The sequence below is a fragment of the Nerophis ophidion genome, linkage group LG02, assembly GCF_033978795.1.
Source record: "Nerophis ophidion isolate RoL-2023_Sa linkage group LG02, RoL_Noph_v1.0, whole genome shotgun sequence".
Lineage (NCBI taxonomy): Eukaryota > Metazoa > Chordata > Actinopteri > Syngnathiformes > Syngnathidae > Nerophis > Nerophis ophidion.
In genome coordinates, this window is record NC_084612.1 from 68,148,962 (window position 1) to 68,293,140 (window position 144,179).

The 144,179-nt window shown below is 41.3% G+C and overlaps 2 protein-coding genes across 4 annotated transcripts in view; one reads left to right on the forward strand and one right to left on the reverse strand.

The window, feature by feature from the left end:
• tbc1d20 (TBC1 domain family, member 20) overlaps positions 1–11,310 on the reverse strand; it is a 23,921-nt gene extending 12,611 nt beyond the window's left edge. The window contains exons 1-3 of the mRNA XM_061889426.1: positions 10,876–11,310; positions 966–1,151; positions 812–892 (exon numbers count right to left, since the gene is read on the reverse strand). Coding sequence (XP_061745410.1) covers positions 812–892; positions 966–1,151; positions 10,876–10,927 — 319 coding nt within the window. The 5' untranslated portion in view covers positions 10,928–11,310. The remainder of the gene's footprint in view (positions 1–811; positions 893–965; positions 1,152–10,875) is intronic.
• Positions 11,311–23,878: 12,568 nt separating this feature from the next.
• Positions 23,879–86,426, forward strand: znfx1 (zinc finger, NFX1-type containing 1). Of its 3 annotated transcripts, XM_061889460.1 has the most exons (20): positions 23,879–24,024; positions 28,498–28,585; positions 28,667–29,280; positions 33,939–34,167; positions 34,238–34,587; positions 34,685–34,864; positions 37,483–37,589; positions 42,265–42,497; positions 49,881–50,000; positions 50,088–50,230; positions 50,305–50,448; positions 50,518–50,623; positions 54,373–54,608; positions 60,731–60,870; positions 63,902–64,034; positions 67,072–67,239; positions 75,390–75,500; positions 78,604–78,699; positions 78,879–81,320; positions 81,405–86,426. In XM_061889460.1, exons 2-19 carry the CDS (start codon positions 28,555–28,557, stop codon positions 81,318–81,320), a joined length of 5,583 nt encoding a protein of 1,860 aa, XP_061745444.1. In that variant the 5' UTR covers positions 23,879–24,024; positions 28,498–28,554; the 3' UTR covers positions 81,405–86,426. The 3 variants fall into 3 exon arrangements, with proteins under 3 accessions (XP_061745444.1, XP_061745454.1, XP_061745463.1); XM_061889470.1 differs by having other exon boundaries at positions 78,879–86,426; XM_061889479.1 differs by lacking the exons at positions 28,498–28,585; positions 28,667–29,280 and having other exon boundaries at positions 23,907–24,024.
• Positions 86,427–144,179: the final 57,753 nt, after the last annotated feature.

The following is a 144,179-nucleotide window of genomic DNA, read 5'->3' on the forward strand; positions in this document are numbered from 1 at the left end:
ACATTACCGTAAAACATCAAATAATATTATTCATCTTGTTTGCGGAAGAGACGAAGAAAATGTCAGCAATCGTCACACACACGTCAACCAATAAGATTTTGACGGGGGAGGGTCATGGCAGAAGTGCATTGTGGGTCATGGGTTGCTAACTGCTATATGCGACCGCCGTAGCTATTAAAATGGATCATTTCAACGTTGGCGGTAATTTATAAAAACTGAGAAGGGCTGAACAAAAATGGCACCGGAAAGTAAATCATGTACTGCAGATTACAAGCTGGACGAAGTGAAATATGCAGCAGAAAACGACAAGAGGAAGCGGCGCATACCTTTGGAGTTGGCGGAGTTGTTTAGAAGCGACATCGAGGAAGATGATTTCATGGGATTTAGCGATTAGGAGTGACAGATTGTTTGGTAAACGTATAGCATGTTCTATATGTTATAGTTATTTGAATGACTTACCATATGTTACGTTAACATACCAGGCACCTTCTCAGTTGGTTATTTATGCCTCATATAACATAACGTACACTTATTCAGCCTGTTGTTCACTATTCTTTATTTATTTTAAATTGCCTTTCAAATGTCTATTCTTGGTGTCGGATTTTATCAAATAAATTTCCCCCAAAAATGCGACTTATACTCCAGTGGAACGTATATGTTTTTTTCCTTCTTTATTATGCATTTTCGGCCGGTGCGACGTATAATCCGGAGCGATTTATAATCCGAAAAATCCGGTACATTGCAGCAAAGTCTGCATGGCATGCTAAACTCTCAGAATGACAAAATGCAGAGATGTTTCATCAGTACTTGCCAGGAGGAAACCTTCGTAGAGAACGTTGAACATCCAGTAGCACCTGATTGTAGTCCTTGTTATGGTCCCGCTCTACTGTTTCTGTACAAAAGACATGAGCGCTCGGTAATGATATGCACTCATTGGCCATTACATATGTTACATGTACACTTACCTGGCTCCTGATCCAAAATGTGGGGCGGGACATTTAAGAGGCGAGGCCACACTTGACAGCGGAGCTCATCCGTCAGTAGGCCGCCCTCGCTTATGGCCATTCTTCTGAGAGCCGCCACATCCGCTGGACTCGCTTGCAGGGCCTGAGCGATGTCGGCCATCTTCTTCTGCCGCCTGCTGTCCCAGTCTGATATATTAAGGTTTATTTGAAATAGGGACAGATACAAAAAACATAGAAATCTGAAACAGTTATCCGATGTATGCATCATAGTGTTTGTAGCCAAAGCTAATTTACAACACTTGTCCCCATCAACAACAACAACAACACAGATCCAACATCATTAAAACAGGAAAATAAAAATAATAAGGCAAAAATGTGTCGATAATAATGATAATAGAAATAATACAGACAAAGTGCAAACTAGATAAAAGCCAATAATAATAATAACAACACAAAGTGCAGACTAGATAAAAAACAATTAGTAAAAACTAATCATGGGAACACGATTGCTGCTCAACTCGCCATAATTTTGTTTGTTTTTCGAAAGTGACAAGTGCAGATATACTTTTCAAAGTGTCAGGTGAAAAGTTCTATAGTTGTGGTCCTTTTATTGAAAAGGCAGTCTGGGCAAAATATGTTCTACGGAATGGAACGCAACAGTTGCCTTTTGACATTGCTCTGGTGGTAGATCTGGTACCACTTTGCAGTCTTGTAATTGCCTTGCAGAGCAATTGGGGAGCAAAGTTATTTAAGCATTTAAAAAACAGTTTGACTGTATGTAACAAAATAAAATTGGTAAAACTTAAAATATTGTATTTGGTTAAAATTTGGCAATGATGATATTGTATACTCTTCCTGTCTAGGACTTTCAAGGCGTGGTTGTAGACACTAAATGGTCTTGACTGATGACTGGTGTGATTGGGACCATGTTGTTAAGCCATAAGATATATGTGAAAGAATAATTGAATTCATAAAAGTAAAAGCACAGCTGAGAGTTAAGCAGTGTTTTATAATCTTAAAACAGCCTAGGTTGGCCTTCAGGGTTTTACACATTTTCTTAATGTGACTTTTAAAATTCATTGATATACACAACGTGCAATTATCATATTCATCATTAACAGAAAAACCTTTGAAATCTACACAAACTAGAATGTGATCAGGTCACACAGGTCAGGTCAATGAGCATTGACACAATTGTGATTGTGGGGGGTTAAAACATGAGATTAACCATAGAACACATAACTTCAGTCAACAGGAAGTACAATAAAGTGAGCCAAGTTGTTTTTTTTTGCAAAGCAGTGTCTATACCAGGGGTCGGAAACCCGCAGCTCCGGAGCCGCAAGCGGCTCTTTGATCATTCTGATGTGGCTCAGCTGCATACTTGCCGAACCCTACGATTTTTCCGGGAGATTTACGAATTTCGGTCCCTGTCCCAGAAACATCCCGGAGATAACATTCTCCGATTGTCACCCGCACAACGATATTGAGGGCATGCCATGATGGCAATGCTTTAAACGTCTTCTAAAATATGTCGTTGCGCCGCGCCCGCTTTCACGCCATGCTATCTGCGTGCCGGCCGGTCACATGTAGCATACGAGGCCAGCTAGCACACGTAACTGACTGCAAGGAATACTTGTTCAACAGCCACAAAGGTTACACTGATGGTTTTAATATAAACGACTTTAACACTCTTACTAATATGCGCCACACTGTGAACCCACACCAAACAAGAATGACAAACACATTTCGGGAGAACATCCGCACTGTAACACAACATACACACAACAGAACAAATACCCAGAATCCATGGATCCCTAACTCTTCCGGGCTCCATTATACACCCCCGCCCAACCCCGCCCACCCCAACCGACGCACAGAAGGGGGGGGGGGGGTTCTGAGACCTCTGGTTTATACATAGCACAAAGCAAAAAAAACTGAGTTTTGTGGCTCCCATTGTTTTCTTTATTTTGTGAAACGGGTCAAAATGAATCTTTGAGTGATGAAGGTTGCCGACCCCTGGTCTATACAATGTATTTTATTAATCTAACAAGAAGTTTACAGGACATGTATTAGCATTGTACAGCGGCTTACCAATTTCCCACACAGAACACTTCACCCTTGCTCCTGATGGGTGCTGGTTAGCGCCTTGCATGGCAGCTCCCTCCATCAGTGTGTGAATGGGTAAATGTGGAAGTAGTGTCAAAGCGCTTTGAGTACCTTGAAGGTAGAAAAGTGCTATACAAGTACAACCCATTTATCATTTATCATAACATGAAGTGTACAAGGTGTGGACGTGAAGATCAAGGACAAGGCAGCTAAACACAGTGCAGCTGGAGACTGGAGTCATGATTAGCAATAGTTCCAAGCCAAAGCCTGAAAACTCTCTTCTGGGGTTAGTTTTCACATTAAGCCTTCCAGATAAATTATGTAAAAAGGCAACGTGGATAAAACGAATGGTGTTTGCTGATGTTCTGTAAACGAGTTCTGCTGCCTAGCACATCATTAGAATGTTATTCTATACTGTATTTTGACAAACGTGCATCCGTCTCGCTTGTGTGGAGAATGCATATATTTTCGATATACTTTGATTTTTTAGTATAACATTGTATTGTGTGATCCAAGGGAGGTTCGAGCCAGATCTGTTCTGTGAAGGACACGGTCCTTCTTCTTATCAGCAGGTGCTTTCCTCTCTTTAAACATCCTTTTTGGTCTGTTTTTATGTTTCTGTGTACTAGGGATTTTAAATGTGTGTTGCATGAAATATAAACTCTAACTTCACTATATTGCCAAAAGAATTTGGCCACCCATCCAAATGATCAGAATCAGGTGTCTTAATCACTTGGCCCGGGCAAAATCAAGTACTTAGGCATGGAGACTGTTTCTATAAACATTTGTGAAAGAATGGGCCGCTTTTAGGAGTTCAATGATTTCCAGCGGGGAACTGTCATAGGCCAATTTATTGTTGCCAATCAACCTATCCCCAGGTGCATTGTTTTTTTTTTGGGGAAGTGGGAGGAAGCCGGAGTACCCGGAGGGAACCCACGCAATCACGGGGAGGACATGCAAACTCCACACAGAAAGATCCCGAACCCGGGATTGAACCCAGGACCACTCAGGACCTTCGTATTGTGAGGCAGACGCACTAACCCCTCTTCCCACCTGTGCAACAAATCCAGTCGTGAAAATTCCTCGCTCCTAAATATTCCAAAGCCAACTATCGGCTTCATTGTAAGAAAATGGAAGAGTTTGGGAGCAACAGCAACTCAGCCAGGAAGTGGTAGGAATTATGGTGTGTGGTTGTTTTTCAGGAGTTGGGCTTGGCCCCTTAGTTCCAGTGAAATGAACTTTGAATGCTCCAGGATACTAAAACATGTTGGTCAATTCAATGCTCCCAACCTTGTGGCAACAGTTTGGAGCGGGCCCCTTCTTCTTCTAACATGACTATGCACCAATGCACAAAGTAATATGCGGTCCTCTCCAAGGTTTCTCAGTCATCATTGTCACTGTCACCTACGTCCCACTGGGGTGAGTTTTCCTTGCCCTTATGTGGCCTCTACCGAAGATGTCGTTGTGGTTTGTGCAGCCCTTTGAGACACTAGTGATTTAGGGCTATATAAATAAACATTGATTGATTGATTGATTGATTGATTGATTGAACACCAGAAAAAGAAAAACGCTTTTCCGGTTTTTAGAATAGTTTTTTTTTTTAAATGAATTCCATTTAACATGATTGCTATAATTGACAAAAACAACACACCCCAGCACTGGTGCCAGCTAACTGTATACATTAGACCATGAGTGTCAAACTCTGGCCCGCGGGCCAAATTTGGCTCGCCATGTAATTTATTTTGGCCCTTGAGACAATATTAAATTAACATTAGAGCTGGCCCGCCGGTATTGTACAGCGGCGGTGCATTCACCGCTAATTCTAATACTTGCCAACCCTCACGATTTTCCCAGGAGACTCCCGAATTTCAGTGCCCCCCCCCCGAAAATCTACCGGGACAACCATTCTCTTGAATTTCTCCCGATTTCCACTCGGACAACAATATCGGCGCCGCGCCTTAAAGGTACTGTTTTTAGCGTCATCTACAACCTGTCGTCATGTCCGCTTTTCCGCCATACAATCAGCGTGCCGGCCAAGTCACGTAATATATGCAGATTCTACACACACACAAGAGAATGCAAGGCATACTTGGTCAACAGCCCTACAGGTCACACTGAGGGTGGCCATATAAACAACTTTAACACTGTTACAAATATGCACCACACTGTGAACCCACACCAAACAAGAATGACAAACACATTTCCGCACTGTAACACAACATCAACACAACAGAGCAAATACCCAGAACACCTTGCAGCACTAACTATTTCGGGACGCTACAATATACACCCCCGCTACCAACAAAACTCGATTTTGCATGTCACTATAAAGTTATATAAGCCTTGCTTGTTCAATATTCAATGCAAAACTTGTTTGGGTCCCTATTAAAAGGTTAAGTTGTTCAACTTTGGCCCGCAGCTCTGTTCAGTTTAGAATTTTGGCCCACTCTGTATTTGAGTTTGACACCCCTGTTGTAGATGATGCTACATATGTAAAAAATAATAATAATAAAGCGCATGTTAGTGCACCAGTCGAGGAAAACTAGTAAAAAAATACATAAATACCATCCTGTAATTTTTTTATCTTGACAGATTGAAAATTTAAACCAATGAGTTGACTGATGAACATTATCACATCATTTATTTAGAAAGTATGAATAACGACAAATAAAGATAAAATACGAAGAACAGCAACATGTACGTATAAAAAAAACAACAACAATGTTATGATTTTTACATTTTCAGAATGTGCTTCTTCTATTTTGAAACAAAGAAAACAATCTGAAGTTGTCTTTATTTTTAAGTTATCGTGCCGTGATTTTCCCAGTCCGGCCCACTTGGGAGTCGATTTTTCTCCATGTGTCCCCCATCTAAAATGAGTTTGACACCCCTGCATTAGACTGACCATACGTCCTCTTTTCCACGGACATGTCCTCTTTTGCGGGGGCTGTCCGGACGGAATTTCTTAAATGCCTCAAAAGTCCGGTATTTTGAGTTAGGGTTGCGTGTGCGGTATTTTCGATGTATGAAGGTTAAGAAGGGGTTAAAAACAAAACAAATTGTAAAGGTGTGTGCGCACGCAGCAGCATTCGTGAGGGAGGGACAGAGAGAGCAAGAGAGCTATGATAAATGCGCATGCGCCGCTAGGCTCCGCTTTTTATGATAGATTTGTCAGAATTAGGGGTGTCAAAAGTGTACCCCGGAGGCCATTTGCGGCCCGCAGCTAATGTTTTAAAGGCCCATGGCACATTCTAAAAATACTATTAAAATAAACAAAAACATGACAAAAGTGAAAAAAAAGCTTACAGGTGAAATGTAATTTAGAAAAAGTTGCAATGTTGACTGATATCATTGCTCAAAACATAATAATGAATCAAAATCAATGTTATTATAAATTATTGACCTATCCAAGGTTCCCATTACATCACATCAAATATTCCACTTTGAAAATTATTTTTGGTGGAAGAGTTTGCATATTTTGTGCGTTTGCCATAGTTTTGTTTGACGAAAAAAGGGCGGAAAACAAACAACATAAAAAGAACTAAACCATTTTGAAATGCCGGATAGATAAGAAATTGATGTAGACTCCAGAGATTTTAGAGATAAATATAAATTGTATGTATGCCCTGGCACACCATTATCATCATTTCATGACCCAAGCAAAACACTTTCTACACTTTTATACTGAAATAAATACACCTACAACTTATTAAATAAAAACAGGAAAAACTACCAGCAGCGGTAAAGTTCAGATCCATGAAGAAAAGAAGAAAGTGAATGAATGTTTATAACTGAATACATTTACATATGCATACAAATTTATTTTCTTTTTTTAATTATTTTTTTAATGGCTGAAGTAACATTTATGACAGGGGTCGGGAACCATTTTGGCTGAGAGAGCCATGAAAGCCAAATATTTCAAAATGTATTTCCGTGAGACCCATATCATATTTTTTAAAACTGAATACAACTAAATGCGTGCATTTTTAAGTAAGACCAACATTTTTAGAGTCTAATAAGTCTCTTATTCTTTTTAATAACACTGTTATTCTGAAGCTAACCAATAATAAATAAAATGTCATGTCTATTGATCATGTTTTTGTTTGGCCATGTGCTGTTTGTCCTTTGGACTCTTTAAGTTCCTGTTTTTTACCACTCCCTTGTCTGGTTTCCTCGGTTACTCATTTTGTCCACCTGTCTCTGGTGGACAAAACGCCCGCTCACCTGCTTCCCGAGCACTAATCAAAGGCAGTATTTAAGCTCGTCTTTGCCAGTCAGTCTCCCTGTGCTGACTTGTTTCATGCCTTGCCATAGTTTCGTGCTTCATGCCATGCCAAGTAAGTTGTTTGATTTACGTTCTTAGTCTGTTTATGCGTTAGCTTTGTTCTTTAGCCCAAGTTGTGCCTCCCCTGTGAGCGATTTTTGTTTGTATATTTTTTTAGTTAAAATTAAATCATGTTTTTACCTAAATGCCATGTCCCGAGTAGTCCGTCTGCCTTCCTGGGAGAACGACCCCGCATCAAGCTGCAACCCCCCCCAATCGTGACATAAAATACTTCTTACATTAATGCGACTTCTTGAACTGGTGCGGTAGAAACGGATGGATGGATATAAATGCATGAGAATGTTTTATGTTTTGCACATTATTTTTAGCACTGTGATTACCAGCGAAATTATTCATAATTATCGCGTTAAGCAATGTCAGCCAAGATTTATCTGAGAGCCAGATGCAGTCATCAAAAGAGCCATAGGTTCCCTACCCCTGGTTTATGACAACCTTTTTCCAAAACACAACACGGAATGTTAGATATAACAGGATAATGCATACGTTTATCTTTTTTTTTTTTCCAAAACGCTTACAAAAAACTGGTACCCTAAAAATTTACTAAGACACCCCATTTTTATGACTTGATTGGGGTCCCTGGGACCCCATTTTTAAAAGTTCCTAGCGCCTACACTGCTGTCAACATAGGAGAAAAAAATGCAACTAAGCAGTTTTTTTTAGATGCAGGACCATAACTAGCATAAACTGCCATAATGATATATTACAATTGAATACTGTTTTTCATTTGAAATACGTAAAAAAAAAAAAAAAAAAAAAACTTTTTTTTTGGGATACTGGATAATGATATGTTACAATTGAATACCGGTTTTCATTTGAAATACGTAATAAAACAACATTTATTTTTGGATATTGGACAATAGCGAGCATTAACTGCCATTATGATATGTTACAATTTAATACTTTTTTTCATTTGAAATATGTAAAAAAAATTAAGTTAAATTTAGGATAATGGACACTAACTAGCATTAATTGCTATAATGATATGTTACAATTACTATACATCCACTTTCTACCGCTTTTCCCTTTCAGGGCTGCCATAATGATATGTTACAATTGAATACCGTTTTTCATTTGAAATACGTACAAAAATTTCAAAAATAACCTTTTTTTTTGGGATACTGGACAATATCCATGAAGAACAGAAGAAAGTGAATGAATGTTTATAACTGAATACATTTACATAGGCATACAAATTTGTTTTCTTTTTTTAATTATTTTTTTAATGGATGAAGTAATGTTTATGACAACCTTTTTCCAAAACACAACATGGAATGTTAGATATAACAGGATACTGCATACGTTTATCTTTTTTTTCCTGCTAGACTTTTGACAAGAACAAGAAAGTTTGATCACATTACGCCTGTACTGGCTCACCTGCACTGGCTTCCTGTGCACTTAAGATGTGACTTTAAGGTTTTACTACTTACGTATAAAATACTACACGGTCTAGCTCCATCCTATCTTGCCGATTGTATTGTACCATATGTCCCGGCAAGAAATCTGCCTTCAAAGGACTCCGGCTTATTAGTGATTCCCAAAGCCCAAAAAAAGTCTGCGGGCTATAGAGCGTTTTCATTTCGGGCTCCAGTACTCTGGAAAGCCCTCCCGGTAACAGTTCGAGATGCCACCTCAGTAGAAGCATTTAAGTCTCACCTTAAATCTCATTTGTATACTCTAGCCTTTAAATAGACTCCCTTTTTAGACCAGTTGATCTGCCGTTTCTTTTCTTTTTTCTCCTATGTCCCACTCTCCCTTGTGGAGGGGGTCCGGTCCGATCCGGTGGCCATGTACTGCTTGCCTGTGTATCGGCTGGGGACATCTCTGCGCTGCTGACCCGCCTCCGCTTGGGATGGTTTCCTGCTGGCTCCGCTGTGAACGGGACTCTCGCTGCTGTGTCGGATCCGCTTTGGACTGAACTCTCGCGACTGTGTTGGATCCAATATGGATTGAACTTTCACAGTATCATGTTAGACCCGCTCGACATCCATTGCTTTCCTCCTCTCCAAGGTTCTCATAGTCATCATTGTCACCGACGTCAATCAATCAATCAATCAATGTTTATTTATATAGCCCCAAATCACAAATGTCTCAAAGGACTGCACAAATCATTACGACTACAACATCCTCGGAAGAACCCACAAAAGGGCAAGGAGAACTCACACCCAGTGGGCAGGGAGAATTCACATCCAGTGGGACGCCAGTGACAATGCTGACTATGAGAAACCTTGGAGAGGACCTCAGATGTGGGCAACACCCCCCCCCCCCCCCCACCCCCCCCTCTAGGGGACCGAAAGCAATGGATGTCGAGCGGGTCTAACATGATACTGTGAAAGTTCAATCCATAGTGGCTCCAACACAGCCGCGAGAGTTCAGTTCAAAGTGGATCCAAGACAGCAGCGAGAGTCCCGTCCACAGGAGACCATCTCAAGCGGAGGCGGATCAGCAGCGTAGAGATGTCCCCAACCGATACAGGCGAGTGGTCCATCCTGGGTCCCAACGAGCGGTCCATCCTGGGTCTCGACTCTGGACAGCCAGTACTTCATCCATGGTCATCGGACCGGAACCCCTCCACAGGGGAGGTGGGGACATAGGAGAAAGAAAAGAAGCGGCAGATCAACTGGTCTAACAAGGAGGTCTATTTAAAGGCTAGAGTATACAGATGAGTTTTAAGGTGAGACTTAAATGCTTCTACTGAGGTAGCATCTCGAATTGTTACCGGGAGGGCATTCCAGAGTACTGGAGCCCGAACAGAAAACGCTCTATAGCCCGCAGACTTTTTTTGGGCTCTAGGAATCACTAATAAGCCGGAGTCTTTTGAACGCCGATTTCTTGCCGGGACATATGGTACAATACAATCGGCAAGATAGGCTGGAGCTAGACCGTGTAGTATTTTATACGTAAGTAGTAAAACCTTAAAGTCACATCTTAAGTGCACAGGAAGCCAGTGCAGGTGAGCCAGTACAGGCGTAATGTGATCAAACTTTCTTGTTCTTGTCAAAAGTCTAGCAGTCGCATTTTGTACCAACTGTAATCTTTTAATGCTAGACATGGGGAGACCCGAAAACAATACGTCCCACTGGGTGTGAGTTTTCCTTGCCCTTATGTGGGCTCTACCGAGGATGTCGTAGTGGTTTGTGTTGTGGTTTGTGCAGCCCTTTGAGACACTAGTGATTTAGGGCTATATATGTAAACATTGATTGATTGATAACGCTTACAAAAAAGTGGTACCCTAAAAATTGACAAAGACACCCCATTTTCAAAAGTTCCTAGCGCCAAAACTGCTGTCAACATAGGAGAAAAAATGCTTTATTTGAATGAATATATTATTTATAAAGCAAGTTCGAATATCTTTGGCAAATGTTCACCGAGTCCCGGCCTTGGCACGCATATATGTGTCCTCTTTTGGGATTATATGATATGGTCAGCCTAGGATACATATATACATATATATACAGTTACCTTGCTGCCCATTCACACTGGACGAGGCGGTGACCGTTCTGGAATTTTTCATGTTTCCTTCTCTTGTTTGTGGTGCTCCTCTCTTTGCACCTTGTCAGTCAGCCATACGGTTGACTTTCGAGACCGAGCGCCACAGACTATTTGTTAATCTTTCGCGGCTGCCATCTGCTCAGTTAGCACGGCAAGCCTCTTAGGCTAACATGGCGCAGCTACACAAGTTCCTTAGCTACGCCGCTATGTTAGCTCAAGCCAACTCCGACATAAATGCTTCCCCCTACCTCAACGCGGTCGTCATCACTCGAACAGCTCGACTGCTGAAGAGCAGTAATAACTGTCATAACGTATATGTTTACATGTTTGTTTCGGGCCAGGGCGACCGACACCGGACGTCAACTCGGGTATACCCGCCCCGCGCATGCGCAGCCGCTTAGACAGCGACCTGATGACGTAGAGTTAGATGATGTGACGTCAGATAGGCGTGTCCACGATAAACAATGCTAAAGCGTTGTAATTTCCATCCATCCATCCATTTTCTACCGCTTATTCCCTTTCGGGGTCGCGGGGGGCGCTGGCGCCTATCTCAGCTACAATCGGGCAGAAGGCAGGGTACACCCTGGACAAGTCGAAAAGGAATATTACCTTTGCAACCTCATTATACTATTGAGTTTTGTATTTTATATTTATAATTTAAAGGCCTACTGAAGTGAGATTTTCTTATTTAAACAGGGATAGCAGGTCCATTCTATGTGTCATACTTGATCATTTCGCGATATTGCCATATCCATCCATCCATCATCTTCCGCTTATCCGAGGTCGGGTCGCGGGGGCAACAGCCTAAGCAGGGAAACCCAGACTTCCCTCTCCCCAGCCACTTCGTCTAGCTCTTCCCGGGGGATCCCGAGGCGTTCCCAGGCCAGCCGGGAGACATAGTCTTCCCAACGTGTCCTGGGTCTTCCCCGTGGCCTCCTACCGGTTGGACGTGCCCTAAACACCTCCCTAGGGAGGCGTTCGGGTGGCATCCTGACCAGATGCCCGAACCACCTCATCTGGCTCCTCTCGATGTGAAGGAGCAGCGGCTTTACTTTGAGTTCCTCCCGGATGGCAGAGCTTCTCACCCTATCTCTAAGTGAGAGCCCCGCCACACGGCTTAGGAAACTCATTTCGGCCGCTTGTACCCGTGATCTTATCCTTTCGGTCATGACCCAAAGCTCATGAGCATAGGTGAGGATGGGAACGTAGATTGACCGGTAAATTGAGAGCTTTGCCTTCCGGCTCAGCTCCTTCTTCACCACAACGGATCGGTACAACGTCCGCATTACTGAAGACGCCGCACCGATCCGCCTGTCGATCTCACGATCCACTCTTCCCTCACTCGTGAACAAGACTCCTAGGTATTTGAACTCCTCCACTTGGGGCAGGGTCTCCTCCCCAACCCGGAGATGGCATTCCACCCTTTTCCGGGCGAGAACCATGGACTCGGACTTGGAGGTGCTGATTCTCATTCCGGTCGCTTCACACTCGGCTGCGAACCGATCCAGCGAGAGCTGAAGATCCCGGTCAGATGAAGCCATCAGGACCACATCATCTGCAAAAAGCAGAGACCTAATCCCGCGGTCACCAAACCGGAACCCCTCAACGCCTTGACTGCGCCTAGAAATTCTGTCCATAAAAGTTATGAACAGAATCGGTGATATTGCCATATTTTTGATGAAAATATTTAGTAGAGAACATCGACGATAAAGTTCACAACTTTTGGTCGCTCGTAAAAAGCCTTGCCTGTACCGGAAGTAGTAGACGATGTGCGTGTGACGTCACGGGTTGTAGGGCTCCTCACATTGTTTATAATCATAGCCACCAGCAGCAGGAGCGATTCGGACCGAGAAAGCGACCATTTCCCCATTAATTTGAACGAGGATGAAAGATTCCTGGATGAGGAAAGTTAGAGTGAAGAACTACGAAGAAAAAAAAAAGGCGATTGCAGTGGGAGCGATTCAGATGTGTTTAGACACATTTACTAGGATAATTCTGGGAAATCCCTTATCTGCCTATTGTGTTGCTTGTGTTTCAGTGAGATTATATAGTACCTGAAAGTCGGAGGGGTGTGGCCACGGGTGTGTTGACGCCAGATTCTCTGAGGGAAGTCACTAAGCTGCAGCAGAACAGAAGCTCCGCTGATCTCCGGTAAGAGATGACTTATTACCACAATTTTCTCACGGAAAACTGCCGGTTGACATGTAGTCGGGATCCATGTTCGCTTGACCGCTCTGATCCATAGTAAAGCTTCACCTCCGGGAATTTTAAACAAGGAAACACCGTGTGTTTGTGTGGCTAAAGGCTGAAAGCTTCCCACCTCCATCTTTCTACTTTGACTTATTAATTGAACAAATTGCAAAAGATTCAGCAACACAGATGTCCAGAATACTGTGTAATTATGTGATTAAAGCAAACTACTTATAGTTTGGATCGGGCTGGAAAATAATGTCCGCTACAACCCGAGACGTCAAACGCACGCGTTATCATACGAGTCAACATTTCGCAACGTTTTCAACACGACACTGCGCGGGAAAGTTAAAATTGCAATTTAGTCAACTAAAAAGGACGTATTGGCATGTGTTGCAATGTTAATATTTCATCATTGATATATAAACTATCAGACTGGGTGGTCGGTAGTAGTGGGTTTCAGTAGGCCTTTAAGTTTAAAAAAGAAATACAACTTTACTTTAAAACACTTTCTACCTCTAACAACCAAAAAGCTTTGAAAACTTTGCTCCAAATTTGGATTATTTATGGACCTGGTGTGAGCCTATGGCTTTTCATATATATCTGGCGATGTTTTGTACTGTTTCTGTACTTGTTTTTATTATTATTATTTCTTTGCTTGTATGTAAATGTTGAATATTATAAATAAGGTTGTTTAAAAAAAAAAGAAAATGAATTAAATAACTAAATATATAAAAATACATTAATTAATAAAAAAATAAATCAATGAATTAAAACAAAACACAGCTGAGATAGGCGCCAGCGACCCCCAAAAGGGGACAAGCGGTAGAAAATGGACAACAATGCTGAAGCGTGCGAGTCAGCAGGAGATGGGATTTATGGGATACTTCAAAAGACCCGTTCCAAAGACACGCTTGTTATATGTTTAAGATGTAAGTCGATCAGAATCATTTAGATTTACACAAATATGAATTTTCTAATAATATGTAATACGGCATAGCTCGGTTGGTAGAGCGGCCGTGCCAGCAACTTGAGGGTTGCAGGTTCGATTCCAAGCTTCCACCATCCTAGTCACTGCCGTTGTGTCCTTGGGCAAGACACTTTACCCACCTGCTCCCAGTGCCACCCACACTGGTTTAAATGTAACTTAGATATTGGGTTTCACTATGTAAAGCGCTTTGAGTCACTAGAGAAAAGCGCTATATAAATATAATTCACTTCACTTCTTAGTCTAAAACAGGGGTCGGGAACCTTTTTGGCTGAGAGAGCCAAGAAGCCAAATATTTTAAAATGTATTTACTAAAAGTGTGCATTCTTAAGGAAGACTAACATTTCTAGAGTATAATAGGTCTCTTATTCTTTGTTATAATGTTGTTATTCTGAAGCTAATTTAGGAGGGGGCGTGGCCTGCGGGTCTGCAGCGAAACGGGGTGTTGCCAGGACCAGCCTCGAAATCAGCAACAGGTGTGTAAATGGCCCACCTGGGCCTTGTTGAAGAACCCCCAAGAGGGCTAGCCCTACACTAAGCAATAATAAATACATTATTTCTTACCCTTAAGGCAACTTCTTGAACAGATGCGGTAGAAAAAAGGATGGATGGATTCAAATGCATGAGCATTTTTATATATTTGACGTTATTTTTAACACTGTGATTACAAGTGGAATTAATCATTACTTATTGTGTTAAGCAGTGTCAGCTCAGATTTATCCGAGAGCCAGATGCAGTCATCAAAAGAGCCACATCTGGCTCGCGAGCCATAGGTTCCCTACCCCTGGTCTAAAATATTGTCCATATGTGTATCTACTTTTTGGTTTGACTGTAAATACTCCTTAAGGTTGACGGTGATATCCATATTTTTAAATTTTTCCAAACTGCAAGAAGTGTATAGCATTTTAATAATGCAGTTAAAAATACACAAATATATATTCGTAACAAAATTAGAATACAAATTTGGATGAAATAAATATATGTAAATATAAAATTGTAAAATACTTTGTGCATACGTTTGACCTACATCACAACAAGGACCCATAAAAGTGAATACAAAACAATTATTGCCGTAATAAAATACGAACAAACAAACAAAATGATACATCCATCCATCCATCCATTTTCTACCGCTTATTCCCTTTTGGGGTCGCGGGGGGCGCTGGCGCCTATCTCAGCTACAATCGGGCGGAAGGCAGGGTACACCCTGGACAAGTCGCCACCTCATCGCAGGGCATATTATTTTAAAAAGTTTAATTTTTTTAGCCCAGTCGCCAGTCGGGGACGTTGTATTTGCATGTGTACTAAAAGGGCTTCCTAACTAATATCCGACAACTGCAAATCGGTTTTAATCGTTCACTTGAACTAAAGAACCGCTCAAAAGACTTGGTTCGTCCAGGATCGTCACATCGTTAGTCAGCAGTGTGAAAAATCACATAAACGTCCGCGTCACTTACAAAACACGGAAACTAGGAACTAGGAAATTAGGTCTTTGATCGAATGGCATATATGTCATCGCATTAGTCCTAATAAATTATATAAAAAAATCAACAGGTGAAGGGATGAAACACAAACTAATACAAAACTGTAGCTGGTGGTGAAATCTATCAAAATTAGGGTGGTCCCTAAAAAAAAAGGAATTTTTTCAAATGGACTGTGTCGATTTTAAAAGTGCGCCTCCTCTGGTCAACATATGAAATAACAAGTGTGTGTAAAATATTGAAGTGCTCCCCCTCTGGCCAACATATGTAATACGTGTGTTTGAGGAATTGAAATGCGCCCCTTTTGGCCAAAATTAATTTAAAAAAAAAATATATATATATATGTACATACGGACATTGTAATAACTTGAAGTAAATGATGAAGACTAAAAAAAACAAAAAATCCACAATGTGTCGACTTTTTTCTTCTAAAATTGGGAACAATTTCTCATATTATTTTTGTAATACTGCAATATTTTCTCCTAAAATTATTACTTTTTGGTGACATTTTTCATATAAAATTTGGACTTTTATCACAATATTGCCAATTTTTTATTGTTCTTGTAAAATAGTGATATTTTGAGTAAAATCATGACTTTTGTCATCGTTTTGCCAAGTAAAATTCCGATTAGTAAAATATTGCCCAATTTCCTATAAAATGGTGACTGTTATTGAGTAAAATTCCAACTTTTATCATAATAGTGCACAAATATTCAGTTTAAAATTACGACTTTTATTACCATACTGCCAAAATTCTTAGTTTTTCTTTTGGAATTGTGACATTTTTCTTGTGAAATTCCAACTATTAATTTTGTGTTTGCGTGTGTGTGTGAGGGTGTGTTCTGACGTGGGGGAAACGAAAACCAAGAGGAAACTGAAACCTAACTCAGCAATAAAAGCGCACAAGGTGGTGAAATCTATCAAAATTAGGGTGGTCCCTAAAAAAAAGGAATTTTTCAAATGGACTGTGTCGGTTTTAAAAGTGCGCCTCCTCTGGTCAACATATGAAATAACAAGTGTGTGTAAAAAAATTGAAGTGCTCCCCCTCTGGCCAACATATGTAATACGTGTGTTTGAGGAATTGAAATGCGCCCCCTTTGGCCAAAAGTAATTAAAAAAAAAATATATATATATATATGTACATACGGACATTGTAATAACTTGAAGTAAATGATGAAGGCTAAAAAAAACGATTACAAACAAAAAATTCACAATGTGTCGACTTTTTTCTTCTAAAATTGGGAACAATTTCTCATATCATTTTTGTAATACTGCAATATTTTCTCCTAAAATTATTACTTTTTGGTGAGATTTTTCATATAAAATTTTGACTTTTATCACAATATTGCCAATTTTTATTGTTCTTGTAAAATAGTGATCTTTTTTGAGTAAAATCATGACTTTTGTCATCGTTTTGCCAAGTGAAATTCCGATTAGTACAATATTGCCCAATTTCTTATAAAATGGTGACTGTTATTGAGTAAAATTCCAACTTTTATCATAATAGTGCACACATATTCAGTTTAAAATTACGACTTTTATTACCATACTGCCAAAATTCTTAGTTTTTCTTTTGGAATTGTGACATTTTTCTTGTGAAATTCCAACTATTGATTTTGTGTGTGCGTGTGTGTGTGAGGGTGTGTTCTGACGTGGGGGAAACGAAAACCAAGAGGAAACTGAAACCTAACTCAGCAATAAAAGCGCACAAGGTGGTGAAATCTATCAAAATTGGGGTGGTCCCTAAAAAAAAGGAATTTTTCAAATGGACTGTGTCGGTTTTAAAAGTGCGCCTCCTCTGGTCAACATATGAAATAACAAGTGTGTGTAAATAAATTGAAGTGCTCCCCCTCTGGCCAATATATGTAATACGTGTGTTTGAGGAATTGAAATGCGCCCCCTTTGGCCAAAATTAATTTTAAAAAAATACATATATATATATGTACATACGCACATTGTAATAACTTGAAGTAAATGATGAAGACTAAAAAAAACGATTACAAACAAAATATTCACAATGTGTCGACTTTTTTCTTCTAAAATTGGGAACAATTTCTCATATCATTTTTGTAATACTGCAATATTTTCTCGCAAAATTATTACTTTTTGGTGACATTTTTTATATAAAATTTGGACTTTTATCACAATATTGCCAATTTTTTATTGTTCTTGTAAAATAGCGATCTTTTTTGAGTAAAATCATGACTTTTGTCATCGTTTTGCCAAGTGAAATTCCGATTAGTACAATATTGCCCAATTTCTTATAAAATGGTGACTGTTATTGAGTAAAATTCCAACTTTTATCATAATAGTGCACAAATATTCAGTTTAAAATTACGCCTTTTATTATCATTCTGCCAAAATTCTTAGTTTTTCTTTTGGAATTGTGACATTTTTCTTGTGAAATTCCAACTATTAATTTTGTGTGTGCGTGTGTGTGTGAGGGTGTGTTCTGACGTGGGGGAAACGAAAACCAAGAGGAAACTGAAACCTAACTCAGCAATAAAAGCGCACAAGGTGGTGAAATCTATCAAAATTAGGGTGGTCCCTAAAAAAAAGGAATTTTTCAAATGGACTGTGTCGGTTTTAAAAGTGCGCCTCCTCTGGTCAACATATGAAATAACAAGTGTGTGTAAAAAAATTGAAGTGCTCCCCCTCTGGCCAACATATGTAATACGTGTGTTTGAGGAATTGAAATGCGCCCCCTTTGGCCAAAATTAATTAAAAATAAAATATAAATGTACATACGAACATTGTAATAACTTGAAGTAAATAATGAAGACTAAAAAAAACGATTACAAACAAAAAATTCACAATGTGTCGACTTTTTTCTTCTAAAATTGGGAACAATTTCTCATATCATTTTTGTAATACTGCAATATTTTCTCCTAAAATTATTACTTTTTGACTTTTATCACAATATTGCCAATTTTTTATTGTTCTTGTAAAATAGCGATCTTTTTTGAGTAAAATCATGACTTTTGTCATCGTTTTGCCAAGTGAAATTCCGATTAGTACAATATTGCCCAATTTCTTATAAAATGGTGACTGTTATTGAGTAAAATTCCAACTTTTATCATAATAGTGCACAAATATTCAGTTTAAAATTACGACTTTTATTACCATTCTGCCAAAATTCTTAGTTTTTCTTTTGGAATTGTGACATTTTCCTTGTGAAATTCCAATTATTAATTTTGTGTGTGCGTGTGTGTGTAAGGGTGTGTTCTGACGTGGGGGAAACGAAAACCAAGAGGAAACTGAAACCTAACTCAGCAATAAAGGCGCACAAGGTGGTGAAATCTATCAAAATTAGGGTGGTCCCTAAAAAAAAAGGAATTTTTCAAATGGACTGTGTCGGTTTTAAAAGTGCGCCTCCTCTGGTCAACATATGAAATGACAAGTGTGTGTAAAAAAATTGAAGTGCTCCCCCTCTGGCCAATATATGTAATACGTGTGTTTGAGGAATTGAAATGCGCCCCCTTTGGCCAAAATTAATTTAAAAAAATATATATATATATATGTACATACGGACATTGTAATAACTTGAAGTAAATGATGAAGACTAAAAAAAACGATTACAAACAAAAAATTCACAATGTGTCGACTTTTTTCTTCTAAAATTGGGAACAATTTCTCATATCATTTTTGTAATACTGCAATATTTTCTCCTAAAATTATTATTTTTTGGTTACATTTTTCATATAAAATTTTGACTTTTATCTCAATATTGCCAATTTTTTATTGTTCTTGTAAAATAGTGATCTTTTTTGAGTAAAAGCATGACTTTTGTCATCGTTTTGCCAAGTGAAATTCCGATTAGTACAATATTGCCTAATTTCTTAAAAAATGGTGAATGTTATTGAGTAAAATTCCAACTTTTATCATAATAGTGCACACATATTCAGTTTAAAATTACGACTTTTATTACCATACTGCCAACATTCTTAGTTTTTCTTTTGGAATTGTGACATTTTTCTTGTGAAATTCCAACTATCAATTTTGTGTGTGCGTGTGTGTGTGAAGGTGTGTTCTGACGTGGGGAAACGAAAACCAAGAGGAAACTGAAACCTAACTCAGCAATAAAAGCGCACAAAGTGGTGAAATCTATCAAAATTAGGGTGGTCACTAAAAAAAAAGGAATTTTTCAAATGGACTGTGTCGGTTTTAAAAGTGCGCCTTCTCTGGTCAACATATGAAATAACAAGTGTGTGTAAAAAAATTGAAGTGCTCCCCCTCTGGCCAACATATGTAATACGTGTGTTTGAGGAATTGAAATGCGCCCCCTTTGGCCAAAATTAATTTAAAAAAAAAATATATATATATATGTACATACGGACATTGTAATAACTTGAAGTAAATGACGAAGACTAAAAAAAACGATTACAAACAAAAAATTCAAAATGTGTCGACTTTTTTCTTCTAAAATTGGGAATAATTTCTCATATTATTTTTGTAATACTGCAATATTTTCTCCTAAAATTATTACTTCTTGGTGACATTTTTCATATAAAATTTTGACTTTCATCACAATATTGCCAATTTTTTATTGTTCTTGTAAAATAGTGATCTTTTTTGAGTAAAATCATGACTTTTGTCATCGTTTTGCCAAGTGAAATTCCGATTAGTACAATATTGCCCAATTTCTTATAAAATGGTGACTGTTATTGAGTAAAATTCCAACTTTTATCATAATAGTGCACAAATATTCAGTTTAAAATTACGCCTTTTATTATCATTCTGCCAAAATTCTTAGTTTTTCTTTTGGAATTGTGACATTTTTCTTGTGAAATTCCAACTATTAATTTTGTGTGTGCGTGTGTGTGTGAGGGTGTGTTCTGACGTGGGGGAAACGAAAACCAAGAGGAAACTGAAACCTAACTCAGCAATAAAAGCGCACAAGGTGGTGAAATCTATCAAAATTAGGGTGGTCCCTAAAAAAAAGGAATTTTTCAAATGGACTGTGTCGGTTTTAAAAGTGCGCCTCCTCTGGTCAACATATGAAATAACAAGTGTGTGTAAAAAAATTGAAGTGCTCCCCCTCTGGCCAACATATGTAATACGTGTGTTTGAGGAATTGAAATGCGCCCCCTTTGGCCAAAATTAATTAAAAAAAATATATATATATATGTACATACGGACATTGTAATAACTTGAAGTAAATGATGAAGACTAAAAAAAAACGATTACAAACAAAAAATTCACAATGTGTCGACTTTTTTCTTCTAAAATTGGGAACAATTTCTCATATCATTTTTGTAATACTGCAATATTTTCTCCTAAAATTATTACTTTTTGACTTTTATCACAATATTGCCAATTTTTTATTGTTCTTGTAAAATAGCGATCTTTTTTGAGTAAAATCATGACTTTTGTCATCGTTTTGCCAAGTGAAATTCCGATTAGTACAATATTGCCCAATTTCTTATAAAATGGTGACTGTTATTGAGTAAAATTCCAACTTTTATCATAATAGTGCACAAATATTCAGTTTAAAATTACGACTTTTATTACCATTCTGCCAAAATTCTTAGTTTTTCTTTTGGAATTGTGACATTTTCCTTGTGAAATTCCAATTATTAATTTTGTGTGTGCGTGTGTGTGTGAGGGTGTGTTCTGACGTGGGGGAAACGAAAACCAAGAGGAAACTGAAACCTAACTCAGCAATAAAGGCGCACAAGGTGGTGAAATCTATCAAAATTAGGGTGGTCCCTAAAAAAAAAGGAATTTTTCAAATGGACTGTGTCGGTTTTAAAAGTGCGCCTCCTCTGGTCAACATATGAAATAACAAGTGTGTGTAAAAAAATTGAAGTGCTCCCCCTCTGGCCAATATATGTAATACGTGTGTTTGAGGAATTGAAATGCGCCCCCTTTGGCCAAAATTAATTTAAAAAAATATATATATATATATGTACATACGGACATTGTAATAACTTGAAGTAAATGATGAAGACTAAAAAAAACGATTACAAACAAAAAATTCACAATGTGTCGACTTTTTTCTTCTAAAATTGGGAACAATTTCTCATATCATTTTTGTAATACTGCAATATTTTCTCCTAAAATTATTATTTTTTGGTTACATTTTTCATATAAAATTTGGACTTTTATCTCAATATTGCCAATTTTTTATTGTTCTTGTAAAATAGTGATCTTTTTTGAGTAAAAGCATGACTTTTGTCATCGTTTTGCCAAGTGAAATTCCGATTAGTACAATATTGCCTAATTTCTTAAAAAATGGTGAATGTTATTGAGTAAAATTCCAACTTTTATCATAATAGTGCACACATATTCAGTTTAAAATTACGACTTTTATTACCATACTCGGGATCTTTCTGTGTGGAGTTTGCATGTTCTCCCCGTGAATGCGTGGGTTCCCTCCGGGTACTCCGGCTTCCTCCCACTTCCAAAGACATGCACCTGGGGATAGGTTAATTGGCAACACTAAATTGGCCCTAGTGTGTGAATGTGAGTGTGAATGTTGTCTGTCTATCTGTGTTGGCCCTGCGATGAGGTGGCGACTTGTCCAGGGTGTACCCTGCCTTCCGCCCGATTGTAGCTGAGATAGGCGCCAGCGCCCCCCGCGACCCCGAAAGGGAATAAGCGGTAGAAAATGGATGGATGGATGGATTACCATACTGCCAACATTCTTAGTTTTTCTTTTGGAATTGTGACATTTTTCTTGTGAAATTCCAACTATCAATTTTGTGTGTGCGTGTGTGTGTGAAGGTGTGTTCTGACGTGGGGAAACGAAAACCAAGAGGAAACTGAAACCTAACTCAGCAATAAAAGCGCACAAAGTGGTGAAATCTATCAAAATTAGGGTGGTCACTAAAAAAAAAGGAATTTTTCAAATGGACTGTGTCGGTTTTAAAAGTGCGCCTTCTCTGGTCAACATATGAAATAACAAGTGTGTGTGAAAAAATTGAAGTGCTCCCCCTCTGGCCAACATATGTAATACGTGTGTTTGAGGAATTGAAATGCGCCCCCTTTGGCCAAAATTAATTTAAAAAAAAATATATATATATATGTACATACGGACATTGTAATAACTTGAAGTAAATGACGAAGACTAAAAAAAACGATTACAAACAAAAAATTCAAAATGTGTCGACTTTTTTCTTCTAAAATTGGGAATAATTTCTCATATTATTTTTGTAATACTGCAATATTTTCTCCTAAAATTATTACTTCTTGGTGACATTTTTCATATAAAATTTTGACTTTCATCACAATATTGCCAATTTTTTATTGTTCTTGTAAAATAGTGATCTTTTTTGAGTAAAATCATGACTTTTGTCATCGTTTTGCCAAGTGAAATTCCGATTAGTACAATATTGCCCAATTTCTTATAAAATGGTGACTGTTATTGAGTAAAATTCCAACTTTTATCATAATAGTGCACAAATATTCAGTTTAAAATTACGCCTTTTATTATCATTCTGCCAAAATTCTTAGTTTTTCTTTTGGAATTGTGACATTTTTCTTGTGAAATTCCAACTATTAATTTTGTGTGTGCGTGTGTGTGTGAGGGTGTGTTCTGACGTGGGGGAAACGAAAACCAAGAGGAAACTGAAACCTAACTCAGCAATAAAAGCGCACAAGGTGGTGAAATCTATCAAAATTAGGGTGGTCCATAAAAAAAGGAATTTTTCAAATGGACTGTGTCGGTTTTAAAAGTGCGCCTCCTCTGGTCAACATATGAAATAACAAGTGTGTGTAAAAAAATTGAAGTGCTCCCCCTCTGGCCAACATATGTAATACGTGTGTTTGAGGAATTGAAATGCGCCCCCTTTGGCCAAAATTAATTTTAAAAAAATACATATATATGTACATACGGACATTGTAATAACTTGAAGTAAACGATGAAGACTAAAAAAAAAACGATTACAAACAAAAAATTCACAATGTGTCGACTTTTTTCTTCTAAAATTGGGAACAATTTCTCATATCATTTTTGTAATACTGCAATATTTTCTCCTAAAATTATTACTTTTTGGTGACATTTTTCATATAAAATTTGGACTTTTATCACAATATTGCCAATGTTTTATTGTTCTTGTAAAATAGTGATCTTTTTTGAGTAAAACCATGACTTTTGTCATCGTTTTGCCAAGTGAAATTCCGATTAGTACAATATTGCCCAATTTCTTATAAAATGGTGACTGTTATTGAGTAAAATTCCAACTTTTATCATAATAGTGCACAAATATTCAGTTTAAAATTACGACTTTTATTACCATACTGCCAAAATTCTTAGTTTTTCTTTTGGAATTGTGACATTTTTCTTGTGAAATTCCAACTATTAATTTTGTGTGCGCGTGTGTGTGCGTGTGTGTGTGTTCTGACGTGGGGAAACGAAAACCAAGAGGAAACTGAAACCTAACTCAGCAATAAAAGCGCACAAGAGCAAGCCTGACTCAGAAGAACAGCAGAGATTCATGGAGGTGAATGTGACCTGACGTAAGTCTTTATTATTATTAATATTATTACTATTATTATTATGATGTCATTTTCTTGTGTTGCCTACCTTTCTCATTGTGGTCATTAGTTTCGTTAGAAAATTAACTTTAACGATTTAATTTTTAAAAAAATATTTTATAAAAATAAACTCTTTGTCGGTGCTTATCCACCATTATATTGAGATGATACACGATTTTGTCTTATATTATACGTTGCAGATTGTATGCACTTGTAAGTGAATGCTGTTCTGTCAAATAAAGAACAAAAACGCGGATGTCTCTGATGTTGTTTTGCAGTGTGCATTAGCAGCTGTTTCCTCGTTTAATTTTTTTTTTTTTTTTTTACAAAATTGCGCTTCCGTTTTGCTGACGCTTTCAAGGTTTCGTTTCGGATGAAGTGAAGCTGGCCATCTTTATGTAGTTCTCTTGATCAGCCAGCAGAGGGAGCCTTCTTTTTGTTGCGGAACGAGTGGAATGGCCTAATACTTGATTGAATACTATACAAATCTTAAAAAAGAAAAAATAATTGAGGGAGGGTTTTTTTTGGGGGGGGGGGGGGGAGGATGGGGGGGGTTGATGCACTAATTGAAAGTGTATCTTGTATATTTTTATGTTGATTTAATAAAAAAAATAAAAATAAATAAATACAATTGATACGTTCGCCCTTAATTTTTTTTTAGGGGGGGGGGGGGGTTGATGCACTAATTGAAAGTGTATCTTGTATATTTTTATGTTGATTTAATAAATAAATAAATAAAAATGAATACAATTGATACGTTCGCCCTTAATAAATTCAATATATATATACACACACATAATGGTATGAAAAAAATAAATAAATAATATATATATATGTCTTGATTGGATTATCCAGAGAATAGTGGTTGATTCCGTGGTAGAGCGCAATATGTATGTGTGGGAAAAATCACAAGACTACTTCATCTCTGCAGAACTGTTTCATGAGGGGTTCCCTCAATCTCCTGTAGAACATGACACTCCTTCACTGTCATGATTAGGCAGAATTTCGGCAATAGTGCAGTTAACTGTTGTTAATACAAATATGTATATATATATATATATATATATATATATATATATATATATATATCTATATATATATATATATATATATATATATATATATATATATATATATATATATATATATATATATATATATATATATATATATATATATATATATATATATATATATATATGTTCGGGCTTCACGGTGGGAGAGGGGTTAGTGCGTCTGCCTCACAATACGAAGTTCCTGCAGTCCTGGGTTCAAATCCAGGCTTGGGATCTTTCTGTGTGGAGTTTGCATGTTCTCCCCGTGAATGCGTGGGTTCCCTCCGGGTACTCCGGCTTCCTCCCACTTCCAAAGACATGCACCTGGGGATAGGTTGATTGGCAACACTAAATTGGCCCTAGTGTGTGAATGTGAGTGTGAATGTTGTCTGTCTATCTGTGTTAGCCCTGCGATGAGGTGGCGACTTGTCCAGGGTGTACACTGCCTTCCGCCGGATTGTAGCTGAGATAGGCGCCAGCGCCCCCCGCAACCCCGAAAGGGAATAAGCGGTAGAAAATGGATGGATGGATATATATGTTTAGTTTTTCTTGTAAAATATTTACTTGCGTTGACTAAAATTACAACTTTTATTATTACACTGCCAAATTCTTGGTTTTTCTTGTGGAATTGTGACATTTTTCTTGAGAAATTCCAACTATCACAAGACTACTTCATCTCTACAGAACTGTTTCATGAGGGGTTCCCTCAATCCATAGGAGATTGAGGGAACCCCTCATGAAACAGTTCTGTAGAGATGAAGTAGTCTTGTGATTTTTCCCACACCTACATATATATATATAGTTGGAATTTCTCAAGAAAAATGTCACAATTCCACAAGAACAACCAAGAATTTGGCAGTGTAATAATAAAAGTTGTAATTTCAGTCAACGCAAGTAAACATTTTACAAGAAAAACTGAACATATATATATCTATATATATATATTTGTATTAACAACAGTTAACTGCACTATTACCGAAATTCTGCAAAATCTATGACAGTGAAGGAGTGTCATGTTTACTCAGGGTTCACATAGAGGAGGCTTGTGGGCCATATTTGGACCAATATTCTGAGGCACTTTAGAGGTTCTACCTTAGCTTTTTTTTTGCTCTCATGTCGGTCTTTAATATTACTTGTGTTATACACCACGGGCTATAGGAATGACTGCATCCTGTGGTAACACCGTACAGTCTCCAAGCTTTAAAGTTTGCGGATCAAAAACGTGACTGTGTGGGTGTTACTTCGTGTCTAGAGGGCTTCTTTAATCCATGTTTAGAAAGTCGTAAATAGTTTTTTTTGGTACTGCAGCTGCATGAAAATATTCCATTTAATAAATAATTTCTACTTTGCGGAAATGTGTTTACCACGGCCAGGCCGGAACAAATTAACAGTGATAAATGAGGGTTCGCTGTATTGCTTTTGATGATATTTGAATTCTTCCAGAGTCTTCCCAGATTATTTTATTCTGAAATGAAGAGGGGTGACCAAAACCGTACTTTAACAATTGGACAAGCGCTAGAAATTGGATGGATGAATGGAAAATAAGAATAAGTACACACAACAGAGATACCACGCCTGAAGAGAGCGAATGAGCTATCAAGACGTCAATGCAGTCTCTCTAATGGCTGTTTGCCTTCACAGGCTTTTTGTTTGTTTGGCTTGCCCCAACTTGCCAGCAGGAATCGAAACTTAACTTAAGAATTGACTGTGAAACCTATGACATCATTAATAATGACACATTATAGGTGTGTCAGCGTTCATAATAATCATTAATAATGACACATTATAGGTGTGTCAGCGTTCATAAATATCACATGATCTATTTATTGTGTTGATCGCCTTGTAGTAGAATGAAAACAACTTTCTTATCTTGGTAAAAGAAGGGAACACGTTTCCCTCAACAAAAGTACTGTAAGCCTATGTTCATAATAAGATATTAAGAAATAATATATTATTATTTTGCTCACAAACAGCTGGGGAGCACAACAACGTCGATGATGAGCTACTGAAGCGAGCTGTCGCCATAATCATGTGGCCTGACACAACCGCATAGAGCAGGGGTCCCCAAACTACGGCTTGTGGGCCAAATCCGGCCCACCAGCATCCATGTTCTACCGCTTGTTACTCTCTGTGTCTCCTAGCAGCTCAGGCAAATCATATAGTCTAAAAATTCCTTTTTTCCATCGATAATGTCACATCTTCATGCGCGGAATGTCTATACGTTAGGTCAGGAAAAAACACACAGGCTATATCATCCCTACAAGCCTACAAGGGAAACCTGTTCTTAAGGGGATTTTATCATACCCTATTATATATATTGTATATTATATCATATATTTTATTATATATGATATAATGTACAGGCTCATATGGATATATGGATGATACAGCAGAGGATTGGGAGAAACCAAAATAGAACTTTTTGGTATAAACTCAACTCGTCGTATTTGGAGGTAGAAGAATACTAAGTTTCATCCCAAGAACACCACAACTACTGTGAAGCATGGGGGTGGAAACATCATGCTTTGGGGCTGTTTTTCTGTTAAGGGGACAGGAGGATTGATCCCTGTTAAGGAAAGAATGAATGGGGCCATGTACAGTATCGTGAGATTTTGAACCAAAACCTCCTTCCATCAGTGAGAGCTTTGAATGGTTGACCAAATACTTATTTTCCGCCATAATTTACAAATAAATTCTTTAAAATTCCTACAATGTGAATTTTTTTTTCACATTCTGTCTCTCACAGTTGAAGTGTACCTATGATGAGAATTACAGACCTCTGTCATCATTTTAAGTGGGAGAACTTGCACAATCGGTGGCCATGTACAGTATCGTGAGATTTTGAACCAAAACCTCCTTCCATCAGTGAGAGCTTTGAATGGTTGACCAAATACTTATTTTCCGCCATAATTTACAAATAAATTCTTTAAAATTCCTACAATGTGAATTTTTTTTTCACATTCTGTCTCTCACAGTTGAAGTGTACCTATGATGAGAATTACAGACCTCTGTCATCATTTTAAGTGGGAGAACTTGCACAATCGGTGGCTGACTAAATACTTTTTTGCCCCACTGTATATATATATATATATATATATATATATATATATATATATATATATATATATATATATATATATATATATACATATATATATATATTTGTTAGGTCAGGAAAAAACACAGTGGCTATTTCATTCCTTGAAATAGCCAGATTTTTTTTAACCCAATGCGGCCCTCGAGTCAAAAAGTTTGGGGACCCCTGGCATAGAGTGTGAATGCCGGGGGCCCGGGCCCTGGTTCTACTGTACCATTTAAACTGTAGCACAGTAGAGAGACCTGAAAATATGCATTCAATCCAGATTCATGCTCAAATATTTTTGTCAATCAAATTTTTTAGTGACCCAGGAATCATCGTTCTTCTAAAACTGAACAAGAACTGTGCGAGACCTTGGAAATGGAGAGAGGAGCATGTGGCTTCACCTCAAGTGAGGCATAAGAAAAAGTGTTTTTTTTTTGGTGTAAGTTTTTAAGGTTTCCTCATTTGTCGTGTTCCTGCAAATGTTCAGATTTTAGAGGTCTCCGAGGCAGAGGGCGTTGGAGAGGAGCAGAGGACGGAAGACGATCACACAGCTTTCAAGGAAGAGAGCCGGCAGTTGGAAGAAGAAGAGGTGGTGGTGGTGGAGCAAGAGGGGATCCTTTAATGGAAGGAGCAGTTGGATGGGAACGTGGGTGGGATTCGGGAGGACTCAGAGGGAATGAGGCGAGAAGGAGAGGTTGGAGAGGACATAGTACGTCAGGTGACAGAAGAGGTGGTGGAGGTGAAAGGCAAAGTAGAAACGGAAAACGTCAGGGTCCTCAACTGGGCTTCAAAACCTTGCAGGATATTTCTGAACAGGAACCGTCAGCGGTGGCCATCACCCTTTCCTCTCACCCCGCCATGCCCGACTTGCTGAAGGAAACCAACATGGAGAAGAACCGGGTGGAGCTCCTCTGTTTGTTGCTCAGTAAAGCCTTCAAGGCTAAAAACAACAGAAGCACCGTGCAGCACCTGGCCCATCTCTTAAAAGATTCAGGCTTCTTTCGCACCACCCTGCCGCACTACCTGGCCGGCATGTGGTCGGAGTCCAATCCGGTCAGCAGGAAACAGGAGCTGGAAAACATTGTGGTGATTCTCACGCAGGTAAAGACATCAACAGTAATTGAGCCTTATGGGCTGTCAAAATATTTTGGAAGTCCAGCAGACATGTAACACAGTTATCATTTATGTTGGATAATCAGTAGAAAAATAATCAATGATTAATAGACGGCTCCGGTACTTTCAAAATTGCAGGTCAGTTTTCTCAGGGCATTTAATTGATCACAACTGTATTGTTCAGTTTGTCTTAGATGTCGTTTGGCTTCTCATCCAAGCAGGCTTCATCAGTCCATACTCATAGACTTAGGTTGTTCAGATCTAGTAAACTAAATGCTGGTGCCAAATCCCCAACCATTTATACTGGAACAAAATGAGGCTGTGCTTAGGGAAGGATGGTATTGCTCTTTATCAGAGGTGAGTAGAGTAGCCAGAAATTGTACTCAAGTAAGAGTACTGTTACTTTAGAGATTTATTACTCAAGTAAAAGTAAGGAGTAGTCATCCAAATATTTACTTGAGTAAAAGTAAAAAGTATGTTGTGAAAAAACTACTCAAGTACTGAGTAACTGATGAGTAACCTGTTTGTTTAATGATTACAGCAACAAATAATGCACAAAAACATAAAAAATTCAGAGCCAGGAATATCTCTTAAGCAACTAAAACAATAATATACATTAAATAATAATACATTAAAATAAAAAAATTAAGGCAAATTGAGCCACAATAACTTAACAGCACCATAGACTCAGTAGGCATTCATCGATTGATTGATTGATTGATTAAAACTTGTATTAGTAGATTGCACAGTACAGTACATATTCTGTACAATTGACCACTAAATGGTAACACCCCAATAAGTTTTTCAACGTTAATCAATTACTTAATAAATGACCAAGTCGAGGTGATCTACCTCATATATACATACACACACATATCATATATATATATACATATATATATACAGTATATAATTTATAGTTATTTATTTTGCCGTTTTTGTTGACATGTCAAAGGTGTTTTAATGAATATACATGCATGTTTAACACATAGATTCCTATCTTTCATGAAGACAAGAATATAAGTTGGTGTATTACCTGATTCTGATGACTTGCATTGATTGGAATCAGACAGTATAGTGCTGATATTGTCCACATTTTCAAATGGAGGAGAAAAAAAGTTCCTCCTTTCTGTCTAATACCACATAAAAGTCGTTGGTTTTTGGCATCTTATTTGTCCAGCTTCCATATTCGTTTTTATACACTTTACAAGAAATACATTGGCGGTAAACTCCGTAGCTTGCTAGCTTGTTTGCGCTGGCTTTCAGCGACTCCTATTTTGTTAGCGCAGGCGCGATGGAGCGGCGCTTTTATTGTGAAGACAGGAACTGTGCAATCAGTCTTTAGGCTTTTGACGGGAAGTACGGTTGAAATAAAAAGTGTCTTTTTTCCTTTACACTTTTAATTGATTGATTGATACTTTTATTATTAGATTGCACAGTTCAGTAGATATTCCGTACAATTGACCACTAAATGGTAACACCCCAATAAGGTTTTAAACCTTTTTAGGTCGGATTCGACGTGTGACGGTCACGTGACCGCCTGGTTTTGTTTGATTGGTCCAACGTCACCAGTGACTGCATTTGATTGGTGAAACGCAGGCATGCGTAGTTCCTACTTTGAATGCGTATCTGACAACATCAAAACAAATAAAGCGTGCATTAACAGATCGATAAAAAAAAAAGTAGCGAGTAACAAGCTGATTGTAGATAAATGGAGCGGAGTAAAAGTAGCGTTTCTTCTCTATAAATATACTCAAGTAAAAGTAAAAGTATGTTGCATAAAAACTACTCTTACAAGTACAATTTATCCCAAAAGTTACTCAAGTAGATGTAACGGAGTAAATGTAGCGCGTTACTACCCACCTCTGCTCTTAATGTGGTTTAAAAAACAACTTTTGCCTACTCTTGTATACATTGTTGGGGCTTTGGCACCAGCATCTAGACTACTAGATCTGACCAATCTAAGTCTATGAGCATGAACTGATAAAGCCTGCTTGGATGACAGGAAAAACATCTGAGACAATCCAAACAATCCAGTTGCTATGGATTAAATACTCTGAGAATATACAGTTGTGGTCAAAAGTTTACATACATGAAAATAATGTCATGGCTGTCTTGAGTTTCCAATACGTTCTACAACTTTTATTTTTTTTTGTGATTGATTGGAGCACATACTTGTTTGTCACAAAAAAACATTCATGAAGTTTGGTTCTTTTATGAATTTATTATGGGTCTACAGTGAGCAAATCTACTAGGTCAATATGTGACCTAGTAGATTTGTGAATATGTGAGCAAATCTACTAGGTCAAAAGTATACATACAGCAATGTTAATATTTGGTTGCATTGTCCCTTGGCAGGTTTAACTGCAATAAGGCACTGAGGGGTTCCGGTTTGGTAACCGCAGGATTAGGTCTCTGCTTTTTGCAGATGATGTGGTCCTGATGGCTTCATCTGACCGGGATCTTCAGCTCTCGCTGGATCGGTTCGCAGCCGAGTGTGAAGCGACCGGAATGAGAATCAGCACCTCCAAGTCCGAGTCCATGGTTCTCGCCCGGAAAAGGGTGGAGTGCCATCTCCGGGTTGGGGAGGAGACCCTGCCCCAAGTACCTAGGAGTCTTGTTCACGAGTGAGGGAAGAGTGGATCGTGAGATCGACAGGCGGATCGGTGCGGCGTCTTCAGTAATGCGGACGTTGTACCGATCCGTTGTGGTGAAGAAGGAGCTGAGCCGGAAGGCAAAGCTCTCAATTTATCGGTCGATCTACGTTCACATCCTCACCTATGGTCATGACCGAAAGGATAAGATCACGGTTACAAGCGGCCGAAATGAGTTTCCTCCGCCGTGTGGCGGGGCTCTCCCTTAGAGAGAGGGTGAGAAGCTCTGCCATCCGGGAGGAGCTCAAAGTAAAGCCGCTGCTCCTTCACATCGAGAGGAGCCAGATGAGGTGGTTCGGGCATCTGGTCAGGATGCCACCCGAACGCCTCCCTAGGGAGGTGTTTAGGGCACGTCCAACCGGTAGGAGGCCACTGGGAAGACCCAGGACACGTTGGGAAGACTATGTCTCCCAGCTGGCCTGGGAACGCCTCGGGATCCCCCGGGAAGAGCTAGACGAAGTGGCTGGGGAGAGGGAAGTCTGGGTTTCCCTGCTTAGGCTGTTGCCCCCGCGACCCGACCTCGGATAAGCGGAAGATGATGGATGGATGGATGGAAGGCACTTTTGGTAGCCATCCACAAGCTTCTGGCAAGCTTCTGCTTGATTGTTTGACCACTCCTCTTGACAAAATTGGTGCATCCATCCATCCATCCATTTTCTACCGCTTATTCCCTTTTGGGGTCGCGGGGGGCGCTGGCGCCTATCTCAGCTACAATCGGGCGGAAGGCGGGGTACACCCTAGACAAGTCGCCAACTTATCGCAGGGCCAACACAGATAGACAGACAACATTCAATCAATCAATCAATCAATGTTTACTTATATAGCCCTAAATCACTAGTGTCTCAAAGGGCTCCACAAACCACCACGACATCCTCGGTAGGCCCACATAAGGGCAAGGAAAACTCACACCCAGTGGGACATCGGTGACAATAATGACCCAGTGGGACGTCGGTGACAATGATGATTATGAGAACCTTGGAGAGGAGGAAAGCAATGGATGTCGAGCGGGTCTAACATGATACTGTGAAAGTTCAATCCACAATGGATCCAACACAGTCGCGAGAGTCCAGTCCAAAGCGGATTCAACACAGCAGCGAGAGTCCCGTTCACAGCGGAGCCAGCAGGAAACCATCCCAAGCGGAGGCGGATCAGCAGCGCAGAGATGTCCCCAGCCGATACACAGGCAAGCAGTACATGGCCACCGGATCGGACCGGACCCCCTCCACAAGGGAGAGTGGGACATAGAAGAAAAAGAAAAGAAACGGCAGATCAACTGGTCTAAAAAGGGAGTCTATTTAAAGGCTAGAGTATACAAATGAGTCTATTTAAAGGCTAGAGTATACAAATGAGTTTTAAGGTGAGACTTAAATGCTTCTACTGAGGTGGCATCTCGAACTGTTACCAGGAGGGCATTCCAGAGTACTGGAGCCCGAACGGAAAACGCTCTATAGCCCGCAGACTTTTTTTGGGCTTTGGGAATCACTAATAAGCCGGAGTCCTTTGAACGCGGATTTCTTGCCGGGACATATGGTACAATACAATCGGCAAGATAGGATGGAGCTAGAGCGTGTAGTATTCAGACTCACATTCACACACTAGGGCCAATTTAGTGTAGCCAATCAACCTATCCCCAGGTGCATGTCTTTGGAAGTGGGAGGAAGCCGGAGGGAACCCACACGGTCACGGGGAGGACATGCAAACTCCACACAGAAAGATCCAGAGCCCGAGATTGAACCCAGGACTACTCAGGGCCTTCGTATTGTGAGACAGACGCACTAACCCCTCTTCCACACTGTACTTAAGACTACAATAATTCTCGTATTTCATGCTTCCTACGCCGGTGTTCTCTCTGCGCACTTCCCGACTGCACATCTTCGTTCTAGTTCTAGCTGCTTCTCCCTAAAAAAAGAACCTCCATACAAAACACCAGACCCTAACATCATCACTAGTTTTCAAATCTCACCACCTGCCTCTTCTATTCGTGATCTTTAGGTCCTCACCATCTTTCCCGCTAGCTCTGTGGAAGCAGTGGGTTTGCTTCTGACACTGCTCCAAGCTTCCATGAACAGATTGAAAACAGCAGGAGTTGATATCCCGGCTCAGGTGGCAGAAAGTGTAGAAAAGCTTGAGGACCTGGTGAAGCACGTCCAGGACCGGTCTTGTGAAGGAACTCTCCACCCGGGCAGGGACACCTACAGTCTCCTACACAGTGATGATCCAGGTAACAGGCATTTTGTTTATTCATCTCGGTTTTTTGTCTGAGTTTGCGGCTGAAATTCCCCTTTTCTCAGGCGAAGAGGAGGAGCAGCCGATGTTTAGGAACATTCCCATTTTCCCAACTCCTGAAGAGTTGGAGGAGGACAGTCGGCCCTCTCTTAGATCCAACATCATCTCAAAGCGGTACACCAACACTCTCATCTACCTGGACACGCACTTCAGGCTCATGAGAGAGGACTTGTTGCGGGATCTTCGTGAAGGGATTCAACTGTTGCGTCACAACTGGATGGAACCGGATGATACAGAGCTAAAGAAAAAGCGCTTCGACAATATCCATGTGTATTTTGACGTCAAAATCGGGGTGCCCCGTTGCATACGGACCAATCTTGCCTACGACATCCAGTTTGATGTACAGCCACTTAAGGTTAGCTCCGCCCAAATCATCCAGTGAGATTACTGAGATAGATGCACGGTTGTTGAAAATGTCAAAGTGTGTTAAATCTATGCTGTTTTCTCATCAGTTTGTGCGCTGGGAGAACTCCAAGAGATTGATGTTCGGTTCTCTGGTCTGCCTGTCCTGTGATCCTTTTGAGAGCTTCCTGTATGCCACAGTGGTGGACCGGGACCCCAAGCTGGTTGAGAAAGGACAGATCCTGATTGCGTTCACTGACGAGAGCAGATTAAAACTGGCAGGAATAGAGGTATCAGAGCACATTTGTTCTATTGCCGATGTTACTAGTGGTGAAATACATTGCCTGTCCGAGCAAAAGTTAACACACCAATATTTAACTTGAACTGCCTGTAGTTTGGATTAGGGGACACTTTTACTGTGGCATCGCTTCCAGATGATTCTGCAATGTCACAACATATTTTTTTGTCCAGAGTTACATATATTCTCTGCCAAGATGTTGTATTATGTACAGTCGTCCCACATTTAGCGTGGCTATTTGGTTGTAGGCCAGACTGTGGAAGACAAATCAGGATTACAATGAACAAATCAAATAGTGTCATAGTTGGAGCATAAAAAACAGTCTACGGCCTTCTAAATATGTTTTTTTTCCACGTAACTAGAGCCCTCTAAACATGAATTAATACCCATATAGTCACATTTACACTTGAAATTGGATCGGACCTGAAGCCATAGATGTTGATCAGGTCATCCCCACATAAAAGACGAAACATGTTAAGAAAATATGCTTTAAGACAAAAAGCACTGCATAATTTGAAGTGTTTACTGGTGAGGGACGACTGTATGGTATATTGCTTGGATTTCAACACGTGACCTTTTCCCGGAAGTCAAAACCAGTGGTGGTCAATGAAGCTAAGATTGCTGTTGGATAGCAAGCAACACGCAAACTACTGGAGAACAAAAATCATCCTGCAAAAAGCAGATACGAGCAAAAAAAAAATAAATAAAAAAAAAAATATATATATATATAAAATGTTTTTAATATATGTACTGTATATATATACATTTTTTTCAATATATATATTAGGGGTGTAACGGTACGTGTATGTGTATTGAAACGTTTCGGTACAGGGGTTTCGGTTCGGCACGCGGGCGTACCAAACAAGTTTGTAAGTCTTCACAAGCTGCTCTGCTTTCTGCCTCTGTCTCAGCAGCAAGCATTTGTAGCACCCACACAGCCATCTGATTGGTTACATACAAAGCCAATCAGCAGTGCGTATTCAGAGCGATGTAACAGCCAAGCAGGAGTGGGTATTCAGAGCGCATGGAGTCACTGCTTCAGCGTCGAGCAGATATTCGTTTAGCAGGGGAGCAGCGGACTCTCCCCCAATTATACTAAACACTTTCAAGTCAACTACTTTCTCAACATCACTATGAGCCCGTTGACTTTCTAGAAACTTAAACTGCAGTTCAGCTCGCTCGCAGTTCTGGCTTAGGTGAAGGCTAATTAGCTTTTAGCGTAACGTTAGCTTATTTTGCTGTGCGCGTGTGTGTGTGTGTGCGTGTGTTAGGGGCAGGAAAGCCCTGTCTGTCTGTTATTTCATTGAACTCCACGGTGTACTGGGATGAATAGTCTCTCCTATTGCTGTTGTACTATTTTTTCAGCTATAGTTACATTAATCATTAGTAATGTAGCAGCCTAGTTTTGAATGGCAGGGTCCATGCTATCACATGTTGATAAAAATATAGCATTTACATAATAAAAGTCAACTACAGGCTTCCCAAATGCTTTAATAAATTAAGCCTGATGAGTTGACTTGAAACTGTTTAATGTCGCGCTTTTTATATGTCGAAGAAAGGTTTTGTCATTTTATTTAATCAAAGCAACAACTTGAGGCAGTTTAATGTGGATTAACGTGGGCAGAATTATTATGTTAAAAGGATAAAGCCATTGTTTACAAATTTGGTAAATAAATAACCAAAAAACTTATATTTTGTTGTTTTCTTACTGTACCGAAAATGAACCGAACCGTGACCTCTAAACCGAGGTACGTACCGAACCGACATTTTTGTGTACCGTTACACCCCTAATAAATATATATATATATATATATAGGTAAACTTTGAGTGATTGATTGAACTCTAAAGAAACATTCATCCTTTTTGCGATTTGAAAGATTCGTACAGCTGAAAACAACACAAGCATAGGGCATTTTTTTCTTTGAGAAAGGCTAAACGGCGCTTAGAATCCATTAAGTTAAGGTTAAAGTACCAATGATTGTCACACGCATACTATGTGTGGTGAAATTTGTCCTCTGCATTTGACCCATCCCCTTTTTCGCCCCCTGGGAGGTGAGGGGAGGAGTGGGCAGCAGCAGTGGCCACGCCCGGGAATCCTTTAGGGGGGATTTAATTCTAATTCCAACCCTTGATGCTGAGTGGCAAGCACGGAGGTAATGGGTCCCATTTTTATAGTCTTTGGTATGACTCGGCGGGGGGTTTGAACTCACAACCTACCAATCTCAGGGCGGACACTTTAACACTACTGATGTGACGTCGGTCACAATTTACAAATTATATTGATGACAGAAGATGTTGGCCATTGCACAAAGTTTCTCAACAACATACACTTTTGAACAGTCCTTAACCTATTTTTTGTCAGCATTCTCCTTGGATAGGATCTCATGCTTGATGAATGTCAATAATTTTACTCTTCTGAAAGAGATTAAAATAGTTTTCCTGACCAAAAACATTGTGTCTTAAAATTATTATTATTTTTTTTCAAATTAGAATCTACTCACTACGTTTGTTGGGGGTAAAAAAAAAAAACTTTTCTTGTATTTATTTATTTAGTACGGAAAGGACTTGTGGTGAAACAGACAAGGCACTAAACCTTTTGTGGTCCTCCAGAAAGACCAGGTGTTTGTGATGGTTGAGACCCCCGCCTACTTCGAGGCCTATCGTCATGTTCTAGAGGGCCTGCAAGAACAAGATGATAACGACATGCCCTTTCAGAGGTAGGAACAATTTACTTTGAACGTTCTGGTATTATTTCTCCTGGGGACGGGGTGGCGCAGTTGGGAGAGTAGCCGTGCCAGCAACCTGAGGGTTCCTGGTTTAATCCCCACCTTCTACCAACCTCGTCACGTCTGTTGTGTCCTAGAGCAAGACACTTCACCCTTGCTCCTGATGGCTCGTGGTTAGGGCCTTGCATGGCAGCTACCACCATCAGTGTGTGAATGTGTGTGTGAATGGGTGAATGTGGAAATAGTGTCAAAGCGCTTTGAGTACCTTGAAGGTAGAAAATCGCTATACAAGTATAACCCATTTACCATTTATGCAATATAGTATTCATTGGTTGGATAACAACATCTTGTGTCATAGTGCTGGGTATTAGCAGGGACTTCACCATACGAAATGTATCATGATACTTAAAGGGGAAGATTATCACAATTTCAGAAGGGTTAAAACCAATAAAAAATCAGTTCCCAGTGGCTTATTTTATTTTTCGAAGTTTTTTTAAAAATTTTACCGATCACGCAATATCAAAAAAGGCTTTAAAGTGCCTGATTTTCGCTATCTGTGAAGCCACCGTCCATTTTCCTGTGACGTCACCCAGTGATGCCAATACAAACAAACAGATAGCACAGCAAGATATAGCGACATTAGCTCGGATTCAGACTCGGATTTCAGCGGCTTAAGCGATTCAACACCTGTATTGAAACGGATGGTTGGGGAAGGAGGCAGATAGCGAAAACGAAATTGAAGAAGAAACTGAAGCTATTGAGCGAATAGCTATTGACGCCATTCGGCCATGACAAAATGTGCAGACCAAACGATCGGGACTTTCGCATCTTGTGACACGGGAGCAACTTAAATCAGTCGATTAGTAAGTGTTTGTTTGGCATTAAATGTGGGTGGAGGGAAACGCTGGATGCAAATATAGCTACAAATGTACATACAGCTAGCCTAAATAGCATGTTAGCATTGATTAGCTGGCAGTCATGCCGCGACCAAATATGTCTGATTAGCACATAAGTCAATAACATCAACAAAACTCACCTTTGTGATTTCGTTAACTTTATCGTTGGAAATGTATCTGCAGGATATCCATACATCTCTGTGTTATGATACGATACTACTATTCATTACGATACTCTACATACTGTAGGTGGTTGAGAAATGTAAAATACAGCGTAAAATACAAGTTGTATTTATGGTAGTACACATGAATTGTTTGCTCCAAATTTTGCAACAATATCTAAAGTCGTGTGAGGGTATATTTTCAAGTGAAATTTGCCAGCGAGCACACCAGTCAGAGTCTTCTCATTCATTTTGCACTGACTGGTTTGATAAAAACTAACTGTCCTTAAGCCCCAGTAAAACAATGCTATTCGGTAACAGTAGAAGAGAAAGTCAAACACAAATACAAATAGACGGAATAGAAATGTAAAAAAGTTAAGTGAAAGCAAATTTCTATGTGTAATGTTTGATGATACAATGAACTGGAAATCTCATGGAAAAAATGTACAACATGAAGTGGCAAGAAATACGTCAATAATTAATAAAGCTAAATATGTATTTAACCAAAAATCACTTCATATTTTCTACTGCTCGCTAGTGTTACCATGTCTGTGTTATTGTGCAGAAATATGGGCAAATAACTATCAAAGTACACTAAGCATGTTACAAAAAAGATAAGTTAGAATAATACAGAATATTGGATATAGGGAATGCTCAAACCATATATTTATTGAAATGAAAAGAGTGAAATTCCAAGATATACCTAATTTACAAACAGCTAAAAGTATGCACAAAGCAAACTATAACCTGCTACCTAGGAACGTACAACTTCTTCCGAACAAAGGAGGAGCAATACAACCTCAGAGAAAAAAACTGTAACTTAAAACATTTGGATAATAATAATAATGGATTCGATTAATATACGTTTTTCTATACATTTAAAGCGCTTCACAGAGGCGTGGCGCAGTGGGAGAGTGGCCGTGCGCAACCCGAGGGTCACTGGTTAGAATCCCTCCTAGAACCAACCTCGTCACGTCCGTTGTGTCCTGAGCAAGACACTTTACCCTTGCTCCTGATGGGTGCTGGTTGGCGCCTTGCATGGCAGCTCCCTCCATCAGTGTGTGAATGTGTGTGTGAATGGATAAATGTGGAAGTAGTGTCAAAGCGCTTTGAGTACCTTGAAGGTAGAAAAGCGCTATACAAGTACAACCCATTTATCATTTATCATTCACTCCACGTTCACAGCTGGTGGTGGTAAGCTACATTTGTAGCCACAGTGTGTGTGTGACGATCATTGGGACTTTACCGTTTACCTTTTAACAGGAAGGTGAACAAAAGTGTTAGCAATTGCTATGAACTGGAACAATGGTAGGATTATATAAGCTCTACTTCTAGCTACTCCTTTTCGAACATGCTGAAATGAGAAACTGGAAATTGTATGCATGATCGAAATAAACTCGTACCATAACCACTATAATAACCATCACTGACGAATACAATGACCTGACCTGACAGTATAAAAAACCCACAGCGTCTATAAGGTACCCATCCACGGTTAAGGTAAATAAGCATGTGGGGGTCAACATAAATTGGGAGATTAATCCGCATTTATACAGGATCAATATGATAATTCTTTGTGATTAATCAATCGCAAGCATAAGCACGTTAAGGAATCTAATACATCAGATGACAGTAATAATTAATTCTACAAATTGGGTTAAAATAAATCAAATTTATTATAAAATTAGATTTTATTATTAATATTATTCTAAGTATTATACTGTAATAATTCAAATGATCATTTACAGTTTATTGCAATTGTACAGAAAAAGTGGATCAAGTTCACCCCTGGCTAAACTGGGGTCCTAGAAAGAATTTCAAAAATGTAAAACTTTGCATGATACAGAGCCAAAAGAAAAGCGCAAACTTTTTTATTAAGTGAATTATTACTAATCAAAGTTGAACTTCCATCCATCCATCCATCCATCTTCTTCCGCTTATCCGAGGTCGGGTCGCGGGGGCAGCAGCCTAAGCAGGGAAGCCCAGACTTCCCTCTCCCCAGCCACTTTGTCTAGCTCTTCCCGGGGGATCCCGAGGCGTTCCCAGGCCAGCCGGGAGACATAGTCTTCCCAACGTGTCCTGGGTCTTCCCCGTGGCCTCCTACCGGTTGGACGTGCCTGAAACACCTCCCTCGGGAGGCGTTCGGGTGGCATCCTGACCAGATGCCCGAACCACCTCATCTGACTCCTCTCGATGTGGAGGAGCAGCGGCTTTACTTTGAGTTCCTCCCGGATGACAGAGCTTCTCACCCTATCTCTAAGGGAGAGCCCCGCCACACGGCGGAGGAAACTCATTTCGGCCGCTTGTACCCGTGATCTTATCCTTTCGGTCATTACCCAAAGCTCATGACCATAGGTGAGGATGGGAACGTAGATCGACCGGTAAATTGAGAGCTTTGCCTTCCGGCTCAGCTCCTTCTTCACCACAACAGATCGGTACAACGTCCGCATTACTGAAGACGCCGCACCGATCCGCCTGTCGATCTCACGATCCACTCTTCCCCCACTCGTGAACAAGACTCCTAGGTACTTGAACTCCTCCACTTGGGGCAGGGTCTCCTCCCCAACCCGGAGATGGCACTCCACCCTTTTCCGGGAGAGAACCATGGACTCGGATTTGGAGGTGCTGATTCTCATTCCGGCCGCTTCACACTCGGCTGCGAACCGATCCAGTGAGAGCAGAAGATCCCGGCCAGATGAAGCCATCAGGACCACATCATCTGCAAAAAGCAGAGACCTAATCCCGCGGCCACCAAACCGGAACCCCTCAACGCCTTGACTGCGCCTAGAAATTCTGTCCATAAAAGTTATGAACAGAATCGGTGACAAAGGGCAACCTTGGCGGAGTCCAACCCTCACTGGAAACGTGTCCGACTTACTGCCAGCAATGCGGACCAAGCTCTGACACAGATCGTACAGGGACCGGACTGCCATAATAAGACAGTCCGATACCCCATACTCTCTGAGCACTCCCCACAGGACTTCCTGAGGGACACGGTCGAATGCCTTCTCCAAGTCCACAAAGCACATGTAGACTGGTTGGGCAAACTCCCATGCACCCTCAAGAACCCTGCCGAGAGTGTAGAGCTGGTCCACAGTTCCACGACCAGGACGAAAACCACACTGTTCCTCCTGAATCCGAGGTTCGACTATCCGGCGTAGCCTCCTCTCCAGTACACCTGAATAAACCTTACCGGGAAGGCTGAGGAGTGTGATCCCACGATAGTTGGAACACACCCTCCGGTCCCCCTTCTTAAAGAGAGTTGAACTTTATTAGATTTATTTTCAAATATAACTAAATCATGGGAAATACATTTTTCAACTATCATAAATTTAGAAACCTTATTATCGCAAGTCCGAAATGTCATCATCTTCATCACGGCTCCTTCCTTGCTGCGAGGATCAAAGGAGGGGGGGTACTGTTACTAAAATTACAGTTTCTATAAATATTGAGCGTAAAATTAGTTGAATGTTATTTAAATGTTTTTTGTTTTGCTGGTATATTGCAAGTGACAATAAACATAATTTACATCGAGGATTTAATCCTCTAAACTGTTATCATTACTAATATGGCTCTAGTTCCTCAATATAGTCATCCTTACTCTTACAGGTATATCGTGGAGTGTAACACAGACGTGCATCCACCGGCTTATTTGCAAGAAAACGACCTTTATAACCTGAGATCAATCACTCTACACAAGTTGCGAGTGCCACCCTTTCACATCCTGAGGGAAGAAGCCTGGCCCGTGCAGAAAGTGCTGGGCTTGGATGAGTCCCAGAAGCAAGCCCTCCGACTTGCTCTCACTAAGGAGCTGGCCATCATACAAGGACCCCCTGGCACTGGTAACGACAAATTGAGAAGCTTTTGCTCGTACACATCAAAATTAAAAGGTCCTTACCGGTCTTTTGATATTCGATTCTCAGGTTAAGAACAGTGTTAATTTTGACAGCAAAATTTTATTTGGTTTTAGTCATAGTCTTTTGACTAAAATGTAATTTAGTTTTAGTCATCATTTAGTTATTTGAATTGTTTTAGTTTTAGTCTAGTTTTAGTTGACGAAATACCATAAGATTATAGTCGACGAAAACTACAGTAGATTTAGTCGACTAAAGGGTAATATGTAAACCAGGGGTCGGGAACCTTTTTGGCTGAAAGAGCCATGAAAGCCAGATATTTCTAAATGTGTTTCCGTGAGAGCCATATAGGTGGCGACTTGTCCAGGGTGTACCCCACCTTCCGCCCTATTGTAGCTGAAATAGGCACCAGCGCCCACCACGACCCCAAAGGGAATAAACCGTAGAAAATGAATGAATGGATGGATGGATGGATGAGTACAACTAAATGCGTGCATTTTTAAGTAAGACCAACATTTTTAGAGTACAATTAGTCTCTTATTCTTTTTAATAACATTGTTATTCTAAAGTTAACCAATAATAAATATAATACTTCTTACCATTGATGCAACTTCTTGAACAGGTGCGATAGAAAATGGATGGTTGGATTAAAATGCATGAGAATGTTTTATAATTTCAACGTTATTTTTAACACTGTGATTACCAGCGGAATTATTCATTACTTATCGTGTTAAGCAATGTCAGCTCAGATTTATCTGAGAGCCAGATGCAGTCATCAAAAGAGCCACATCTGGCTCTAGAGCCATAGGTTCCCTACCCCTGATGTAAACTTTCCCTTCAATTTCTGAAAGTCAAAGCGAAACAGCCGAAAAATCACTGATACAAGTCGTATTTTGATGAAAATCATGTCTCAAATTGAGTATTTCCCGAGTAAGCCGTGTAATAAACGGGATAACGTCGAGTGAGTTGTATGTTGTGGAAAATGCTTACCTGTGTGTGGATTTCGGGGTGATTCGACTGTAAATGTCGCTTCAAGTTTGTTGTGTTTTTCCCCCTAATCCTCGCGCTGCATTTCTTACACTGCGTCTTGTTATCTTAGACGTCAAATATAACATTTCCCCATATGTCCTCTCTCCTCTTCCTCCCCGGCGTTTACGTAACTTCCTTACCACGTCGCTCTGATCGGTTCTCTTCCCGACTCCTCCCGCCTCTTCCGAACGAAATGAGTTCTGATTGGATCTCGTCTTTGGCAGACATTTTCGTCCTGTTTGTATTCGTTGACGAATATGTCAATACACCTCGTCATCGCCTTAGTCCACGTAAATAATTTTTTATTTAGTTATTGTCTTGTTTTAGTCAGAAAAAAAAAGGTCGTTGACGATAACTATGACGGAAATTTTTCGTCAACAAAATTAACACTGGTTAAAAACAGTCAGCTCTCCAAAAAGGCTGTAAAAATATAATGCATTAATATCAGTATTTGTTTCCACTTTCAATGAATCAGTGTATTAAAACGATCCATCCATATATCCATCTTCTTCCGCTTATCCAAGGTCGGGTTGCGGGGGCAGTAGCCAAAGCAGGGAAGCCCAGACTTCCCTCTCCCCAGCCACTTCGTCCATTTCCTCCCGGGGGATCCCGAGGCGTTCCCAGGCCAGCCGGGAGACATAGTCTTCCCAACGTGTCCTGGGTCTTTCCCGTGGCCTCCTACTGGTCGGACGTGCCCGAAACACCTCCCTAGGGAGGCGTTCGGGTGGCATCCTGACCAAATGCCCGAACCACCTCATCTAGGTCCTCTCCATGTGGAGGAGCAGCGGTTTTACTTTGAGCTCCTCCCAGATGACAGAGCTTCTCACCCTATCTCTAAGGGAGAGCTCATTTCGGCCGCGTGTACCCTTTCGGTCAGGATCCAAATCTCATGACCATAGGTGAGAATAGGAACTTAGATCGACCGGTAAATTGAGAGCTTTGCCTTCCGGCTCAGCTCCTTCTTCACCACGACGGATCGATACAACGTCTGCATTACTGAAGACGCCGCACCGATCCGCCTGTCGATCTCACGATCCACTCTTCCCCCACTCGTGAACAAGACTCCTAGGTACTTGGGGCAGGGTCTCCTCCCCAACCCGGAAATGGCACTCCCCCCTTTTCCGGGCAAGAACCATGGACTCGGATTTGGAGGTGCTGATTCCCATCCCGGTTGCTTCACACTTGGCTGCGAACCAATCCAGTGAGAGCTGAAGCTCTTGGCCAGATGTAGCCATCAGGACCACATCATCTGCAAAAAGCAGAGACCTAATCCTGCAGCCACCAAACCAGATCCCCTCAACGCCCTGACTGCGCCTAGAAATTCTGTTCATAAAAGTTATGAGCAGAATCGGTGACAAAAGGGCAGCCTTGGCGGAGTCCAACCCACACTGGAAAAGGATTGGAATTAAATGGAATTAAAACTATTTTGGTCTAAAACATGGGTGTCAAACTAATTGTAGTTCGGGGCCCACATAGAGAAAAATCTACTCCCACTGGTAAAATCACAGCACAGTAACATATATATAAAGACAACTTCAGATTGTTTTTTTTTTTTTGTTTAAAAATAGAACAAGCACATTCCGAAAATGTACAAATGATAATGTTTTTTTTTTTTTTTTTTACCCTTACATGTTGCGGTGAATAGTCTATATTTGTTGTTTTTTATATTTTCCGAATAAATTATGTGATAATGTTCATCAGTCAACTCCATCCATCCATTTTCTACCGCTTATTCCCTTTCGGGGTCGCGGGGGGCGCTGGCGCCTATCTCAGCTACAATCGGGCGGAAGGCAGGGTACACCCTGGACAAGTCGCCACCTCATCGCAGGGCCAACACAGATAGACAGACACTCATTGGTGTTAATTGTCAATCCATCAAGATAAAAAAACAAACATCAAAATCAAATCATTGGATGATATTTTTGTAGTTTGCTCATTTTCCTTGACTGGTGCACTAACATCATGTGGTTTATTTAAATTTAGCAAATGTAGCATCATCTACAACATGGGTGTCAAACTCGGGCCAGCGGGCCAGATTTGGCCCGCCTTGTAATTTAACTTGGCCCTTGAGGCAATATCAATTTAACATTTGAGCTGGCCCGCTGTAACACCGCATTCACCGCTAATACTCATTCTTGCCAACCCTCCCGGTTTTCCCGGGAGACTCCCAAATTTCAGCGGCCTCCCAAAAATGTCCAGGAGGGCAACCATTCCCGATTTTCACCCGGACAAGAATATTGGGGCCGTGCCTTTAGCGTACTCTACAACCTTTCATCACGTCCGCTTTTCCTACATAGAAACAGCGTGCCGGTCCAGTCACATAATATATGCGGCTTCTACATATACACACAATTGAATGCAAGGCATACTTGGTCAACAGCCATACAGGTCACACTGAGGGTGGCCGTATAAACAACTTTAACACTGTTACAAATATGCGCCACACTGTGAACCCACACCAGACAAGAATGACAAACACTTTTTGGGAGAACATCCGCGCCATAACACAACAGAACAAATACCCAGAACCCCTTGCAGTACTAACTCTTCCGGAACGCTACAATATACACCCCCCTGCTGCCACCAAACCCCGCCCACCTCGGGTTGCCTCAGCTCAAAGCCTGACCCCTGACATTAATGAACTAGCATCCAAGAAAAGATGCCAGGTATCTGGCTTGGGCACATTAGATTAGATCAGTGTGTCGCAAACTGAGCAATAAAAAGGCCTGAATGGTTGATTTATTCATTGTTATTTTATTTTCAAATTTATTAGCCTGTGGAAAAAGTGAATGTTGATATTTACCTCAGAAGGCTGCAAATAGAAAAGAGGCGTTACATTTTATATTTAAATTTTATTTAATATGCCATTGATGTCTTTTTCGTTTGTTTTTTGAAAGTTGATTTTACACTATAAAGTTATATAAGCGTTGGATGTTCCTTATTCAGTGTAAAAGCAAATCAGTGTAGCAAACTGAGCAATAATTAACGTTTTATTCATGTACTTTCTCTTGCTACTTCAAGGCTTGAATGTTTGAGTCATTCATTATTTTATTTTCAAATGTATTATTAGCCTTTTGAAAACGTTTTTTTTTATATTTACCCCAGAAGGCTGCAAATAGAAAAGAGGCATTTATTTTTTATTAAAATTTTCTTGGATATGCCATTGATATTTTATTATTATTATTATTATTATTATTATTATTACAAACCCTGTCTCCATTTGAGTCGAGAAATTGTGTTAGATGCAAATATATACGGAATACAATGATTTGCAAATCATTTTCAACCCATATTCAGTTGAATGCACGACAAAGACAACATATTTGATGTTCAAACTGAAGATATTTTTATTTTGCAAATAATCATTAACTTTAGAATTTGATGCCAGCAACACGTGATAAAGAAGTTGGGAAAGGTGGCAATAAATACTGATAAAGTTGAGGAATGCTCATCAAACAGTTATTTGTAACATCACACAGGTGTGCAGGCTAATTGAGAACAGGTGGGGGCCATGATTGGGTATAAAAACAGCTTCCCAAAAAATGCTCAGTCTTTCACAAGAAAGGATGGGGCGAGGTACACCCCTTTGTCCACAACTGCGTAAGCAAATAGTCAAACAGTTTAAGAACAACCTTTCTCAAAGTGCAATTGCAAGAAATTTAGGGATTTCAACATTTACGGTCCATAATATCATTAAAAGGTTCAGAGAATCTGGAGAAATCACTCCACTTAAGCGGCATGGCCGGAAACAAACATTGGATGACCATGACCTTCGATCCCTCAGACGGCACTGTATCAAAAATCGACATCATTCTCTAAAGGATATCACAACATGGGCTCAGGAACACTTCAGAAAACCACTGTCACTAAATAGAGTTTGTCGCTACATCTGTAAGTGCAAGTTAAAGCTCTACTATGCAAAGCGAAAGCCATTTATCAACAACATCCAGGATCGCCGCCGGCTTCTCTGGGCCCGAGATCATCTAAGATGGACTGATGCAAAGTGGAAAAGTGTTCTGTGGTCTGACGAGTCCACATTTCAAATTGTTTTTGGAAATATTCAACATCGTGTCATCCGGGCCAAAGGGAAAAACTAACCATCCAGACTGTTATCGACGCAAAGTTCAAAAGCCAGCATCTGTGATGGTATGGGGGTGCATTAGTGCCGAAGGCATGGGTAGCTTACACATCTGTGAAAGCACCATTATTGCTGGAAGGTACATAAAGGTTTTGGAACAACATATGCTGCCATCAAAGTGCCGTCTTTTTCATGGATGCCCCTGCTTATTTCAGCAAGACAATGCCAAGCCACATTCAGCATGTGTTACAACAGCGTGGCTTCATAAAAAAAGAGTGCGGGTACTTTCCTGGCCCGCCTGCAGTCCACACCTGTCTCTCATTGAAAATGTGTGGCACATTATGAAGCGGGAAATATGACAGGACTGTTGAATGACTGAAGCTCTACAAAAAACAAGGAATGGGAAAGAATTCCACTTTCAGAGCTTCAACAATTAGTTTTCTCAGTTCCCAAACGTTTATTGAGTGTTGTTAAAAGAGAAGGTGATGTAACACAGTGGTGAACATGCCCTTTCCTAACTACTTTGGCACATGTTGCAGCCATGAAATTCTAAGTTAATTATTATATGCAAAAAAACAAACAAACAAAGTTGATGAGTTTGAATATCAAATGTCTTGTCTTTGTAGTGCATTTAATTGAATATGGGTTGAAAAGGATTTGCAAATCATTGTATTCCGTTTATATTTACATAGAACACAATTTCCCAACTCATATGGAAAAGGGGTTTGTATTTACAACTCGATTTTGCATGTCACAATAAAGTTATATAAGCCTTGCTTGTTCAATATTCAAAGCAAAACTTGTTTGGCACCCCTGATCTACAGTACAAACATACAAACAAATTGCTATGGCGACATCCAGTGGACACATTTATAACAGCAGTTTTTCATTCAAAAATTTCGGCTCATTTTTATACTTAGCAAATTCATCCTGCGGGCCGGATAAAACCTCTTCGCCGGCCTGATCCGGCCCTCAGGCCTTATGTTTGACAACGCTGAACAAGAGGATTAGATTAAGTTTTTTTTTTTTTTTTTTTTTTATTAAATCAACACAAAAACACCCAAAATACACTTTCCATCAGTGCATCAACCCCCCAAACAAAACCCCCTTCATCCCCCATTCACACCCAGCCACACCCACTCACACAAAAAAGGGTTGTTTCTTTCTGCTACCAAAATGCTGGTTCCCACAACATATATAACACAGTCTGCAAGGGACATAGTCCCTGAAACACACATGATTGTGTGTGTCGCCGGTCCACTAACACTATCATTAATTACTATTTTTTATGTAATTGTTTTATATGGTTTTACTTTCTTTTTTATCCAAAAAAAAAAGTCATTGTTTTCCTTTTTTTTAATCTCATTTTATTTTATTTAAAAAATTAATAAAAAATAACCTTATCTTCATCAGACCAGGTTGTTAATGGAATTATACTTGTCTAAAAGGTTTTTAAAACCAGGTCCAGTCCAGACAATGTCAAAGTGGGCCTCAGCAACACACACCCTCATCCATGTACAACAACAAAAATTAGGGAAACAAGTTATAAACAAAATTACATTTTCATAAAAAGCATTTGTGTATAGTCCATATTATGTCCAAGTCAGATTCAACACACACCTTCATTTTGCACACTCAAAAAAAGGGAACAGAACAACAGATAGCATATATGTTGCTGTTGTTGCATATCTATAAACATTATTACATTTTCATAATAAGCCTTTAAGGATTTCCCATCTTTTTTCATGTTTTTTGGCATCATTATCGTTGTCAATCATGTATCTTTCTAAAGTTAAAAAATACTGAATAAATGTTTTAAAGAAAGTAATACTAAGTGAATATCTATTTTTGGCCTTAAAAATAAACCTTTTACCAAGTACTATAATTAAATTGACTAAGTCATGCTTGTCAATAAACTCTCCTAAAATAACAGAAACTATATCAAGCTTCATAAACAAACCAATCCTTGAACACGTTTTTTCAACTTCCACCCAAAAGGAAGACACAATATGACAATACCAAAACAAATGCAGGGTGGATTCAGATTCCTGACAGCAAAAGCGGCAATCATCTGACTCAGTCATATTCCATAGTTTTAACATTTTCCCTGGGCCGGATAAAACCTCTTCGCCGGCCTGATCCGGCCCTCAGGCCTTACGTTTGACACCCCCGCACAAGAGGATTAGATTAAGTTTGTTCAGAGAAGGAAAACGGTGTGAAAAAAAAAGTATTTTCCTTTCCCATATCTGTTATTGTTTTTCAAGGAAAAACCCATGTTGGCCTAAAGATAGCGCATGCTCTTCTGGACAATCGAGGACATTGGAATAATTCGCAGATGCTGGTGGTGTGTTTTACTAACCATGCCTTGGACCAGTTCCTTGAGGGTAAGCAGTCATTTTAAACCAGTATTTCTTGTTAAACTCACTGGTGTCAGATATGCTTATTAGTTTTTCTTTACCTTTGCACAAAAGGGATCCTTAAATTTCTTCCCAAGGGCATCGTGCGTGTGGGTGGCCGCAGCAAAAGTGAGTCTCTGAAGAGATTCAATATGAGAGAGATGACCAGTGGGCCGTCGAGCGAAACGCCTTTGTACCTGCGCAATGCATTCAGAGATGTGAGCATGGGTCTTTGAGTGAATCCTCTGAAGCTTTTTAAATCACCATCTAATCACTCCGTTTGTGGGAACAGGTCCACTCGGAAATGGATATACTAGAGGAAAAGATCGAAAATCAAAACAGCAGACTCCAGTGCTCTCTGAAAGGTATCCTGGCTGACTCTATCCTTAAGAACGTCATTTCCCAAAACCACTGGGACAGTCTGCACCGACCCATTGTAAGTATATTATTGAAACCTATATGCTGTATAACCAACGTATATTTACATGTATTTCTGTCAATACAGGGTTACCGGAAAAGGAATCCCAGGTCAAGTGTGATACTGGAGTGGTTGGGCTTGAACTCCACTGGCATCCTGCAGATGGAGACAGAGGACACAAATGGAGATGAACGTGAGTTAGAAAATGTCAGAACAATACAAAGACTGAACTCATTTTTAGCTCAGGGGCCGCGTGGAGGAAAATCTATTCCCAAGTGAGCCGGAATGGTAAAATCATGGCATGATAACGTTAAAGGCCTACTGAAACCCACTACTACCGACTACGCAGTCTGATAGTTTATATATCAATGATGAAATCTTAACATCGCAACACATGCCAATACGGCCGGTTTAGTTTACTAAATAGCAATTTCAAATTTCCCGCGAGGTATTCTGTTGAAAACGTCGCGGAATGATGACGCTTATGTTGACGCGTGCTTGGGACGTTATTGGTTGGAGCGGACATTTCAGCCCAGCACCACACACGGCTAAAAGTCGTCTCTTTTCATTGCATAATTACGCAAAATTTTGGACATCTGTGTTGCTGAAGGGCTTCGCGGTGGCAGAGGAGTTAGTGCGTCTGCCTCACAATAAGAAGTTGCTGCAGTCCTGGGTTCAAATCCAGGCTTGGGATCTTTCTGTGTGGAGTTTGCATGTTCTCCCCGTGAATGCGTGGGTTCCCTCCGGGTACTCCGGCTTCCTCCCACTTCCAAAGACATGCACCTGGGGATAGGTTGATTGGCAACACTAAATTGGCCCTAGTGTGTGAATGTGAGTGTGAATGTTGTCTGTCTATCTGTGTTGGCCCTGCGATGAGGTGGCGACTTGTCCAGGGTGTACCCCGCCTTCCGCCCGATTGTAGCTGAGATAGGCGCCAGCGCCCCCCGCGACCCCGAAAGGGAATAAGTGGTAGAAAATGGATGGATGGATGGATGTGTTGCTGAATCTTTTGCAATTTGTTCAATTAATAATGGAGACTATAAAGAAGATTGCTTTTGGTGGAAAGCGGTGGATTGCAGCTGCCGTTAGCAAAACAAACACAGCCGGTGTTTCTATGTTTGTTGTGAAGCTTTACTATGGAGCAGAGCGGTCAAGCGAACATGTCCCTCTACCACATGTCAACCAGCAAGTTTTGGGACGAGAAAATTGTGATATTAAGTCGGCTCTAACCGGAGACTTGAGCGGAGTTTGCGTCCTCCTGCAGCAGCTGTCAAAAGCAGCTGTGACTTTCTTGGCTCCTCCATGGCTCCCATCAGAGACACTGGCGGTCACCGCAGTCCTCCGACTTTCAGGTATGACTTTATAAACACTAGTAACACAATAAGCATATAAGGGATTTTCCAGAATTATCCTAGTAAATGTGTCTAATAACATCTGAATCGCTCCCACTGCCGGCGCCTTTTTTTTCTAGTGCTTCACTCTAACTTTCCTCATCCATGAATCTTTCATCCTCGCTCAAATTAATGGGTAAATCGTCGCTTTCTACGTCCGAATCGCTCTTGCTGCTGGTGGCTATGATTATAAACAATGTGAGAATGTGAGGAGCCCTACAGCCGTGACGTCACGCGCACATTGTCTGCTACTTCCGGTACAGGCAAGGCTTTATCAGCGACCAAAAGTTGCAAACTTCATCGTCGATGTTCTCTACTAAATCCTTTCAGCAAAAATATGGCAATATCACGAAATCATCAAGTATGACAAATAGAATGGACCTGTTATCCCTGTTTAAATAAGAAAATCTCATTTCAGTAGGCCTTTAAAATAAAGACAACTTCAGGTTGTCTTCTTCGTTTTACTCTGGCCAAAAATAGAACAAGCACTTTCTGAAAACGTACGAGTCACAAACAAATCCTCTGGAGAAAACACCTCAAATTTGTTGAAAATCCTTAAGAAATTGGTGCAGTTTCAAAAACACAATGAGCTTAGACTTTGTTCAGTGCATCTACAAAGCCAGGTTTAAACTTTATGTCACAGTCTTTCTGGGATTGAACACAGACACATGCAAACTCTTCTAGGTATCAAATACCTCCTTGGTCATGTCCACGTATCGATCCGGAGCTAGCTCAACACACCGTAAGAAGCAGAGGTAAAAACTATTCAAAAAAGGGTTAAGGTCACTTTTCTTGTGTTTGACAGAGACATTTTGGGGCAACGAGGGTGCCAAATGACAATTTGTTCGAAGCAGAAGACATAAAACGGCAGGTTTTAAGTTTCATGTGGGTCGGAGGCACAGTCCCCCTTTACTGTGTACTTCTGTATAAACCATTTTGCTTGCCTAACATAATTGCTATTGTGACATCCAGTGGACACATTTAGAACAGTGGTTTCTTTCATTAAAAAAAAAAAAAAAAACAGTTAATTTTCATACTTCTACAATGCTAAATATTTCCTGTGGTGTACCTCAGGGATCAATACTAGGACCTAAATTATTCAATCTCTATATAAATGACATTTGTAAAGTTACAAGAGATTTAAAGTTAGTATTATTTGCGGATGATACAACAGCCTTTTGTTCAGGAGAGAACACACAGTGGATAATACAAATAATAAGAGAAGAAATGAACAAATTAAAAAAATGGTTCGACAAAAACAGACTATCATTGAATCTCAGTAAAACTAAAATAATGCTATTTGGTAACAGTAGAAAAGAAAGTCAAACACAAATACAAATAGACGGAATAGAAATTGAAAGAGTAAATGAAACCAAATGTCTAGGTATGATGATTGATGATAAATTGAACTGGAAATCTCATGTAAAAAATATACAACATAAAGTTGCAAGAAATACATCAATAATGAATAAAGCCAAATATGTTCTAGACCAAAAATCACTTCATATTCTCTACTGCTCACTGGTGTTACCATATCTGAGTTACTGTGTAGAAATATGGGGAAATAATTACAAAAGTACACTTCATTCACTAACAGTGTTACAAAAAAGATCAGTTAGAATAATACATAATGTTGGATATAGAGAACATACAAACCCTTTATTTATTGAATCAAAGATACTGAAATTCCACGACATAGTGGAATTGCAAACAGCTAAGATTATACACAAAGATTCCCAAGAATATACAACAATTATTCCCAACAAAAGAAGAGAAATATAATCTTAGAGAAGAATGTAATTTAAAACATTTGTATGCACGTACAACACTTAAAACCTTCAGTATATCAGTATGTGGAATTCAATTATGGAATGGATTAAGCAAAGCAATCAAACAATGTACTAATATGATCCACTTCAAGAAACTCTTCAAACTGGAAGTGTTAACAAAGTACAAAAATGAAGAACCATGATAAACATTCTGATTTTACTCACTCATTCATTCTCAAAATAATCTGATTTATCTCATCGTATGGATTAAAATCTAAGCAATTATTTATTTATTTATTTATTTGTATCGTGATTACTTATTACTTATGGAGTATACATTGTGAATACATTGAGAACAGGAAGTGAACAAAAGTTTTAGCAAGTGTTATGTAAAGAAAAGGGGTAGGATTAAATAAGCTCTGCTTCTTCCTACTCCTTTTCGAACATGTTGAAAAGAGAAACTGGAAATTGTGATGTATCATGTTGTATGCTTGCATGTTCGAAATAAACTCAAACTCAATACTTAGCAAAGTCATCACGTGGGCCGGATAAAACCTGTTCGCGGGCCAGATGCCGTACGTTTGACACCACTGACTTTACAGTGTCGTGTTGCAATGCTTTCACAGTAGGGATGGGTGATATGACACAACATCTATATCGCGCTTATTCTCTCAAAAGTGGAGTGACAAGTGAGAAAGATTTGTCCACAAAAACTGTATGCTGTGGGAACACACATCGGTGTACTGTAAGAACGTCATTAAAACGCAGCTATGTGAATCCAGCCTTAGGTGCAGCAACAGAGGACGAAATGGGGCCGGGGCAACAGGACCTCCTCCATATCGTGGAGGAGGCCGAAATGATCCAGGCCGATCGCTTCATTGACGACAACGCTGACCTCAAACTCAGAAGAAACATGGTATACTCGATGTTTCCGTACACAAACCTGCAGGATGAGATGTTGGCTATGAACCTGAAAGAGGAAAAAAGAAAGCTTGAGCAGCCTGAGGAAGAATGGACGGTAGGCAATTTTTTTTCTGTTACACAATAACGGGCACTCCAAAGCCAAACACATTCTGGTGTTTGAATTACAAATCATTCCAATTTCAAAATAAAATGTTCCCAGAGGAAGTAATGTAAAGTGATATACATTCGACATTACATTTCAATCAATCAATCAATGTTTACTTATATAGCCCTAAATCACTAGTGTCTCAAAGGGCTGCACAAACCACTACGACATCCTCGGTAGGCCCACATAAGGGCAAGGAAAACTCACACCCAGTGGGACAACGGTGACAATAATGACCCAGTGGGACGTCGGTGACAATGATGACTATGAGAACCTTGGAGAGGAGGAAAGCAATGAATGTCGAGCGGGTCTAACATGATACTGTGAAAGTTCAATCCATAATGGATCCAACACAGTCGCGAGAGTCCAGTCCAAAGCGGATCCAACACAGCAGCGAGAGTCCCGTTCATAGCGGAGCCAGCAGGAAACCATCCCAAGCGGAGGCGGATCAGCAGCGAAGAGATGTCCCCAGCCGATACACAGGTAAGCAGTACATGGCCACCGGATCGGACCGGACCCCCTCCACAAGGGAGAGTGGGACATAGAAGAAAAAGAAAAGAAACGGCAGATCAACTGGTCTAAAAAGGGAGTCTATTTAAAGGCTAGAGTATACAAATGAGTTTTAAGGTGAGACTTAAATGCTTCTACCGAGGTGGCATCTCGAACTGTTACCGGGAGGGCATTCCAGAGTACTGGAGCCCGAACAGAAAACGCTCTATAGCCCGCAGACTTTTTTTGGGCTTTGGGAATCACTAATAAGCCGGAGTCCTTTGAACGCAGATTTCTTGCCGGGACATACGGTACAATACAATCGGCAAGATAGGCTGGAGCTAGACCGTGTAGTATTTTATACGTAAGTAGTAAAACCTTAAAGTCACATCTTAAGTGCACAGGAAGCCAGTGCAGGTGAGCCAGTACAGGCGTAATGTGATCAAACTTTCTTGTTCTTGTCAAAAGTCTAGCAGCCGCATTTTGTACCAACTGTAATCTTTTAATGCTAGACATGGGGAGACCCGAAAATAATACGTTACAGTAATCGAGACGAGACGTAACAAACGCATGGATAATGATCTCAGCATCTTTAGTGGACAGAATGGAGCGAATTTTAGCGATATTGCGGAGATCAAAGAAGGCCGTTTTAGTAACGCTTTTAATGTGTGACTCAAAGGAGAGAGTTGGGTCGAAGATAAGACCCAGATTCTTTACCGTGTCGCCTTGTTTAATTGTTTGGTTGTCAAATGTTAGAGTTGTATTATTAAATAGAGGTCGGTGTCTAGCAGGACCGATAATCAGCATTTCCGTTTTTTTGGCGTTGAGTTGCAAAAAGTTAGCGGACATCCATTGTTTAATTTCATTATGACACGCCTCCAGCTGACTACAATCCGGCGTGTTGGTCAGCTTTAGGGGCATGTAGAGTTGGGTGTCATCAGCATAACAGTGAAAGCTAACACCGTATTTGCGTATGATGTCACCTAGCGGCAGCATGTAGATGCTGAAGAGTGCAGGGCCAAGGACCGAACCCTGGGGAACTCCCATTTAGATGTCTGTGTCCGTGCATGCGACAACAGTAATGGCATTGTAACTCTGCTTCATTTGCAACGTGCCTGCCGGAGAATAAGAAACCGGCGCAGGGGGCATTAGCGTTGCAAACTTAGCGACATCAAACCAAACACAAGAAGCAACAGAAAAAAGTTAACTGTTTTTCCAAACATGTTTTGTTTTACATGTTTTTACGCAATCTTTCCGAGAGCGTCCATTGGAATTACACGCACATGCAATATTGGCCATTCATGCAAATTAGACGACAACATCATCTCCGTGTCCCCTGCCAACCCACTGCCACATATACACTATATTGCCAAAAGGTATTTGGCCACCCATCCAAATGATCAGAATCAGGTGTCCTAGTCACTTGGCCCGGCCACGGGTGTATAAAACCAAGCACGTAGGCATGGAGACCGTTTCTACAAACATTTATGAAAGAATGGGTCACTCTCAGGAGCTCAGTGATTTCCAGCGTGGAACTGTCATAGGATGCCACCTGTGTAACAAATCGTGAAATTTCCTTGCTCCGAAATATTCCAAAGTCAACTGTCGGCTTTAATATAAGAAAATGGAAGAGTTTGGGAACAACAGCAACCCAACCAGGAAGTGGTAGGCCACGTAAACTGACGGAGAGGGGTCAGCAGATGCCAAAGTGCGTAGTGCAAAGAGGTCGCCTACTTTCTGCACAGTCAGTAGCTACAGAGCTCCAAACTTCATCTGACCTTCCAATTAGCCCACGTACAGTACGCAGAGAGCTTCATGGAATGGGTTTCCATGCATCTAAGCCAGGGGTCACCAACCTTTTTGAAACCAAGAGCTACTTCTTGGGTACTGATTAATGCGAAGGGCTAGCAGTTTGATACACACTTGAATAAATTGCCAGAAATAGCCAATTTGCTCAATTTACCTTTAACTCTATGTTATTATTAATAATTAATGATATTTATCTTTGTGGAAACATTGATCATCTTAAGGATTTCTCACAATAAATATGTATTTTTGATTAAATGTTTTAAATAGGTTAAAATCCAATCTGCACTTTGTTAGAATATATAACAAATTGAACCAAGCTATATTTATAACAAAGAAAAATCATTATTTCTTCTAGATTTTCCAGAACAAAAAATTTTAAATAAATTCAAAACACTTTGAAATAACATTTAAATTTGATTTTGCAGATTTGCCAGAATATATTTTTTTTCATTTTAATCATAATAAGTTTGAAGAAATATTTCACAAATAGTCTTTGTCGAAAAAACAGAAGCTAACATGAAGAATTCAATTATAATTTATTTATTATTCTTAAAAATTAAAAAAACATTTTTTTATTTGAACATAGATTTAAATTGTCAGGAAAGAGGAAGGAATTTAAAAGGTAAAAAGGTATATTGTGTTTAAAAATCCTAAAATCATTTTTAAGGTTGTATTTATTCTCTAAAATTGTCTTTCTGAAAGTTATAAGACGCAAAGTAAAAAAAATAAATGAATTTATTTAAACAAGTGAAGACCAAGTCTTTAAAATATTTTCTTGGATTTTCAAATTGTATTTGAGTTTTGTCGCTCTTAGAATTAAAAATGTCGAGCAAAGCGAGACCAGCTTGCTAGTAAATAAAAAAAAAAAAAAAAAATAGAGGTAGCTCACTGGTAAGTGTTGCTATGTGAGCTATTTTTAGAACAGGCCAGTGGGCTGCTCATCTGGTCATAACGGGCTACCTGGTGCCCGCGGGAACCGCGTTGGTGACCCCTGGTCCAAGCCATACATCACCAAGTCCAATGCAAAGCGTCGGATGCAGTGGTGTAAAGCACGTCACTCCTGGACTTTAGAGCAGTGGAAATGCCTTCTCTAAAGGGATGAATCACACTTTTCCATCTTGCAATCTGATGGACGAGTGGGGGTTTGGAGGTTGCCAGGAGAACGGTACATTTCGGACTGCATTGTGCTGAGTGTGAAATTTGGTGGAGGAGGAATTATGGTGTGGGGTTGTTTTTCAGGAGTTGGGTTTTGCCCCTTAGTTCCAGTAAAAGGAACGTTGAATGCTCCAGGATACCAAAAACATTTGGACAATTCCATGCTCCCAACCTTGTGGGAACAGTTTAGAGGGGGGCACTTCCTCTTCCAACCTGACTGAGCACCAGTGCACAAAGCAAGGTCCATAATGACACCGGTGACTGTCTGATGTGGATGAACTTGACTGGCCTGCACAGAGTCCTAACCTGAACCCGATAGAACACCTTTGGGATGAATTAGAACGGAGACTGAGAGCCAGGCCTTCTCGACCAACATCAATCAATCAATCAATGTTTATTTATATAGCCCCAAATCACAAATGTCTCAAAGGACTGCACAAATCATTACGACTACAACATCCTCGGAAGAACCCACAAAAGGGCAAGGAAAACTCACACCCAGTGGGCAGGGAGAATTCACATCCAGTGGGACGCCAGTGACAATGCTGACTATGAGAAACCTTGGAGAGGACCTCAGATGTGGGCAACCCCACCCCCCCTCTAGGGGACCGAAAGCAATGGATGTCGAGCGGGTCTAACATGATACTGTGAAAGTTCAATCCATACTGGCTCCAACACAGCCGCGAGAGTTCAGTTCAAGCGGATCCAAGACAGCAGCGAGAGTCCCGTCCACAGGAAACCATCTCAAGCGGAGGCGGATCAGCAGCGTAGAGATGTCCCCAACCGATACAGGCGAGCGGTCCATCCTGGGTCTCAACTCTGGACAGCCAGTACTTCATCCATGGTCATCGGACCGGACCCCGTCCACAAGGGAGGGGGGGACATAGGAGAAAGAAAAGAAGCGGCAGATCAACTGGTCTAAAAAGGAGGTCTATTTAAAGGCTAGAGTATACAGATGAGTTTTAAGGTGAGACTTAAATGCTTCTACTGAGGTGGCATCTCGAACTGTTACCGGAAGGGCATTCCAGAGTACTGGAGCCTGAATGGAAAACGCTCTATAGCCCGCAGACTTTTTTTGGGCTTTAGGAATCACTAATAAGCCGGAGTCTTTTGAACGCAGATTTCTTGCCGGGACATATGGTACAATACAATCGGCAAGATAGGCTGGAGCTAGACCGTGTAGTATTTTATACGTAAGTAGTAAAACCTTAAAGTCACATCTTAAGTGCACAGGAAGCCAGTGCAGGTGAGCCAGTACAGGCGTAATGTGATCAAACTTTCTTGTTCTTGTCAAAAGTCTAGCAGCCGCATTTTGTACCAACTGTAATCTTTTAATGCTAGACATGGGGAGACCCGAAAATAATACGTTACAGTAATCGAGACGAGACGTAACAAACGCATGGATAATGATCTCGGCGTCTTTAGTGCACAAAATGGAGCGAATTTTAGCGATATTACAGAGATGAAAGAAGGCCGTTTTAGTAACGCTTTTAATGTGTGACTCAAAGGAGAGAGTTGGGTCGAAGATAATACCCAGATTTTTTACAGAGTCACCTTGTTTTATTATTTGGTTGTCGAATGTTAAAGTTGTATTATTAAATAGAGGTCGGTGTCTAGCAGGACCGATAATCAGCATTTCCGTTTTTTTCGCATTAAGTTGCAAAAAGTTAGCGGACATCCATTGTTTAATTTCATTAAGACACGCCTCCAGCTGACTACAGTCCGGCGTGTTGGTCAGCTTTAGGGGCATGTAGAGTTGGGTGTCATCAGCATAACAGTGAAAGCTAATACCGTATTTGCGTATGATGTCACCCAGCGGCAGCATGTAGATGCTGAAGAGTACAGGGCCAAGGACCGAACCCTGGGGAACTCCACACGTTACCTTAACATAGTCCGAGGTCACACTGTTATGGGAGACGCACTGCATCCTATCAGTAAGATAAGAGTTAAACCATGACAGGGCTGAGTCTGACATACCAATTCGTGTTTTTATACGCTCTAATAAAATATTATGATCGACAGTATCGAAAGCAGCGCTAAGATCGAGGAGCAGCAACATAGATGACGCATCAGAGTCCATCGTTAGCAATAGATCATTAGTCAATTTTGCGAGGGCTGTCTCAGTCGAGTGATACATCAGTGTATCACCTCGCCATTGCGCTTTTGGAAGAATGGGGGGAAATTCCTATAAACACACTCCGCAACCTTGTGGACGGCCTTCCCAGAAGACTTGAAGCTGTAATAGCAGCAAAAGGTGGACCGACATCATATTGAACCCTATGGGTTAGGAATGGCACTTCAAGTTCATATGTGAGTCAAGGCAGGTGGCCAAATACTTAGTGTAGCTGGCAGTCCTGTGGGAAACACTGAAATTAATCCGTTCCAGGGTCAAACTGACACCGTCGTAAAACCTTGTTTTTTGTTCATTTGTGTCGGTCAGACAAATGTGAAAATAACAAACACAACAGCAAGTTGTTTGCAGAGTGATGCTCTCACCCGCTGTCCCCCTACTTGACCATATTTGGAGTGATTGGCTTTGGGCGTCCCGTTGTCTCCGTAACCGAATTGAGGGTCCGAGTTGTTGTGAGTTTGTGTGTCCTCTGTCCTCTTTTCCACAGTATCAATCACAACAGAAGCGTAAAATGATTTACAAAATCAAGAGAGAGCTTTCCAAGTCAGAATCTATGAGCGAAGAGGAGGGAAAGAACGTTCTGGACATTTGGGACCTCGGGATGAAGGATCGATGGAGACTTTATCGGTCAGTTTGCATGTACAGTACACCCCCTTACCCACTGCATTAAGTACAGCTGCAACCTAATGAGACCCGATGGCAAGAGTTTAAACCATTTCTTGATACTCAGTTTTAATGAACACATACGATGGGCCTGGGTCTATTTTTGCCTCATCCCTCACTTAAAGTGAAAACTGTGTGAAGAATGCACTACAGACCTAATAAGACCTGATACATTTGAATGAAAAAGAGATGATAAAGTATTATCTGCTTGGTGGTAGGGGTTGGGTATAGAGTATCGAGTATCGATTGGAACCGGGACTAACTTTCCGATTCTCCCGGAATCGTTCAAAAGTTCAAATTTCGATTCGTAGTTTCGATACCCAGTCCGCCAACCGGGAAAAAATAATAAGTCCGCCGACCCGGAAGAAGAAGCCGCTGAACACCTACGAAGCCGAGAGAGTCAGTCAAGCATGGGTCGAAAGTGTGGCTTTATTTTACTAAAAAAAAATGAAACATCGGCGAAATGTAACACGTGCGACAGGACGCTGAACACGATGAAGCACCTCCGAGTTCATGGAGTACAAATAAACGCGTGTCCCGTATTCGACAACCGACACTATCTGCCAGAGAAGGCGGATATGGTCATTTTCCTAAACAAAAACTGTCTCTGATTTTATACTGTACCTGTTGCTAATCTGGACTGGGTTATGCAAGTTGTTTATTATTGTTTATTTGCTTTTCTGCACCAGGTTAGCATATCAGTGGGAGCACGGTAACATGCTTAAGTACCTGCAGCATCATACACTTGTGTGTGTAAATGTGTTTTCATGAGGTTTCCTGCAGCATCATACACTTGTGTGTGGAAATGTGTTTTCATGAGGTTTCCTGCAGCATCATACACTTATGTGTGTAATTGTGTTTTCATGAGGTTTACTGCAGCATCATACACTTATGTGTGTAATTGTGTTTTATGAGGTTTTCTGCAGCATCATACACTTATGTGTGTAATTGTGTTTTCATGAGGTTTACTGCAGCATCATACACTTATGTGTGTAATTGTGTTTTATGAGGTTTTCTGCAGCATCATACACTTATGTGTGTAATTGTGTTTTCATGAGGTTTTCTGCAGAATCATACACTTATGTGTAAATGTGTTTTCATGAGGTTTACTGCAGCATCATACACTTGTGTTTAAATGTGATTTCATGAGGTTTACTGCAGCATCATACACTTATGTGTAATTGTGTTTTCATGAGGTTTCCTGCATTATCATACACTTGTGTGTGTAAATGTGTTTTCATGAGGTTTTCTGCAGCATCATACACTTATGTGTGTAAATGTGTTTTCATGAGGTTTACTGCAGCATCATACACTTGTGTGTGGAAATGTGTTTTCATGAGGTTTTCTGCAGCATCATACACTTATGTGTGTAATTGTGTTTTCATGAGGTTTACTGCAGCATCATACACTTATGTGTGTAAATGTGTTTTCATGAGGTTTTCTGCAGCATCATACACTTGTGTGTAAATGTGTTTTCATGAGGTTTTCTGCAGCATCATACACTTATGTGTGTAAATGTGTTTTCATGAGGTTTTCTGCAGCATCATACACTTATGTGTGTAAATGTGTTTTCATGAGGTTTTCTGCAGCATCATACACTTATGTGTGTAAATGTGTTTTCATGAGGTTTACTGCAGCATCATACACTTGTGTGTAAATGTGTTTTCATGAGGTTTACTGCAGCATCATACACTTGTGTGTGTAATTGTGTTTTCATGAGGTTTCCTGCAGCATCATACACTTGTGTGTGGAAATGTGTTTTCATGAGGTTATCTGCAGCATCATACACTTATGTGTAAATGTGTTTTCATGAGGTTTTCTGCAGCATCATACACTTATGTGTGTAAATGTGTTTTCATGAGGTTTACTGCAGCATCATACACTTGTGTGTAAATGTGTTTTCATGAGGTTTACTGCAGCATCATACACTTGTGTGTAAATGTGTTTTCATGAGGTTTCCTGCAGCATCATACACTTATGTGTGTAATTGTGTTTTCATGAGGTTTTCTGCAGCATCATACACTTATGTGTGTAATTGTGTTTTCATGAGGTTTACTGCAGCATCATACACTTATGTGAACATGTGTTTTCATGAGGTTTACTGCAGCATCATACACTTATGTGTAAATGTGTTTTCATGAGGTTTACTGCAGCATCATACACTTATGTGTGTAATTGTGTTTTCATGGAGGTTTCCTGCAGCATCATACACTTATGTGTAAATGTGTTTTCATGGAGGTTTCCTGCAGCATCATACACTTATGTGTGTAATTGTGTTTTCATGAGGTTTTCAAAAATAAAGCTCTCTTGATGAAAGTGTACCCCTGTGAAGATGTATTCATAATTTATAATATTTATATTCAAGTTCATAGATTTGATATTTATATTCTAGTTGAAAAGAGCACTGTGAGGAATTTATAGTAAAGTTCATAAAAAGTTAGTAGAATTAAAATTGATGGAGAATGTCAGACTATTTCATTCAGAAAGACTGTAGGTTAGCTAGCTCATTTAAAATATCCTAAACTTTTTTTTTGACACTGCCTTTTTTTTTTTATATAAAAAGAAAGAATCGGAATCGAGAATCGTCAGGAATCGGAATCGAAACAAAGAATTGGAATCCTTCGAAATCTAACGATACCCAACCCTTCCTGGTGGTTGTTTGAGAACACTGCAGCAGGTCCTAAATCCTTCCGTGCCTTAACGCTCCAGTCACATGCAGGATTCTCACAGGAATGAGGCATAATTACAACCTTACCTTCTGTACCTTTTGGCAGCAGCTCCGCATTTAACTCCATCTCTTTAAAATTGTTGAACAAATTGAAAGGCTTAACGGGCCACATGTGGCCCCCGGGCCTTAATTTGCCTAGGTCTGCCCTGGAGGGTTTGGATTGGGAGATATCATTGAAATAAAAAATTATAATAATACCCACTTTTACTAACTACAGGACATTGCATGACAAACTTCGAAGTAACAGGTTTCTCCATACGTCTCCAGGCTGTGGCTGGTGCGCTACAGAGCTGATATCCGTACCGGCACTGTACCGTTGGAAGATGAATACCAGCAGGCGGTGAACAGGTACAACGAATTGAAACATGACCAGAGCCGCCATATCCTGCAGCATGCCAAGGTACATATATGGCCATGATGGAACTCTCAAGTATCTCCCTTAATAAGAAGGGAACATTATATGTAGGTTAATGTGTGTTTTTAATACAAAAGCTTTTTTTTTAATATGACTGAGTTTTTTGCAATTGAATTTTGAGAACTGATTTTTTTTTTTTTTTTTTTACACCAAATTATGCTGACAGTTTTTTGGGGGAAAAAAATTGTTAGCAAAATGCGTGTTTGAAAATGATGTCTTTTAAAATTCAGTGTAAAAAAACAATTCAGTGCGGAAAAAAAATCAGTGCAGAATGCAAGACGCACTTACGGTAAAATAGGACTGAAGCAGTCGATGCTGTCTCAGAATCAGCCAATTGTCACACAGAGAAGCAGGTAAAGCAGCAAGCACTACACACGGCCAAGATATGTAATTTTGCAATATGGGCTTGGATCCCTTTCAATGAAAACTTTAAAGGCTTACTGAAATGAGATTTTCTTATTTAAACGGGGATAGCAGGTCCAGTCTAGGTGTCATACTTGATCATTTCGCGATATTGCCATATTTTTGCTGAAAGGATTTAGTAGAGAACATCGACGATAAATTTCACAACTTTTGGTCGCTAACAAAAAAGCCTTGCCTGTACCGGAAGTAGCAGACAATGTGCGCGTGACGTCACTGGTTGTAGAGCTCATCACATCCTCACATTGTTTATAATCATAGCCACCAGCAGCGCGAGCGATTTGGACCGAGAAAGCGACAATTTCCCCATTAATTTGAGCGAGAATGAAAGATTCGTGGATGAGGATATTGATAGTGAAGGACTAGGGGAGAAAAAAAAGAAAAAAAAAAGGCGATTGCAGTGGGAGCGATTCAGATGTTATTAGTCACATTTACTAGGATAATTCTGGAAAATCTCTTATCTGCCTATTGTGTTGCTAGTGTTTTAGTGAGATTATATAGTACCTGAAAGTCGGAGGGGTGGGGCCCCGGGTGTAGTGACCGCCAGTGTCTCCGTGGGAGGAGGTAATAGTCGCCGCAGCAGCTGCAGAAGGACGCTGGCTCCGCTCATGTCTACGGTAAGAGCCAACTTATTACCACAATTTTCTCAGCGAAACCTGCCAGTTGACATGTGGTCGGTATCCATGTTTGCTTGACCGCTTTTCCTGAATGAATCAATAAAGTACTATCTATCTATCTGTTCCATAGTAAAGCTTCACCTTCGGGAATTTTAAACAAGGAAACACCGGCTGTGTTTGTGTGGCTGAAGGCTAAAAGCTTCCCACCTCCATCTTTCTACTTTGACGTCTCCATTATTAATTGAACAAGTTGCAAAAGATTCAGCAACACAGATGTCCAGAATACTGTGGAATTATGCGATTAAAGCAGATTACTTATAGTTTGGATCGGGCTGGAAAATAATGTCCGCTACAACCCGAGACGTCGAACGCACGCGTCATCATTCTGCAACGTTTTCAACACGACTCTTTGCGGGAAATCTAAAATTGCAATTTAGTAAACTAAAAAGGCCGTATTGGCATGTGTTGCAATGTTAATATTTCATCATTGATATATAAACTATCAGACTGCGTGGTCGGTAGTAGTGGGTTTCAGTAGGCCTTTAAAAAGTGCAGTTTGATGTGCATTAGTGAAAAAAATCCTAAAATTCTGCCAGAAAGGATGAAAGCTGATCACAAGATGGTACAACAACTCTCACAATGACTGATACTAAAAATGTTATAACAGACCATCTCAAAAAACGGAATTACATTTTTTGTTTTTCGCTGAGTAAGACACTCGGAATCTACACGACCATACAGAATGTGGCATTTAGAAAATCAACTATGAACAATAAAACATTGAATATTAGGAATGTATAAAAAAATGTTGCACGACCACCTGCTTGATCGACATATTTTATAATCGAGCAAGAACAGCAACGATGCAACAAATACGGAGAAATAGAAACGCAAAGGGTAAAAAAAAAACATCCACATGTCCGTTAGCTAAACTATTGCGGTGTGGAATTCATGCGCGTTGGATTATCATCGCTTACGTGCAGTGATATCTCCAGATTCTCTGAACCTTTTGATGATGTTACGGACCGTAGATGGTAAAATCTCTAAATTCCTTGCAATAGCTTGTTGAGAAATGTTGTTCTAAAACTGTTTGACAATTTGCTTACAAATTGGTGACCCTCGCCCCATCCTTGTTTGTGAATTACCTAGAATTTCATGGAAGCTGCTTTTATACCCAATCATGGCACCCACCTGTTCCCAATTAGCCTGCACACCTGTGGGATGTTCCAAATAAGTGTTTGATGAGCGTTCCTCGACTTTATCAGTATTTATTGCCACCTTTCCCAACTTCTTTGTCACATGTTGCTGGCATCAAATTCTAAAGCTAATGATTATTTCCAAACAAAAAAACGTTTATCAGTTTGAACATCAAATATGTTGTCTTTGTAGCATATTCAACTGAATATGGGTAGAAAATAATTTGCAAATCATTGTATTCTGTTTATATTTACATCTAACACAATTTCCCAACTCATGTGGGAACAGGGTTTGTAGATCAAAGATCATGCCTTACCACTGGATGGAAAATTCCAACAAGTTGGTACATTTTGACAGCCAATTTAGACCCGGTAATGGCGAGAATGAAACAAAAAGACGTACGGCTCTCCTCCATTTTCTTTGTGAGGATTATGAGTCATTCGTCATCTAAACAGGAAAATAACAACATTTTATCAGTCAGTATCCTAATGACAGCAGACATTGTACAGTAAGTGAGCCGTCATGAAGACTGCAGTGAGCAGTAATCAGTTGGGTTGTGGGAAAAAAACAAAAACAAACGTGATGCTTAAAATGATCAAAATATGTAAATATTTCATTTTATTATACGTGTGCCTGTTACTATATCACATATCGAATATCGCTTCCAATGAACTCAGCAGTTTGCACCTTTCTGCATTTCTACATTGTTGCTGTTGTGTTGTGCGATGCACTGTACTGCGGATTGGCTCAGGCTTTATCAACATACTCACCAATCACCTCTCTTTCAGGTAATCGGCATGACCACGACAGGGGCGTCCAAGTACCGCAAGGTTCTGCAGGATGTGGGCCCGAGAGTGGTGATTGTGGAAGAGGCTGCAGAAGTTCTGGAGGCCCACATCATCACCACACTCAGTCAAGCGTGCCAGCATCTCATCCTCATCGGAGACCACCAGCAGGTGAGGGGTCACACAGTCAAAAAATTAAAAAAAGATTAATAAATCTGCATAGAGCTACAATTTAACCTGTGTATAGTTGTAATGACAAAACGCACAAAAGAAAGAAAGTACTGTGAGTATTAGCTGACCAAAACATACAATGTACAAACCCTGTTTCCATATGAGTTGGGAAATTGTGTTGGATGTAAATATAAACGGAATAAAATGATTTGCAAACATATTTCAACCCATTTTCAATTGAATATGCGACAAAGACAACATATTTGATGTTCAAACTGATTAAAAAAATGTTTTTTTTGCAAATAATCATTAACTTTAGAATTTGATGCCAGCAACATGTGGGAAAGGTGGCAATAAATACTGATGAAGTTGAAGAATGCTCATCAAACACTCATATGGAACATCCCACAGGTATGCAGGCAAGCAAATTGTCGAACAGTTTTAGAACAACATTTCTCTATTGCAAGGAATTTAGGGATTTTACCATCTACGGTCCGTAAAATCGTCAAAAAGTTCAGAGAATCGGGAGAAATCACTGCACGTAATATTACGGACTTTTGATCCCTCCGGCGGTACTGCATCAAAAACCGACATCAGTGTGTAAAGGATATCACCACATGGGCTCGGGAACACTTCACAAAACCACTGTCAGTAACTGCAGTTGGTCGCGACATCTGTAAGTGCAAGTTAAAACTACTATGCAAAGCCAGACCAATTTATCAACAATAACCTGAAACGCCGCCGGTTTGGCTGGGCCCGAGCTCACCTAAGATGGACTGATGCAAAGTGGAAAGGTGTTTTGCGGTCTGACGAGTGCACATTTCAAATTATATTTGGAAACAGAGGATGTGGTGTCCTCCAAAACAAAGAGGAAAATAACCACTCGGATTGTTCTCGGCGCAAAGTTCAAAAGCCAGCATCTGTGATGGTATGGGGGTGCATTAGTGCCCAAGGCATGGGTAACTTACACATCTGTGAAGGCACCATTAATGCTGAAAGGTACATACAGGTTTTGGAGCAACATATGTTGTCATCCAAGCAGCGTTATCATGGACGCCCCTGCTTATTTCAGCAAGACAAGTGTTACAATAGTGTGACTTCGTAAAAAAAGAGTGCGGGTACTTTCCTGGCCCGCCTGCTGTCCAGACCTGTCTCCCATCGAAAATGTGTGGTGCATTATGAAGCGTAAAATACGACAGCGGAGACCCCGGGCTGTTGAACGACTGAAGCTCTACATAAAACAAGAATGGGAAAGAATTCCACTTTCAAAGCTTCAACGATTAGTTTCCTCAGTTCCCAAACGTTTATTGAGTGTTGTTAAAAGAAAAGGTGATGTAACACAGTGGTGAACATGCCCTTTCCCAACTACTTTGGCACGTGTTGCAGCCATGAAATTCTAAGTTAATTATTATTTGCCAAAATAAAATAAAGTTTATGAGTTTGAACATCAAATATCTTGTCTTTGTAGTGCAATATGGGTTGAAAAGGATTTGCAAATCATTGTATTCCGTTTATATTCACGTTTAACACAATTTCCCAACTCATATGGAAACGGGGTTTGTATTTTCCAGACATACATTTATTAGATTTTTTTCAAATATTTTAATGGTTATTTGTATTTTTTTTCTGTAGCACACTACAGTTATTATTATTATTATATTTTTATTGTTATGATTACTATTATAATAATTATTAAGAATACTTGTTGTAGTAGTATATTAATATACTTTTTTTTAACAATAACCAATTATTTCTGAATGTATAAAGTAGAGATATATGTGATATCGGAAATTTTAGGTATCGGTTTCAAAAAGTAACATTTATGACTTTTTAAAAAACACTGCTGTATGGAGTGGTACACGGACGCAGGGAGAAGTACAGAGCGCCAGTAAACCTCAAACTCACTTTACCTGGGGCCCACTGGATGCAGAGTCCGGGTGAGGCTGGGCCGCAAGAAAAGATTTCCTAAAAAATGTTTTGCATACTCCTCAGCACGGAATATATTTGTATTCAGCCGACGCACGGAGGATAATGTTATTTCCGCAACATGTGTCGCTCCGCTTTCCCTCCCTACAGCAACACGGCGGTCGGCGGATAATAGCCAGGAAAGTACCGGGATAGCGAGCGCAAAAAAGTGTCGGCTCCCAGAGTGCTATCCGGCGTCATATAGAAATATATGTAGTGTTCATTGTGTGAGGCAATGCAAATTAAACAATATATAAAAAAAATTTAAAAAACAATGTGAATTGGTCCAGGTTATCGGGGACTGTTATTTCTGACGGACAGGTGTCGCAGTGTGACGTAAGAAAACCCTTGTATCCATGGCAACGTCTCTGTCGCTTTCACTCACTTGCCGCTTTTCCACTAATGCAGGGGTAGGCAACCCAGAACGTTGAAAGGGCCATTTTGGACCAAAATAACACAACGCTGTCAAGCGCCATTCATATAAAACTCGCTGGCCGCGCTATATTAAACTTTCATATTAAGGTGAGGGCCACAAAATAACGTCTCGCAGGCCGCAATTGACCCTTGGGCCGCGTGTCTGAGACCCCTGCCTTAAAGGAACTGCCTTTGCGTGCCGGCCCAATCACATAACATCTACGGCTTTTCACACAACCAAGTGAATGCAAATCATACTTGGTCAACAGCCATACAGGTCACACTGAGGGTGGCCGTATAAACAACTTTAACACTGTTACAAATATGCACCACACTGTGAACCCACACCAAACAAGAATGACAAACACATTTCGGGAAAACATCCGCACCGTAACACAACAGAACAAATACCCAGAACCACTTGCAGCACTAACTCTTCCGGGACGCTACAATATACACCCCCGGCCCCCTCAACCTCCTTATGTTCTCTCAAGGAGAGCATGTCCCAAATTCCAAGCTTGAGGCAAGGTAAAAAAAAAAAATGCACTTTGTGACTTCAATAATAAATATGGCAGTGCCATGTTGGCATTTTTTTCCATAACTTGAGTTGATTTATTTTGGAAAACCTTGTTACATTGTTAAATGGATCCAGCGGGACATCACAACAAAATTAGGCATAATAATGTGTTTATTACACGACTGTATATATCGGTATCGGTTGATATCGGAATCTGTAATTAAGAGTTGGACAATATCAGCAAAAAAAACCCATTATCGGACATCTCTAGCATAAAGTGTATGTGTGTATCCACACATCCATCCATTTTCTACTGGAAAATGTAGTTAAGCTACATAGTTTAGCTTCATGTAGCTTGGTACTGCTCATCACTGCCCATCAGGGGTTGAGCTTTGTTATTTTCCCAAGGAATTGGGACACTGTTGTACCGACACCAATATTTTGGTACCAAAATGTATATCGTTAATGTATTTCGCTACTTTTTTTTTTTTTTTTTAAAGAAAGGGAACTACAGTACAAAAAATGGAATTGGTCTTACTTGAAACATGTTTCTTATTGCAATGATTGTATATTGCTGGCCTGGTCATCCTTGTCCGGACCTGAGAACGACTCGGTGATGTGAATGGACCAAAGATGACACCAGTGAGGAATCGTTGTACAAAAAGCTTTATTTGGTATATATACTGCTTGTCCCTTACAGAAGTGGTTCTCAAATGGGGATACGCGTACCCCTGGGGGTACTTGAAGTTATGCCAAGGGGTACTTGAGATTTTTCAAAAATATTCTAAAAATAGCAACGATTCAAAAATCATTTATAAATATATTTATTGAATAATACTTCAACAAAATATGAATGTTAGTTCATAAACTGTGAAAATAAAAGCAACAATGCAATATTCAGTGTTGACAGCTGGATTTTTTGAGGACATGTTCCATAAATACTGATGTTAAAGTTTTCTTTTTTTGTGAAGAAATGTTTAGAATTAAGTTGATGAATCCAGATGGATCTCTATTACAACCCCCTAAGAGGGCACTTTAAGTTGATGATTACTTCTATGTGTAGAAATCTTTATTTATAATTGAATCACCAGTTATATTTATATAATTTTTTCCAAATAGTTCAAGAAAGACCACTACAAATGAGCAATATTTTGCACTGTTATACAATTTAATAAATCAGAAGCTGATGACAAAGTGCTGTATCTTACTTCTTTATCTCTTTTTTTCAACCAAAAATGCTTTGCTCTGATTAGGGGGTACTTGAATTAAAAAAATGTTCACAGGGGGTACATCAATGAAAAAAGGTTGAAAACCACTGAACTATGGGGACACAGGTCTCTACTTTCAGGCGGACTGATACCTGCTCCTTCTCTTTAAAAAGTCCAAAAGAAGAGGAAGTAAACAACATTCATTCATATAAAAATAATTTAAATTACATTAACAAAAATGTTTTATCACCAATAAAAACAACAAAACAATAATAATGCACAAATCCACATACCTGTGTTGGAAACACATACACAGGTCTCTACTTTCTGGCGGACTGATATCTTCTCCTGTGTGGTGTAAATACCATGCATAAATACGACCAAACAATTCACACGGTCGACGCTCTACTCCTTAATTAACAAAATGTGCATACAAATTATTTAAAACAACACATCACCAATACCCACAACATTAATGTTTTAACTTTTAAAGTATTAGGAACGTTTAGGAAGAATATTTACACTATGAAGAAACACGGTGCAGTGAAGAACTATTACCTTCTCATTAAAAAAGTCCGAAGGAAAAGGAAGTAAAGGACCGAAAATTCAGCAAAGTCACTTCCCGCACCGGACATCCGGTTCTTCAAAATAAAACCAATATTTCAAAATAAAACATAACACCCCGTGTCATTCATAACATAGTGCAGGGGTGCCCACACTTTTTCTGCAGGCGAGCTACTTTTCAATTGACCAACTCGAGGGGATCTACCTCATTTATATATATCATTTATATGTATTTATTTATGAAAGAGACATTTTTGTAAACAAGTTAAATGTGTTTAATGATAATACAAGCATGTGTAACACATATAGATGTCTTTCTTTCACGAAGACAAGAATATAAGTTGGTGTATTACCTGATTCTGATGACTTGCATTGATTGGAATCAGACAGTAATGATGATAACGCCGGTTTTTGGCATCTAATTCATCCAGCTTCCATACACTTTACAAGAAAAACATTGGCGGCAAATTCCGTAGCTTGCTTGATTGACATTCACGGCACCCGAGGGTCTTGTGAGATGACGCTGGCTGCTGCCAGTTCATTATTATGAAAAAATGACAGAGAGGAAGGCGAGAAACACTTTTTATTTCAACAGACTATCGCGCCGTCCCTTCTGTCAAAACTCTAAAGGCCGACTGCACATTTCCTATCTTCACAATAAAAGCCCTGCTTCATGCTGCCTGCGCTAACAAAATAAGAGTCTCGGATAGCTGGCGTGCACAAGTGATGTGCACGCCAGCTTTCTGAGGGATCGCTTGTGCACGCCAGTTTTCCGAGACTCTGTATTTAGTTAGCGCAGGCAGCATGAAGCAGGGCTTTTATTGTGAAGATAAGAAATGTGCAGTCGGCCTTTAGAGTTTTGACGGAAGGTACCGCGCGAGAGTCTGTTGAAATAAAAAGTGTTTCTCGCCTTCCTCTCGGTCATATTTTCATAATAATGATCTTGCAGCAGCCAGCGTCATCTCACAAGACCCTCCGGTACCGTGAATGTCATTTAAGTGACGTCTTGGTGAAGATTGATGATCACTAATTTTTAGGTCTATTTTTTTTAAAAGCCTGGCTGGAGATTGACTGACACACCCCCCGCGGTCGACTGGTAGCTCGCGATCGACGTAATGGGCACCCCTGATATAGTGCAACAACATCACACTATTACACACACAGACAGACACACACGCACGCACGCACACACACACACATATATATATATATATATATACAATCGATTCGAATACGAATCACGATTCTCACATTGTGCGATTCAGAATCGATTCTCATTTTTTTTTTAAATCGATATTTTTTAATTTTTTATTAATCCAACAAACCACTACACAGCAATATCATAACAATGCAATCCAATTCCAAAACCAAACCTGACCCAGCAACACTCAGAACTGCAATAAACAGAGCAATTGAGAGGAGACACAAACACGACACAGAACAAACCAAAAGTAGTGAAACAAAAATTAATATTATCAACAACAGTATCAATATTAGTTAGAATTTCAGCATAGCAGTGATTAAAAATCCCTCATTGACATTATCATTAGACATTTATAAAAAAAAAAAGCACAAAAAAGAACAATAGTGTCACAGTGGCTTACACTTGCATCGCATCTCATAAGCTTGACAACACACTGTGTCCAATATTTTCACAAAGATAAAATAAGTCGTATTTTTGGTTCGTTTAATAGTTAAAACAAATTTACATTATTACAATCATTTGATAAAAAATTGTCCTTTACAATTATAAAAGCTTTTTAAAAAAAATCCACTACTCTGCTAGCATGTCAGCAGACTGGGGTAGATCCTGCTGAAATCCTATGTATTGAATGAATACAGCATCATTTTGAATCGGAAAAATATCGTTTTGGAATCGAGAATCGCGTTGAATCGAAAAAATCGTTATATAATCGAATCACGACCCCAAGAATCGATATTGAATCGAATCGTGGGACACCCAAAGATTCGCAGCCCCTATATATATATATATATATATATATATATATATATATATATATATATATATATATATATATATATAACAATGTCACTGTATCAGGTGTGGGTCGTGTTGATGCCCCCTACCTTCTCGTTTTGACCAAACTGTGGGTAAACAAAGCAAATTTAGTCAAATCTATCCAAAAGCTGGATATACGCCATATACATATACATCTTAGCACCTTCCCTGAAATACACAGGGATTATTAAAAAAACAAAGGCTGCTATACGCTTACGAACAGGTCATGTCGTAGACCATGGGTGTCAAACTCTGGCCCGCCGTGTAATTTCATTTGGCCCTTGAGGCAATATCAATTTAACATTAGAGCTGGCCCGCCGATACCATACAGCGATGGTGCCGCTGTAACACCGCATTCACCGCTAATACACATACTTACCAACCCTCCCAATTTTCCCGGGAGACTCCCAAAGTTCAGTGCCCCTCCCGAAAATCAACCATTGTCCTGAATTTCGACCAAATTCCACCCGGACAACAATATTGGGGGCGTGCCTTTAAGGCACCCCCTTTAGCGTTCCCTACAACCAGTCATCACGTCTGCTTTTCCTCCGTACAAACAGTGTGCCGAACCCAGTCATATTAATATTTTCAGCTTTTACACATACACACAAGTGAATGCAAAGCATACTTGGTCAACAGCCATACAGGTCACACTGAGGGTGGCCGTATACAAACAACTTTAACACTGTTACAAATATGTGCCACACTGTGCACCCACACCAAACAAGAATGACAAACACATTTCGGGAGAACAAATTGTATTTAATATACCATTGATGATTTTTTTGGGGTTTTTTTGAAAGTTGATTTTGCACTATTAAGCTATGTGTTATAGCAAATTAGTGTAGCAAACTGAGCAGTAATGAACTTTTTATCCATGCACATTCTCTTGCTACTTCAAGGCTTCAGTGTTTGATTAATTCATTATTATTATTTTATTTTTCAAATTTATTATTAGCCTGTGGAAAAAAAAAAATATTTTGATGTTTACCTTTTTATTAAAATTGTATTTGATATGCCATTGATATTTTTTCATTATTATTTGAAACTGGATTTTGCATGTCACTATAAAGTTATACAAGCCTTGCTTGCTCAATATTCAATGCAAAACTCATTTGCGTCCCTATTAAAGATTAATTTGCTCAACTTTGGCCCGCGACTCAGTTCAGTTTTAAATTTTGGCCCACTCTGTATTTGAGTTTGACACCCCTGTCGTAGACAAAGAAAACCATGAATTGATTAAGATGGACCCCGACTTAAATGACTTGAAAAAATGATTCGGGTGTTACCATTTAGTGGTCAATTGTGCGGAATATGTAATGTACTGTGCAATCTACTAATAAAAGTTTCGATTAATCAATCAATCAATCAATCAATCAATCAATCAATCAATCAATCAATCAATCAATCAATCAATCAATCAATCAGCATTGTATGAAATGTGTGATTATTCTTTCCACAGCTGCGTCCCACAGCCACGGTATATGACCTGGAGAAGAACTACAAAATGGGGGTGTCCATGTTTGAGAGGCTGGTGGGGATGGGACTACCTTACGTCCGACTCAACCAACAGGTTGGCATTTGATGCGCTTCACATATAAGCAAGCATAGCCGTTAGCATGAATTCTTGTCTCCAACTCTTTTTGGCTTCACGTGTTTTCCTTGTAGAGTTACGCAATATAGATGATATTCGATATACAAACCCCCGTTTCCAAATAAGTTGGGAAATTGTGTTAAATATAAATCTAAATGGAATACAATGATTTGCAAATCCTTTTCAACCCATATTCAGTTGAATGCACTGCAAAGACAAGATATTTGATGTTCAAACTCATAAACTTTATTTTTTTTTTTGCAAATAAACATTAACTTAGAATTTCATGGCTGCAACACGTGCCAAAGTAGTTGGGAAAGGGCATGTTCACCACTGTGTTACATCACCTTTTCTTTTCACAACACTGAATAAACGTTTGGGAACTGAGGAAACTTTGAAAGTGGAATTCTTTCCCATTCTTGTTTTATGTAGAGCTTCAGTCGTTCAACAGTCCGGGGTCTCCGCTGTTGTATTTTACGCTTCATAATGCGCCACACATTTTCGATGGGAGACATATCTGGACTGCAGGCGGGCCAGGAAAGTACCCGCACTCTTTTACTACGAAACCACGCTGTTGTAACACGTGGCTAGGCATTGTCTTGCTGATATAAGCAGGGGCGTCCATGATAACGTTGCTTGGATGACAACATATGTTGCTCCAAATCCTGTATGGACCATTCAGCATTAATGGTGCCTTCACAGATGTGTTAGGTTACCCATGCTTTGGGCACTAATACACCCCCATACCATCACAGATGCTGGCTTTTGAACTTTGCGTCTATAACCATCCAGGTGGTTATTTTCCTCTTTGTTCCAGAGGAAACCACGTCCACAGTTTCCAAATATAATTTGAAATGGGGACTCGTCAGACCACAGAACACCTTTCCACTTTGCATCAGTCCATCGTAGATGAGCACGGGCCCAGCGAAATCAGCGGCGTTCCTCGGTGTTGTTGATAAATGGGTTTTGCATAGCAGAGTTTTAACTTGCACTTACAGACGTAGCAACCAACTGTAGTTATTGGCAGTGGTTTTATGAAGTGTTCCTGAGCCCATGTGGTGATATCCTTTACACACTGATGTCGGTTTTTGATGCAGTACCGCCTGAGGGATCAAAAGTCCATAATATCATCGCTTACGTGCAGTGATTTCTCCCGATTCTCTGAACTTTTTGATGATTTTACGGACCGTAGGTGGTAAAATCCCTAAATTCCTTGCAATACAGAAATGTTGTTCTAAAACTGTTCGACAATTTGCTTGCAAATTGGTGACCCTCGCCCCATCCCAACTGTTCCCAGTTAGCCTGCACACCTGTGGGATGTTCCAAATAAGTGTTTGATGAGCGTTCCTCGACTTTATCAGTATTTATTGCCACCTTTCCCAACTTCTTTGTCACATGTTGCTGGCATCAATTTCTAAAGCTAATGATTATTTCCAAACAAAAAACCGTTTATCAGTTTTAACATCAAATATGTTGTCTTTTAGCATATTCAACTGAATATGGGTAGAAAATAATTTGCAAATCATTGTATTCCATTTATATTTACATCTAACACAATTTCCCAACTCATGTGGAAACAGGGTTTGTAGATCAAAGATCATGCCTTACCACTGGATGGAAAATTCCAACAAGTTGGTACATTTTGACAGCCAATTTAGACCCGGTAATGGCGAGAATGACACAAAAAGACGTATGGCTCTCCTCCATTTTCTTTGTGAGGATTATGAGTCATTCGTCATCTAAACAGGAAAATAACAACATTTTATCAGTCAGTATCCTAATGACAGCAGACATTGTACAGTAAGTGAGCCGTCATGAAGACTGCAGTGAGCAGTAATCAGTTGGGTTGTGGGAAAAAAACAAAAACAAACGTGATGCGTTCTTGAAATGAATGTAACGTATGCTTAAAATGATCAAAATATGTAAATATTTCATTTTATTATACATGTGCCTGTTACTATATCACATATATACTTACATCATGGATATAAAACCTTCATGGAGATACTTAGATGATTTTAAGGGCTTTATAGGCTCAACAATGTGGCTCCCTTAAGTTCTATTTTAAGCAGACTTTTGATCACATTTAATAATTATCCATCCATCCATCAACTTCCGCTTATCCGAGGTCGGGTCGCGGGGGCAACAGCCTAAGCAGGGGAACCCAGACTTCCCTCTCCCCAGCCACTTCGTCTAGCTCTTCCCGGGGGATCCTGAGGCGTTCCCAGGCCAGCCGGAAGACATAGTCTTCCCAACGTGTCCTGGGTCTTCCCCGTGGCCTCCTACCGGTTGGACGTGACCTAAACACCTCCCTAGGGAGGCGTTCGGGTGGCATCCTTACCAGATGCCCGAACCACCTCATCTGGCTCCTCTCGATGTGGAGGAGCAGCGGCTTTACTTTGAGTTCCTCCCGGATGGCAGAGCTTCTCACCCTATCTCTAAGGGAGAGCCTCGCCACCCGGCGGAGGAAACTCATTTCGGCTGCTTGTACCCGTGATCTTATCCTTTCGGTCATGACCCAAAGCTCATGACCATAGGTGAGGATGGGAACGTAGATCGACCGGTAAATTGAGAGCTTTGCCTTCCGGCTCAGCTCCTTCTTCACCACAACGGATCGGTACAACGTCCGCATTACTGAAGACGCCGCACCGATCCGCCTGTCGATCTCACGATCCACTCTTCCCTCACTCGTGAAGAAGACTCCTAGGTATTTGAACTCCTCCACTTGGGGCAGGGTCTCCTCCCCAACCCGGATATGGCATTCCACCCTTTTCCGGGCGAGAACCATGGACTCGGACTTGGAGGTGCTGATTCTCATTCCGGTCGCTTCACACTCGGCTGCGAACCGATCCAGCGAGAGCTGAAGATCCCTGTCAGATGAAGCCATCAGGACCACATCATCTGCAAAAAGCAGAGACCTAATCCTGCGGTTACCAAACCGGAACCCCTCAACGCCTTGACTGCGCCTAGAAATTCTGTCCATAAAAGTTATGAACAGAATTTAATAATTAGAATACATTTAAAAAATTAGCTACTGTACATTGCATGCTCCATGTCCACTGCTTTTCTCTGCACTTTTCAGCATCGCATGAGGCCGGAGATTGCCCGCCTGCTGACTCCAAATATTTATTCCGATCTGGAAAACCATCCCTCTGTGTTGAACTTTGACGACATCAGGGTGCGTACCGGTGAAAACCATTTTGATTGATACCAAGGATGAGCTGTGACTTATGAACTGAGAGGAAAGGGAGCAAGAGTCCTGTTTGTTCCAATTCTGGGCGTATTCTTTATCATATCCTTTAGGTTTAAACTCAAATTGTTCAATGACTGATTTTTTATTTAAACTCTCTCTTTCAGGGCCTCAATACCAATGTCTTCTTTGTGGAACACAACGAACTGGAAACGCAGTTCAAGGAGGAGCATAGCCACAAGAACCTGCACGAAGCCAAGTTTGTAGTTGCTTTTTGCCGTTATCTCCTACTCCAGGAGTACAACCCAGAGCAGATTACCATTCTAACAACCTACACAGCCCAGCTCCACTGTCTGCACAAACTCATGCCTGGCGATCAGTTTAAAGGTGTCAGAGTCCATGTGGTGGACAAGTACCAAGGAGAAGAAAACGACATTGTCCTGTTGTCTTTGGTGCGCAGCAACACCCAGGGTAAAGTTGGCTTCTTGAACATCTCCAATCGTGTTTGCGTAGCCTTATCCAGGGCCAAGAAAGGTCTCTACTGCATCGGCAACAGTCAGATGCTGGGACATGTGCAGCTGTGGAAAAACACCTTCCAAATCTTGAAGGAGAAGGATCAGATCGGGAGGGCGCTAACTCTTTGCTGTCAGAATCACCCAGAAAGGAAGGTTGAAGCCTCTTGTGCTGATGATTTCAAACAAGCCCCAGAGGGAGGCTGCACCAAACCTTGTGAGTTCCGTTTGGATTGCGGCCACGTGTGCGAGAGTGTCTGCCACACTTACGACAAAGAGCACCAGAAATACCAGTGTCTCAAGAATTGTGAGAGGATCATATGTCCTTTGGGACACAAGTGCTCACGTAAATGCTTTGCAGTTTGTCCAAAGAACTGTCCGATCAAGGTTGAAAAGACTATACCCAAGTGCCAGCACAAGCAAATGGTTCCCTGTCACCAGGACCCAGAGGAATTTATTTGCAAAGTTCCTTGCCAGAAAATGCTTCTGTGTGGGCATCGGTGTGATTCTATATGCGGGAATCCCTGCACCAGCAAGTGCATGGTCAATGTCATGCTACAACTAAGCTGCGGTCACAACCAGCTAGGAGCTTGTTTTTACAAAACGATGAAGCCTGTTGAGGAGCCACTGTGTACGACATTGTGCGGGCAGCAACTCAAATGCAACCATGCCTGTCGTGGAACTTGCGGCCAGTGTAACAATGGCCGGTTCCACTTATCTTGCAATCATAAGTGCAAGCGTCTTCTGATCTGTTCCCACGAGTGCACTGAACCCTGCACCAGCAGCTGCCCCCCCTGCGATAAGCCGTGTGAGAACTGCTGCGTTCACAGCAAGTGCATGAGCAAGTGTGGACAGCCCTGTGCTCCTTGCAAGGAGCCCTGTGCTTGGCAATGCGTCCACCAAAGCTGCAGTAAGCTATGCCACGAGCCGTGCGATCGGCCGCCCTGCAACCAACCCTGCACCCTGACCCTGATTTGCGGTCACCCGTGCATTGGCCTGTGCGGGGAAAAATGTCCAAGCAAATGCCGCGTCTGTCATGAAAACCAGGTGACCGAGATTTTCTTTGGCACAGAGGATGACCCCGAGGCTTGCTTCCTCCAGCTGGAGGACTGTGGCCACATCGTTGAACACACGTCCATGGATACATACATGGCGATAGATGACGAACTCCAAGCCAGTGAAGGGCAGCTGGCCATAAAGCTGAAAGAATGTCCAAAGTGTCGGACTCCGATCCGCAAGAACTTACGCTATGGATCTCATATCAACAGAAGTCTTGCAGCGATAGAGATGGTGAAGACAAAAATAAGGGGATCTCAGGGCAGCATAAAAATACAGAGTTTGGAGCTTCTGGACACTCTATGGCGCTATAATATGGACTCAGATAAAGAAATGAAAATAAAAGAAAAACTGCAAAGAAAGGACCTTACGACCAACGACTTATGGGTCATCAAAAACCGACTGAACTTTATTGACAGAGTTAAAAAACTACAGTCAGTAGTCAGGCAGAATACCACATTGACCAACTTTTGGGATTTTGAGAAGAGTACAAACAACTTCCTGCTCTGGAACGGCAACCCCTCTCAAAAATTCACAGAGCAGCAGATGTTCGACATGCAAAGGGAGCTGCAAAGGCTCACGCTGGGGGCCGAACTCGTCGTCCTTTGCAGCAGTGCGGAGAAACGAGGGAAACATAGCCTTATCGAAAGTGAGGCACAAATAATGAAAGAGACGCTGGGAAAGCACGGCCAGTTCACCGAGCAGGATGGAGAAAGACTGAAAGACGTCATGGAGGAAATGAAGCAAAAGGTGCCTGTCACAGGTTTGCAAATCAGTGAGGAGGAGAAAAAAATGATCGTCAAGGCAATGGGATTGCGATCTGGACACTGGTACAAATGCCCCAACAACCATGTCTACGTTATCACCGAGTGCGGGGGGGCTATGGAGGCCCGACGATGCCCTGACTGCAAGGCCACCATCGGCGGGAGCTCTCATCGGCTGGCCGCCGGCAATCAGGTGGCTTCGGAAATGGACGGCGCCCAGCACGCGGCGTGGTCCGAGGCCAACAACCTCAATAACTTCGAAGATCTTCACCTATAGGCAAGGCTAACTAGCAGTTACACATATGGTTAAATGTCTTGGCCAGCTACGTTCATTCTGAACTCGATTTTTTGTCTTGCTCAGATACTCCACGACGGATCAACCCAATGGCTCGCTTCATCCACTTGTTGCAAGACATAATTTGTGGAGACCAATCATCTATGCACTATTACCCATTTGAAAAAAAATAAAAAAATACTAATGCCAGCCACTCCCATTTCGCATTTCGAATGACAAACTAGAGGATTACTAAATCCTTCTTACCTCTGAGCACAAAAAAACTGCGAGCAATGAAAAATAATACAGAATTTGTTGTGATCCGGCTTCCGGATCACACAGCTCTAGCATGTTTATGTCCTTTTTGTATTGTCCTATGTTTTGATCATGTTTTGGACTCTACCGATCCCGTTTATTAGCGCACTTCCTTGTTTTGTATTGTCACCATGGCAACCTCAGTACGCCTCCTGCACGGATTCATTACGCACACCTGTTTTGAATTATTTGTGTTGTATTTAAGACCACCTGCTACCTTAGTTCCTCCTGGCTGTTTTGTTTGCTACTTGCAACACGCACGTTGGTTCTTATTTTTGTAATCACTATTGCTAAGTCTCGCCTCAGCTTTGCGTGCGCTCTGCACCTCTATTCCTGTACTCTGCTCTCGTTGCTAATTATTAGCATAGCTCTCCGTGCATTCGGCACGCCTTTTCTTTGCGTTTTGTACCAGTATTATTTTTGTTTTTGTATTAAATCTAATCTTACCTGCAACTCCTGCCTGTCCTGGTCCTCTTGCATCCCTGGGGTAGCAACACGCATCCATTATGCCTCGCCATCGTGTCAGAATTTGTTAAAACGAAATCAACATGATAATTACTGCTATTGGATATTACTTTTTATTTCTTTTTTTAAAGGGGAACATTATCACCAGACCTATGTAAGCGTCAATATATACCTTGATGTTGCAGAAAAAAGGCCGTATGTTTTTTTTAACCAATTTCCGAACTCTAAAAGGAAGAATTTGGCAATCTATCCATCCATCCATCATTTTCCGCTTATCCGAGGTCGGGTCGCGTGGGCAACAGCCTAAGCAGGGAAACCCAGACTTCCCTCTCCCCAGCCACTTCGTCTAGCTCTTCCCGGGGGATCCCGAGGCGTTCCCAGGCCAGCCGGGAGACATAGTCTTCCCAACGTGTCCTGGGTCTTCCCCGTGGCCTCCTACCGGTTGGACGTGCCCTAAACACCTCCCTAGGGAGGCGTTCGGGTGGCATCCTGACCAGATGCCCGAACCACCTCATCTGGCTCCTCTCGATGTGGAGGAGCAGCGGCTTTACTTTGAGCTCCTCCCGGATGGCAGAGCTTCTCACCCTATCTCTAAGGGAGAGCCCCGCCACACGGCGGAGGAAACTCATTTCGGCCGCTTGTACCCGTGATCTTATCCTTTCGGTCATGACCCAAAGCTCATGACCATAGGTGAGGATGGGAACGTAGATCGACCGGTAAATTGAGAGCTTTGCCTTCCGGCTCAGCTCCTTCTTCACCACAACGGATCGGTACAACGTCCGCATTACTGAGGACGCCGCACCGATCCGCCTGAAAGGAAGAATTTGGCAATCTAAACGCCTTTCAATTGTTCGCTGTCGGAGTGATGACCTTTCACCTGTGACGTCACAATGGGAAGCAATCCACCATTTTCTTAAAAAACATTACACACGCCAAGTCAAATTAGCTCTGTTATTTTCATTTTTTTCGACTGTTTTCCGTACCTTGGAGACATCATGCCTCGTCGGTGTGTTGTCGGAGGGTGTAACAACACGATCAGGGACGGATTCAAGTTGATATACGTGGAGTGTGCATCGATTAGCACGTCATGCTAATCAATGCTAAAATGCTATTTAGGCTAGTTGTATGTACATATTGCATCATTATGCCTCATTAGCAGCTATATTTGCATCCAGCCTTTCCCTCCACCCACATTTAATGCCAAACAAACACATACTAATCAACGGATTTAAGTTGCACCAGTATCAAAAGATGCGAAAGTCCCTCGTTTGGTCTGCACATTTTACCGTCGATGCTACGACAGACATGGCAAGAATGTGTGGATATCCTGCGACACTCAAAGCAGATGCATTTCCAACGATAATGTCAACAAAATCACAAAGGGGAGTTTTGTTAATGTTATTGACTTATGTGCTAATCAGACATATTTGGTCGCAGCATGACTGCCAGCTAATCGATGCTAACATGCTATTTAGGCTAGCTGTATGTTCATTTGTAGCTATATTTGCAGCCTTTCCCTCCACCCACATTTAATGCCAAACAAACACTTACCAATCGACGGATTTAAGTTGCTCCAGTGGTCTGGTCAAAAGATGCAATCGTTGGTTAGAAGGCGATCGCCGAATAGCTTCAATAGCTATTCGCTCAATAGCTTCCGCCATGTTTGTTTGTATTGGCATCACTGTGTGACGTCACAGGAAAATGGACGGTGTATTTACAGATAGCGAAAATCAGGGACTTTAAAGCCTTTTTTCGGGATATTCCATGATGGGTAAAATTTTGAAAAAAACTTTGAAAAATAAAATAAGCCACTGGGAACTGATTTTTATTAGTTTTAACCCTTCTGAAATTGTGATAATGTTCCCCTTTAAATCTTTTAACCCTTTAGAGAAGAACTGCACATTTTTTTTTGCAATTTTGCCCATGGTTTACAATCATTAAGAAAGACATGACGGATGTCATTTTTTTTTTGCATTCTAAATATTAAATAAATGCAGTTGAAAGCCTGCTTAAAATGGAGCCTATGGGAGCTGCGCAATTCCGCCTACAAAACCCGTACAAAACATTCAAACATCTCCATTGAGGTTTTGCATACATGATGTAAGTACCGTATTTTTCGGACTGTAAGTCGCAGTTTTTTTTTCATAGCGACTTATACTCAGGAGCGACTTATGTATGAAATTATTAGCACATGACCGTAAAATATCAAATAATATTATTTAGCTCATTCACGTAAGAGACTAGACGAATAAGATTTCATCGGATTTATCGATTAGGAGTGACAGATTGTTTGGTAAACGTATAGCATGTTCTATATGTTATAGTTATTTGAATGATAATATGTTACGTTAACATACCAGGCAAGATCTCAGATGGTTATTTATGCGTCATATAACGTACACTTATTCAGCCTGTTGTTCGCTATTCTTTATTTATTTTAAATTGCCTCTGAAATGTCTATTCTTGGTGTTTGGTTTTATCAAATAGATTTCCCCCAAAAATGCGACTTAGGTTTTTTCCTTCTTTATTATGCATTTTCGGCAGGTGCGACTTATACTCCGGAGCGACTTATACTCCGAAAAATACGGTATATATTTAATGTAGTAATGAGCACATTTATAGTAACATTTAAAATGTACAGAAACGCATCACGTCTGTTTCTGTTTTTCTTCATCTCTTACGCACTTCACTTTATAAAAGACAGTAAACATAATAACACATCACTTACTGTACAAGGTCTGCCGTCATTAGGATGCCAACTACTAGGGTGTTCATATATTCCCATTTCGATTAAAAACGACTCATATTTTGTGTCGTCCTCGCCAGTTTCGGGTCCTTGTCGGAATACATACTCAGACTTCTTCTGTGCCGGTGAGATGCATGACTTATGATCTAGAATAAATTTAGAGGGGGCGAAGAAGCAGCAGACCACCCAATGAAAACATAGGCACTCAAGCTTGTGATCACGGCCCCGCAATAAATAGTTTGTCTGCGTTAGCGCTCATAATAACAATATCATGAATACTTGGTTAATAATCAAGTCACAAACGCAATAAATAGTTTGTCCGCGTTAGCGCTCATAATAACAATATCATGAATACTTGGTTAATAATCAAGTCACAGAATGTAAATGGAGTATTGTTGGTGCTTTTTTGAATGGTTATTTATTGGATTTTATGAGCCAATTGGCTCCGTTTTTACATTTAGTCAATATTTAGAATGCATAAAAAAAAAAAAAAATCCATTCGTCATCGTCTTTCATAATAATCCCCCAAAAAGTGCAGTCCCCTTTTTAAATTCCAGGTTTTTGTCAGGATGCCACGAATAAGCGAAAACTATGAATTTTTTTTACCATACTACATGCAAAATAAGCCTTTTGTTTAGAATTACTATTGTAACCTGTGTTTGTGTGTGTGTGTGTAAAATGCATACTGTTGACCGCACAATATGCTAACCAAGTATTATTTTCCAGCTTTTATAAACATCATTTTTAAACCATTATCATCACTTACACTATTTGTTTTGAAGCTTCAACTATTTTAATCCCTTATTCCATCCATCCATCCTGAATAAGATACAGGACTGTCTCAGAAAATTTGAATATTGTGATAAAGTCCTTTATTTTCTGTAATGCAACTAAATACTTGAAAACGTCATACAGTCTGGATTCATATTGCAAGCCTTTTATTATTTTAATATTGCTGATTATGGCATACAGCTTTTTTTCTTGGTCTGAGGAAATATTCCAATTTTTTGAGATAGGATTTTCGAGTTTTCTTAAGCTGTATGCCAAAATCAGCACTATTAAGATAATAAAAAGCTTGCAGTATTTCAGTTGATGTGTAATGAATCCAGAATGTATGACATTTTGATGTTTAGAAAATAAAGGACTTTATCACAATATTCTAATTTTCTGAGACAGTCCTGTATGTGTATTGAGCTTTCATGGAAGTGGGTTGAAAAACCCCAACTTGGATTTTAATGTCAGACTTTTTTAGTGTGTGTGTGTGTTGCTCACTGTGTATTTTAGACTCATTGTACACAATTTGCATAAAAATAAAAAAAAACAGTAGTATAGTTGTAGTGCATAGGTAGTAGTAGTCATAGTAGTCTATAAAAGAATCATGAAATCTTTGTTGCAAATGAAGATTGATAGGGTATGTTTATTTTTTTGTTAGGCTGTTGTAACCACTTTGTTTCACACTTGCACCGCTACAACCGTGTCTTTAAATCGCTACCAGAGCTAATTTTTACAAGCATGAACAAAAAAAAATGTGTGTCACTCATCAGGAAACTGCGTACTCAGCAAAATAAACAATCCCGAAAATAGCTTTGTCTCGCATTTTTCTATTTTTGCAACGCATGATGGATGTGTCGCTGCCCTAAAAAAAAAAAAAACTGCCTGGATGCAAAATGTGGTATTTGCAGGAAGAGTGGGAGCATCACTGGACAAGTGTTCGAGTTGAGCAAATGATGAAAGCGGAGGGGTATCACTCTCACTATTTATACGCTTTAAGCGGAGGTGGCAAACATGTGGAAATATGGCAACATCCTACGACAGGGGTCTCAAACATGCAGGCCGCGGGCCAATTGCGGCCCACGAGACGTTATTTTGCGGCCCGCACTTTGAAATGACAATTTAATGCTAGTGCGGCCCGCGAGTTTAATTTGAACGCTTGAACGGCGCTTGACAGCGTCATACTCGCCAACGCTCCCAATTTTCCCGGGAAACCCCAGAATTTCAGGGCGTCGATTTTCTCCCAACTAACAACATTCAGGGGGTGCCATGATGGCACTGTCTTAGGCGCCACCTACATCCTGTATAAACAACGTACAAGACCAGTTACATGTTGTATCCGGCTATGTAATTCACAAGTGTGCTATTGCAAGACATATTTGATCAACAGCTACACAGGTCACACAGAGGGTGGCCGTAAAAAAAAAAAAAACACTGTTACAAATATGTGCCACACTGTGAACCCACACCAAACAACATTGCCAACACATTTTGGCAGAACAGCCACACCGTAACACAACATAAATACAACAATCAATCAATGTTTACTTATATAGCCCTAAATCACTAGTGTCTCAAAGGGCTGCACAAACCACCACGACATCCTCGGTAGGCCCACATAAGGGCAAGGAAAACTCACACCCAGTGGGACATCGGTGACAATAATGACCCAGTGGGACGTCGGTGACAATGATGACTATGAGAACCTTGGAGAGGAGGAAAGCAATGGATGTCGAGCGGGTCTAACATGGTACTGTGAAAGTTCAATCCACAATGGATCCAACACAGTCACGAGAGTCCAGTCCAAAGCGGATCCAACACAGCAGCGAGAGTCCCGTTCACAGCGGAGCCAGCAGGAAACCATCCCAAGCGGAGGCGGATCAGCATCGCAGAGATGTCCCCAGCCGATACACAGGCAAGCAGTACATGGCCACCGAATCGGACCGGACCCCCTCATGGCCACCGGATCGGACCGGACCCCCTCCACAAGGGAGAGTGGGACATAGAAGAAAAAGAAAAGAAACGGCAGATCAACTGGTCTAAAAACAACAGAACAAATACAACAGAACAAATACCCAGAATCCCATGCAGCCCTAACTATTCCGGGCTACCATATACACCCCCCGCTACCACCAAACGCCCCCCCCTACTTGCGTCAGTTGTCTGCAATGATGTGCGTATCAATACTGAAATACGGAAACCGCAGATACTAGATCTTAATGCTCTAATATCGATACTTTAGATCAGGGGTGTCCAAACTTTTTCCACCAAGGGCTGCATTTGAAATGTATATGGGATCCATATTAAAATATCTTATTTTAAACAATGCTTAAAACAGATACTGTCTCAGCTTTGTATCATTGGTGATTAAGTATATTATTATGAATTATTTGTAATGTTTTATTACTTTTTCCTTACACTTTAGTGTTGTGTTTTCCCATGTAAAAATGTGATATTATTGATCATTTTAATAATAATAATACCAATATAAGAATATGATCGTGCAAGTTCATAACCTAGTGCAGGGGTCGGGAACATTTTCGGCTGAGAGATCCAAGAATCCAAATATTTTAAAATGTATTTCCGTAAGAGCCATATCTTTTTTTTTTCAACACTGAACACAACTAAACGCGTGCATTTTTAAGTAAGACCAACATTACTAGAGTATAATAGGTCTCGTATTCTTTGTAATAACGTAGATATTCTGAAGCTAACTGTGGAGGGGCGTGGCCTGAGGGCCTGCAGCAAAGCAGGGTGTGCCAGGACCGGCCTCGAAATCAGCGACAGGTGCATACATGGCCCACTTGGGCCTCGTTATCTAATCACCTGTCGCTCTGTTATAAGCAGTGGCCTGGAGGAGAGACAGGGTTGGAGCTGGAGCCAAAGCGCAAGCGAGAACAAAAGAGAAAAAAGACAATTGCTGGAAAGCAACTGAGACACTTATTGAAAAATAAAAAAATATCGTAACCCTGAAAAAGGCTTTCACGTCAATGTTTGGTGGTCCGAAGAACCCCCAGGAGGGCAAGCCCTAAAAAAAACAATAATAAATAAATCATGCAATTTCTTGAACAAGCGCGGTAGAAAAAAGGATGGATGGATTCAAATGCAGAAGCATGTTTGATATTTTTAACGTTATTTTTAACGTTTTGATTACAAGTGGAATTAGTCATTACTTATCGTGTTAAGCAGTGTCAGCTCAGATTTATCCGAGAACCAGATCCAGTCATCAAAAGAGCCACATCTGGCTCTAGAGCCATAGGTTCCCTACCCCTGACCGAGTGTGTTAAAAATTCTGCCTGTATGAAAATATCTATGTTCAGTTATGTGTTCAATATTGTTTATTATTGTTGTCGACATTTTTCAAATTGTTTACTTCATAAGTTGGTACTATTTTATTTTTAATGAACAAATGAATTACTGCCGGGTCAAACTCGCTTCGCAAAATAATTAGCGCATGCTTAGTATTACCACCTGGTCAAACTCGTGACACTTCCCTTGTCAAAATGGAAGAGGCTGATTTCAATACCGGTAATTTGAAATCGCAAAAAGGGAAGAAAAATTAAGAGCTATTCAGTATGATTTAAGGTCCAAGCTATTGAATATGCTAAAAAGAACAGTAAGCAGCTATGTTTTTATTAATATACCGTAGCTGCGTGTGTCAAATATGAGTCATTAAATGACTCCCGCCTCCCGGTGGTAGAGGGCGCTAGTGATCATTCTTGCGACGGACCTTTTAGGATGTAACACTCCAAGCTGGCTATGTAAACAACCGGGCTGAAATAAACCATGTTCCAGTCCTAAATACCCTGTGTATTATTTATACAATAACACTTCATCAATCAATCAATGTTTATTTATATAGCCCCAAATCACTAGTGTCTCAAAGGACTGCACAAATCATTACGACTACAACATCCTCGGAAGAACCCACAAAAGGGCAAGGAAAACTCACACCCAGTGGGCAGGGAGAATTCACATCCAGTGGGACGCCAGTGACAATGCTGACTATGAGAAACCTTGGAGAGGACCTCAGAAAGCAATGGATGTCGAGCGGGTCTAACATGATACTGTGAAAGTTCAATCCATAGTGGCTCCAACACAGCCGCGAGAGTTCAGTTCAAGCGGATCCAAGACAGCAGCGAGAGTCCCGTCCACAGGAAACCATCTCAAGCGGAGGCGGATCAGCAGCGTAGAGATGTCCCCAACCGATACAGGCGAGCGGTCCATCCTGGGTCCCGACGAGCGGTCCATCCTGGGTCTCGACTCTGGACAGCCAGTACTTCATCCATGGTCATTGGACCGGACCCCCTCCACAAGGGAGAGGGGACATAGGAGGAAGAAAAGAAGCGGCAGATCAACTGGTCTAAAAAGGAGGTCTATTTAAAGGCTAGAGTATACAGATGAGTTTTAAGATGACACTTAAATGCTTCTACTGAGGTAGCATCTCGAACTGTTACCGGGAGGGCATTCCAGAGTACTGGAGCCCGAACGGAAAACGCTCTATAGCCCGCAGACTTTTTTTGGGCTCTAGGAATCACTAATAAGCCGGAGTCTTTTGAACGCAGATTTCTTGCCGGGACATACGGTACAATACAATCGGCAAGATAGGCTGGAGCTAGACCGTGTAGTATTTTATACGTAAGTAGTAAAACCTTAAAGTCACATCTTAAGTGCACAGGAAGCCAGTGCAGGTGAGCCAGCACAGGCGTAATGTGATCAAACTTTCTTGTTCTTGTCAAAAGTCTAGCAGCCGCATTTTGTACCATGGTGGCAGTGGTGGGATAAAGAGATCTCCCACGAAGCAGAACAGGATGGGGAGTTGTCCGAGGATAATTCTGTCGTCGCCCTCACTTGAGGAACCCAGCTTACTGGTAGCAGCGGTCTGATAGCAGTTTTCTAAACTGGACTTTCAATCGAAGCAGGAGGTAATAAAGAAAGATCTCCATCGAGACAGAGTTAAAACTGAAGAAAGATAAGGAAGACTTGTATAAACAAGTTATAGATGCTTTTGATCAGAAGGAGCTGGCATGGACTTCGTTTATAAATAAAGGTAAGACCATAATAACGTTTTTTTTTTTAAATTAAATCTGCTTTTCATGATGGTATCCTTCCATCACACTCAATTTTTAACTGCATGCCTTTGGTAAGTGCCGGAGTGAAAAGAGGTTTTAAATTAATTAGCGCATGTTTACCTTTACCGCATACCTTTGGTAAGCGCAGGAGTGGGAAGAAGCGGCAATTCAAGGAAATACGGTATTTTTTATTTTGAGAGCTTCTAATAGTTTAGATCAGGAGTGATGAAAGGTTTTTATTTGTAAAAAAAAATAACAATTAAAATGCTAAAACAGATATAATTTTTATTTAAAGACAAAATGCTGGTTATAAATGACCAAGTAAGTATATTATTATTAATTATTACTTTAAAAATGTGACATTTTTTTTAGTACATTCCGATTTGTTGCTCTTTTTAAAAAAAAATATATTTATTGTTGTATTTTATGTCATAATTTGCAAACACACAACTTTTATTTTTATTTTAGCAGATACCCATCCATCCATCCATTTACTACCGCTTGTCCCCGCTGGAGACTATCTCAGCTGCACTCCGGCGGAAGGCGGGATACACCCTGTACAAGTCACTCTAGATATATTTGTGCAAAGTAACATTATCGGATCAAGGACAAGCGGTAGATATATTTTTAATAGAAATGTCTAAGTCAGGCCGCAAGAGGGCGACATACTCCATATTACAGGCAAGGAAAAAGGCCCATGTAAGAATATGTTACCATTGATAATCATCCATCCATTTCTACCGCTTGTCCCTTTTTTGGGGTCACAGGGGGTGCTGGATGATAATAAAAATAATGATAATAATAATAATAATAATAAAGGTTCATTGTAGCTGACACAGGCACCAGCGACCCTAAAGGGAATAAGCGGTAGAAAAATAGATGGATGGATAATAATAATAATAATAATAATAATGATAATAATAATAATACCAATATAGGAATATGATCGTGTAAGTTCATAACCTAGTGTGTTAAAAATTCTGCCTGTACAAAAATATTTATGTTCAGATACGTATTCAACATTGTTTATTATTGTTGTTGAAATGTTTCAAACTGATTACTTCATAAGTTAGTATTATTTTATTTCCAATCAACACACTAATTCGACTTCGTTTATATTTTAGTGTATTTTTGTTGTTGTTGAAAGCTTCTAATACTTTAGATCAGGAGTGTCGAAAGGGATTTTATTTGTAAAAAAAAAAAAGATAAAAATGCTAAAAGAGATATAATATATATTTAAAGACAAAATGCTGGTAATAGATGACCAAGTCAGTATATATTTTTTAATTAATTATTAGTTTAAAAATGTGACAATTTTTTTTAGTACATTCCGATTTGTTGCTCTTTTTTTATACATATTTATTGTTGTATTTTATGTCATTATTTGCAAACACACAACTCTTGTTTTTATTTTACCAGGCACGTTAGGTATATTTGTTCAAAGTACACGTATATTTGTTCAAAGTATAAATATTTTTAATAGCAATGTCTAAGTTAAGCCACAAGAGGGCGGCATACTACATATTACAGGCTAGTACTTCTCCAGTACTGTGCAGTACTTCAACTGTGCAAATGGGCCAAAAAAGTAGCAAATGGCAAGTAATTTCACAGCCTCCCCACTACATACAGCCAGAATGTATACATTGTGGTCATCTACAATAGTCTTTTATGTCAAAATGTATGAATATTTACATGTTTCGGTCATGTGTCACTTAGGTTAACGAAGACGTGTTGTTAATACTTATTTAGAAACAGCAAGACCACTTTAATATTTAACAGGCAGCACCGAGAGGCTCGGTGGGAGATAACTAAATGTGCTAAATATAAGGCGTTTCCGCAGTGTGGGAAGTGCAAGCAATGTTAGCTGACTCAGTGTTCCTCAACCACTGTGCCGCGGCACACAGGTGTGCAGTGAGATACAGTCTCACTGCAAATGTCACCTATTTGGGTTAAAAATATTTTATGCAAACCAGTAATTATAATCTGCAAATAAAGTGCCATTGTTGAGTGTCGCTGCTGTCTAGAGCTCGGCAGAGCAACCGTGTAATAATCTTCCATATCAGTAGGTGGCAACAGGTAGCTAATTGCTTTGTAAACGTCATATCTAATGCTTAAACCAAAAATAAACAAAAGGTGAGTGCCCCTAAAAAAGGCGTTGAAGCTTTGGGAATGGCTATGGAAAACGAAACTAACACTGAACTGGCTACAAAGTAAACAAAAACAGAATGCTGGACGACAGCAAAGACTTACAGCGTGTGGAGCAGACGGCGTCCACAAAGTGGATCCGTACATGACACGACGAGCAGCAATTTCCACACAGATAAGGATAGCGTCCGCGCAACTGAAATAGTCTTGATCGCTAAAACAATGCAGGTGCGGGGAATAGCGGCCAAAGGAAGACATGAAACTGCTACAGGAAAATAGCAACAAAACAGGAAGAGCCGCCAAAATAGGAGCGCAAGACACTACACACAGGAAAACGCATAGTAGAGCTTTAACTTGCACTTACAGATGTAGCGACCAACTGTATTTAGTGACAGTGGTTTTCTGAAGTGTTCCTGAGCCCATGTGGTGATATCCTTTAGAGATTGATGTCGGTTTGTTTGTGTTTTAGTTTTTTCCTTTGCATTTGTCTTTGTTTCCTCTGTGTGTGTAGTGTTTCCTGTCAGCGCTCTTATTTTATGGGTTTCCTGTCTTTCTCTCTGAGTGCTGTGTTCCCCCTCAGCTGCGGCTGATTGGCACCCGGCCACACCTGGGGTCAATCAGCCCGCTCCTAATTAGACCTGTCTTTCCATCCAGTCACTGCTGGATTATTGTCGCTCTTGTGTCGTGTCGATGTCATCATTACAGCTAATACCTGTCGTGCTACTATTTGTCCTTGTCGTCGTAGCGGTAAGCTGTTCCTGTTAGCTATTTGTAGTTTGTTTTCTCCTAGCTCTTTTGTTTCGTGTTTTCTTGTTAGCCATTAGCTGTTTCCAGTTATTCAGATACCTGTTAGCTTCCACGCTACACTTTTTTGTTTGTTATCCGCCCACGTGCGCGCTTTTGGTTCGAACCCTTTGTTTGGTTTTGTTCTAGTATTTTATGATAAAACCAAGTTTTCTCACTCCATGCCTGCCTCCATCTCTGCATCTTGGGGTTTAACACCAAATAACTCTGTCAGAGTTATTTGGTGAGGTATTTGAGAGACAAACATCTTGTGGTTCGTCACCAAATAACTCTTATTTGGTGATGAACCCCAAGATGCAGCGATGAAGGCAGGCATGGAGTGGGCAAACATGGTTTTATTATAAAATACTATAACAAAACCAAACAAAGGGTTCGAACCAAAAGCGCGCACTGTGGGCGAATAACAAACAAAAAGCGTAGCGTGGAAACTAACAGGTATCTAGCAGGAAACAGAAAATCTGGAAACAGCTAATGGCTAACAAGAAAACACGAAACAAAAGAGCTAGGAGAAAACAAACTACAAATAGCTAACAGGAACAGCTTACCGCTACAACAACAGTAGCACGACAGGTAATAGCTGTAATGATGACATCGACACGACACAAGAGCGAAAATAATCCAGCAGTGACTGGATGGAAAGACAGGTCTAAATAGGAGCGGGCTGATTGACCCCAGGTGTGGCCAGGTGCCAATCAGCCGCAGCTGAGGGGGAACGCAGCACTCAGGGAGAAAGACAGGAAACCAACAAAATAAGAGCGCTGACAGGAAACACTACACAGACAGAGGAAACAAAGACGAATGCAGAGGAAAAAAACTAAAACACAAACAATCTGTCAGGGGAAAGCCTGACAACGGATCAAAAAACGGTCAACCAAATTAAATTCAAGATTGATTAATAAAGTATAAAATTGTCTCACATGAATAAAGAAAATATAGCGCTTTCCTTAGTGTCCCATTTTGGCCTGGTTGTGCACCCTGGGGACTGTATAGGTGACGGGCTACCTAATTGTATTGAGGCGTTATTACTGTAATAACTATTTTCTACTTAATTGTATTTGTGTTTTCAAGTTTACGCCTCAGTAGATGCGACTCATGTAATCACATTATTTTGAGCGCTTGACTCTGGGCTAATTTGAATAAATGTGTGAAATGTTCTTTGGCAACGCCCCCGGTCCCATGAACGCCTACAACTCGATTAGCGGCTGACAAGGAATTGTTATGCAGCCTCTTGCTTGGTAACGGTAATACGACACCATATGAGTTTTTATGCAAAGCACTAGCTTGGAAGTTCCCAAAGAGCTGCAATGAAATACGGCAAGCAAAGGGGGGGAAAAAAGCATAATCCATTTCACGTTGCTTTTGTTACGATCCTACAGCCGGATCATACCATATTGTTGTTTTGTTCCATTTTTGTGTCACCATGGCATTTTATTAGTTTCACCTGTCCCTGCTTTCTACGCACACCTGTTTCTATTGATTACTGCCTTATTTAAGCCTGCCCCTTTTGTTATTCCGTTTTCGGTTCCTAATTTGGTCTCATGCAACAAGTGACGACTGCTTTCCGTGCTCTACTCCAGGGGTCGGGAACCTTTTTGGCTGAGAGAGCCAAAAAGCCAAATATATTGAAATATATTTCCGTAAGAGCCATATAATATTTTTTTTAAACACTGAACACAACTAAAAAGCGTGCATTTTTTAAGTAAAACCAACATTTCTAGAGTATAATAAGTCTCTCATTGTTATTCTGAAGCTAACTGTGGAGGGGGCGTGGCCTGCGGGCCTGCAGCGACAGGTGCGTTTACGGCCCACCTGGGCCTTGTTCTCTAATCACCTGTCGCTCTGTTATAAGCAGCAGCCAGGAGGAGAGATGGGGTTGGGGCTGGAAAATACAATTGCTGGTAAACAACTGAGAGATTTATTGAAAAATAAAAACAATATTGTCACCCCCGAAACAGGCTCTCATGTCTGTGCTTGGGGGGTCTGAAGAACCCCCAGGAGGGCAAGCCCCACACTAACAGATAATAAATAAATAACCTCTTACCATTGACACAACTTCTTGAACCACTGCGGTAGAAAACGGATGGACGGATTAAAAATGCATGAAAATAGTTTATATTTTGAACATTATTTTTAACACTGTGATTACAACAGGAATTATTCATTGCTTATCGTGTTAAGCAACGTCAGCTCAGATTTATCAGAGAGCCAGATGCAGTCATCAAAAGAGCCACATCTGGCTCTAGAGCCATAGGTTCCCTACCCCTGCTCTACTCGCTAGCTTTCGCGCTACGCTTGAGTTTTATTCCTAATTCTCATGCTAGTTGTTTTGTTTTCCCTTTTTGTGCCTTGGTGCCAAGTGTTAGTGTTTCTGTTAGTTTCCCTAGCTTCCATGCAAGCGCCTTTTGTTTGCCTTTTCTGCCTAGCACCTGTATTTTTGTTCTCAGCCTTTTATTAGTTAAATAAATGCTTTGTTGCTTACCTTACGCTGTGTTCTTGCCCGACGCTTCCACGGAAGAACAAATCCGGCATCGCTACGCCCACCAAACGTCACACCCCTGCTTGGATGCTATGACAAACATGCTTTTATTCCCATTAGCAGTAGTGTGTGACTGTTATAAAACATACAAGATGCCGGCGCCCGGAGGGGCTGCGACCTCGAGGAGCTCCTGCTAAATATGGAACATTTGGCAGAAATACCGGACAATTCTACAAACTTTATGGCTGGCTCACATCGTGGTCACTCCGTGATCACGTACGACCGCCAGACACTTCTGGATGTGGACATATCGGGCCGTTTTGGACTGATAGACGCGTGCTTGCTAGACCTGCTAACTAGCACGGGAATATTTCGACGGCTACATCCAGCGGCCTGTGAAGCAGCGGAGTATAGTAGCAGCGGGGGCCGTCTACGGAGCAGACGCCAGCGGTGTGATCGGAAACGCGGATGCCGAGCGGGGCTAAAAACAAAGCAGAAGGCTAATCCCCACAGAACACCACTTCCCTCCATCCTGAAGCCGGATTTAAATGGAAGATGCGAGACTACTGGTCTGGGTAAGGAGTCAGTTAAATTAGAACAAGTTTTTTCTGCTTTGAGTGTTTCAGAGTTGGACATGTGTTTTTACTGAGGTGGCTAACTATGATGCGTGCAGTTTATCAAAGCAACAAACAAACAATCGGAAAATTCCCGTCGTATCAATTCCTGGATATGGTCGTAATTATACTAAATGCACTGGGCATAATAAACACAACATTATTAATATTGCTACTATGGATAATTTGATCAAAAATTCCCTAAAACAGCCCACTACCTATAATATAGGTTTATTAAACATAAGATCATTGTCTCCCAAAATGTTGTTAGTTAATGATATCATCAGAGACAACAATCTTAACGTCATCGGTCTCAACGGAACCTGGCTTAAACCAAACGACTTTTTTGCGCTAAACGAGGCATGTCCTGCAAAACGAGGCATGTCCTTCTAACTTTACACATGCGCATATTGCCCGTCCTCTTAAAAGGGGTGAGGGGGTCGCACTAATATACAACGAAAACTTTAACCTTAGTCCTAACATAAATAATAAATATAAATCGTTTGAGGCGCTTACTATGAGGTCTGTCACACCGCTGCCTCTACACCTGGCTGTTATCTACCGCCCCCCCAGGGCCCTATTCGGACTTTATCAATGAATTCTCAGAGTTCGTTGCTGATCTAGTGACACACGCCGATAATATAATCATAATGGGGGACTTTAATATCCATATGAATACCCCATCGGACCCACCGTGCGTAGCGCTCCAGACTATAAGTGATAGCTGTGGTCTCACACACATAATAAATGAACCCACGCATCGCAACGGTAATACGATAGACCTAGTGCTTGTCAGGGGTATCACCGTTTCCAAAGTTACGATACTTCCCTGTACTAAAGTATTGTCCGATCATTACCTTATAAAATTCGAGGTTCAGACGCATGTTCGGCAAACTAATAATAATAATAACTGCTATAGCAGCCGCAACATTAATACGGCCACAACGACAACTCTTGCTGACCTACTGCCCTCGGTAATGGCACCATTCCCAAAGTATGTGGGCTCTATTGATAACCTTACTAACAACTTTAACGACGCCCTGCGCGAAACCATTGATAACATAGCACCGCTAAAGTTAAAAAAGGCTCCAAAAAAGCGTACCCCGTGGTTTACAGAAGAAACTAGAGCTCAGAAATTATTATGTACAAAGCTGGAACGCAAATGGCGCACGACTACACTTGAGGTGCACCATCAAGCATGGAGTGATGGTTTAATAACTTATAAACGCATGCTTACCTTAGCTAAAGCTAAATATTACTCAAATCTCATCCATCGTAATAAAAACGATCCTAAATTTTTGTTTAGTACGGTAGCATCGCTAACCCAACAAGGGACTCCTTCCAGTAGCTCCACCCACTCAGCTGATGACTTTATGCAATTCTTTAGTAAGAAAATTGAAGTCATTAGAAAGGAGATTAAAGACAATGCGTCCCAGCTACAACTGGGTTCTATTAACACGGATAGGATGGTATATACGGCGGATACTGCCCTCCAAAATAGTTTCTCTTGTTTTGAGGAAATAACATTAGAGGAATTGTTACAACGTGTAAATGGAATAAAACAAACAACACGTTTACTTGACGCACTTCCTGGGAAACTGATCAAGGAGCTCTTTGTATTATTAGGTCCATCAGTGCTAAATATTATAAACTTATCACTTTCCTCGGGCACTGTTCCCCTAGCATTCAAAAAAGTGGTTATTCATCCTCTTCTTAAAAGACCTAACCTCGATCCTGACCTCATGGTAAACTACCGACCGGTGTCTCACCTTCCCTTTATTTCAAAAATCCTCGAAAAAATTGTTGCGGAGCAGTTAAATGAACACTTAGCATCTAACAATCTATGTGAAACCTTTCAATCCGGTTTCAGGGCAAATCACTCCACGGAGACAGCCCTCGCAAAAATGACTAATGATCTATTGCTAACGATGGATTCTGATGCGTCATCTATGTTGCTGCTCCTCGATCTTGACGCTGCTTTCGATACCGTCGATCATAATATTTTATTAGAACGTATCAAAACACGAATTGATATGTCAGACTTAGCCCTGTCTTGGTTTAACTCTTATCTTACTGATAGGATGCAGTGCGTCTCCCATAACAATGTGACCTCGGACTACGTTAAGGTAACGTGTGGAGTTCCCCAAGGTTCGGTCCTTGGCCCTGCACTCTTCAGCATCTACATGCTGCCGCTAGGTGACATCATACGCAAATACGGTATTAGCTTTCACTGTTATGCTGATGACACCCAACTCTACATGCCCCTAAAGCTGACCAACACGCCGGATTGTAGTCAGCTGGAGGCGTGTCTTAATGAAATTACACAATGGATGTCCGCTAACTTTTTGCAACTCAACACCAAAAAAACGGAAATGCTGATTATCGGTCCTGCTAAACACCGACCTCTATTTAATAATACAACTTTAACATTTGACAACCAAACAATTAAACAAGGCAACACGGTAAAGAATCTGGGTGTTATCTCTGACCCAACTCTCTCCTTTGAGTCACACATTAAAAGCGTTACTAAAACGGCCTTCTTTCATCTCCGTAATATCGCTAAAATTCGCTCCATTCTGTCCACTAAAGACGCTGAGATCATTATCCATACGTTTGTTACGTCTCGTCTCGATTACAGTAACGTATTATTTTCGGGTCTCCCCATGTCTAGCATTAAAAGATTACAGTTGGTCCAAAATACGGCTGCTAGACTTTTGACAAGAACAAGAAAGTTTGATCACATTACGCCTGTACTGGCTCACCTGCACTGGCTTCCTGTGCACTTAAGATGTGACTTTAAGGTTTTACTACTTACGTATAAAATACTACACGGTCTAGCTCCATCCTATCTTGCCGATTGTATTGTACCATGTGTCCCGGCAAGAAATCTGCGTTCAAAGGACTCCGGCTTATTAGTGATTCCCAAAGCCCAAAAAAAGTCTGCGGGCTATAGAGCGTTTTCATTTCGGGCTCCAGTACTCTGGAATGCCCTCCCGGTAAAAGTTTGAGATGCCACCTCAGTAGAAGCATTTAAGTCTCACCTTAAAACTCATTTGTATACTCTAGCCTTTAAATAGACTCCCTTTTTAGACCAGTTGATCTGCCGTTTCTTTTCTTTTTCTTCTATGTCCCACTCTCCCTTGTGGAGGGGGTCCGGTCCGATCCGGTGGCCATGTACTGCTCTCCTGTGTATCGGCTGGGGACATCTCTGCGCTGCTGATCCGCCTCCGCTTGGGATGTTTTCCTGCTGGCTCCGCTGTGAACGGGACTCTCGCTGCTGTGTTGGATCCGCTTTGGACTGGACTCTTGCGACTGTGTTGGATCCATTATGGATTGAACTTTAACAGTATCATGTTAGACCCGCTCGACATCCATTGCTTTCCTCCTCTCCAAGGTTCTCATAGTCATCATTGTCACCGATGTCCCACTGGGTGTGAGTTTTCCTTGCCCTTATGTGGGCCTACCGAGGATGTCGTAGTGGTTTGTGCAGCCCTTTGAGACACTAGTGATTTAGGGCTATATAAGTAAACATTGATTGATTGATTGACGATATGCAATGATGTCTTTCTATCAAACAAAGACCAAGTGGACTCAAGTGGCATCCCCAAAACCAAAAATCTGAACCGGGGGTGTCAAACTCATTATAGCTCAGGAAATCCATTCCCATGCGAGCCAGACTGGTAAAATCATAGCATTAACAATTAAAAATAGAGACAACTTCACATTGTTTTCTTCGTCTTACTCTGGTCAAAAATGGAAAAAAGCACATTCTAGAACATGTACATGTTACAAATAGTCGTCTTGGCAAAACACTTCACGTTAGTTGGAAAATAAATGGTGCAGTTTCAAAACACGTCATGAAACACTCAGACTTTTTCTCTGAGTTTTTTTTACAAAGCCATTGAACTTCGGCATTCTCATGTCGGTAGTACATTAAAAACGCTTCGAAACACGCACATTCACGGTACAAACATACATATAAACATACAAGTACATACATACACTCATGCACATAATCATGTTTCATCAAACATACAAACCCCGTTTCCATATGAGTTGGGAAACTGTGTTAGATGTAAATATAAACAAAATACAAGGATTTGCAAATCCTTTTCAACCCATATTCTATTAAATGCACTACAAAGACAACATATTTGATGTTCAAACTCATAAACATTATATATGTTTTTTTCGAATATCAACTAACTTAAAATTTCATGGCTGCAACACGTGCCAAAGTAGTTGGGAAAGGGCATGTTCACCACTGTATTACTTCACCTTTTCTTTTAAAAACACTCGATAAACGTTTGGGAACTGAGGAAACTTATTGTTGAAGCTTTGAAAGTGGAATTTTTTCCCATTCTTGTTTTATGTAGAGCTTCAGTCATTCAACAGTCCGGGGTCTCCGCTGTCGTATTTTACGCTTCATAATAGTACCTGCACGCTGTTGTAACACGTGCTGAATGTGGCTTGGCATTGTCTTGCTGAAATAAGCAGGGGCGTCCATGAAAAAGATGGCGCTTAGATGGTAGCATATGTTGTTCCAAAACCTGTACAGTATGTACCTTTCAGCATTAACGGTGCCTTCACAGATGTGTAAGTTACCCATGCTTTGGGCACTAATGCACCTCCTTACCATCACAGATGCTGGCTTTTGAACTTTGCGTCGATAACATTCTGGATGGTTTGCTTCCCCTTTGGTCCGGATTACACGATGTCGAATGTTTCCCAAAAAAATTAGAAATGTGGACTCGTCAAACCACAGAACACTTTTCCGCTTTGCATCAGTCCATCTTCGATGATCTCGGTCCCAGAGAAGCCGGCGGCGTTTCTGGATGTTGTTGATAAATGTTTTTCAATTTGCATAGTAGAGCTTTAACTTGCACTTAGAGATGTAGCGACGAACTGTATTTAGTGACAGTGGTTTTCTGAAGTGTTCCTGAGCCCATGTGGTGATATCCTTTAGAGACTGATGTTGGTTTTTGATACAGTGCTGAAGGTCACGGTCATTCAATGTTGATTTACGGCCATGCCGCTTACGTGGAGTGATTTCTCCAGATTCTCTGAACCTTTTGATGACATTATGGACCGTAGATGTTGAAATCCCTAAATTTCTTGCAATTGCACTTTGAGAAACGTTGTTCTTAAACTGTTTGACTATTTGCTCACGCAGTTGTGGACAAAGGGGTGTACCTCGCCCCATCCTTTCTTGTGAAAGACTGAGCATTTTTTTGGGAAGCTGTTTTTATACCCAATCATGGCACCCACCTGTTCCCAATTAGCCTGCACACCTGTGGGATGTTCCAAATAAGAGTTTGATGAGTATTCCTCAACTTTATCAGTATGTATTGCCACCTTTCCCAACTTCTTTGTCACGTGTTGCTGGCATGAAATTCTAAAGTTAATGATTATTTGCTCCAAAAAAAAAATGTTTATCAGTTTGAACATCAAATATGTTGTCTTTGTAGCATATTCAACTGAATATGGGTTGAAAATGATTTGCAAATCATTGTATTCCGTTTATATTTACATCAAACACAATTTCCCAACTCATATGGAAACTGGGTTTGTATATTAACATTGTTCCCCTAGGGCAGGCCTGGCCAAATTAATTCAATCTGGCCTGTTGGACATTCCCAAATATATTTTTTTAGATCTTTAAGATAAAAAGTGTAGCTGCCATTATGATTTGTAGCGATGTTTTCAAATGACCGTAAGTTCTGAACTACAGTATACAAATTATTTGAATGTTGGAATCTACGCTTGTGCGTGATATACTATTTACTATCGTGATATAATTAGTTACTATGGTAATCTACGTCACAGCAGGGATTTTTTTTTTTGCAAGTAAGTAAGTAGTAAGTAGGTAAATGTTTTTTATAAAACGCTTTTCACAGATACAACCACAAAGCGCTGTGGTAAAGTAAAACAATAATTAAATTCAAAACAACAGGGGCAACATCATAAAAATAATACAAAGCGGATTAAAAATGATAGTTCAAAGGTGCATTAACTAAAACAGGGGTAGGGAACCTATGGCTCTAGAGCCAGACGTGGCTCTTTTGATGACTACATATGGCTCTCAGATAATTATATTTATATAGCGCTTTTCTCGAGTGACTCAAAGCGCTTTACAAAGTGACACCCAATATCTAAGTTACATTTAAACCAGTGTGGGTGTCACTGAGGGCAGGTGTGTAAAGTGTCTTGCCCAAGGACACAACGGCAGTGACTAGGATGGCGGAAGCAGGAATCGAACCTGGAACCCTCCGGTTGCTAGCACGGCCACTCTACCAACCAAGCTATGCCGAGTAACCATGTAATACTCTTCCATATCAGTAGGTGGCAGTCGGTAGCTAATTGCTTTGTAGATGTGGGAAACAGCGGGAGGCAGTGTGCAGGTAAAAAGGTGTCTAATGCTTAAACCAGGGGTAGGGAACCTATGGCTCTAGAGCCAGATGACTGCATCTGGCTCTCAGATAAATCTTAGCCGACATTGCTTAACACGATAAGTAATGAATAATTCGGCTGGTAATCACAGTTTCAAAAATAACGTTCAAATTATAAAACATTCTCATGCAATTTAACCCAACCATCCGTTTTCTACCGCACCTGTTCAAGATGTCGCATTAATGGTAAGAAGTATTATATGTATTATTGGTTAACTTTTAAAATAACAATGTTGTTAAAAAGAATAAGAGACTTATTATACTCTACAAATGTTGGTCATACTTAAAAATGCACAAATTTAGTTGTCTTCAGTGTTGAAAAATGTTATATGGCTCTTACGGAAATACATTGTGAAATATTTGGCTTTCATGGCTCTCTCAGCCAAAAAGGTTCCCGACCCTTGAACTAAAATCTTTACTAAAAAGAAAATGAAAGTTTCAACACAGTCAAGATCACAGAGGGACTGGTGCAAATTGTTCCAGAGTCTGGACCTATAACCAGGAATGCCAGATGTCCACGGGTTTTAAAACAAGTTTTTGGGATCTCTAGTGACGCGTTGGTAACACATTTTGGATGCGCCTTGTCACCCCAAGGATGCGCCTTGTCACCCCAAGGATGCACGAGGACCAAGACAGGCAGGAATTGCAGGTAATACTTTATTTAATACAAAAATACAAGAACAATGGTGCGAATCAGGCAAAGAAAAACTTGCCGAACGTACGGTAAGCTAAGCTAAAACTTAGCAGAGTCCAAAGAATCCAAAAAATAAGCGTGCCGAGCCCACGAGAAGCTAAGGCGAGACTTAGCACTAGTAAAGATAACAAAGAAATACCAACGTGAATGTTGCAAGTAGCAAACAAACCATCCAGGCAGAACTGAGGTCGAAGGCAGGCTTAAATACTCAAGCGATCAATGGGACCCAGGTGCGCGTACAAACAAGAGCAGGTGGGACAAATGTGAAACCAAGGAAGTGCACAAACCAGGGATCGGAAAAGTCCAAAATTAATTAGGAAACACAAAAAAGGACTCAAAACCCAAAACCATATATGATCCGGGTGGCGGATCATAACATTTAGAAGACCCCATGTTGTCAATATTCAGTGTTTTATAGTTCATAGATAAAATCGTAAATGCTACATTCTGTACATTATGGGTGTCTCATTCAGTAAAAAAATACATAAATTCCATTCTGTTTTCTAAGGCGGTCCATCATAAAGTTTTTAGCATTCAATCAGACATTATTGTGAGGTTTTGTATTAGTGTTCCTAAAAATCAGTTAAACCGGCTCCCAGACACATTTTTTTCTCAAATTCCCCCCCCCCCGAGTCAAAACAATTGCCTAGGCCAGCCCTAGGGGAAACTGGGTACGTTTCACACCGACAAAGCTTACCCTATTGTTACTATAACAATCTACAAGCACAGATAAGTGGTCCATCCCGTGTCCCGACTTTGAACAGCTAGCGTCTCATCTGTGGTGACCTGATAACCTTTCCACGAAGGAGAGGGGGGCAGAGCAGAAAAGAGACGGCAGATCAACTGGTCTAAAAGGGGGGTCTATTTAAAGGCTAGAGTGTACAAATGAGTTTTAAGATGGGACATAAATGCTTCTACTTTGGTAGCATCTCTAACTAAATCGAGCACAGGAAGAGAACAAAACAATGCGATAAAACGGAAAAGGAGTAGGATTAAATAAGCTTTGCGTCCTCCAACTCCTTGTCGGACATGTAGTATTGGAAATATGCAACGTTAAAAGTTAATGTTAAAGTACCACTGATAGTAACATCAGTGGTGTATATATATATATATATATATATGTATATATATATATATTCATATATAAACACATATATATACATACATACATATACATACACACATATATACATATTCATATATAAACACATATATATACATACATACATATACATACACACATATATACATACACACATATATACACATATATACATACACACATATACATACATATATATATATATATATATATATATATATATATATATATATATATAAAGGGAATAAGCGGTAGAAAATGGATGGATGGATATATATATATATATATATATATATATATATATATATATATATATATATATATATATATATATATATATATATACACAGCCCGGCCCCCGGCCAAATTGTTCTAACCCAATGCGGCCCCCGAGTCAAAAGGTTTGGGGACCCCTGGTCTAATATATCTGATACATCACTAAGCTTTAGCCTTTTTGTAAAAATCGCTTTCTAAGTCTGTCTCTGACACCCGCATTTCTTGCTGGATGCTCTGGAAACACTCTGTGGAAACACTCCCCACCCACACTGCCTGGTATCTCGTTTGAGCTGCTGTGACTTGGATTACCATAGTAACTACATAGATTACCATTGTAACTAATTACATCACCATTGTAACTAGTATATTGCGCAAAAGTGCAGATTCCAGCCATTAAAAACACATGGTTTTAATCTTAACTCGAAAAAAAGGAACAAACCAAAGGCGCTCTCAGCAGAGGTTCATAACTTGGCTAAGAAAACAAAACTACCACGAAGGCAAAACTATGGACATAAAATAAAACTTGCAAACTATGGCATGAATAAAGAAAACTTATGGGGAGAGGCGGGGCCGACGGGTCGACAGCGGGATAGGACAAATCACGGTCCTACCCAAGATGGCGGCCAGGAGGCGGAGTACGCAGCGGAACGGAGAGGCGGGGCCCGCCTGGAGTGCCGCTGCAGCGATCAGAGCCAGGTGCGTAATTCACACACCTGCTCTCAATCTGTGCATCTTCTCCTGCTGTATAAAAGGGGAGAAGGAGGAACAATCGGGGCAGAAGAAGTAGGAGAAACAGCAGACGAACAAGACGATCGAGCCGAGACGAAAAGATGAGCCCCTGAGGAAGCGGAGGAAGCGCTGGAAATCGGCGCGTCCGACTGGGACCCAGAATCGTTTATTGAAACAATATCAATCAATCAATCAATCAGTGTTTACTTATATAGCCCTAAATCACTAGTGTCTCAAAGGGCTGCACAAACCACTACGACATCCTCGGTAGGCCCACATAAGGGCAAGGAAAACTCACACCCAGTGGGACATCGGTGACAATAATGACCCAGTGGGACGTCGGTGACAATGATGACTATGAGAACCTTGGAGAGGAGGAAAGCAATGGATGTCGAGCGGGTCTAACATGATACTGTGAAAGTTCAATCCATAATGGATCCAACACAGTCGTGAGAGTCCAGTCCAAAGCGGATCCAACACAGCAGCGAGAGTCCCGTCCATAGCGGAGCCAGCAGGAAACCATCCCAAGCGGAGGCGGATCAGCAGCGCAGAGATGTCCCCAGCCGATACACAGGCAAGCAGTACATGGCCACCGGATCGGACCGGACCCCCTCCACAAGGGAGAGTGGGACATAGAAGAAAAAGAAAAGAAACAGCAGATCAACTGGTCTAAAAAGGGAGTCTATTTAAAGGCTAGAGTATACAAATGAGTTTTAAGGTGAGACTTAAATGCTTCTACTGAGGTGGCATCTCGAACTGTTACCGGGAGGGCATTCCAGAGTACTGGAGCCCGAACGGAAAACGCTCTATAGCCCGCAGACTTTTTTTGGGCTTTGGGAATCACTAATAAGCCGGAGTCCTTTGAACGCAGATTTCTTGCCGGGACATATGGTACAATACAATCGGCAAGATAGGATGGAGCTAGACCGTGTAGTATTTTATACGTAAGTAGTAAAACCTTAAAGTCACATCTTAAGTGCACAGGAAGCCAGTACAGGCGTAATGTGATCAAACTGAGTCAAGCCTGCTCATCGATGTCTTTCATTGATGGTCCATGCAACCCACACGATGGAGGCAGGAATCCGTTCACAACTTACTTGGAACGAGAAAAGAGCATGAAAAAGAGCAGCATGGATCATCAGCAGGAATAACAAGGGTGTGTAGAGGGTGATGTCGCCAGGCTGACTAACTGGCAACTACAGGCTTGAATTGAGGTGACGTGATTAACAACAGGTGCGCGAGTCCAGATGAATCAGGTGCGTGACATGAGGACTGATGAAAACTAATGGGTTGTCATGGAAACAAAGCAGGGAGTGAAAAAAAAAAAACAGAACATAGCCAAACTAAACATGATCACCAAGACATGACAAAAACATGACTGCACATCATAGTGGCAGCTACAGTTTCCATCCTAAAGATTAAAAAAAAAATATTTGGGAATGTCCGGCGGGCCGGATAGAGAAGCTTAACGGGTGGCGTGCGGCCCCCGGGCCTTAGTTTGCCCAGATCTGCTATAGTGCGTTCAACCCCCCCCACCCCCTAAAAAAAAAAAAACGAGAGAAAAAAATGATGTGGCCAGTTGGTGAGTCAGTGCAACTTTTTCATTTCATTTTTCAATTTCATTATCCGTCAGCTGAAAGTATAAATGCCAGAAGGATTAGAGGAATCAGAAATTACATGGGCTCCCGGCTTTCCCGCGGAAGGCCGCTTATCCTCTCCTCGGTTCATCTCTACCTCCTCCAACGTGTCCCGTTCACCCACCGTATTTGTCCATCATCTTTTTCGCCCCATCCTTTCTCTTTTCACCTCCGCCTATTTCTGTCATCTTTCCGTTCCCGCCCACCCTCCGCCTCGGTCACATTGTTGCCTCTTCCCATCCTGCTAATGTACCGGGCGGCCCCGGATCGCCATGACTCGCGGTCTTCACAGAAGAGAAGTGTCTCCGGAAGGGAGTCCTTAATCATTCATAAAGTTTGGTTCTTTTATGACTTCAATATGGGTCTACTGAAAATGTGAGCAAATCTGCTGGGTCAAAAGTATACTGTCTCTTGCCGTTGTGCGGGTTCCACTGACCACAAAGGAAGGACATTGCTTTTGCAGGTTTGACTCTCGTTTACTTTGCAATAAAGAAAGTCTGTTGCGCCGTCGCAGGTCCCGCTGCTCGCTCCTCCGTGTCGCTCTTTAATCAGCCGCGTGTTCGTCGTCGGCGTCTTGTTCTCTCTCGCTTCCGCTCTTCATCCGTTGCTGCAGGCTCTCCAACTCCTTCTGCCCCGTTCTCTCCTCCTTCTCCCCTTTTATACATAGGAGATACATTAATTGTGTCTCGGTGTGCAATCCCCGCTCCTGATCTCGCTTGCGGCACAGCTCCCGGCACGCCCCGCCTCGCCGCTCCCTCGCATTCTCCGCCTCCTTGCCGCCAACTTTGGCCGGGCCGCCTCGGTTACATTGTTGCCTCTTCCCATCCTGCTAATGTACCGGGCGGCCCCGGATCGCCATGACTCGCGGTCTTCACAGAAGAGAAGTGTCTCCGGAAGGGAGTCCTTAATCCCTTAAGATCTATTACAGATAGCAGCGCTGACCCAAACGACAGAGATTAGGAGGGCCGAGATACTGGCGACATTGATTGTCCCTGTCATCCTGCAGCGGCCTGACCAGTACTTTGCTAGGATGACATTCAACTAGTGGATCCTACCGCAAAATGCATCAGGTGTGGTCATATGAAAAAAAAATTGAGCTGTTTGGCTACAGTACCCAGCAATATGTTCAGAGGAGAAAATGTAAGGTCTTTAATCCCAGGAACACCAAACCTACCGTCAAGCATGGTGGTGGTAGTAGTATGCTCTAGGCCTGTTTTGCTGCCAATGGAACTAGTGCTTTACAGAGAGTAAATGGGACAATAAAAAAGGAGGATTACCTCCAAATTCCTCAGGACAACCTAAAATCATCAGCCCGGAGTTCGGGTCTTGGGCGCAGTTTGTCAAACTTGGACTTGGTGCAAAGCGAATGGAGTGGAAACGGCGTGATGGTAAAGACATCTTTATTTTAACACTAAAACTAAAAACAGGAACCAACAAAAAGCGCTCACAAAGGAGGTACAAAACTTGGGCTATGAAACAAAAGACTGGCACAAAGGCTATAAACATGAAACAAAACACTTGCACTATGGCATGAATAACAAAACTTACTGTGACAAGGGAATGAAAAGCAGCATGGATATCATGGGTGTAGGAGGTGATGTTGCCAGACTGACTGCCTGGTAACTGTGGTTTAAATAATGAACATGATAAGTGCAAACAGGTGTGAGACAAGACAGGTGAACCGATTGGTCGTCATGGTGACAAAACAGGGAGTGAAAAAAAAAAAAGGAACTTAAAGAGTCCAAAGGTCAAACAGCACCTGGTATTCCTAGGGAGTCTCCCATCCAAGTACTAACCAGGCAAGACACTGCTTAGCTTTGAGAACAAGCAAGATTGGGGATGCTCAGGGTAGTATGGCCATACAAACTCATGATGAGACATGACAGATGAAAACTAAGGAGTTGGCATGGTAACAAGACAAACTAGGAAATGCAAAACAGAACTAAATGTCCAAAAAACTAAACCGAACATGAGCAAAACAAAACACGAACCATTGGCGTGACACAGTTGGGAGTTCCAACCCCAAAAACATGTCAAAAGTGGTAAAGGAATGGCTAAATCAGGCTAGAATGAAGGTTTTAGATTAGCCTTCCCAAATTCCTGACTTAAATGTGTGGACAATGCTGAAGAAACAAGTCCATGTCAGAAAGCCAACACATTTAACTGAACTGTATTAATTTTGCCAAGAGGAGTGGTCAACAATTCAACTAGAAGCTTCCCAGGAGCTTGTGAATGGCTACAAAAAGTGTCTTATTGCAATGACAAGGGACATGTAACCAAATATTAACATTGCTGTACGTATATGTGGAGAGGCGGAGCCGACGGTCCGACGGCCCATGTTGGCGGCAAGGAGGCGGAGAATACGAGCAAGCGGCGAGGCGGGGCGTGCCGGGAGCGACGCCGCAAGCTAGATCAGGTGCGGGGATCGCACACCGGGACACAATTAATGTATCTCCTAACTATGTATAAAAGGGGAGAAGGAGGAGAGAACGGGGCAGAAGGAGTTGGAGAGCCTGCAGCAACGGATGAAGAGCGGAAGCGAGAGAGAACAAGATGGCGACGACGATTAAAGAGCGACACGGCGCAAAAGACTTTCTTTATTGCAAAATAAACGAGAGTCAAACCTGCAAAAGCAATGTCCTTCCTTGGTGGTCAGTGGAACCCGCACGACGGCAAAGAGACTGTCACAGTATACTTTTGACCCAGTAGATTTCCTCACATCTTCAGTAGACCCATATTAAATTCATAAAAGAACCAAACTTCATGAAATGTTTTTTTTTTTTTGTGACCAAGTATGTGCTCCAATCACTCTATCACAAAAAAATAAGAGTTATAGAAATTATAGTATAATGCATAGAGCATAATACTACCACCACCATGCTTAACGGTAGGTATGGTGTTCCTGGGATTAAAGGCCTCACCTGTTCTCCACCAAACATATAGCTGGGTATTATGGCCAAACAGATACATTTTTCTTTCATCTGAAATCACATGGACTAAGATAAAACCTTCTGGAGGAAAGTTCTGTGGTTCTGTGGCCAATTTCTTTTCAAAAGGAGTGGTCAAAAATACAACCAGAAGCGTGCAAGAAGCTTGTGGATGGCTACCAAAAGCGCCTTTTTGTAAACCAAACATTAACATTGCTGTTTGTATACTTTTGACGGAGCAGATTTGCTCACATTTTCAGTAGAGCCATAATAAATTCTAAAAAGAACCAAACTTCATGAATGTTTTTTTTTGTGACCAACAAGTATGTGCTCCAATCACTCTATCACAAAAAAATAAGAGTTTTAGAAATTATAGTATTATGCCTACAGCATAATACTACCACCACCATGCTTAACGGTAGGTCTGGTGTTCCTGCCTAGAGCATAATACTACCACCACCATGCTTAACGGTAGGTATGGTGTTCCTGGGATTAAAGGCCTCACCTTTTCTCCACCAAACATATAGCTGGGTATTGTGGCCAAACTGATACATGTTTGTTTCATCTGACATCACATGGACAAAGATAAGACCTTCTGGAGAAAAGTTCTGTGGTTCTGTGGCCAATTTGTTTCAAGGGGAGTGGTCAAAAATTCATCCAGAAGCTTGTGGATGGCTACCAAAAGCGCCTTTTTGCAAACCAAACATTAACATTGCTGTTTGTATACTTTTGACCGAGCAGATTTGCTCACATTTTCAGTAGACCCATAATAAATTCATAAAATAATCTAACTTCATGAATGTTTTTTTTTGTTACCAACAAGTACGTGCTCCAATCACTCTATCACAAAAAAAAACAAGAGTTGTAGAAAATGATTGGAAACTCAATACAGCCATGACATGATGTTCTTTACAAGTGTACGTAAACTTTTGACCACGACTCTAGGTCTTTTTCCTTTTTCATGCATTGTAAATGGCAAATAAATGCTACCAATAGGTCTTTGGATTATATCCATACGGCCTTCTCTGCTGGACCAACATAACCAGAAATCATGATTATAATTAAAGATAAAAAGTCATTTTTAATTTACTTTCCCTAACTATTTAAAATTATTCATATTCTCTTCATGTCATATTTTCCAGTGCTGTTGCTTTTAGGTTAGAGGTTTTATCCAATCAGAATTCAGCTAGCTTATGTTGCCATGCTCTACGAAATCTGCCCAGGGCCTTCAGAATCAACAATGTGGGCGTCTACGCACTCAAAGTGATCAGGCACATATAGTTGATGGATAATTGTGACAGCCAATCAGATCCCAAGTTGTTGACAGTAGTCTATCTAGGTAGCCTGATGTTAAAAGGAGATTTTCTTATTCAAACAGGGATAGCTGGTCCATTCTAATGATCATTTCACGATATTGCCATATTTTTGCTGAAAGGATTTATTAGAGAACATCGATGATAAAGTTCGCAACTTTTGGTCGCTAATAAAAAAGCCTTGCCTGTACCGGAAGTAGCAGACGATGTGCGCGTAACGTCACGGGTTGTGGAGCTCCTCACATCCTCACATTGTTTACAATCATGGCCACCAGCAGCGAGAGCGATTCGGACCGAGAAAGCGATGATTTCCCCAATAATTTGAGCGAGGATGAAAGATTCGTGGATGAGGATAGTGAGAGTGAAGGACTAGAAAAAAAAAAGAGAGGGCATTGGGAGCAATTCAGATTTGTTTTTAGACACATTTACTAGGATCATTTTGAAAAATCCCTAATCTTCTTATTGTGTTACTAGTGTTTTAGTGAGATTATATAGTCATACCTGAAAGTGGGAGGGGTGTGGTGACCGCCAGTGTCTCTGATGGGAAGCCACGGAGGAAGCAGGAAAGTCGTAGCTGCCGCTTTGACAGCTGCACGAGGAACGACGCAAGCTCCGCTCATGTCTACGGTAAGAGCTGACTCACATTTTAATATTTGCCCATTAAACTGTGTTTTAAATGTATCGTCTGCATTATTTCAGTTTTTATTTATCTTTTCACTTATTTAATAAAACTCCATCCGTCCTACCGCTTGTCCCTTTTGGGGTGGCGGGGGGGTCGCTGGAGCCTGTCTAGAGCTGCATTCGGGCGGTACTAAAAAAATGCTCTATCAAATCTGCTGCCTTAGCTTAGCAGTTAGAGTGCACTGTGTTTAGTCTTGAGTACACTGGACTAATTGCACAACAGGATCGCAAGCAGGCAAAAGACTCTCTAAGTGCCCTCAGCAGACCGCACACTTGTTTGTCAACATGTCGCCAATAAGATATTTGCAAATATAGTTTTACAATGTAGAATCTAAAACCTGTGTATTTAATTTAAGGTAAATATGACCTCATTATTCTTGATAATCGGATTATAAAATACACAAAAACCATACTGAGAGGTGATGTAGTTCTCTGACTCACCACATCGTGAGTCATCATGAAAGCGGGGGTGTAGTTGAGCCAGCAGGTGCATGTCTCCATCGTCTGTCAGATGCAAAAAAAAATTATATTTTTCAATGCTCGGCTGAATGAATGAATAAATGAATGCATCTCTCAAAAAAAGGGAGAATATACTGTATACCAAAGTTCAAAAACCTCTTCAAAATAACATTTCAGACTAAACAAAACTTGATCATAATTGTAAAACTAAGTACATTTTCCCGTAGAAAGATAGGTGTGTGTACTTCACATAAAAATTAAAGGTAATACCCCAAATGGTTTTTGAATTTTATAAAAGTAAACAAATGGGGGTGAGAAGTATTTTCATGTCATTTTTATGAACATTAATTATTCCCTTCTTTTTCATCAGCACCTTAATGAGCAACCTGTCCATCCATCCATCCATTTCCTACCGCTTATTCCCTTTTTGGGTCGCGGGGGGGCGCTGGCGCCTATCTCAGCTACAATAGGGCGGAAGGCAGGGTACACCCTGGACAAGTCGCCACCTCATCGCAGGGCCAACACAAATAGACGGACAACATTCACACATTCAAAAATTTAGTGTTGCCAATCAACCTATCCCCAAGTGCATGTCTTTGGAAGTGGGAGGAAGCCGGAGTACCCGGAGGGAACCCACGCATTCACGGGGAGAACATGCAAACTCCACACAGAAAGATCCCGAGCCTTGATTTGAACCCAGGACTGCAGGAACTTCGTATTGTGAGGCAGACGCACTAACCCCTCTGCCACCGTGAAGCCCTGTATTAACCTGTCCATCCATCCATCCATTTTCTACCGCTTATTCCCTTTTGAGGTCGCGGGGGGCGCTGGCGCCTATCTCAGCTACAATAGGGCGGAAGGCAGGGTACACCCTGGACAAGTCGCCACCTCATCGCAGGGCCAACACAAATAGACGGACAACATTCACACATTCAAAAATTTAGTGTTGCCAATCAACCTATCCCCAAGTGCATGTCTTTGGAAGTGGGAGGAAGCCGGAGTACCCGGAGGGAACCCACGCATTCACGGGGAGAACATGCAAACTCCACACAGAAAGATCCCGAGCCTGGATGTGAACCCAGGACTGCAGGAACTTCGTATTGTGAGGCAGACGCACTAACCCCTCTGCCACCGTGAAGCCCTGTATTAACCTGTATTAACAGTAATTAAAGCATATCATTTTAAAGAAAAACAAAACAAACTGCAAAGGCATTAAAGCCTCGCCTGCCACAAAGACCGTGATGGACAAATATAAGACGACCGTTGTCTTTTTCCAACATTTTTCTTGAAAAATAATATCTACCTTCTGTGCTTTCTGGGTTTTAGTTTGATTTAATGATTTGCCAAGAACCGGCTGCAGCTACAAGACCTCCGCTAATCACACTATTGATCTTGTAATTTCTCCCGTTTGAAGCTCTTTACCACGACGGGCAAAATTAATGGAAAACGTCAAAGTGTGGGCTCCTTCTCCCCGCGTTTGCAGAGATGTGCGCGAGTAGGATGATGAAGAATAAAAAAAATGTTAACGGTGCTATTTTCTACAACACGTTTTTAGCACTGAGCACTTTTTTTTTTCCCTCCCATGAATTTGTCTTAGTACAAAACATGCAACAAATCAAATTTGGCCTCAATTAAAAACGTTGGCTTCTCGGGGGTCGGCGTTCTTGCGTTTTGCCGCGTCATCGTCCGCGCCCGTTGTCGTGCCGTCATCTGGGTGCTGTCCAGACTTGGACTGTGTTTTGGTTTGTTTTCCCGGGGTGCAAAGCGAGACACGATGTGAAGGTAACGACATATTTTAATCTTAACGGCTGTTCAACGCAACGGAAGGACTGGGTGGGGCTGTGGGAACACAGACTGGGGCGATTTCTGAGTTGAATCGCAAAATGGATCTCATCTTGGAAAAGCTTGTGGAAAAAGGCATAATGAAATTGGAATTAAACAAATCCAGTATGGATAAACAGAGAAGATAAGTCACTATTTTGTCTTCTCGAAGAAAAACAACTTGACTCGCCGAAATGGCCTTGACAGAATCAGTAAACAGGCTGTTCTGAAGAAACTTTTCCGAGGACTCCTCAAAGATGCTTCCTTTTTGTCAACAACACCCGTGGTCGAACTTAGAGATCGGCCTCAGTCCATATAAAAACATCTTATCATCTCTCCCAAGTTAATCGGGTATATATGCACACACGACCCCCACCCTCGAATCAACGCCTTCACCACCGCTTAATTCCTCTGGGGCTGTGGATGGCTGAGCAGCGCTATATAGTGGCAGCGGTGTCTCCTCAAACCCACCCCTCCCTCTGTTGCAAGTTGGTGTGATATACGTACCATCTTTAATGTGTGCCATGCTATGTGAAGTTTTTTCCTTGGACTCAGTCTGGACCCCTACTGAGGGTGTAGCCTTAGACTGATATTTTTTTTTACTCCCCTCCCCCTCTCCCAATGTCACCATTTTCTCACCTTTTTAAGGAGCGCCATAAGTGGCTGATCCGTTGGCGGTCTCATCTTGTCCCCCCCCCGTAACGTATGTCTGCTCTTAACAGGACTGTGCCGAAACTGATATTTCGTTGTACTTGTGCAATGACAATAAAGATCTATCTTACCTTATCCTATCCTAACTCAAAAAAGGAACAAACGAAAGGCGCTCACAGAGTAAGTACAAAAACTTGGCTATGAAACAAAACTATTACTACAACATAAACTATGGACATAAAACAAAACTTGCAAACTATGGCATGAATAACACAACTTACAGGGAACGTGAAAAGAGCATGGATCAGCAGCATGGAGCAAGGGTGTGTAGAGGATGAGTCGCCAGGCTGACTGCCTGGCAACTACAAGCTTAAATAATGCTGTGGTGATTGACAGGTGCATGAGTCCAAATTAACCAGGAAGGACCGCTCGCCTGTATCGGTTGGGGACATTTCTACGCTGCTGATCCGCCTCCGCTTGAGATGGTCTCCTGTGGACGGGACTCTCGCTGCTGTCTTGGATCCGCATGAACTGAACTCTCGCGGCTGTGTTGGAGCCACTATGGATTGAACTTTCACAGTATCATGTTAGACCCGCTCGACATCCATTGCTTTCGGTCCCCTAGAGGGGGGGGGGGGGGGTTGCCCACATCTGAGGTCCTCTCCAAGGTTTCTCATAGTCAGCATTGTCACTGGCGTCCCACTGGATGTGAATTCTCCCTGCCCACTGGGTGTGAGTTTTCCTTGCCCTTTTGTGGGTTCTTCCGAGGATGTTGTAGTCGTAATGATTTGTGCAGTCCTTTGAGACATTTGTGATTTGATTGATTGATTGAGGTGCGTGACATGACAGGTGAAAACTAATTGGTAGTCATGGTGACAAAAACAAACAAGAGTGCCCAATGAGTCCAAAACCAAACAGAACGTGACCACTGGGGAGTGATCAACTGGTTTTTGGTGGACTGTGGGTTGCGGGGCTGGATCGCTGTCCCGCCGGCACTCAGCATCAAGGGTTGGAATTGGGGGCTAAATCACCAAAATTATTCCAGAGCGCAGCCACCGCTGCTGCTCACTGCTCCCCTCACCTCCCAGGGGGTGGAAAAAGGGGATGGGTCAAATTCAGAGGGTAATTTTACGACACCTAGTTTGTGGGGCCAGCCTCAAACACGCCTCCTTGACGATGTTTACCTACGACCATTACAGGTTTGGAACTTTGCAATCAGCCTGTAATTTACGACTTGACGCAGATGCCACTGATTGTCGGTTTAATCATTCTTTGCACTTTGCAGGGCTCGAAGTCATCATTGAGTCATATTTTATGTTGTGTTTAATTAGAGCAGCGGCATTAAAGCAGGAATACAGGAGCGGAACTTAACAGTTAATGTTGTTTACAGACTGTTCCTCACTGATCTGCTGGGTTTGTAGCATGTTGGTCCTAAAAAGTCTTCATGCTGAAAGAAAAGATGAATGCTGCCATTTTTTTGCAAAGGATGTCTGGTATATACTGTGTAGTGTGAGAATGACAGTTCTTTATTCATCCATAGTCATGTTTAAAGCAGCTAATATTTCCCCATGTGTACACTTTGTGCTTGTATCTTATGTCCGCTGGTAAACTCTGTGTTTTACCTTGAAGGTGTTGGAATGTGTATTGGGAGCATAAAGTACTCCCTTTTTACCTTATCAGTTTAGAACAATTTCTGTGTAGGGCGGGAGGGGGGGTATATTCGTACTAAATAAGCTGACTCTTTCCGTTTGATTTTCAGACCGTTTCTTGATGCTGCTATTAAGGCATTGTAAGGCTGATCTCCTAAATGTCATGACTTGGACCATGGTGTGATTTGTTTTCCCGTGGTGCAAATCGACTGGACCGGACATGGCGAGAAGGTACTGACATCTTTTAATATTAGCTCAAAAAGTACAAACAAAACAAAGGGTGTAAACAAAAGGCGCTCTCAGCAGAGGTTCAAAAACTTGGTTAAGAAAACAAAACTATCACAATGGCAGAAAAAATGGACAACAAAAAAGAAAACACTTACTGTGACCGGGAAAGAGCATGGATCATCGGCATGGATAACATGGGTGTGTAGGAGGTGGTAGAGGGTGACGTCACCAGGCTGACTGCCTGGCAACAGCAGGCTTAAATAGTGCTGTGGTGATTAACAGGTGCATGAGTCCAAGTGAATCAGGTGCGTGAGTATGAAACACATAACAGGTGAAAACTGATAGATTGGCATGGTGACAAAACAAACAAGAGTGCCCATCCATCCATCATCTTCCGCTTATCCGAGGTCGGGTCGCGGGGGCAACAGCCTAAGCAGGGAAACCCAGACTTCCCTCTCTCCAGCCACTTCGTCTAGCTCTTCCCGGGGGATCCCGAGGAGTTCCCAGGCCAGTCTTCCTAACGTGTCCTGGGTCTTCCCCGTGGCCTCCTACCGGTTGGACGTGCCCTAAACACCTCCCTAGGGAGGCGTTCGGGTGGCATCCTGACCAGATGCCCGAACCACCTCATCTGGCTCCTCTCGATGTGAAGGAGCAGCGGCTTTACTTTGAGTTCCTACCGGATGGCAGAGCTTCTCACCCTATCTCTAAGGGGGAGCCCCGCCACACGGCGGAGGAAACTCATTTCGGCCGCTTGTACCCGTGATCTTATCCTTTCGGTCATGACCCAAAGCTCATGACCATAGGTGAGGATGGGAACGTAGATCGACCGGTAAATTGAGAGCTTTGCCTTCCGGCTCAGCTCCTTCTTTACCACAACGGATCGGTACAACGTCCGCATTATTGAAGACGCTGCACCGATCCGCCTGTCGATCTCACGATCCACTCTTCCCTCACTCGTGAACAAGACTCCTAGGTACTTGAACTCCTCCACTTGGGGCAGGGTCTCCTCCCCAACCCAGAGATGGCATTCCACCCTTTTCCGGGCGAGTGCCCAATGAATCCAAAACAAAACAGAACGTGACCACAAAACATGACACTAAAGTTTGATTAAAACTTGATAATATTGCTAATCTGTCTTGATGGTCCTTCTTACTCAACATATACTGTAAGTCATCCGAAAGAACTTGGGATTGACCAGCGACTTTTATTCCCTGGGAGAAAGAGTAGTCTGACGCAAAAGTAGTCTGACGACCTTCCTTTTAGTAGTATTAGACAGCGGCTCGTTGAAAATTAACAACCTGTCGGCATCGTTTGAAGAGCTCCAGGTGGCAACTAGGAACACTGGTTCAGATGTTGACAAAGCGACTGATGTTTGAAAGAAGAACAGTGTTGTCATACTTGTCAATCCTCCCGAATTTTCCAGGAGACTCCTAAATTTCAGTGCTTCTCGCAAAAATCTCCTGGGACAACCATTCTCCCGAATTTCTCCCAATTTCCAGCCGGACCTGAGTGAGGACAGTTTGTCTTCACGTCCACTTTTCCTCCATATAAACAGCGTACCGGCCCAGTCACGTTATAACATCTACAGCTTTTGGAGGGTGCACAACTGCACATTCAACAAGAAGGAGACTATCATATATGTCTCCGTTATCCATAGGTTTAGCTATAACCCATAAAGTAGGCAGGCATGGAGCTATTTCTCAGCGTGTTTTTATTCCAGCCGGCATGTTAATACTCTGACACACAACATCTGGAATCCAATCATGCATTGCTTCAAAACTACGGCAAGTAGTAATGTCCAAAAAAAGATAGCGACAGAGAATAGAACGAGGATGGACAATTCAACCCTATACTCACTCCTTTCCTGCAAATTGAATGTCACAGATGCTGCCCATACCTATGCTCCTTCAAAGGCTTTGCTACTGGCTGCAAAGCATTGCACTTTCAAGTACAACAATGAGTAGAGAGAAGTGTTATATGTGTGTGTATACGTGTAAATAAATGAACACTGAAATTCAAGTATTTATACTTGAATACATGAATTTCAATGAATTCTAGCTGTAAATATACCCCTTTCCCCTCAACCCTGCCCCGCATGTTCTCCCTGTGACTGCGTGGGTTCCCTCCGGGTACTCCGGCTTCCTCCCTCCGCCAAAACATGCACCTGCGGATAGGTTGATTGGCAACACTAAAATTGGCCCTAGTGTGTGAATGTGAGTGTGAATCTTGTCTGTCTATCTGTGTTGGCCCTGTGATGAAGTGGTGACTTGTCCAGGGTGTACGCGGCCTTCCGCCCGACTGCAGCTGAGATAGGCTCCAGAAACCCCCCAACACCAGAACGGACAAGCGGTAGAAAATGGATGGATGGAAGGAGCCCATAGTTGAGTAATTTGCATGTTATGTTACATTTATCCAATACCGATGTCACACCTGTTCTCCAAATGTTGTAAATTCAATGCGTTATTTTGTGAAACCAACTGGAACACCAACTTCTTTGGCGTGTGACAGCTTTCAATCACTAAATGGTGCCGACTTGTGTGTACACTCTTGTGATTTGGATCACATTGGACTATCTGCCCCGTAGGATGAATTTGAGGACCAGTCATAGACAATTTCGAGTGAAAAGCCAATTTTATTTTCACTCGCATACAAAACATTCTAACTTGGATTGTTTCCCTGGCGTCGAGACTCTCCAGAAGGACAGTATGGTGAAGACACAATAAACTCCTTTCTTGTCTTTCATGGACTCACACCAGTTGTTGTTGACTTTGGACTGACTGGCAAGAACACTAAGGCCGCCGAACAGAGACACGAGGCAAGCTTACACACAAACATGCATCCACAAAAATATACGTCACGCATACATACCCCATTCCCACAATCCAACGCCCGCTTCGCAAATCCCATAGGGGTGATGGAAGGATGGTCAGCTCCTGAGAGCTGCGGCCTACTACCATGACTCCGCACTCCCTTCCCTCAGTTGCTAGATATCTCGAAATGTACGTTGTAATATGTATTGTGCTTTGCTATGGAGGTTTTTTTCCCACTCCAGAATGGGCACCCTTAGGAACCCGGTCTAGATTGTATTTTTTTATTCATCCTTCCCCAGCTTTTTACCTTTTTGCATTCTTTTACGGGGCACCTTGTGGCGACTCATCAGCGTTCCTGTTCTGTAACCCTGTACACTGTTTGTTTGTCTCATCTTGAACGGGTTTGGGCTGAAAACAAAGTTTTGTTGGAATTGTGGAATGACAATAAAGACCTATCCTGTCCTATCCTGGTCCCTATAATTTAAACTCCACCTTACTAGAACACACACACAGCCAAAGAATAACATCATGTTACAAAAGTTGAAAGAGTTTCAAACTTCTAAAAGAACATACTCTACTGTACCGCCTGTTGTGATTCTTTGTTACCCCCACCCCCAATCCAAGGCCCTCGACGCAAATCCCATAGGGGTGATGAAAGGATGGTCAGCACCTGAGAGCTGCGGCCTACCACCATGACCCCGCACTCCCTTCCCTCTGTTGCTAAATATCTTGAGATGTATGTTGTAATATGTATATGTGCTTTGCTAAGGAGGTTTTTTTCCCACTCCAGATTGGGCACCCTTAGGAGCCCGGTCTAGATTGTATTTTTTTACTCATCCTTCCCCAGCGTCTTACCTTTTTGCAATCTTTTACGGGCACGTTGTGGCGACCCATCAGCGTTCCTGTTCTGTAACCCTGTACACTGTTTGTTGGTCTAATCTTGAACGGGTTTGTGCTAAAAACAAAGTTTTGTTGTAATTGTGCAATGACAATAAAGACCTATCCTGTCCTATCCTGGTCCCTATAATTTAAACTCCACCTTACTAGAACACAGACACAGCCAAAGAATAACATCATGTTACAAAAGTTGAAAGAGTTTCAAACTTCTAAAAGAACATACTCCACTGTACCGCCTGTTGTGATTTCTTGTTACCCCCACCCCCGATCCAAGGCCCTCGACGCAAATCCCATAGGGGTGATGAAAGGATGGTCAGCGCCTGAGAGCTGCGGCCTACCACCATGACCCCGCACTCCCTTCCCTTTGTTGCTAGTTATCTTGAGATGTATGTTGTAATATGTATTGTGCTTTGCTAAGGAGGTTTTTTCCCACTCCAGATTGGGCACCCTTAGGAGCCCGGTCTAGATTGTATTTCTTTACTCATCCTTCCCCAGCTTTTTACCTTTTTGCAATCTTTTACGGGGCACCTTATGTCGACCCATCAGCGTTCCTGTTCTGTAACCCTGTACACTGTTTGTTTGTCTAATATTGAACGGGTTTGTGCTGAAAACAAAGTTTTGTTGTAATTGTGCAATGACAATACAGACCTATCCTGTCCTATCCTGGTCCCTATAATTTAAATCCCACCTTATTGGAACACACACACAGCCAAAGAATAACATCATGTTACAAAAGTTGAAAGAGTTTCAAACTTCTAAAAGAACATACTCTACTGTACCGCCTGTTGTGATTCCTTGTTACCCCCACCCCCAATCCAAGGCCCTCGACGCAAATCCCATAGGGGTGATGAAAGGATGGTCAGCGCTTGAGAGCTGCGGCCTACCACCATGACTCCGCACTCCCTTCCCTCAGTTGCTAGATATCTCGAAATGTACGTTGTAATATGTATATGTGCTTTGCTATGGAGGTTTTTTTCCCACTCCAGATTGGGCACCCTTAGGAGCCCAGTCTAGATTGTATTTTTTTACTCATCCTTTCCCAGCGTTTGACCTTTTTGCAATCTTTTACGGGCACCTTATGTCGACCCATCAGCGTTCCTGATCTGTAACCCTGTACACTGTTTGTTTGTCTAATCTTGAACGGGTTTGTGCTGAAAACAAAGTTTTGTTGTAATTGTGCAATGACAATAAAGACCTATCCTGTCCTATCCTGGTCCCTATAGTTTAAACTCCAACTTACTAGAACACAGACAGAGCCAAACTTCTAAAATAACATACACTACTGTACCGCCTGTTGTGATTCCTTGTTACCCCCACGCTCAATCCAAGGCCCTCGACGCAAATTCCATAGGGGTGATGAAAGGATGGTCAGCGCCTGAGAGCTGCGGCCTACCACCATGACCCCGCACTCCCTTCCCTCTGTTGCTAGATATCTCGAAATGTACGTTGTAATATGTATATGTGCTTTGCGAAGGAGGTTTTTTCCCACTCCAGATTGGGCACCCTTAGGAGCCCGGTCTAGATTGTATTTTTTTACTCATCCTTTCCCAGCGTTTGACCTTTTTGCAATCTTTTACGGGGCACCTAGTGGCGACTCATCAGCGTTCCTGTTCTGTAACCCTGTACACTGTTTGTTCGTCTAATCTTGAACGGGTTTGTGCTAAAAACAAAGTTTTGTTGTACTTGTGCAATGACAAAAAAGGACTACTTACCTGCCTACTCCCTACCTAACGCCCTACCTACCGACTTCTTTAGAAAAAATTATGCTCTGCTCTGTGGTATTATCCTCACAAGTCGACTTGGACCTCTGCTGTGGCGTTCCTGTGAAACCCCAAAAATCCGAGCCCAATGCCAACCCGTGCATCAACACCGAATGATGGCGTGTGGGCCGCGAGACCTTTTAAAAAGCAACGTACGCCTAATTGCCCTCTCAGATTCTTGCCTTTTGTCTGTGGATTTATGAAGCACTTCGGAGCTGCTCTGCAATTCTAAGGGCAGCGTTTTGTTGCCGTGGAATTAAGATCTGATCCAGTGAAAGAATAAAACAGCATGTGGCGTATGAGATTCAATGTGAAATACTCGCATTAGTCAAACTCTTTTCTTACTTCTTTTGCCAAAATAATTATAATGATATCCCAGTTGTGCACCTCTTTCTTTTCAAAAGCTATTTATAAGGCAGGTAAATGGTCTCAAACGGCAATACTACAGAAATTAAATGTGATATACAGTCGTGGTCAAAAGTTTACATACACTTGTAAAGAAAATAATTTCATGGCTGTTTTGAGTTTCCAAATAATTTCGAGAACTCTTATTTTTTTGTGCTAGAGTGATGGGAGCACATACTTGTTGGTCACAAAAAAAATTCATGAAGTTTGGTTCTTTTATGAATTTATTATGGGTCTACTGAAAATGTGAACAAATATTTGTTTACATGTAGGGATGATGCAGTAAACCAGTTCTCCCGATTGTTCGATAATTATAGCACAGATTCCATGGATTCGAATCCCTTTTTGAGTATTAAAAGATACAGTGTCGGTTATGGGTGCTATTTCTGTATTTAACGCATGTGACAGACTTCTCAAGCCGTCGTGCGGGTTCCAAGGACCGTCAAGGAAGGACATAGCGGCATGTTTAGACTTCTTTATTTTTCAATAATGACTGCTTTTCAGCTGCTCCGTCTGCCGCTCGTTCTTCCGCTTGCCTTTCTGCTTCGGGCGTTGTCGCCTCTCTCGCGCTCTCAGTCTCTCTCTCAGCTCCGCCTCTCTACCTGACGTTCACGGCTGTCACCCTTTTATACAGTGCGAGAGGATTACTTAATTGTCTCCAGGTGCGCGATTCACGCGCCTGATCTCGATTACGGAGTCGCTCCCGGCCTCCCGCCTCCTTGCCGCAATCTTGGGCCAGGCTCTGGCGTGCCCTATCTCGCTGTTGGACTGCCGGCCAGACATCCTCGCCACCATCTTGAACTGGGTTCCGGTGTGCCCTGCGTCCCTGTTGGACTGCCGGCCACACCTCCTCGCCACCATCTTGAACTGTGCTACGGTGTGCCCTGCCTCGCTGTTGGAGTGCCGACCACGCATCCTCGCCGCCATCTTGGGCTGGGCTACGGTGTGCCCTACCTCGCTGTCGGAGTGCCGGCCACGCATCCTCGCCGCCATCTTGGACTGGGCTACGGTGTGCCCTACCTCGCTGTCGGAGTGCCGGCCACGCCTCCTCACCACCATCTTGAACTGAGCTACGGTGTGCCCTGCCTCGCTGTTGGAGTGCCGGCCACGCATCCTCGCCGCCATCTTGGGCTGGGCTACGGTGTGCCCTACCTCGCTGTTGGACTGCCGGCCACGCCTCCTCGCCACCATCTTGAACTGGGCTACGGTGTGCTCTGCTGTTGGAGTGCCGGCCACACATCCTCGCCGCCATCTTGAACTGGGCTACGGTGCGCCCTACCTCGCTGTCGGACTGCCGGCCACGCCTCCTCGCCACCATCTTGAACTGGGCTACGGTGTGCCCTGCTGTTGGAGTGCCGGCCACGCATCCTCGCCGCCATCTTGGGCTGGGCTACGATGCGCCCTACCTTGCTGTCGGACTGCCGGCCAAGGCTCCTCGCCACCATCTTGAACTGGGCTACGGTGTGCCCTGCTGTTGGAGTGCCGGCCACGCATCCTCGCCGCCATCTTGGGCTGGGCTACGATGCGCCCTACCTCGCTGTCGGACTGCCGGCCACGGCTCCTCGCCACCATCTTGAACTGGGCTACGGTGTGCCCTGCCTCGCTGTTGGAGTGCCGGCCACGCATCCTCGCCGCCATCTTGGGCTGGGCTACGGTGTGCCCTACTTCGCTGTCGGACTGCCGGTTCTGCCTCTCCACAAGCAGCGTATTTTTGTGCACAGGCATGGTTAAACATACGCTACCTTAAATTATACGCTAGCATGCATGGACACTGTTTTATAAAGGCAGCGGGAGCAAAGCTGAGTTCGGTTGTACTTTATTGAAGTATTTATCAATGTACTCACATTATTTTTTGATCAATCCTCATCCTCAAATCCATCAAAGTCCTCATCTTCTGTGTCCGAAATGAGCAGCCTCATCAAACGCACCAGATTCCCTCTCCTCATTTTGAAAGTCAGTCTCGTTGACCATTAGCATAGCGAGGTAGCACAATAGTAAAAGCCGACTTCTCTTGCTCCGTTGTGCGTATCGATTCGCTACCGTGCTGGTCCCCTTCTTCTCCAACGGGCTGCACAGGAATGTCGAAAGTGAGCGGCACCTCGTCCGCGTTGTTGATGTGTTTGTCGGCAATTTTTTATTTTATTTACAACTCACATAGCATAGGCTGACCATATTCTGAAATCCCGAAAAGAAGACACATATATGTGTGTCATGAGATATGCAAATATAAATGACCTACACAAAGGACATAAGTAAAGGAAATTATCCATCCATCCATCCATTTTCTACCGCTTATTCCCAATTAAATGAGCTCAAATATACCTACCAACGAGGCATACTGATGCAATATGTACACAAATCTAGTCTAAATAGCATGTTAGCATGGATTATTAGCACGCCGCGCAAGTCAATGACATCAACAGCGCTCACCTTTGTGCATTCACGCCCAGAGAAAGTTGTACACGTAAACCAACTGCGGTGAGTTCAAATACCGCCAAAATTAGTAGGACCAAACATATTAAACATGTTGGCCTCCTACAAAAACATTATTAAAACAACAAATATATCCCCCCCCCCCCCCATCTTTTTGCGTTTTTGAAAAAGCTCCATGGAGCCACTAGGGCGGCGCTAAAGAGCCGCATGCGGTTCGAGAGTCGCGGGTTGCAGACCCCCGTCCTATCTTAACACGGCACATAGCTCCGCCCCCTCTGAAGTGGTGGAGATACAAAGAACTGCTATTGCGACATCCAGTGGACACATTTAGAACAGCAGTTTCTTTCATTCAACATTTTCAGATAATTTTTATACTCCGCAAACTCATCTTTCAGGTCACATAAAACCTGTCTGTATGTTTGACACCCCTGATTTAAAGTATGCAAAATTGTACTAAAATATGGAGTTTTGTCGAGAATGGATCACATTATTCATGTTGACATTGTGGCACTTTTCTATTTACGAACCTTGTTCAAGAACCATTTAGGTTCCCCTGTATATTCACTTGTTTTTTTGTTTGTTGTTGGTATTATTTTATTTTATTGTTTTTGTCGATGGTCTGTGCTTCTGGTATGCTTGTAATGTGTAATGTTTTGTGATTTATGTATTCTTTTGTATCATGGCCTGTTAAATGTTTTCTGTATTAACCTGCCTGAGGACAACGGATGACAATTTGCTATTGTGCTAACTCCAGCATATTTTACATTTTTGCTCTATGTTGATGAATAAGCATTGTCCTAATTCAAATAAATAATAATAAAAAAGTCTGCGGGCTATAGAGCGATTTCTATTCGGGTTCCAGTACTAAGGAATGCTCTCAGAGATTCTAGCTCAGCATTGAACTCTCACAATATTATGCTAGATCCACCGGACGTCCATTGCACAGGTCGCCAGAGGGAGGGGGGTTCCTTTCCAAGGTTTCTCATTGTCCCATTGGGTTGAGTTTTTCCCTTGCCCTGATGTGGGATTTGAACCAAGGATGTCGTTGTGGCTAGTGCAGCCCTTTGAGACACTCGGGATTTAGGGCTACATAAATAAATATTGATTGATTGATTGAAAAAAATATATATATATATTCAGATGAAGAGAACAACGTTACCTTTCTATGCACCTCAAAGTGATTTTTAGGGGGTTTGAAGTGCAAACAAATGTGTTTGGAAGACTCCCGGTGTAGTATCCCACTAGCTTTAACCCCAATCCCATTAATTGCGTTGGCACTGTAAGGGGAAAGCCAGTCAAGTTGGATTAATTGGCCTGCCCTATGCAAAACAGGCGCCATTTAACAGGAAATCCATACAAACAAGGTTGATGAGCGATTACAACAGCAAAAATCACTGATTGCCCAAACATTGCATCAAACGATCTTGTGAGCTTTAATACTTTGACAGTAGTTGGGTTTTTCTTTTTTGTTTTTTAATTTTTACTATCAATTGACACCATCTCACAGTCCAATTTAACAGTCTCAGCCATCACTCACTTCCCGCATTTTTCCAAGACCCCCAAAACCCCATACATCCCCTCTGGGCTCCCATACATCAACCCCTGACCCGGGAGTAAGACTCAGAAAAAAAAAGGCTCATTCGTTATTGATGCCTCTAAAAGGGGGTCTGCTTTATTGTATTTTCATAAGGCTTCTCTCCTGAAGCGAAACAGACTGTTTCGGTCATCATGCCAGATGCAAATCCGCAATGAAACATACTATTTATACCGCCGTTTTTCAGAAATGTAAATAAACGTGAGCCGTGATTCGCAGTGGCAGCCTTTTTGCATTTTACTGTCCGGTTCAAACACTGATGACATCTATTAATCAGACAAAAAGCAAGGAACCAAGCAGAGGCAGAGTTCAATATAGCTCATGAGGAGAATGCATGGCGCTGAACACTTAGTTAAAGTCCCGCTCTACGCTCTGAGGTTCAGCTCCCGGGTCCCTGTTTTTATTCAGAGTTCCATAGTCAACATCACTGAAGCCACCTCTAAAAGGAGTGGTCACATATATTATGCAAAGCAGGTCCAGGACGCACAGTACGTGATGGAATGGGCTGGGGACGTTGTGATTTCGCCTAATCCCCGCTTCGTCTGCGTGTTGTCGTCATATCTTCATTGAGGTCATTGAATTTTCTGTCTCGTCTGTATGCTGTCATTTTATCTTTGTTGAGGTCCTTGAAGTCCTTGGTTGTTTGCGGGCTAAAACAAAGGTATCATCTGTGGCAGAGGCCACCCCTCAGACAAGAAGTTTTGTCCTTGCATAGATAAGAAAAAGTCTAACTTGAGCACAGTAGCTAAAAACTAAAGCAACGGACTTTAAGCATACTAAAGTTAGTGTGATGAATATATACATAATTATTCTAACAGTTTAGTGTATTTTCATAAGGCTTCTTGCCTAAAGCGGTTCAGACTGTTTCGGTCAACATGCCAGATGCAAATCTGCAATGAAACATACTATTTATACAGCCGTTTTTCAGAAATGTAAATAAACGAGAGCCGTGATTCGCAGTGGCAGCCTTTTTGCATTTTACTGTCAGGTTCAAACACTGATGACATCTATTAATCAGACAAGAAGCAAGGAACCAAACAGAGACAGAGTTCAATATAGCTCATGAGGAGAACGCATGGCGCTAAACACTTTGTTCCAGTCCCGCCCTACGCTGTAAGGTTCAGCTCCCGCGTCCCTCTTCTTATTCAGAGTTCCATAGTCAACATCACTGAAGCCACCTCTAAAAGGAGTGGTCACATATATTATGCAAAGCAGGTCCAGTACGCACAGTACGTGATGGAATGGGCTGGGACCCTGTGATTTCGCCTTATCCCCGCTTCGTCTGCGTGTTGTCGTCATATCTTCATTGAGGTCGTTGAACTCTCTGTCTCGTCTGTATGCTGTCATTTTATCTTTGTTGAGGTCCTTGAAGTCCTTGGTTGTTTGCGGGCTAAAACAAAGGTATCGTCTGTGGCAGAGGCCACCCCTCAGACAAGAAGTTTTGTCCTTGCATAGATTAGAAAAAGTCTAACTTGAGCACAGTAGGTAAAAACTAAAGCAACTGACTTTAAGCATACTAAAGTTAGTGTGATATTATATACATAATTATTTTAAGAGTTTAGTGTATTTTCATAAGGCTTCTCTCCTGAAGCGGTTCAGACTGTTTCGGTCAACATGCCAGATGCAAATCCACAATGAAACATACTATTTATACCGCCGTGTTTCAGAAATGTAAATAAACGAGAGCCGTGATTCGCAGTGGCAGCCTATTTGCATTTTAATGCCAGGTTCAAATACTGATGAGATCTATTAATCAGACAAGAAGCAAGGAACCAAGCAGAGACAGGGTTCAATATAGCTCATGAGGAGAACGCATGGCGCTGAACACTTAATTACAATCTCGCCCTATGCTCTGAGGTTCAGCTCCCGCGTCCCTCTTCTTATTCAGAGTTCCATAGTCAACATCACTGAGGCCGCCTCTAATATAATATATGTGGTCACATATATTATACAAAGCAGGTCCAGGATGCACAGTACATGATGGGATGGGCTGGAGGCCTTGGGACTTCGTCTGCGTGTTGTTCGTCATATCTTCATTGAGGTCGTTGAACTCTCTGTCTCGTTTGCGTGTTGTCATCTTCGTTGAGGTCCTTGAAGTCCTTGGTTGTTTGCGGGCTAAAACAAAGGTAACATCTGTGGCAGAGGCCACCCCTCAGCACAGAAGTGTTGTCCTTGCATAGATTAGAAAAAGTTTAACTTTAGCACAGTAGCTAAAAACTAAAGGAACGGACTTTAAGCATACTAAAGTTAGTGTGATGAATATATACATAATTATTCTAACAGTTTAGTGTATTTTCATAAGGCTTCTTGCCTGAAGCGGTTCAGACTGTTTCGGTCAACATGCCAGATGCAAATCCGCAATGAAACATACTATTTATACCGCCATTTTTCAGAAATGTAAATAAACGTGAGCCGTGATTCGCAGTGGCAGCTTTTTTGCATTTTACTGTCAGGTTCAAACACTGATGACATCTATTAATCAGACAAGAAGCAAGGAACCAAACAGAGACAGAGTTCAATATAGCTCATGAGGAGAACGCATGGCGCTGAACACTTTGTTCCAGTCCCGCCCTACGCTGTAAGGTTCAGCTCCCGCGTCCCTGTTTTTATTCACAGTTCCATAGTCAACATCACTGAGGCCGCCTCTAAAAGGAATGGTCACATATATGATGCAAAGCAGGTCCAGGACGCACAGTACGTGATGGAATGGGCTGGGGGCCTTGTGACTTTGTCTGCGTGTTGTCGTCATATCTTCAAACGTGAGCCGTGATTCGCAGTGGCAGCCTATTTTGCATTTTACGACGCCGATATACGTACACTGGCCAATTTTCAAGGTAAAGTGAGGCATTGTTATCGTCAGTATAAATCTCGCCAGCAACGGAGAATAATTCTGCAGGGCAGAAATCAAAGAATTTTCTGCAGTATTATTTACATCCAGGCTTATGGATGGGAACCGGGAAACCGGTTCTCGTTTGCCATTTTGTCTAGCGGGTCTCTTCACGATTCTTCCGAGTGGGGATGACGTCGTTACGCAACAGGCGTAGTGAAGTCAGCAACATGGGGTGTCTACTGGCGGAAAAATCGCATCGAAGTTTGCAGACATTTTATCTACATTTTCTATTTAAGGCGTTCACATGCTGTAAGCCAGGGGTCTCAGACACGCGGCCCCATGGAAAACTGCGGCCCGCGAGACGTTATTTTGCGGCCCCCACTTTAATATGAACGTTTATTGTTAGTGCGGCCCACAAGTTTCATATGAATGGCGCTTGCGAGCGTTGTGTTATTTGGCTCCAAAATGGCTCTTTCAATGTTTTGGGTTGCCTACCCCTGCGTTAGTGGAAAAGCGGCAAATGAGTGAAAGCGACAGATATCTTGTTATGGTGTGACTGCCTGGCTGCAGTCACACCACGATACCTGTCCGTCAGTAATTACCTGGACCAAGTAAAAGCGTTATTTGTAGGTATGTCCAATAATATCGGACTGCCGATATTATAGGCCAATAAATGTTTCAAAATGTAATATCGAAAAATATCGGAATCGGTTTTGAAAAAGTAAAATGTATGACTTTTTAAAACGCCGCTGTACAGAGAGGTACACGGACGTAGGGATAAGTACAGAGTGCCAAGTGAATGCAAGGCATACTTGGTCAACAGTCACGCAGGTCACACTGAGGGTGGCCGCATAAACAACTTTAACACTGTTACAAATATGCGCCACACTGTGAACACACATCAAACAAGAATGACAAACACATTCAGTAGAAGCATTTAAGTCTCACCTTAAAACTCATTTGTATACTCTAGCCTTTAAATAGACTCCATTTTTAGACCAGTTGATCTGCCGTTTCTTTTCTTTTTCTCCTATGTCCCACTCTCCCTTGTGGAGGGGGTCCGGTCCGATCCGGTGGCCATGTACTGCTCGCCCGTGTATCGGCTGGGGACATCTCTGCGCTGCTGATCCGCCTCCGCTTGGGATGGTTTCCCGCTGGCTCCGCTGTGAACGGGACTCTCGCTGCTGTGTTGGATCCGCTTTGGACTGGACTCTCGCGACTGTGTTGGATCCATTATGGATTGAACTTTCACAGTATCATGTTAGACCCGCTCGACATCCATTGCTTTCCTCCTCTCCAAAGTTCTCATAGTCATCATTGTCACCGACGTCCCACTGGGTCATTATTGTCACCGATGTCCCACTGGGTGTGAGTTTTCCTTGCCCTTATGTGGGCCCACCGAGGATGTCGTAGTGGTTTGTGTCGTGGTTTGTGCAGCCCTTTGAGACACTAGTGATTTAGGGCTATATAAGTAAACATTGATTGATATACATTTCGGGAGAACATCCACACCGTAACACATCATAAACACAACAGGCCGTGCCCAGCCCGAGGGTAATTGGTTCAACCCCCACCTAGTACCAACCTCGTCACGTCCGTTGTGTTCTGAGCAAGATACTTCACCCTTGCTCCTGATGGGTGCTGGTTAGCGCCTTGCATGGCAGCTCCCTCCATCAGTGTGTGAATGGGTAAATGTGGAAGTAGTGTCAAAGCGTTTCGAGTACCTTGAAGGTAGAAAAGCGCTATACAAGTACAACCCATTTATCATTTAACAAACAACCAGAACCCCTTGCAGCACTAACTCTTCCGGGACACTACAATATTTTCTTTTCTTTTCTGCATCCAGTGGCCCCCAGGTGAATTGGGTTTGAGACCCCTGCTGTAAGCAATAAACATCAACATTAAAAAAAAGTGAGAAAAAATGTAACTGTTAACCAGAATAAACGGTACTTTACAACCCGAATACAAGGAGACCGATGAGGCAAAATCAATGGTACTGGAGGCAGAGTGGATATAAACATGGACATGGAGATTTTTATGGTTGTCTACAGTTGTGGTCCAGCAGCTGATATCTAATACGCCTCACTGTATAAATCACGATGGCACTTCTGCCAATGTAAGCTGGGTTTGAGCCCTAACGGGGGCAATTCCTGCTGAAAAATGGATCTTGTCGGGCATTTTCAATCACAATATCCACTTAGGGGCAGATGTTGTGCTACATCCCACTCAAAGTCACATCTTCATGCTCTGCTGCAAAGGATGTCCAAAGTGAGGCCCGCAGGGAATTTTTTAACGGCCCATTGGCACATTCTAAAAATACGATTAAAAAAATACAAAACATAAACAGTGGTTTAAAAGAGCAAACAGGTGAAATTTAACAAGAAAATGTTGCAATTCTGACTCTAATAACACAAAGCTGCCATGCAGGCTGTTTCTTTCAATCAATCAATGTTTACTTATATAGCCCTAAATCACTAGTGTCTCAAAGGGCTGCACAAACCACTACGACATCCTCGGTAGGCCCACATAAGGGCAGGGAAAACTCACACCCAGTGGGACATCGGTGACAATAATGACTATGAGAACCTTGGAGAGGAGGAAAGCAATGGATGTCGAGCGGGTCTAACATGATACTGTGAAAGTTCAACATGATACTGTGAAAGTTCAATCCATAATGGATCCAACACAGTCGCGAGAGTCCAGTCCAAAGCGGATCCAACACAGCAGCGAGACTCCCGTTCACAGCGGAGCCAGCAGGAAACCATCCCAAGCGGAGGCGGATCAGCAGCGCAGAGATGTCCCCAGCCGATACACAGGCGAGCAGTATATGGCCACCGGATCGGACCGGACCCCCTCCACAAGGGAGAGTGGGACATAGAAGAAAAAGAAAAGAAACGGCAGATCAACTGGTCTAAAAAGGGAGTCTATTTAAAGGCTAGAGTATACAAATGAGTTTTAAGGTGAGACTTAAATGCTTCTACTTTCTTAAAAAAAAAAAAATTAAAATCAATGTCATTATGAATATTTGACATATTCAAGGCTCCGATTATGTCACATTAAATATTCCACTTTGAGATGTTTTTTTGTCTAAAATGTTGCATATTTTGTGTTTGCCACACATTTTTGTTTTAATTGACGGATTAAGTTGATCCCGAGATTATTGTGTAAAAGTAAACAAAATGATTATAATTTATTTTTTAACACTTTAATGAATAGGATCGTTTTGGATCCACCATAAGTTTAGTGTGATTTTTTTTTAAGTGCCATTGCTCAAAAAACTATAATGTTGTTATGACTTATTGACCTTTTTAAAGCTAAACTTATTATATAATCTTAAATATTCCACTTTGAGATGTTTTTTGTCTAAAATGTTGCATATTTTGTGTTGGCCACACGTTTTTGTTTTAATTGACGGATTAAGTTGATCCCGAGATTATTTTGTAAAAGTAAACAAAATTATTATAATTTATTTTTTAACACTTTAATGAATAGGATCGTTTTGGATCCACCATAAGTTTAGTGTGATCTTTTTTTTAAGTGCCATTGCTCAAAAAACTATAATGTTGTTATGACTTATTGACCTTTTTAAAGCTAAACTTATTATATAATCTTAAATATTCCACTTTGAGATGTTTTTTGTCTAAAATGTTGCATATTTTGTGTTGGCCACACGTTTTTGTTTTAATTGACGGATTAAGTTGATCCCGAGATTATTGTGTAAAAGTAAACAAAATTATTATAATTTATTTTTTAACACTTTAATGAATAGGATCGTTTTGGATCCACCATAAGTTTAGTGTGATTTTTTTTTAAGTGCCATTGCTCAAAAAACTATAATGTTGTTATGACTTATTGACCCTTTTAAAGCTACACTTATTATATAATCTTAAATATTCCACCTAAAAAATGTTATTGGGTGAAAATATTGCATATTTTGTGTTTTTTCTATAAAAAAAAAAAAAGGTTTTCTTTGACAAAAAGTGCATAAAACTAAATGTTTTAAAAATGTTATATTGACAGATAGTCCTAATGTTGATCTAGAGATTTAAGCCGATAATAATGACACAATTTTAATATTTTCTTGACCAAAACCCTTTGGTGCCCCTGAGTGGATGCTTAAATGTATATTTTGATACATATATTGTATTGGTTTTTAAAATAAAAATGATCAAAATGGCCCCAGCTTGCTTTCATTTTTCAATGTGTGGCCCTCAGCGGAAAAAGTTTGGACACCCCTGCTCTGCTGCTTCGACAAAGACCCTAAAAGCTGTGAATATCGACACCGGTCATTAGGTTGAATGCGAGCGGCTTCATATGATTTTTGTCAATATTTTGTCGGGCCACACAATAAAATGTGGCGTTAATGACGTCAGACTGCTCTAAAAATCCCCTTTTTCTTAAAGTGTCCAAAACAGCTGGCTGTGCAGGACGTCTCATGGTGAAAGCTCTAGCTTCTGAAGACAATGCATGAAAGCGGCGTGGAGGTGATAATCTTCACCCCATTAGGGATGCGGGTTAAAAAGAGAACAATTAGGATGTGCTAAAAGGTTTGCCAACCTTTTATTTTATATATATATATAACAAGTTATCTATAGGGATTCACGGTGGCAGAGGGGTTAGTGCGTCTGCCTCACAATACAAAGTTCCTGCAGTCCTGGGTTCAAATCCAGGCTCGGGATCTTTCTGTGTGGAGTTTGCATGTTCTCCCCGTGAATGCGTGGGTTCCCTCCGGGTACTCCGGCTTCCTCCCACTTCCAAAGACATGCACCTGGGGATAGGTTGATTGGCAACACTAAATTGGCCCTAGTGTGTGAATGTGAGTGTGAATGTTGTCTGTCTATCTGTGTTGGCCCTGCGATGAGGTGGCGACTTGTCCAGGGTGTACCCTGCCTTCCGCCCGATTGTAGCTGAGATAGGCGCCAGCGCCCCCCGCAACCCCAAAAGGGAATAAGCGGTAGAAAATGGATGGATGGATATATATATATATATATATATATATATATATATATATATATATATATATGTATATATATATATATGTATATATATATATACACATACATATATACACATATATACATATATATACGCATATACATATATACATTATATATACATATTAGAGATGCGCGGTTTATGGTCTCATCCGTGGATAAAACGAAAAAATACATTTTAATTAGATTCGGGCGTGTGGCGGTTAAACCATTCGGAAATATTCATTATACATGGTTCAGGGATCGATATCCTTTACCATTCAAGAAGCCATTCAGGACCCGTGTCATAAAGCGAAGAAGTCAATAGGAGACGTTAACGTTCTCTATAATGACAGCCGGCAGTCACCCAGTTAATAAGTATTAGGGGCGTGCTATGAAGCCATTGGCTTATTCGCCCTCTACAGCAGGTACGATCTGTTTGTCAGTACAGCAACACATTGTCTGTTAGACACACGCACACGACTGCAAGGCATACTGGGTGACACAGAGTACACTAATGGTTGTGATATAAACAATTTTAACACTCTTAGTAATATGCGCCACGCTGTGAAGCCATACCAAACAAGAATGACAAACACATTTTGGGAGAACATCCTCACAGTAACACAACATTGAATTATTGAATTGAATTATATTTACATAGCGCTTTTCTCCAGTGACTCAAAGCGCTTTACATAGTGAAACCCAATATCTAAGTTACATTTAAACCAGTGTGGGTGGCACTGGGAGCAGGTGGGTAAAGTGTCTTGCCCAAGGACACAACAGCAGTGACTAGGATGGCGGAAGCGGGAATCGAACCTGCAACCCTCAGGTTGCTGGCACAGCCACTCTACCAACCGAGCTATACCGCCCCAACATAAACATGACACAACAAATACCCAGAATCCTTTGCATCCATGAGACTACCGACTATTGTATACACCCCGCTGTCAGCAAACCCCGCCATATATATATATATATATATATATATACAAACACACCTGTTTACTCCATATTTTACAAGTTTTTTTTCCCATTCAATAGCTTTCTTAGATAATACCAGAAAATTAGCTGCATGTTGCACTCTGGACAACACCGTTTTTATTTTAAATTTTTCATTTTTATATTTTTTTCCTTGTATGATGTTAATCTATTCATTTTATAGGGAAGTCATAATACAGGTACTGAGAAATTTACACCCCCCCCTCCCCCAAAAAACAAAAAACAAAAAAAAAACAATCCTACACTCAACAAACTAACTGAAAGAAAAAAAAAAGTAAAAAAAAACTAAATAACAGAGAAGTTTGAAAAAATAATTGAGGGAAGTGGAAAGGTTAATTGTCGTAAGGGATTTTCCAGAATTATCCCAGTAAATGTGTCTAATTACATCTGAAACGCTACCACTGCCGCCACCTGGAGCTGTCGCTTTTTTTTTTTTTTTTTTTTTAGGGCCTCACTCTAACTTTCCTAATCCACAAATCTTTCATCCTCGCTCAAATTTATGGGGAAATTGTCGCTTTCTCGGTCCAAATAGCTCTTGCTGCTGGAGGCTACGATTATAATGTGAGCGTCACGATCCGCGACTCGGATCGTTTATGGTTTTGCCTTTTGATATGTTTTTCATCACGTTTGTTTCTGGACTCCGCCGATCCTTGTGTTTGAGCACTTCCTCGTTTGTTTTAGTCACCATGGCAACGTAATGTGCTCCTCCTCACGGGCTCCTGTCACACACCTGTTTCTGATTATTATTTGTGTATTCAAGCCCACCTGATTCCTTATTTCGTCCTCGGTCCATTGTTTGCTTTACGCAACAAGTCAGGTATGTATTCGGTCTTATTGTTTCCATGCGCTAAGTTCCGCCTTAGCTTCGCGTGCGGTCGGCACGTCACATTTTTGTACTTTTGTCTCCAGCTAAGTTTAGCATTAGCTTCCCGTGCGTAGGCACGCACTTTATTTTCCCTTTTTTGTACCTGTGTTCTTTTGTTTTATATATTAAAATCAGTTTCTTACCTGCACTCCTGCCTGTCTGGTCGTGTGTGCATCCACAAAGTGGCAACTCCGGGCAGCAAGTGCGCCGCAACGCGTGGCAGTAAGGAGCCCTCGGTGACGTCACGCGCACATCGTCTTGCTACTTCCGGTTAAGGCAAGGTTTTTTTATTAGCGACCTAAAGTTGCGAACTCTGCGAAGAGTTGGCGACTTGTCCAGGGTGTACAAGCTGAGACAGGCACCAGCGCCTCCCGTGACCCCAAAGGGAATAAGCGGTAGGAAATGGATGGATGCAAGTTGCGACATTTATCGTCAATGTTCTCTACTAAATCCTTACAGGAAAAATATGGCAATATCGCGAAATGATCAAGTATGACACATAGAATGGAGCTGCTATCCCCGTTTAAATAAGAACATTTCATTTCAGTGGGCCTTTAAGTGGCATTTCAGCTCTGTGAAGGCCTTTCCTCAGCAATCACAGGTGCACTTTATAATTAGGAAATTGCAACTTCTGCTCCGGATACGCTTTGCATTTTGCGTAAAGGTCGCCCAATTTGTCAGTTTCTAAGCGAACTTAGGCTTTCCTTTCCATTCAAGTTCACTGCGGTAGTGGTATTAAAGTCCTCTCTCTTCAAAAAGTCCCTGGCAAGGCAGCATTGGGGGAAAAGTGTTGAATATGAAAATAAGATATCCAGTCACAACAGGTTTGATATCTTTAGCCGCCTAAATTCTCAATATATTACTCCGAAGCTGAGGACAGGGTTTATCTGGAGGATGAGAGGGAGAAAGTTTAGCACGAAGCCATCAGAGCTGCCGGCCTCTGCACAAATCTACGTTCTTCTTGTCCTCCGAGGGTTTTTACCCAGGGAGAACTGTGGCAATTTCTATTCTGATTGGAAGCAAAGTGGACCGAAGGGCTAAATGGACAAAAACTGTTTGATCTCCCCGACAGCTGATTTACATTTACAGTGGAGAGAGCCATAATCTGCACATTTTTAAACACTCTTAAAAAAAAAAAAAAAGAAGCCAGCGACGACTTGAGGTTTTGTCGTCTGTCATCCCCACCGGAGGCTCGCTATCTTATCCCTATGACCGCAACACAGCTTCAAGTGAGACTGCACTATTTCAAAAAGGCATTTTTTTCAGGACTAAAGGTACAGTACTTACTTAAAAAGACACACACGTCTATGTCGTTTTAACAAAGTAAGGACCAGTAAGAATGCTAAGGACCACAGTGTAACAGAATAATTTTTCCTGAATTCCATCTGTGGAGAGGCGGAGCCGGCGATCGAGCAGCGGGGCAGGGCACGCTGGAGCCCGGCCCAAAATGGCGGCAAGGAGGCGGAGACGACGACCGAGCGGCGAGGTGCCGGGAGTGACGCTACGAGCGAGATCAGGTGCGTGGCTCGCACACCGGGAAACAACTAACTTATCTCTGCATAATGTATAAAATCAATCAATCAATCAATCAATGTTTACTTATATAGCCCTAAATCACTAGTGTCTCAAAGGGCTGCACAAACCACCAGGACATCCTCGGTAGGCCCACATAAGGGCAAGGAAAACTCACACCCAGTGGGACATCGGTGACAATGATGACCCAGTGGGACGTCGGTGACAATGATGACTATGAGAACCTTGGAGAGGAGGAAAGCAATGGATGTCGAGCGGGTCTAACATGATACTGTGAAAGTTCAATCCACAATGGATCCAACACAGTCGCGAGAGTCCAGTCCAAAGCGGATCCAACACAGCAGCGAGAGTCCCGTTCACAGCGGAGCCAGCAGGAAACCATCCCAAGCGGAGGCGGATCAGCAGCGCAGAGATGTGCCCAGCCGATACACAGGCAAGCAGTACATGGCCACCGGATCGGACCGGACCCCCTCCACAAGGGAGAGTGGGACATAGAAGAAAAAGAAAAGAAACGGCAGATCAACTGGTCTAAAAAGGGAGTCTATTTAAAGGCTAGAGTATACAAATGAGTTTTAAAGTGAGACTTAAATGCTTCTACTGAGGTGGCATCTCGAACTGTTACCGGGAGGGCATTCCAGAGTACTGGAGCCCGAACGGAAAATGCTCTATAGCCCGCAGACTTTTTTTGGGCTTTAGGAATCACTAATAAGCCGGAGTCCTTTGAACGCAGATTTCTTGCCGGGACATATGGTACAATACAATCGGCAAGATAGGATGGAGCTAGACCGTGTAGTATTTTATAAGTAAGTAGTAAAACCTTAAAGGGGAGAAGGAGGAGGAGAGCGAGGAGCAGCGACCGTGGAGCGGAAACAAAGAGCGAGACACAAGAGACGCGGCCGGCTGAAAAGCGACCAAGGAGCGAGCAACGGAGAAGGAGCGGAAAAGCGACCCGACCCACACTAAAGCTTCATTGCAAAATAAAGAAGTCAAACCTGTGCAAAAGAGATGTCCTTCCTGGGTGGTCATTGGAACCCGAGCGGCGACGGGGAAAGTCGTTCACACTATCCATCCATCCATTTTCTACCGCTTGTCCCCTTTGGGTTCGCAGGAGTTGTTGGTGCCTATCTCAGCTGCACTGCAAAAAGTCAGTGTTCAAAAATAAACAAACAAAAAAAGGAATAGGGGTATTTTATTTGAAGTAAGAAAAATTATCTTCCAAATAAAACAAGGAAATTCGGGTTGTCAAGACTTTCCAAAACAAGTAAAATTAGCACCGGAAAATTAGCCACTTTCACTAAATTTTGGAAGAAAAAAAAAGTACATACATATCCATCCATCCATTTTCTACCGCTTATTCCCTTTCGGGGTTGCGGGGGGCGCTGGCACCTATCTCAGCTACAATCGGGCGGAAGGCAGGGTACACCCTGGACAAGTCGCCACCTCATCGGGATGTAAATTTACATTTCCACTCTGATTAGGCAACGGGGCCAGCAAGTCCTGAACACCTCTTGGAACTAATTTGAGACTGTTGGAAAAACCATTTCAGGGTGACTACCTCTTGAAGCTCATCGAGAGAATGCCAAGAGTGTGCAAAGCAGTAATCAGAAAAAAGGATGGCTATTTTTAAGAAACTAGAATGTAAATCACGTTTTTGTCATGTCTATGCGATCATGTTTTGTTTTAGTCATGTTCTGTTTGTTTTTTCGCCACTCGGTTCCTGTTTTTGCACTTCCTGGTTTGTTTTGTCACCCTGACTACCAGTTAGTTTTCACCTGTCCTCATGTCTCACACCGGTTTTCACTAATCACCACAGTATTATTTAAGCCTGTCTGTTTCTGTTGTTCATGCTGGCAACATCACCCTCCATCACCTGCTACGGACCTTGTCACCCATGCCAATGATCCATGTCCCGTTCTCGTTCCGTTCCTAGTTAGTTTTCTCGTTATTTATGCCACAGTGCAAGCTTTTGTTTTATGTTCATAGTTTTGCCTTAGTGCGAGTTTTGTTTTCACAGCCAAGTTTTTGTAATGCCATTGTGCGCGCCTTTTGTTTGCCTTTTTTTGTGCCGTTATAGTGTCAAAATAAAAGATGTCTTTACCTTTGTGCCATTTTCTGTCCAAGTTCACTTGCATCTCGGGAAAACAACCACCTCATAGTCCAAGTATTGACAGTTTTCAGTTATTTCACCTTTTTGTGTTAAGTACATAACGCCACGTGTGTTCATTTATAGTCTTGATGCCTTCAGTGACAATCTACAATGTAAATATTCATGAAAATAAAGAAAACATATTGAATGAGAAACTTTTGGCCTGTACTGTACGTTAAATAAGCCAAATATTTTAGTTTCTTCAAAATAGCCACCCTTTCTTCTGATTAGGCAACGGGACCAACAAGTGCTGAACACCTATAGGAAGTCCTTCAAGACTGATGGAAAACCGTTTCAGGGTGACTACCTCTTGAAGCTCATTGAGAGAATGCCAAGCGTGTGCAAAGGGTGGCTATTTTGAAGAAACTAGAATACAAAACATGTTTTTAGTTATTTCACCTTACTTTGTTAAGTACATAACTCCACATGTTTATTTATAGTCTTTATGCCTTCAGTGATAGATAAACTATAATGGAAATAGTCATGAAAATAAAGCAAAACACATTGAATGAGAAGGTGTGTCCAAACTTTTGGCCTGTACTTTAAGTTAAAAGAGTTAAATATTGTAATTTCTTCAAAATAGCCACCCTTTGCTCCTATTAGGCAACGGGACCAACAAGTGCTGAACACCTCTAGGAACTCCTTCAAGACTGTTGGAAAACCATTTTAAATGACTACCTCTTGAAGATCATCGAGAGAATGCCAAGAGTATGCAAAGGGTAGTTATTTTGAAGAAACTAGAATACAAAACATGTTTTTAGTTATTTCACCTTATTTTGTTAAGCACATAACTCCACATGTTTATTTATAGTCTTTATGCCTTCAGTGATAAATAAACTACAATGGAAATAGTCATGAAAATAAAGCAAAACACATTGAATGAGAAGGTGTGTCCAAACTTTTGGCCTGTACTTTAATTTAAAAGAGATAAATATTGTAATTTCTTCAAAATAGCCAACCTTTGCTCTGATTAGGCAACGGGACCAACAAGTGCTGAACACCTCTAGGAACTCCTTCAAGACTGTTGGAAAACCATTTTAAGTGACTACCTCTTGAAGATCATCGAGAGAATGCCAAGAGTGTGCAAAGGGTGGCTATTTTGAAGAAACTAGAATACAAAACATGTTTTAAGTTATTTCACCTTATTTTGTTAAGCACATAACTCCACATGTTTATTTATAGTCTTTATGCCTTCAGTGATAAACTACAATGTAAATAGTCATGAAAATAAAGCAAAACACATTGAATGAGAAGGTGTGTCCAAACTTTTGGCCTGTAATTTCTTCAAAACAGCCACCCTTTGCTCTGATTAGGCAACATGCCCAACGAGTGCTGAACACCTCTAGGAACTACTTCAAGACTGATGGAAAACCATTTTAAGTGACTACCTCTTGAAGCTCTTTGAGAGAATGCCAAGAGTGTGCAAAGCAGTAATCAGAAAATAAAAGGGTGGCTATTTTGAAGAAACTAGAATAAAAAACATGTTTTCAGTTATTCCTCATGTTTGTGTTAATTACATCATTCCACATGTGTTCATTCATGGTCTTGATGTCTTAAGTGACAATCCACAATGTAAATAGTCATGAAAATAAAGAAAATATATTGAATGAGAACATGTGTCCAAACTTTTGGCCTGTACTGTAAGTTAATAAGTTAAATATTCCAGTTTCTTCAAAATAGCCATCCTTTGTTCTGATTAGGCAACGGGCCCAACAAGTGCTGAACACCTCTAGGAACTCCTTCAAGACTGTTAGAAAACAAGGGTGACTACTTCTTGAAGCTCTTGGAGAGAATGCCAAGAGTGTGCAAAGCAGTAATCAGAAAATAAAAGGGTGGCTATTTTGAAGAAACTCGAATAAAAAACATGTTTTCAGTTATTCCACATGTTTGTGTTAAGTACATCACTCCACATGTGTTCATTCATGGTCTTGATGCCTTAAGTGACAATCCACAATGTAAATAGTCATGAAAATAAAGAAAATATATTGAATGGGAACATGTGTCCAAACTTTTGGCCTGTTCTGTAAGTTAATAAGCCAAATATTTTAGTTTCTTCAAAATAGCCACCCTTTGTTCTGATCATTCAGTGGGATCAACACGTGCTGAACACCTCTAAGAACTCCTTCAAGACTGTTGGAAAACCATTTCAGGGTGACTACCTCTTGAAGTTCATCGAGAAAATGCCAAGAGTGTGCAAAGGGTGGCTATTTTGAAGAAACTAGAATACAAAACATGTTTTTAGTTATTTCACCTTACTTTGTTAAGTACATAACTCCACATGTTTATTTATAGTCTTTGTGCCTTCAGTGATAAGCTACAATGTAAATAGTCATGAAAATAAAGCAAAACACATTGAATGAGAAGGTGTGTCCAAACTTTTGGCCTGTAATTTCTTCAAAATAGCCACCCTTTGCTCTGATTAGGCAACATGCCCAACAAGTGCTGAACACCTCTAGGAACTACTTCAAGACTGATGGAAAACCATTTTAAGTGACTACCTCTTGAAGCTCACCGAGAGAATGCCAAGAGTGTGCAAAGCAGTAATCAGAAAAAAAGGGTGGCTATTGTGAAGAAACTAGAATAAAAAACATGTTTTCAGTTATTCCTCATGTTTGTGTTAAATACATCACTCCACATGTGTTCATTCATGGTCTTGATGCTTTAAGTGACAATCCACAATGTAAATAGTCATGAAAATAAAGAAAATATATTGAATGAGAACATGTGTCCAAACTTTTGGCCTGTACTGTAAGTTAATAAGTCAAATATTTTATTTTCTTCAAAATAGCCACCCTTTTCTCTGATTAGGCAACGGGCCCAACAAGTGCTCAACACCTCTAGGAACTCCTTCAAGACTGTTAGAAAACCAGGGTGACTACTTCTTGAAGCTCTTGGAGAGAATGCCAAGAGTGTGCAAAGCAGTAATCAGAAAATAAAAGGATGACTATTTTGAAGAAACTAGAATATAAAACATGTTTTCAATTATGTCACCGTTTTTCAAACTGCACCGTTGCACGTTCTTTATTTATTTTTAGCAACTTTCAAAGCCAGGAAGTAAACAAAGAGTCACTGCACGCTGAGACATGGAGAAGTTGTCGGATTGGACACACTTCTTTCCCCTTTATAGAAATGTGGAATTGTGCAGGTGTAAACACTTCTTTGTTCAGCGTGTTCCCCATGAATAAACCATTGCACATTTGGGAGGATGGCGGTGCTTTATTGAACCGCTCACGTGAGGGTCCGGCGCCAAATAACATGCTTTAATCCCATGAAATTCCTCCCCGCACACTTGACATTACAAGCCTCGGCGTTATAAACCGCCCAAACTCTCTTTGGACTCCACATCAAACGCTTTGCCTTTTTTTTTGCTGAATTTTTGCAGAACTTCTCTAAAGTAGTCGACATCCCCCGCGTGCGTACCTCAGGAGAGCTACCAAAAAATCATGCAAAAAATGCTCACTTAGAATCCCTCTTGTTGTCTTCTGCATAAATCATTTTTTGTCGAGTCGCATTCGTCGTCTGTCTGCACGAATCGCATAAAGTTGGCGGTCTGCTCCTCGCCCACCACCCGTAAAGCCCGTCTGTCTCTC

Bases quoted from the DNA above. Each gene is read 5' to 3' on its own strand.
- znfx1 (XM_061889470.1), top strand. From the start codon at position 28,555: ATGGAGAGAGGAGCATGTGGCTTCACCTCAA. The intron at 42,498-49,880 runs GTAACGACAAAT...TTGTTTTTCAAG, and splicing joins ACAAGGACCCCCTGGCACTG to GAAAAACCCATGTTGGCCTA. The intron at 60,871-63,901 runs GTCAGTTTGCAT...ATACGTCTCCAG, and splicing joins GATCGATGGAGACTTTATCG to GCTGTGGCTGGTGCGCTACA.